Consider the following 144,179-nt stretch of genomic DNA (forward strand, 5'->3'; position numbering starts at 1 on the left):
GATGTTAATGACTGCAATCAATGGAGTTAATAAGGAAAATTGTGACTAAAACACAAAGCAATTTCACATAGAAAAGCAGGCACTCTTCGACGAGTGGGTGATGTTAAAGTGCCTACCGAAAGAACATCATCGACGAGGCTAAAAGGCTGGACCCTGTATAAAAACGGAACAGGGCTTAATGCAACAATATGGATTAGCATAGAGCGTAAATTACCTTCGTTCTTTTTTTTTTTTGACGCCAATGTCGGACCTATCGCTCGGTCCTAAACCAAGGCAAGCCTTGTTTCAACCGTATGTTCTTCACACCTTGTTGGGCTATTTTTCTAAAACGTGAAACAATTGAAAGTGGTAAGCCTATCTTCCTACACGTTGCCTATGGCGCTGAAGTAGGCTGCCGACAGGCAAACCAACAATCGCACGATCGTTTGCCTGTCGGCTGGAACAGCTTGAAGTAGATAGTCTGCATGTATTGGGCGATGATGTCACTGATATCAAATGATAAAACTGACACCTAAGTTGTAATAATTGAACTAAAGAACACATTCATGAACAGAAGAATGACTAAACATCTATTAGAATAGGGGCTAGTAGTAATGACTCCAGTGCGGTCATTTCCCTTGATTCGCAAGTTCTGCTTCTCTGTGGGCTATGCATCCCAGCAGGGCAGGATTTAGGGAAGAAAGGCTCTAGGGCCTAGGCTACTGTCTATTTTAGGCCCTTAACACCCACCTTAAAAGCTATATCGAGGAGAGTATTTCAAACAACCGCTGATACCATAGTGAATTATTAGTGATGGCGAAATATGCACGCAAGCAGGGACGTCGCCAGCACAGAATTTTGGAGGAGGGACAAATGAGTAAGGTATTATTGCACATGTCAGTGAGCCCGGCAGTATAAGGGGTCTGGGGGATCATCTCCAGAAAAATTGAAGAAAATTTCTTCAAATTGCGCATTTTGAGAGCACTTTCAGTCCAAATTAATAGTAAAACTTTGTCGAATGATGCTGCAACAGAGGGCAAAAAGTTTATTTAAGTTACATAAAACCAAACCATCTTTTATGTTTCGTTCTGTTTATTTGCATCATTGCGAGACGTGACACTCAATCAATGAATTATTTGTCAGAAACAGTAGCCTACATATTCGAAATATGCCATTTTTTTATACACTGGAAAAGTGGCACAAGTCCCCATACTGGCAGTGAGACAACAAAACGACCATACGGTATACTAGTCAATTGCCACCCTGCAGAAAAGATAATTTAGTCATTTCAGACACAAAAAAAGTAACTGACGCTGACGTTATATCAATATCTATTTACTAATAGCTTAGCTTAAAAGTCTGTTACTCGGTGAATATATAAACATATTTTTGGGGGGCAATTGCCCCCCCTGATTACGCTCCTGCACGCAAGTGTTGAAATTAACCATTTCAAGATAACCAAATTTTGTAATTTGATTGTAAACATTTGTGAAATATTAGGCTACTGTAAAATAGGAAATGTTAGTCAAAGTGTTAAAAATTAGGAGATAATTTTCTCAATGACTATTAACAAGTATAATATTAACTATTAGGGTAACAATTTTCAAAGTAACAGTAAAAAATGTAACTTTTAACCTATGTCACATTTTCTTTCTATAAAAAACACAGCAGAAATGTAATTTGCATTACGACCTGCTTATAAATACTTGCCTTGCATTATTAAAACTGGTTTCCAAAAAGTTTTATTTTAGGCTATTACCGAATAAAAGTTTCTTCAAATATACAAGCCATGTTGAAACGTTTTTAAATATATGTGGTACAACTTAAATTTTGAGGCCTCTAAATCTTGAGGCTTTATAGGCTTCAGCCTTTCGTGTGATAAATCCGGCACTGCTTCAACGTCGAAAGATTTTTTTAACTCAAAGAACACATTCTTCCAATCATTGCTCAAACACAGTAGAGCTGAACAAGACGAAGCACAAGGACAGAAGCTCATTTAACAGTAGCCTGTGCTAACTACGTATATCTGTTTTCAAAGTTATCTTTAAGAAACAGCTGATTTACATGGCCGAGATATGATGTCTATTAATCAAAGCAGCTTGTGCATAATATGTTGGCACGTAAAATTATTACACTTTTAATAACATGATTTGTAAACTGGTATAGCTACTTTAAGCTGAAAGCTAGGAAGGCTACAAAGACATTACACTGGTATTTCAAAAAATTGAAAATGGCTAAGGCGGCAATAGTCGAATTGAATTGAAAAGTACTGAAAAAAGTTTTGAAAGTCTTAATATGATAACAATGCATGCCATATTGCCATATAGCCTCAAATGCAAAAAAGGCTTACTGCATATAACACTGGTCAACAAAAAATTTGTTGCATTTCCAAATTCACTTGGTTTTGGGTAATTTTGGGGTGCTGAATCCGAATATGACGTTATTTTTGGTCTAGAAGCTCTAGATTTTTTGCAAATTTTGATTGTTTCCTTTTTTTGAGTTAAAACTGAATATTTTTCAAAAAAATTATATTTTGATGAATAGGAAAAAAAAAACATCTTTTACGACTGAAATAACTGCTTAACTGTTTTATCCATAGCTTAGATTTATACTTACTGATAGAAATACACCGAAATATTTGAAAAAAACATTACAAAATCATTCGAAAAGCGTCGTAAACAAAATTTCAAAAACTATATAGGCTATATAGGCCTACATAACAAACGAATCATTTTCACGACTACAGTAGTAACCATAGCACTCCATGCAGACCTATTGCAATTACAAGCATAAATAAGCTCCTTTAAAAATTTGATGTTATGAGAAAAGTTCAATGGCTGAAAATAGAAAGCGAAATCCGCACTACATGCTGGGTAAAAATTGGCGTTTGAGGCTCTTGCGTTTGTAAGCTTTTTGTGAGCAGTCACGTTTAATGCTCCAGCAGTAATCTGCCATCATGTGTCGATTTCATCGGCCTTGGTAACGTTCTTCTACTTTCATAAGATCCTGGTGAAGCCGCTCTCCTTGTTCGTCACTGACAGCCCCGATGTTTTCTGGAAATTTGTCCAGATGACTGAATAATAAATGAACTTTAATGGTCATTCTGCATCTTAAGTCGCGGAAAGCAAAGAGCATTTTGCTCGCAAGAGCCTTTCCAAGAAAGTTTTTAGTGACATCCACAAAGGACAACCATGCTGCTCTCTCTGTGGTTTTCATCTTATCGGTGAACTGTTGGTCTCGCACAAAGCTTCGAATTTGTGGTCCATTGAAAACACCAGCTTTAATCTTTTCGTATGAAATGGAGGTAAATGTGTGAACAATAATATTGGAAGCAGTCGCTATCAGGGCTTCAAGCTTTCACAAACTATTTCATCAATCCAACTTGATGTGAAAAGGGGGGAAAACAATTTTGTATCTACTTACAATCGGATCGTTAACATGTTTGGCATGCCGGCTTCAAGTGTTTCACGTATGGGCCAATCCTTTTGGGTCCAATGCTTGTCATTAGCTCTGCTGTCCCACATGCAAAGATAACATGGAAACTTTGTGTACCGTATCCTTTTTGCTGACCAAGTAAGAAACCAACCATTTTCAGGTCAACACATAATATCCAATTGTGCTGATGATATTTCAGCAAGTCAATGACTAGCTTAATATCATCATATGGTTCTTTTAAGACAGTTGAATGACCAACTGGAACTCCTCCATGTGCATTACCATTGTGCAAAAGAACACACTTCAAAAGCTGTCACAGCTTCGCCTGGAACTGTCTATAAATAAGCGCCATTCACTTGAATCATATGAAGAAACTCCTAGTTGGACGAGAAGGCCTGGAATATCATTGCAATAAATTAACAGGTTTTCCTCTGAAAAAAAAAGACATAAACATTTCATCTCGTTTCCTGAAAAACGAAACCTTTGTGGAACGGTCCAATACGTGTTTTTCACTGAGCCTTAATGCTGAAAGCTCAGCAGCTTGCTTGGATAAGTCCACGTCTCGTACCAAGCCATTTAGTTCTGACTGGTTAAATTTCTGAATGGTTTCAGAATTAGAGCCTTCTGAGTCTGCATCTGCTTCCTTAGTATACACTCGCATTCCATACTACCGTGGTAAATCTCAGAGTCTGTTTCTTCATCATCGGAGAATGCAAAACCATTAAATACTGGAGGTGGAAACGTTTCAGAGTAAAGGACAGGTCGAATAGCGGAAGGAATATTTGGATAAGAAATATTTTGTCTGTTTTTCCTGCCAATGCCCTTGGTGTTAATCAAACAAAAGTAACAATCAGTGCAGTGGTCCTTCGGTTCACGCCACACCATAGGGACACCAAAAGGAAGTCCGTTTCGTTTTTTCTTTGTCCAATCTCTAAGAGTCTACAAGCATTTCTTCGCAATTATGGCAGACAATATGTGGAGCCCATTTCTTCTCTTGATCTCCCAGAGGAACTTGAAAATAAGCTTTGTAGGCCCGCTTCACAAATGGCGTTATATTTCGTCTCTGACGAGGGAATGAGTAGGATATGCCACAAATATAACAAAATGAATCAACTTTTTTTTTGGCATTTGTAAAACCAATCATCGTATCGTTGTAAATCGAGGTTAACTGCCATGGTAACTAGAACTAAATAGTTGGAATTTTGTTTTAAATTTCAAACCAAATACTACCGTGACCCGACAGTTTATCGAAAGACAATTTATCGAACGACAGTTCATCGAACGACAGTTTATCGAAAGACAGTTTATCGAACGACAATTCATCGAAACGACAGTTTATCGAAACGACAGTTCATCGAAACGACAGTTCATCGAACGACAGTTTATCGAAACGACAGTTCATCGAACGACAATTCATCGAAGGGGCTAGGGGCTAGAGGCTAGGAGTTAGGGGCTAGGGGCTAGAGGTTAAGAGTTAAGGTTAGAATTAGGGGTTAGTGGTTGGGAGTTGGAGTTTAAGGGTTAGGGGTAGGGGTTAAGGGTAGGGTTAAGGGTTGGGTTAAGGGTTAAGGTAAGGGTTAAGGGTTAAGGGTTTACTTGAATCCAAGCATTGGGGGATGAGAAGATAAGGTTCTTATTATAGCCTACTAAGCCATCGGCACTAGCGAGAGTAGGGTGGCCAGTTACTATCTCTCGGCCGCCTTCACTTCAGCAATTACGCCCACCCAATTTATTACGCCCTGGGTAGAGGTGCGCGGTGTTTGTCAACAACCAGCATAAGCCGGGAGTCAAACCAGGATGGCGTGATTGGAAAGCGAGCGCCTTACCAGCTGCGCCATCCCACCGCCATAGCTAGGCTAGGTATCTTCCTTAAAATAAGGAGGTAACCTAGTAGCGTATAGTCACCAGAAGAACGCAAGTCACTTTATTAATCTGTTTGGTGTTATGTTGCAAATAAACTTTGTAAAAGCAGAATCGATACACCTAGCTTTACTTCTGCTAAGCAAACAGTTCCGAGATAGGCAACAAACATACAGTAAAGCTCAGAGAAACATAATAAATCAAGGTGTTCGAAAGCCATGGAAATGTCGTTGCAAACAACACAACAGCGAGTTGCGTCTGCTATCACAAATCAGATGTTAGAAAATGCTTGTAATTCAATTTCATGTGGCCTAAATGACGTGTGAATACGACAAAACTTTTGAAAATGGAAAAAAGTTTCAGCACTCTGTACAGCTTACGTAGGCCTACTCGAGTGTTTACTAAAAACTACTTTCACACGCAGTTGAATTAGAGAAGGAGTTAAACACGTTTAATCTACATTTTCATTAGGAAAAGAAAGACTTTTTAGACGTGTCTTTGAAAATAGAATTCAAATATTGAGTGCTTACATGACGAAAACAGAACAATTTTAAGATATTTGCAATTTTTGGGCTAAGAAGAAAACGATGTCATTGCTTGGAGCCCAGGAGAAAGTCGAGGTTGTTGGTTGAATACGTTACTTGAAACTAGCTGCATATTCCATTGTTTTCCCTCGGAATTGAATTAGTTTCGTTTCCTGGTCGCGGAAAAATTGGAGCTGTTCTGGGTTGTGGTCTGGTTTTCACTAGTTTTGTTTCATTTCCAACCAACTTTCATGGAGTAGGCTAAATATTATTTACTTCACAATTGTCAGTTTTGGTTACTTCACTTTGCACGAATTTTGTAAATATGGGTTACGTTTGTGCTTCTTTCATTACTTAAATGGATTAGATTACTTTTAAAGGCAATTGTGCTGAAAATTTTAAAACATCTGGCAACACTGCTAAAAACCATGTTGCTTCGTGTGTGTGGAAAGATAATATTGAAAAGCTAATTAATTTTTAAAGCAGTTCTGAAAGCACTGCAAAACAAATAGATTTTGTAGTTGTAACGTCACAAGGCTGTTAAAGCAAAGCAGTCAGAGTAAAGCAGTTCACCAACTATAACAGCGGATCTGTTGAATGATGATGGTGGTGGGTTAGTTGGTTTTGAATCTTTATCATCGGCCTGACAAAGCCTTGATAGGTCATTCCTGGTAGTTTCGCATAATAGAGGCTCTTGACGCAGGGCCGGTTACCGAAATTGGCAGAGTAAAGTTTTCCGTTTGTTGAAGTGTTGTTGCCGAGAATTACTCCATTCACTAGGTGCCGCTAAATGGAGAGCAGTTCTGAAATGCTTTGCTCAAGCGCACACCCCGAGAATCCAACTAGCGCCGCGTAATCTTTCCCCGGGCGTGTAACCACAGAGCTAACGGGGCGGACGAAATGCATGGTTAAGTGCAACTGTAACACCTGAAGACTTTGTGCAGTTCTACACGTATATGTATGGTGGCCAAAATACCACGATCAAGCGCTGTGAAAGATATGCATTGTCATTCGCTGAAGACAATGTTTACAAAGCTACAAATGGAAGAATCAAACCTGCAATGCAGCTGCTGTTAGGGATGACTCTGAAATCATTGACGGGCTCCTAAAATGTCATTGAACTTCTTAACCATTTTGAACACATGTCTAGGCTACAGTTTGTCTGAGGAGTAGGCCTATGAAACAGAAATTACCCTACATAAAGATACGCTTTTAGGCAATGGCACCATCCATGATATACAAGGAATATATTATGCTTCCAAAATATTACAATAGAGTTAAACGGATCACCTACCTACAAGACATGATGTAGTTCTTAATAGCCTAGTATGAAAACAAGTTCGAAAGTAACGGATAAATGCAAGGAACATTATATAAAAAAGTAGCCTACATTTTGTACGTGACGATTATACTCAGAACACAATCAAAGATTCGGTTCATGAAGTTTCGGGGGACACCGACAGTCCGACACCGTCATCAATGTCACTGGTCCTAACTAAAAAAAAGGCCTATTCTCATCACAGTTTAATGATACTTTTTTTGCTTTTTTGTTTTATGAGTAGCAGTCAAATGCCTATGTCAAAGTAGTAGGCCTAAATGTAAACAAGGAAATAATTGTGGCAAAAGGAAAAAAACTGTGGAAAGTAACAATGTTGTAACAAGGCAGAACTGCTGTTTATATGACTGCGAGCGCAGTGAAGCGGACACAAGAAAGGCCCACCACATCGTCCAGCTCTACGAAAGTAGTAACAATCATCTGCAGGTGAATGTGCGTTGTGTGGAACCAGATGTAATAATCATTATCTTGCATTATTGTAGCGATGTAGACCTGCAAACAGAAGTGTTATTAAAATTGGGTCATGCTTATAAAAATACTCGTCGCATTGTTAACATCAGAAGCATGGTTGAGGAGCTCAATGAAATTAATGGCTTATTTTACACTGCTTTACCAGGATACCATGTCATCACAGGGTGTGATTATAAGATCGTCAGACCACTCGGCATGCGACAACTCAGCAAGTAGCCTACATTTCAGCTACTATCAAGTCCGCTAATAAGATTTACTTGCTCAGTTCGGACTTGCTTAGTCATCGCTAAACTGAATTTACTGACTTGTGCAGTGTCAAGTTTTAGCTTGCTCAGCTTCATCATTTTCCAACTTCAGCCACTTGCTGAAATGTTGCTAGCGCAGTTGTCACTTGCACAACTGCTAGTTACACAGTTCACAACTGCCGACTTGGAGGAGATTCTGATTAAAATTCTTGTTTCTTTGACAAAGGAAAACACTATAGGCTACCACCAGTAGCGGCGCCACGGGGGGGACTGGGGTGGACATGTCCACCCCACTTCTATTTATGGTCAATTTTGTAATTCGTCGAGATCCGATGAGAAAACTTGGGGGGTGTGTGCAGGAGGTTAGGGGGGCCTAGTGACTGCGTCATAAATTAATTTCAACTTCTTACTTATGAATTACTGTTGCAGCATTGACATACGAAGAAATAAAGAATCTTCATGGTTATCGCTCTATTGTATTGATTGATTGTACTCAAATTTTACCATTTTGAGGTGATGGCTTTTATCACAGCTGAGACACAAGCTTTGTAAGACCTAATAGGCAAAGGTTTTGATGGGGCCACCAACATGTCAGGCAAGGATGAAGGTGCACAGCAACACCTAATTGCAGCGGGTGCCAAACCCAGGCCTGGATTTAGGGGGGGCAGCTGCCCCGGGCCCCCCGACTTTTGAAGGGCCCCCCTATGTAGAAAAAAATGTGATTTTGTGTTATTTTTTCCTTTTGGCCTTTAAAGTTTCTGCAAAATGCTGTGCAATACTGGACTGATGCTACTGAAGACGTCGAGGTGGTTTTTCGCGCCGTAGGCGAGAAAATTTTTTTTGCACGAGGGCCCCCCGATCTAAAAGTGCCCCGGGCCCCCCATCAGCTAAATCCGGCCCTGGCCAAACCGTCGGTATATTTTCATTGTTTTGCACACCGACTAAATCTTGCGCTTGGGCACAGTGTTGAAAATGTAGCGACAGTCAAAACAATTGGTAACATCTACAACTTTATGGACTGTTCTCCCAAGATACATTTTTTTGTATAAAGAGCATTTTAAAAAGGATAGAATCACGTCTGGAAAAATTGCATTGCACTCGTTATCTGATAGGCTACTAGATGGTCTCATTGGTCTGCACGTTCAGATGATCTGGATGTTGTTATTAATTTAATTACTTAATTAATTACTTAATTACTTAATTACTTAATTAAATTAATTAATTAATGTTATATATTTATTAATTGTTTCCTCCTCCAGGAGACTCACTGTACATCTGTGGGTAAGTTGGTAATAACCAACTTCACACTCGCAGGCGCAACCTGCAGCAGGAAACACGGCCTCGCCACGTTTGTCCATGACCGGCTGAGCTGGTCCTTGGTTGACCAATCCCAAGCTCAATCGGAGATCGAGTGGCTTTGTGTAGATGTAGCAGGCTACAACATCGTCAATGTCTACAAGCCCCCACCTTCGCGGATAACATCAACAGCCATCCCAGTGTTCCCCCACCCCAGCCTCTATGCTGGCGATTTTAACTGCCACCACACTGACTGGGGATACAACTCCATCAACAACGACGGAGATAGTCTGGCCGCTTGGGCAACCAACAACAACCTCGCCCTCTTACACGATCCTAAGGGCGCACCGAGCTTCCACTCCGGTCGTTGGAACACTGGCACGAACCCAGACCTGGCTTTCGCAAGTGATGACCCCGATGATCGCCAGCCGGACAGACGTGTGTTAGAGAAGTTCCCAAGGTCTCAACACCGACCCTCGCTAATCACGGCCCCCTTGCTTGCCACACCTATTCCGAGCAAGCCTGTCAAGCGATGGAACTTCAGAAAGGCCGACTGGGAATACTACAGCTTCCTCACAAACGAAGCTACGCAGTACCTCCCATCCCCACACACCATCAAAGTGGATGAAGCCTACCAGGACTTCTGTGATGCAATCATATCTGCGGCAAAAGACTCCATCCCGCGAGGTCGACGGAAAAACTACATACCTTGCTGGGATGTGGAGTGCGACAGGCTTTACCGCGACTTCCTCCGTTCCCCCCAGGGTACCGCCACCACCAACTCAGCAACAGCCCTGCTGGCAAGATTGGATTCAAAGAGGAAGAAGCGCTGGACAGAAGCCATAGACTCAATCGACTTCACGCACTCCAGCCGCACAGCTTGGAGTACACTCAACAACCTCACTGGCAGATCACGTGCCTCTCGTCGCCAATGCCCCATTTCAGCAAATGCCATCGCCTCACAACTTGTGAAAAATGGAGTGCACAGAACGAGAGACCGTGAATCAGACAAGTCCGTCCTCAAGGAAATGACGGACCTCTGGAAGGTCCCAACACCTGTCGAGGGCAACATCTCTGGTGAGTTTACCCCAGAAGAATTTGCCTCCGCCCTCCAGCACCTAAAGCCAGGCAAATCCCCGGGCCTTGACCACCTATGCCCGGAACTAATACTCCAAGCTGCCCCCTCTATGAGGTCCTGGTTAAAAGAATTCCTTTCCTGCTGCTTGCGTCACCTGCGCATCCCAAGAATCTGGAGAAGAGCCCTAGTGGTTGCAGTCCCAAAGCCGAAGAAGCCCCCAGGGGATCCGAAGAGCTACCGCCCCATCTCTCTGCTCTGTATCCCCTTCAAGATACTCGAAAGACTTATCTACGCCCGTGTCGAACCGATAATAGACCCTCAGCTCCCTCGGGAACAAGCCGGCTTTCGCCACGGAAGATCAACTGTAGACCAGGTCACCTTGATGACCCAAGACATCGAGGACAGCTTCTCGGCAAAAAAGAAGGCTGGCGCCGTGTTTGTCGATCTCACGGCTGCCTACGACACTGTATGGCACAGCGGCCTTACCTGCAAACTACTCCGTCTCCTTCCTGACAGGCACATGGTCCATATGATTATGGAACTTGTGCAAAACCGCAGCTTTACCCTTTCCACCGGTAGCGGCCGACGAAGTAGACTACGTCGACTCAGGAACGGCGTCCCACAGGGCTCTGTCCTGGCTCCCCTCCTCTTTAACACTTACATCTATGACCTGCCTGACACCATCTCCAGGAAGTATGCTTATGCAGACGATCTGGCTCTCCTGCATCCAGCCGGAGATTGGCAGTCAATGGAGAGGAACCTAAGCCAGGACATGTCAACTATATCAACATATCTCCAGAAATGGAAGCTACAGCTCAGCAAGGCAAAGACAGTGTCGGCGGCCTTCCACCTAAACAACAAGGAAGCAAAACGTGAGATCAACATTACCACCGATGACGAACACCTCCCCTACTGCGCCGAACCCACCTACCTCGGCGTAACCCTGGACAGGTCACTCACGTACCGACGACACCTGGAGTCACTGCGCAAAAAACTATCTGCGCGCGTTGCACTTTTGAGGCGGCTGGCGGGTTCCGGCTGGGGAGCTGATGCGAAAACCCTTCGCACAGCTACCTTGGCCCTTGTCCATTCTACCGCTGAGTACTGCGCACCAGTGTGGTGCCGCAGCTCTCACACCCGCCACATTGACACCGCCATCAATGACGCACTACGCACTGTGACTGGATGCCTGCGTCCCACTCCAACGGACTGCCTTCCCATCCTTGCAGGCATCCAACCTGCTGAGCTTCGCCGTAAAGGAGCCATGATTTCCCTTGCTCGTCGTGCACTGGACCCCGACCACCTCCTCCACAGTACATTCCAGCGCCTACCTGGAGGACAGCAGCGACTGAAATCAAGACGCCCATTTGTGCCCGCCGCACGACAGCTTCTGAACAACGTTGAAGATCTTGGAATAAGTGCGGCACACTGGACGAACTACACATGGAACATGGAGTGGCAAAACAACACCTCCCGACTCCGTGATTTCCTACCCGACGTCGATCCCCACCCTCCGGGAATGTCCCTCGCAAGACTTGCGTGGGTCCGGCTTAACCGCCTACGAACCGGCGTCGGTCGCTTTCGTTCAGACATGTGCAAATGGGGCCTGGCTCCCTCACCGGGATGCGAGTGTGGCGCCACAGACCAGACAGTAGATCATGTCGTCCATGACTGCCCAATCCATCAACCACCACATGGAGCGCTTGGACTGAAGGCCCTGGATGACGAAACTGTCGAGTGGCTGATGACATCATGCCCAAACATATAGTCCAGAAGAACAGCTCATACGACGAAGAAGATTAATGTAGCCTATATCCAGCACTGCTGTCAATGTTCCAATAAATGTCAAACGAAGGTAATGGTGTATCTACTGGATGTTTGTTCCGCATCAAGCAAACTGAATTTGTTACTGCTAGTCTAATTCTTCATAAATGCTTTTCGTTAAGTAAACAGGCTTCAGATTATTTAAAAAGTGAAGAAATGGATCTCACCACTGGGGTTGCTGCTATCAACGACTTGACAAGAGCATTTGACTCACTGCGTTCAGGGGAAGATTTTACCAAATTGGTTTTCAACACATCGCTGTTTGCGGATAGAAATCAAATTACCAGTGAAACCACTACGCCGGCTAAGCGATGCCGTTACCCACCAAGCCATTTCCGAGATGATCAGATATGATTGATAGGTTGCAACAGTCTTCCGTGGAGTGAATCTGAATCCATTACAGAATAGTTAAGACGAGATTTTTCTTTATCCTTTGACAGAATGCTGAATGAACTTAAAAAGCGTTAGGCTACTCCGATCAAACATGTGAATTAATGTCAAATGCAGCTGCATTTTATTACACGCACATGTCTCCATCAAATTTGCCTAAAGTTGAATATTTAGTCAAATTCTATAATTTCCATGAAAATCAGGTTAGGCAGCAATAGGATCTTCTTTTTTGGGGTCAGCTAATTGTCACAAGTGGAAACTAGAAATTGAAAAGCACCAAAGTGGACCGTGTGGTTGTGTCTGCCTTCACTTTTGAAATTGTGTGGACAAAACGATCTTAAATCATTTGTACAGCGATTTGTTTCAAATTATTGCTATTGTTGCTACTTTGCCCATGACTGTGGCATCTTGTGAACGTATCCACAGCAAAATAAGACAATAAACTATTATCTGCGACCTGCCATCATTACAAAGACTTGAACATCTGGTGCAGATCAGCAGTAAGCGAGACATTGCCGACAACACTGGTCCTCAAAAATGGTGAAAGCTTTTCAACTGACCTGCGAGCGCAAAATAAAACTTTAGTGCAGTGATTCTTAACCAGTAATGTACGCGCATACAAAAAATACTGACGCCGTCAGCGTTAACGCAAACGTTTGAAAAACCATGCGCCGTATGCGTCAACGTAACTTGTAAAAAAAGTTGGCGGCGTCAGCGCATACATTAGCGTAAATTAATTTTGTTTGCTAGGTGCCAAACATTCACACGGTATAAACCACTCGAAACAAACAAGTTTTATTTTGAATTTCCACGAAGAAACACAAGCATCTGAAAGTGTTCATCAGACATTTTGCTGTGTTTTGGTTCCAATATGTTTTTGCCCATTGAAAACGTTCTTTCAACTGCAGCGCTGGAAGGTATTGGCGTGTTGTAGCGAAAAAAAGACATTAAAAAGTATGCGTTGACGCTATGCGCTAAAAAACCGCGAAAACTTTACGGCGTAGCCTCAAGCGCAAACTATCCAAAAAAATGTGGCCGTAAGCGTTAGCGTAAACAAAAAGTCTACGCCGCATACTTGCGGCGTAGAATTTGCGGCGTATACGTAGGCTATATCTCTGTTCTTAACCTATGGCAATGGGTATTATTAGGTACCGGTAATAGCCAGGTTTTTTAAAATTTTGTTTAAAGGGCCACCCAATAATTTTTATGAGGCCGCCTATCATTGCAGCAGCTCCATGACATAAAATAACGACAAGCTTGCTAACATAAAGATCGTAGTTGGCAATTCTATGGGAGCGTTTGGCCCCCATTCTATTCTTTTGTTCATATTACCTCAAAATATTTTTGTCCACCCCACTCATTTTTGGCTGGCGCCGCCCCTGGCTACCACTCTTAATTGCATTAAAATACCCTCAACTCCTTCAAGCATTAGCAGATTCACTGCTCCACCAGTGTTAGCTGTGCTCCCGAAGATGCTTTGGAAGAGCTTATATGTGCAACATAGCCTAAGGGAAAAATCAGCTTTAGCCTATGACGTTAAAGAAGCCTGCAGAGTTTGAAACAAAGTTTTCGCCAAAACATGATGAGCGGCCTCTGCGAAAAGTATAAAAGTTAGAATCTACAGCAATGCCTTCTTGCAGGGCAGCGTTTATACAGCAACATAAGCGTGCAAATTTTATTGCAAGGTTGTGGAAACTTGCAAATGAAATCAAGCCTGCTACAGAATCACCCTTATACCGTGAAAGGAAGAGGGATAATAGCGGAAGGACAGTGTCAAATTGGTTTGAAAGCTCTCAGCTGACAGATTTTCTGAAAGTAGACCGATATCACAATGACAGTGAATACGAAGATTCGAATTTATCTCAAGATTCAGATGACAGTAAGGAACGATACTTTTAATTTATTTAATTGAATCTTGTATTTCAGATAGTTCTTTTCTTGCAGTTTCTTATGTGAAAAACACAAGAACTGTAACATTTTCTCAAAAACCACAACAGATAGCCAGCCTTTTGTCTCGGCAGATATTGACCAATTGCAGTTTTTGAACCAAGAAACTGTCTAATTCTATGACAAATTGGAAAGGGAAAAATTAGAAAATAAAAAAATGGAAATAATCCAAAAAGATTAGAAATCGCTAATATCTCAAAAATGTCCAGTTTCGGCATGTAAGCACTCGATTTTTGAAATCTATGCCCAAAAATACTTCTGAAAAAGTCTTTCTTGCTTTTCCTAAAAAAATGTAATTTAACGGGTTTAAGTTGTTGCAGCTTAATCACAATAGATGTTTTTGCTATCTTTAAAAGCATTGAAATCCCGCTGAATAAAAACATTCCAATTATTTTAGTGGCCTACAGTTGATTCAAGTCATAACGCAATGACTTCTCTTACACAGACAGCTTACATTGGCAAGATCGTCACAAGCTCACAGCTAGCAGTACAATACGTTGTGTTCTTTTTGTCAGAATCAGAAGAATTTCAACGAATTAGTACTATACCAGAAATTAAAAAAAAAAAAACTTTGTTTCAAGATCTAACTTCTTTCGCAACCGCTGCATTTTTGCTTGTAGATTGTAGATGGAAAGGCTACGACAGCATGTGTTTGTTTGTTTGCGTAAAGTTTGTGTAAGTTTATCTGACACAGGTAGTTTTCACATCTCAGTAGGTCTATGTTGTGATCAATTTAACACGAAATCCTGAACGACTACTGCGGCCAATCGACCAATAGATAAGGGTAGCGCTGCTTTGCTTGCATATTTTTAAGGCAAATTTTTCCACAAGCTATAACTTACAATATGTCTAAAACTCGACGAATATCAGGGCTGTGATCAATTAAATTCGATTATGACCATTATTTTGTATAGTTGCATCACAAAAAGTGTAAAATCGGCGTTTTTTCTTCTTTTGGACTTGTGTGCAACATCGATTACTCTATAATTATTCTGGTTAAAGATGGCTATTGGACAAGCCTACACTTTGTTGTAGTTGTGAAATTTTACAACAAAGCCAAGCATAAAGAATGCTCCTTTGCTCCGAGTCATGTGCGCTACTTGCAGGATCTTGTAGGTATGGACAACAGAATCCCAAACAAGAATTAGCTACAGCAGGGGTCACCAACCTTTTTTGCATGCGGGCCAATTTAGCACTAACAAGAGCTGTGGTGGGCCGCACTAATAAAATGTTAGGTAGGTTGACTCTTATGCTAGAAAAGAACGCATTTCGTACCCAGTATCCAGCGTTGCATGTTGTTCATATTTATGTTAGAATACCGTAGCAACAAAATTAATCGAACAACGCTACTGCCAGGCCAAGCTCCTTTTACAACACTTTTGACTTTTTTAACAATGCCTAATAAATAGAGGCCACTTGTTTTGTGCACTTATAGCGAAGCGAGCGGTTTCATCATAATATTCATCGCCAAGCAAGAGTGGTGTTGTTACTTCGCTTCGCAAAAGATATCTTGCAATTAACAGTTTCAGTAAACAAGGAAATGTTTGACACATCGCAATACAGGCAACAATAGTGACCTGCAAACATATCAGCGAAAGATAGGCTCTAATAACAGGGAAAAATAAACCAGGTACCATCTTCTCTTCTCTCGTGTTGTCGCTATATGTCAGGGCATCCGTTGGTTAACCACTGCCTGGTGTCGTCATCGATGGAAACTAGGCCTTCCATACCATGAGGAGGTCTGTATAGCCGGCAATCCTTGATAATGTGTGCTGCCGTCTGCGTTTCACCACACTCACAAGCAGCACTCTCTTGCGACGAAAGCAAGTATCTCCACGTGGCCGCTCCCCGCAAGTACCGACTTTGGGAAACTAAACTTGCTACAACTGTCGCTATAAAGTTATGTGGAAGAACAATCATCAGAATGGCACCCCCAGACCAGCACAGCGCTCTTGTCAGGGCGAACAGCACTAGCTGTTGTAGGTCAAGGAGTGACCATTCTGCAACTAAATGTTGAAGGCACCACCAACGCTAAACTAGACATCATCACACCAGGTACCATGAAACAAACGCTTGTGGAAATCACCGAAAAATCGTAATTTATGAACAGTCTTCCCTCTAAAAAAGCAATGAGTTGGTTTTTCATCCTTTTTGTGAGAATCTATAAAACCGTCTTTCTTTTATTATACACAACTGTCACTTGCGGTGCTCATCAGCGTGGCAAGAATTTGTTGATTAACAAGATTTTGCAGTACTTGCTTCGGCAGTACATATACTATAATTGGAACGATACAGATTAGCATGGCTCCTGCGCAAGGATAACACGCAAAATCGTGAAGCGTTCCATATTTCTTTAAAAAAAAACATTTTGCAGTAGGCCTACTAAGCTAAATATTTTCATAATACAATCAGAAAAAGTCTCTAAATTTATATGTAATATATTGCCAATTGATTATAAATTGAGTTGGCACACCGACCCATTTTGCCAACAAAAACTTGTATAAAGAAAACACTGCTCGTGAAACACAATAACGGTGAAACTAGCACTAGTGTTTACATGACATTTGCAAACTTAAAATAAGCAACCATATGCTCACAGACAATTTCAAAATTCGAAAACAGACGTTTTAATCAACCACTGGGACAGTGTGGCTGGACATCACATTGGAATAACTTTAAGCAACCTCCACCTTGAACTATAATCTGATTGGTCGGTCGGTGGAATCGTATGCAATGCGAAAATATGCTTCCAGGAAAGTATTTTTTGCCTTCGTGCTCTTTAACTCCCTCAAGAAAAGTATTTTTGGTTATACTTGTACGCTGATACCTTCCGCGGGCCGCAGCGATACAGCGTGGCGGGCCGCATGCGGCCCGCGGGCCGCCCATTGGTGACCCCTGAGCTACAGTATAACAACTGTAATTGTGCTCTAACTTCTGCTAATGAAATAGCCTTCTGCAACCATATAACTTCAAAGCTCCATACAGACGTTGGTCGATAAATGCATTTTTCAACTTGTTGGATATAGACAGACCATTGTATTTGAGTTTTTGTGATAGCAAAAGATATTGGTTGGACGCATGGCAGCAGGCACAATTCTATCCTCCAAATGTGAGGGCTGTTGTGCACCAAAGAACAACAACAAGCCCTCCCTGCATGTCAACATGTAAAGTAGGCTACAATTCAAACAGCAGTCTGTAACTGATGACGGAGCTGCTGCTTGTCTTGCAAGACAAAGCTGACAAGTTCACTTGTGGTGAAATTTCCTGAAACACCAACAAAACCCAGCGCTATAACTTTGCCACTGTTATAGAACGAGTCTAGTTTACTTTCCAGCTATAGCCTACTCAATGGACCTTTGCATTCACTTGAATTTCCAAACTGTTGTAGTTCTGCAGTAGAATAACTTTCTATGATTTTCTGTTTGGGTAGGTTTGGTCTTCTATTGTACAATATTAATGACATCGTTTGTTTATTGTCACTCGCAATTGCAGAGACGATTTTACTGACTGTTCTTATTCAATTTTGCATCATATTTGCGAGGTGACGATACCATATTGCATCGATTTATCATCATTGCTTTTTGCAAGAAAACATCCAATCAGTGCCATTATTAATGCAGTTAATGTGATATGCACAATTGCACATGCATCCAAGCTCTGCCGTAATCAAGGAAGGCATTAGACACATGGCCACAAAGCTGGAAAGCATAATTATTATATAAACAATAATAACAACAAAATATCACGCTGTGTCCATTTTGACACAGACGTGACTCTAATGTAGCTATATGCATTATGCAACCCATGCCTGCGGAAATCACGAACGTTTTCGCTCATACCTTGGTGTTTTGGTTACACTAGCTCGTAGGTGAAAATATAATTTAATAGGAAGAATTTCTGAGTTCTGTCAGGTAGTAAATATGTGTTTAGGCAAAAAAAAGTAAAAAGATAGTTCAAAGTGTAGTAGTAGATTGTAGGAAATTTATTTGCAAATGCATATTGCCAATGTTATAATGATGTCTAGAAGTATTTTTGTCAGTTGGTTTAGCTAACTCTGTAAGAAATTATAAGAATATGTGCATTCTTTTTGGTTGTAACTTACAAAAAGCCAAACATAGGTTACATAGGCTACCTAACATAAGCTACCTATCAAACCTGCTTTATAAAGGCCTACTTTTGAAATTAGCGTAAGAAAGTGAAATGACATTAAAAACTAGCATTTTGATAATTTTGAGATTTTTGTATAGACCTATATAATGCACGTGGGCTATATATTTCAAGGATTACAGATTCGAATTATATCAATTTAATCTCAAAGTAGTTTATTACCTTCTGATTCACACGTGTTAAGATTTAGAATATTGATCGTTAATCGTCAATCTTTCAACCGCTTTCTTTTTCATTGTTACAAAAGGCAACGTCAATGGCAAATTGGCCACCGAATAGGCCATTTCATTAAAAATGCTTGAGATGTCCTGCAATAAAAACAACTTCTGCTTCATTAATTATCATTTGAAACTAAATACATGAATATTCCACTTGCTAACCATCCTTTTTTTATATATTGAAAAAACCTAAGTAGACTACAGAGATAAAAAGTAGCCTATGGTAGGTGACTTTTGTTTACTTTGGTATTTCTCGGTTTAAATTTTTGTATTGTGGAACAATATTATCTTGTGCGTTTGAATGAAGTTGGCTTGCAGCAGATAAGATTTAACAAAACCTAAAGTTTTTTTGTTATCGTAATTAATTGTCAGTTTTTTTCCAATATCTCGAATTGAACTAATTAAATTGGTTAAGCTGTTGATTTCAGCTTGAGAAATTGTTGAAATAACAAGACATCTAATGTTAAGTTACTGGTGTTGTTTAACTTGATGGCATTTAGAAAGCTATTTTGCTTTGCACTGCATTAACCATGTGATTAGTTGAGAATACCCTTTTGCTTTGGGCAACACCTTGTTTATTTGTTTATACATCTTCGTTTTGATTGATAACATTACAGTACTAATATCGCGCTGCATGGTCTTAGTTGGAAAGAAAGCTCGTACATCCACAACAGATCAAACCCTACACTCACCAGCCAAGTGTTATTTTAGTTATCGCCTTCGGCTCTAGTGCTGGATAGATCTGATTTCAATTCTAGGTCGGGTCATACCGATGACTAATCAGTACCGATAGTGTTCCTTTTTACATAACGCAGTGAGGAAAAGTTGGATAATAATGTGATGGCGTTCCAAATCTGATGCAAAATTAAAAATGAGTTCTGTCGCTAAAGTACCGTACCTTAGAAGTTGTAGAGCGGAAATTATTAAAACCATAACATTGTTATTAAACCCGACACTCACATATCACCCTGCAGTCTGCGAGTCTTGGATGATAAAAGCATAAACTGGCACCTTTCTACAGTAGTTGCCTTAATTCTAGTGTGATCCGTTAACATTGTGAATCTGGGGTGGGAAAAAACAATAGAACCACGGCCCCATAATCTCATACAAAAACCCGGCGCATTGTGACGAAACAATGCTGCACAACAACGCTTGGTTTGATTTCCGGCATGGATTATGCAAAGTGAGATTATGCAATATTATCCAACATTGAAGTAATAAACCTAGAATTATTATTATCGTCGACAACTAATAAAGATATTGCGACAATGACTTAACAACACTACGTATTTACGACACGGTATTATAACTTGCAAAGTTTAAAAAGTTTCAACATTTCTGCAATTACTGTACATGTGAAGCTAAGGGTACTTTAAAACAAGTGCAAGGAAATGCAACTTTTCATTAAACAATGGAGGCAGGTATAATGACGCTGATATTATGAGGAATAGGCTATTGTACAATTATAGTGTGATGCAACGATGGACGAACGAATGACTGATAGAGAGACTATGCCTTAATCCTACCTTGTAAATACATCGCGAATAAAGTTTTTTTAAGGGGGGGATCGCCTCCCTCTTAGATCTGGTACTGTCTTACAATATGTTCAGACAATCGCTGAAAAGGTCACAAAATGTTTTAGTAAATAAACTTTCAACAGTTTGAAAAAACCAACAAAACACAAAAATTCTTCAAGTTATTTCAAACGAAAGATGATTCTAACTGTGTTGTCATAAAACTATGTGTTGTACATTCCTTTATTTTATTTTATGTGACAAGCAATAAGTCATTATTTCTGATACAAATGGCAACCTTTTTGAACGTGATAAGACGACCAATGTGATAAGAAAAAGCTTAAATTCGACAATTTCACTCCGATAAAGGACGTTCACTAGTGACATGTTGGTTGTGGTTTCCTTCGATGTCGGTTCTCTGAACTATGATCCTAATAACACTGTGCTCTTCCCGACGTTGTAGAGTGCAGACTGTAGACAATAACAACAAATTCAAAATACGCTTGGCTAGGCCAAGGCACTAGTAATAGTAACCAAAAGTTTCGTTGAGAAAAAATACAATGACGGACTTTTGATGGAGGATTAGCGTGGTCAACTGGCCATGCATCGTGGCGTCCTGTATGACTCACGTTTAGATTCATTGATTGATTCGTTCTTTCATTTTCACCGGCACAGTCAGTCATCAGTCACAAACAAGACCTTGCAGATTTGTGAGTTCAATTGAAACAGATAAGTATCAGGTGAAAAATGTTGTTGATGTTGTTTGCTTCAGCTTGTATTACGATACAGTGATAGGCTATATCTGTTTCAGGCCATCACAGCAAATACTGTAAGATCAACATTAGACTGGAGGTCTTATGAATCAATTTTTAAAACTTGTTAACAAAATAAAATCGACTACATTGGTAGGTTATGCCAATAAACACAAAGAAATAAACACTTGAGAAGGTAGAAATAATTAAATAAAGAATAAATAATTTGAAACGTGAAAACAACACTGTATTTAAATCTAAATAAAATAAAAAAGGATTTTTGCAGTGGTTGCAACAACTAATCAATGTCACAAAAGACATGTGGTGACAGAAAAACTCTACAATTCGTCTTTGGTGTGTCAGCATACAAACTTATTTTTAGTAGCGTGTAATGAATTTTTTGAAGTCTGCATTTAGATTTACGTTTCAACGCTTCACAATCTGAACGTCAAGAAAGTAAGGTTAATAAAAGGCAATACGAAAAAAGCTTTCATTGAATTAACACAATATTTGACAAAATGAAATTTGTATTGCGCTTCTTTACTGTTACTTTCTTTTCTATAGGCCTACTCTAAAACATTTTATCGTAGTGATACATTGAAACGTTTTTTCAAGATTATATAAGCAAATTGTGTAAAGGAAGTACCGAGAATGAAAGATTTTGATTATTTGCTCAATCGTGTCGGAGGGTGGGGTTTGTTTCAAAAGAAACTTTGTCTTTTGCTTGCTGTTGCGGAAATATCCAGCGGTTATCTAATGATGTTGATTTCCGTCACCAGTGAGACACTACGCCACCGCTGCCACGTACCACAAGTCGACGAAACATCCGGTAACTGCTTCACATATGATTTGGAAACATATCAATCATTGTCACTTTTTAAAAGTTGTCATAGCCTGTTTGGCTTCTTACCACTTTACACTGTGAGCTGAAACTGCAGTTGTTTTTTGCAATTCTACTGTATACTTTTTAAGCTGTCGCATTGCAACCGCTGCGATGTCTTTCTACTGTATTATATAGCCTACTTTCATATATTTTCAGGAAATTCGTTTGTAAATTCTTCACTTAAAAGATTTATTCCTTCACGTGTGGTGAACAACAATACTAAATTAGACGAATGCTTCCAATATAACGGTGAGTAAGTGGATTATTTCATCATTGATCTTTGACGGCGGGTCAAATATTGTGAATGAATTTAATATTGCTGTCTCCAAAATGTTTCAGGGTGTAGCCCACCTCTCAATTTAAACTGAGCACAAAGTCACATTAGACCTGTGATAAAAATGAGTAGCCTACACAATAGGGTGTTTCATTTTTTCACAATTTTTGAAATTCAAAATGCCTGGGGTTCCATCTGGTGGTATTTGGGGTAAAAAGTTTACAATTTTTTTTCAATTATGACGTCATATTGAGGTGGTCCACAAGGTTTGAAATTTTTGGGCCTCAAAATCTCGAAATTTAGCCGTATCTCTGGAACCGCTCATCATAGTTTAACAAAATTAGTATCAAAATGCGCAGAAGGGTCGGTTGTCTATACCTGATGTAGAGAATATTAAGGTCTATCTGCTTCAGAAAAAAAATTATTTCAAAAAATCTGATTTTCGGTCTATTTTCTCCTGATGAACAGAGATCAGGTGATGAAGATAAGAAGTTTTTTTATATTTTTCCATCTTGGAAGCTGCTATTGCGTAATAATAGTCCTTGTTCGTTTTGCAAGAGATGAAATGGTAATTTAAAGGTATTACTATTATAATGTTAATGTAACTGTTGAGGAAGAGGTATGCTGCTCACCTGCTTTAGATTAACTGTCATTTGGCATTAAGGCAGTGCTGTATTCGAGGGTATACGGCGGTATACGCAGTATGCTCTCTGATTTTTCCAGCAACGAATAGTATACCCACTGGTTTTCTAAAGAGAGTGCCTATGCTATCCTTACTGATTCCTAATATATGATGTTCTGCAAGAATTATCCATGATATCCATTGAACTTCAGTCTCGAAGTACAATTTTACCTTGAGCTGAACTTTTAATAAAAAGGACAATACGAATTATTGAGAGTTTCAAGTTGGCTTGTTGGCTTTAGCAGCGAAGGATAATTTAATGTTCAGAAATATTCCTCTGATACAGAATTCTAAAATAGTGCCAATTAGCGCGAACTAGTTCATTCAGACTCAGAGCATTGTTAGCAGAATGCAGATGAGACTTTGCACTAATGCCGACACTGACAATGGTCAGCTATTGTACTGGTTGATATTGCTAACTTGCAACCTGAAAAAATGATACAAAGAAATTTGCGTCATGGAGAAGCAGGGGTGAGACGAATTTATAAACACTTTGACCTTGATGAAATACAGTCAAACCAAGGAAGAGACTTTAGTGAAAAAGTATTGTGGCCAATAATTTGAAGCCTCTCTGAGAGCTATTTCAACTTTATCTTGTTCGACAGCAGAATGTGAACGTGGTTTCAGTATTATCACAGGTTTAAGAGCATCTTTGTGCATTGATAATGTGAGCTGTTTGATGTTTATTAATTGCAATGGACCACCTGTGGCTTAACTTACCCCTAAAAATATGTAAGATCCTGGCTGCTAAACCACCGATCAGCTAAGGATACTAAATCCCAAATTTGTAAAGAGGAAAAAGATATAGATTTCTCTCGGCAGGCTGTTTGGAATGTATTTATAGAAAAATAAACAATTTGGCACTTCTCGTCCAATTTTGATGTTGATAATTCGTGTTACGGTAGAATAAAGATTTGTATTTTGCAAGTTGTGTATTATTTATCATTTTGGCAAATCTGACAGTATACCCTGTGCTTTTTTTACGAATACAGCACTGCATTAAGGTCAGGTATTAGTAAGTCGATGCAAAACTTCAAGGAATTGGTAAGAAATGTGCTTCCCCTGAATTCAAATATAGTCAGTCACTATTTTTACTTGAGGAAGAAAGTAGCCGAAACTAATCCTAAGTTTTTGAAGAAAATACCCCATTTCAAAGATTTGAAAGATGAACTGTTGAAAGATGTAGTTGGCATATGGAACAAAGCTGCTGGTCTTCCAGTGTTTAGCAATTAGAAAAACCTAACACTTCTGGCATACAATCTGCCAAAGCATCGGCACAACAATGTTTGAAACAGAGAAAAATAAATGAAGTAGTTAGATGTCTAGCCTACACAGTAGAGAAAACGACTCTGATGGTGATATGAATTGGGAAGATGATAAGGAATACGAGCCTCTGAAACCAGCTGTTTGGGTAAAAGTGTACAAGAAAGTACATTATTTTTCCATAAATGAAAGAAGTTGTGTACTTGCTGATCGTAGGATGACTTCGGTACGCCAGCAGTCAGATCTTATAAGGTCGGTTCTTGGAAAAGATCAAGTAGCTGCAATGCTGCATCAGCTTCGATAGTATACCGCCAACGACAAAAAACGAGAAAAAAATCTCTGATGGAAAGTAAGAACCTTCCCAACTCAGCTTCTGCCATGCAGTTATGTTATGATGGGCGCGTTGTCGATAAAATAGATCGATACGTTTTCTTGGGCCAACTTGTTGATGATAATGGCATGAAGCACAAAAGTGTGCTTGCTGTTAAATCTTTTCCCAAAAGTGTGTCGGTCACTGCAGAACTGATTTTTGGCACCATTATCCAGTAGGCTTGCAGAGTTCATCTATCTCAAGTATATTCAGTCATGGCTGATACGACTGCTCTCAACACAGGAAAAAAAGTCCGGAGTCAAAACTCGACTGGTCACTTATTTTAATAATGAAGTTGGTCAATTCATACCCTTTAATGCATGTTCCACATAAACAAAATATATCTTTCCCAAGTCATTTCTTTTGTGGACGGCGCCAAGAAGAGTCCCGGAGCAATGTAAGATGAGGCTTTGCTTAACCAGATAGCAAGACTAGACAAGCCCAGTACTGAAACCTTAACACCAACTATTATTACGCAATAACAGCTTCCAAGAGTGGAAAAATACAGAAAAACTTTTATCTTGATCACCTGATCTCTGTTCATCAGGAGAAAATAGACCGAAAATCAGATTTTTTGAAATAACTTTTTTTGAAGCAAATAGACCTTAATACTTTTTACATCAGGTATAGGAAACCGACCCTTCTGCGCATTTTGATACTAATTTGGTCGATCTATGATGAGCGGTTCCGGAGATACGGCTAAATTTCAAGATTTTGAGGCCCAAAAATTTCAAACCTCGTGGACCACCTCAATATGACGTCATAATTGAAAAAAAATTGTAAACTTTTATCCCCGAATACCACCAGATGGGACCCCAGGCATTTTGAATTTCAAAAATTGTGAAAAAATGAAACACCCTACTATACAGTATTTTTCTTACGGCCATTACCATTTGATTTTTTTTATTTGATTTTTTTAACAGAGCACTTTACTGCAGGGCAATTGGATACATAACATTTGTCTTGTTGTAAAACTTATACGTTTAAAGGAACAAAAGCTTATATGAATTTTTTATGTTGCAGTATCTTTAAATGGCAACTAATGAAAATCTAAGATAATTAATAGATACCATTGCGTCTTTGTTTTTCAGTTTTAAATATGTAGCCTACTCTCGCAATACCCGGAAAAAGAGGCATTAAATAATATAGAATTATAGATAGATAAATATAGAAATAAGGATCATCGGATCGGGCAAACATCTGTGCTTTGGAAAGAATTACGATCCATTGTAGGCTACCTTTGTTTGTAGTTGATCTTCCAAGCATAAAAATGTAGCGGTTAGCTATGTTTTCCAAATTAAAAAATGTAAATAAATGATCATTAAAACTTTGTGTAGCTAACAAAATTTTAACTTAAATTTAAGTTGCTTGAGCCACCTACGTCTACTCACGACTATACACACCTACGGGATTCCACATACACGCCTACATGAAATCTTATAATCATATCATTTCAGCTTCACAGTTAGAAACTTTAGCAAACATTCCAAAAATACCTTGTCAATGCGGATGGATTTATGATGATACTTACGAAGGAAAGACAACTGCAGTTTCAGAGGTAACCTTATATGTTTTTAGAATATAAAATACAGTAAATACACCCTGTATAGTAGGTGGGGTGGGAGGTAATCTAACGTTAGCCCGGATTTTAGACATGGGATAGGATGGAAGGGAAGGCGTTTTCCATTTTTCATCCTGACATTTCCTTCAATTCAATTTCCCTTCTACCATAGAAATCTTCCATTCTATCACTAAATTTTCATCCATCTTCCATTCTATTCTCCATCTGCAAATTTTGTGGTTTAATGTAAGCTAGAAATTCAACAGCAGTATTTTTCCATGGATTATGTAGCCTACCGTCCGGTGTTAGAGCTACTGTGGAAAACCTACATCATGTGGTATTCTTTCTGGGCAACTTCAAAACTTGGTATGCAGCAGAGTTGAATCAATTACAGAGATTCGATTCAATTACATCACAATTGCAGCATCAAAATTTTAATTACATTACAATTACATTGTTCTGAATTTTCAAATTACAATTACTTTCAAATGCAATTAATTACACGATTCAATTACAAAAATTAAAATATTTCAAGATTTATGTTCAACAATGATTTTTTTACGGTTTGATTTTATCCAAAATTCAAACTGTTTGATTTTTCATTGAAAGATATATTTGGTTTGATCAGTATGCCATAGACTTAGTCGTAATATCTCACATGTTTGTATTAATAACATTTTGTAATACAAGAACAGACGGTCTATCACAAAAAGAGTCTTTCATTTCGTTTATATATAAACGATATTTTCGTATAAGTAGACTATTAATAGATATTTAAATATTTTTACAAGTAGACCACTAGTTGACAAGATACCGAACACTTCATAAGCCCATTTATGTTTCAGTTTGACTTGGTTTGTAACAAGGCCTGGATGAAACCGATCTCCTCCTCAACTTTCATGGCTGGTGTGCTTGTTGGATCTTTAATAACAGGATATTTTTCGGACAAGTAAGCGATGGGGATGAAAGTGATTGAATTGAAATACATTTGTTAGCAAAAAATATATCTTTAAAAATACATGACATTGACTTTAATCAGTCTACCGGCGTCCATGCAGATTGTATTGACACATGGAGAAAAAGCATTTCAATTTTTGTTTGCGTGCATGATAACTTGAAGCAGTTCTGGCAAACGGTAGGCCACGGTTTGCCAAACGATTTTCTGGCTATGTACTTTGATTCAAGTTCTCCAAGTAGCTTATTCATTAACCGGCCATGACAGCCGTATACAGCCGACAAAGAGGTTTAGAGATCCATGGCGAAGAGGTTTAGATTTAACTCGATGCTCAAACTCTTTCAACTGACAGTGTTTAAACAGCAATATATTGTTTGTTTCCTGTAATTTTTGTTGTTTATTCTATAAATTTGTGGCCGTCCTGACTACACATGAGTACCTTACCACCTAACAATACATTTATAAACGTTTACTTTCTTTTTTACTTCGGACGTTTATGTCATAAAATGTTATTACACAGGCTACTTTCCCGACCAAAAACAAGAGTAGTTACGACTAAAATGTTGGCTTAACAAGCTTTGAAAAACCAGTCTTGAAAAATGGAGATTTTATTGTTTGTGGTTGTGCGAACAAAGCCTTCAGCACAATGGAAAATGAAAAGACGTTACCAAGCACTATGATGCCGATGGTCGCCTAGATTTTTAAGTCGTAAATTGCTACTGTTGAAAGTTGTAACGGAAATATTTTGTAGATTTCTGCTTCAATGGTAACGGCCGTGGTGAAACAGTTTGTAAGGATTCAAAATATAAATTTTCCCTTCGAGCAGATTGTGATATAAAAGTACTTCTCTCTCCAGGTTATATAACATAATTATATAAGTTTAGGTTACTTAAATGTTTTTTCTGAAACATCTATTTCGTTGTTGTTTAGATTTGGACGACAAATAGTTTTGAAGATTTCCATTATCAGCCGATTCATATTCACAATCATCGCCAGTTTTTCAACAGACGTCATTTTTTACAATATTTGCTCATTTACACTGGGCATTGCATCTCTCGCCTTCTGTGTTCCTGTCACTGTATTAGGTAACGTGTTTAAAGGCTTGACCTGCTAGCCTATATTATAACACAAACGGTATTGAAATAAAGCCTCCGCCAGTCAGATTAGCTTTATGACCAAGACAAAGTGAACATAACTCTAATTGTAGGCCTGCTTGAAAATTTATATTCTTATAGTAGCCTATATCGTAAAATATTTAATGTGTTGTAGAATATGTCTTCAAAAAGTTTTGCCATTATTCTTTTCCGTTAACCTTTTATAGTAATAAGTTTATAACTCTAACGAATCCACCAGCCACCATTCATTTATAGTTCAAAATGAATGAAGTAAGGTTACCAACATCTGAGTTTTATTAAGCTACAATCAGATCTAAGCACTTACTGTACGTTTGACTTCTTTGTTTTTGCTAAAACAGACTATCTTTGTCAACCGGATTTGTATTTATATTCTGCAGCTCAAGAACTTTGCTCTAAAAATCGAAGATATTTCATCATTACTGCGCTGATGGTTGGGTTTGCCATTGGATACATGATCGTTCCTTTTGTGTCGTATTATGTGCGCGACTGGAGATGGTTTTTACGCGCCCTTGGATTCAGCGGAGTGCTATACCTTCCTTACCTGTGGTATGCATGACGTTGATAAGTATGAAGCTGATCGTCACTGACTAATGTAACTAAATTCAAAGCAGCCATCTGTTACTAACCATTTTTTTCTACAGTCGGTTGACAGCTTACATTATATAAAGTAGTAGGCCTACTGTACGCAATAATGCAAAATTTGTAGGCTAACCTTTAGAGATGTAGGCTATACAAAAGTTAATTAAGGATTCGGAGAAAACCTACAGTACTTATACTTGGCTGCACGAACCAATGCTTAACTTTCGTCCAGCGGCATAGAGACAATTGCAACTTTTGTGTTTTCAAAATCATATAACTTTTTTACTGGAAGCCGTCTTAAACTGCAATTTTCTGACATCTCTACATTTTTTAGTTAGACTGCGTAGGCCAAATTTCAGAAAAAATCTGTACACTACAATGTTCGTCGCAGACAGATTGGACGCAAACCATAGGCTACAGTTTTTCTTAGTTTTACTCTGTTGTATTGAAACTTTGAAATCAACAAAAACTATACAGAAAGTATATTTATGCTGATTTTTATGTAACACATGTGAAGGTACAATAATTGTACCTTTATGCCGCCTGTTAGAGTTGTAAAATTATGTCGCCGAACGAAGGTTAAAACACCATCAAACACGGTCTCAAAATTTCTCATTAAAGTATTTTTCAAATATAAATCCTTGCTAAAGTAAGTTATTGTTCTCGTCTACATTTGTCTAGAAACGTCTAGAATTAATGTGTTTGTAAAATATGCTGCTCTAGTAAGTTTGTTAATACTTATTTGCAGGCTTGTACCGAAATCTCCACTGTGGTTGCTTAGCCGTTCACATTACAAAGAAGCTAGCAGGTTATTAAAAAGAATATCAAAAGAAAATAAAACTTACAATTCAGAAATAGAAGAATTATTATCAGAAGAAAACTTGGCAGCGTTGGTAAGCATTCATCCCAAACAATATTGAAACAATGATTGAAAAAAGATTGCAATTAATTTTTTTTTTTTTTTTTTTGAAAGGATTTGCTTCGATTTTTGAGAAACGAATTTTTTCAGTTTTAAACTGCAATATTTAGAAAAAAAATCAATTTTTGCTATTTTATCTAAGTAGATAAAGCAGTGCTTTGGGTTAGATATTTTCTCATTTTTGTAAGTCTACTTTTAAGTGCTTTAAAATGTTAGCATTCCCATGACTATGATTATAGGCTACACACAGTAGGTAAACAATCTTTTCTTTTAAAACAACACTTGAAAAATGATGAAGCCATATTGTGCATTTTAAATCCTTCTCTATTGCTCACAAACGTTTAGTTATCTTGATAAAAAAATGAAGACCTGAGTTTCTGGAAGTTGAGTTAGTAGGCTACTAGGGCAAGTTTTTACTGACCTAAATATCTCAAAAAACAGCTTTAAAATTAAAAAAAAAGATTCACTTCAGGCAACTGACTTAAAAGAGCGACCCTGCGAAATCCACAGCACACCTTTTAGTGTCTTACCAAAGACCAAGCTTAGTGCTATTAAGTAGTGTCGACCCGGCGCTTATTTAACTTTCTGGTCTAACAGTTCATTATTCAAGAAATGTCGTCATTGTTTTGCAATGTTTTTAATGTTAATATGCTAAACCAGGGGTCACCAACCTTTTTTGCATGCGGGCCACTTTGGCACTAAGGAGAGCTGTGGCGGGCCGCACTAATAAAATTTTAGGTAATTTGACTCTTATGCTAGAAAAGAACGCATTTCGTACCCAGTATCCAGCGTTACATGTTGTTCATATTTATGTTAGAATACCGCAGCAACAAAATTAATCGAACTACGCTACTGCCAGGCCAAGTTCCTTTTACAACACGTTTGACTTTTTTAACAATGCCTAATAAACGAGGTCACTTGTTTTGCGCACTTATAGCGAGGCGAGCAGTTTCATCAGAATATTCATCGCCAAGCAAGAGTGGTGTTGTCACTTCTCTTCACAAAAGATATCTTGCAATTAACAATTTCAGTAAACAAGGAAATATTTGACACATTGCAATACAGGCAACAATAGTGATCTGCAAACATATCAGCGAAAAATAGGCTCCAATAACAAGGAGAAAGAAACCAGGCACCATGAAACAAACGCTTGTGGAAATCACCGAAAAATCGTAATTCTATCGTTATTCATGAACAATTGAACAGTCTTCCTTCTAAAACAGCAATGAGTTGGTTTTTCATCCTTTTTGTGAGAGTCTATAAAACCTTCTTTTCTTTTATTATAGACAACTGTCACTTGCGATGCTTATCAGCGTGGCAAGAATTTGTTGATTAACAACATTTTGCAGAACTTGCTTCGGCAGTAGGCTACATGCTTCGGCAATACTAAAATTGGAACGATTCAGAGAAGATTAGCATGGTCCCTGCGCAAGGATGACACGCAAAATCGTGAAGCGTTTCATACTTTTAAAAAAAAACATTTTGCAGTACTAAGCTAAACATTTTCATAATACAATCAGAAAAAGTCTTCAAATTTATATACAATATTTTTCCAATTTATTATAATTGAGTTGGCACACCGATCTATTTTGCCAACAAAAACTTGCATAAAGAGAACACTGCTCGTGAAACACCATAACGATGAAACCCACACTAGTGTTTACATGACATTTGCAAACTTAAAATAAGCAACCCTATGCTCACAGACATTTTCGCATTTCGAAAACAGACATTTTAATCAACCACTGGGACAGTGTGGCTAGACATTCAGTGGACATCGCATTGGTATAGCTTTAAACAACCTCCCACCTAGAACTATAATCGGATTGGTCGGTCAGTGGAATCGTATGCAAAGCGAAAATATGCTTCCCGGAAATTATTTTTTGTCTTCGTGCTCTTTAACTCCTCAAGAAAAGTATTTTTGGTTATACTTGTACGCTGATACCTTCTGCGGGCCGCCAGTGTGGTGACCCCTGTGCTAAACGAAGTACAAATTGAGATTGATAAACAAGAATTTGTTAAGGGATCAGTTTTTCTGCATTTATTTTAAAACAGTTAGACTAGACGGGTCAATTACATAAAATTGACTTTATTGACCTAAAATTGAAAAATTGACCAAACAATCAAAAGTGACTTTTTATTGACCTGTTAAATTAAGATTTTGAAACCTACCCCTTGTGTTCAGGACTACAACCACACCGCAATGTTACTAAAAAAAAAATTGACGTTATTTTCTTTATTTACCGTATAGCTATGAGACAAAACAGCACCAAAAATATGTTGTAAATTGGTTAATTGGTCAATGCATGTTCCCACGCAATGTGTGATTTTAAAACGTCTTAATTTCGCTGTAACACTGGCTGGTATTTGCATAGAAACAAAAGATTAAACAACATTTAAAGAACTATAACTTGATTTATGTCCAAAGTTGTATTTTGAACGTAGGCTAGATCTTCAACTCAGGTCTTCAGTATTGCCGTTGAATGGTAAGAATAAATTAAAATGAACTTAATAGATACCACCTGACATTTATGAAAAAAAAAACAGATAACAAGAGATACAAATGATGTGCATCGTTTTGGAGAAAAATGACTTTTGTTTAACATATAATTGTTGATAAATAAGTGTTGTTTGTTATGTTTAAATATTCAATCACTTATGAAACTTTAGGCGATTCAAATTATTGTCAATCAAGTTTATGTTTTTTTTTATCAAAGGCTGAAAAAGTTAATGAACTTGAGAAAGAAAAAGAACACACGTCATATGCAGATCTGTTCAGAAGCAGAGCCATGACACTAAGAGTTCTTTGCATAAGCTTTCTTTGGTAAGAAAATATATCTTGATAAGATTTGTTTATATTTTAAAGTTACTTTGCTTCCGATTTCATACTGCCAACCACACAAATTTGTTATTAGTAATAAATCAAATCAGTAATAAGCAATAATAACAATTATCATTACTTCACGAATTTGCTGCTTTTATGTGAAGATCAGACCCCACTGTTTGAAATTCTTTCCAAGTGACGGAGATTAAAGATACATACCATAGATTTACAGATTGGCATGTTTTGTTTGACTAATACATGAATGTGATCTCAAATAAACAAGAATTTATGTTACATCAACATGAACGGTGTAGGCTATTTCTCGCCAATAACCTACGTGAAGTTGGAATAAAATCGTGCAATAATTCCAACTTTACCTTTCGTTAAAGTGCATGTTGTCTTGTTTTTTACTATTGCTGGGACTACAAAGGATTTTGCGTCAAAGAAATATCTTGACTTCATCCCACAGGTTTCAAGCCAGTAGCGTCTACTACACATTTGGACTTCATAGCGTGCAAATGGCTGGTAATCCTTATCTCAACAACTTCTTGGTTGGTTTCGTTGATATTTTGGGTGCCTGTAGCGTTATTCCATTGAGTCAAGTTGTGGGAAGGGTTCCTCTCAACGTGGGCGCGTTTTCCCTCGGATCTCTCGCTTGTTTTTCAATGGCTGCTCTTTACTCATGTAAGCTTTATTAAAAATATGCTTTTGCCATTTATTGCTTGGAAGTTTAATAAAAATACCTAAATTTATTAAAAATGCGAAAAATATCCAATGTCTGCTGGCATCTGAAGGATAAATGATATGAGCTTTTGAATTTCGTTGCAGTTTACGCTGTTCAGTTTATCGCTTCATGATTTCTTTTTCAGCTTATCCTGGTGCCATGATCTACATTAGCCTGGTGGCCAAAACAGCGATTAGTGGAGTGTTTGGTTTAATCTATCTTTATACTGGCGAAATATTTCCGACTTCAACTAGAAATAAATCTATTGGATTTTGTTCGGCTATAGCAAGAATAGGTTCAGTACTCTCTCCTTACATCATATACTTAGGTAAATTTTATTGGTGTATCATCTGGAAACGGCTTTATACAGTATATTTCATAAATTGTAATTTACATAATAATAAAACTCACTTTAAACATCTCTAAAATCTAACTTCTAGGGGATACCCCTGTAACCTACCACCCGAAGCTATCGATTCTATCCTGATGACACTGACTATGTAGAGTTTGTCTTGTTGCAGACATTGTCTGTATAAGAAAATATAGCCAATAACTACTGTAGGCTAACTTAGAAACGGGTAGGCTATGCATTTCCGCTTTAATTTCGTATAAAAACATAAACTTACATGTTTTTCCAATATTGGTTTAGCACTACATTCGGTTACACTTACATGTGTGCGTTTACACATAAAATAAATGAAGATAAGGAAGCTACATGAAAAAAGAATCGATTGTGATCTAACGATTACAACATGCCTGAGATATAAAGAGTGCTGCCGCTCACAGTGGCGTATGCAGGATTTTCTCAGGAGTGAGGGGGGCATTCAAAATTTTTTTCGAACGAAAACGAATTGAAAAAACGCCCATTTTCTAATAATAACCCGTAAATTATATTGTGTAAGATTAGCTTACCATACTCAGCTTGCATTGAGGATAGTTTTTTTTAGTTTGCAACAGGGCCGTTGACAGGGTTTCTCGGGCCCGGTACCAATTTATTTTCGGCCCCCCTTCATCGACAATGTTATGAATATAAAGGTTGTGTACAAACTTTTGTTGATGTCGTTTAAGCATGGTCATTTAACAAATCTTGCGCAATCTTAAAATTTCTTGAACCGCAAAACTTACTATCTCGATCTAGCGGTTGCTCTTTTGAATTTTTATTTGTCATATGGCGCTAGAGTATTACTTCCCAATTCCATTGATGTTTCACTGGTCATTCTAGGCTCACCAGAAGAGAATTTACAGCACTGCAGACAGTCAGAAAGTTTTCAATTTGATTTGGGAAAGGTGTTTGGGCCTCGGTCCAACATTTGCTGATTGCTGAAATCTGAAAAGTGGTTTTGGTCTAATTCTTAGTGCAGAAATAGGGATAGCAATCTTCTTACCTGTGCCATTTCAGTTTTTGAGTTTGAACAAATATTAGCCTGTTTATTTTGAAATTCGTGTTTCGGGTAGTATTCGTGGTTAGGGAAATCACTATAGCTTGCTAGACTAAATTCTTAATTTACTGTTTGGTGGCTGAAGTGGCTATTTTACCACCAGAAAGCTGAAGTGGGCCCGGCACTTTACCATCTGACGAGTGAAATGGCTGTTTTAACCTCTGATGGCAATTTCTTTAGATCTGATTATATTAAGATCTTGATAATGTTTGAAGTCGTGGGGAATTTTTTAAATCTAGGCCCCTTAAATATTCCGGGCCCGGGTCTAAAAGTACCACTTAGACTTCCCTGTCAACGCCCCTGGTTTGCAGCAACTAATTTACTCATTTGGATAGATTTTGTGTTGAAAACAAAAAATGTGATATAGCCTAACACTCGACGTAGCATGTAATGTTTTACGTACACGACGTAATTGGCTTACTCGACCCAATAAACCACGCGTATTGAGGGTACGTTCAGGGGCGTACGCAGGATTTTGTTACTAAGCGAGTAGAGCGTTTGATACAACTTTTTATTCATCAAGAGTAACATAATGCAACTTTATAGTCTGACCAAGGTTTAAGGTAGCCGAGGCCATCTGTTGGTAAAATATAAACTCTCACGGTCTTTGCGCACGTCACTGTATTTTGGGATTGAATTATTAGATATGTGAATATGAAAAGGCATAGTGGTAGACCTAAGCGGATAAGTGAAAACTGTAATAGTTCGATTAACAGGCAATGTTTTCAGATTAAAGCTTAAATCAAACCTCTCTGTGAAAGTTTAAATATGAAAGTTAAAATGCAATTTGTTACGGTAGCGGTACAAAATTATAGCACTCTGAAATTGCACAAACTGAAATGAGTGGACCCCTAAACAGCATGGCCTCCCCGGGAGGTTAATACGGCTCCGCTAACTAAGGCCTCTCTTGAAAAATAACATGTTTTCACTACACAATCACAAAAATGCTAAAACAAATCAACATTTTTTTGAATGGGGACATGACCCAATGGCCTCCCCTGTGTACGCCACTGGCTGTGGGATATCAGAAGATATAAGAAAATTCTATTTGAACAAGAATCTTTTAATGATCCTAAACAAGCAGCGTGTAACGCGTTTTAGAGACTAGTAGCCTACAGTAACTGCATTTTATGTAAAACGAAATACACAACACAAAGAAAAAAAATACGGAATAGTTATGCACAATCTAAAGTTTCATATCGAAGCAAACAGCAAGCGTATCTTTTTTTTTAATTTAAAGTATGATTTCTACTTCAATACGTTTGCTCCTGTTAGTTTTTCGGCAAGAAATCTTAGAAAGTGTGTAACACTATCTGTCAATTTTACTATTGTTCTTATTGGTTTTTGCTGTCATGCATTCTGCACTTTTACTTAGGCATAGGCATACAAATTTTGCATCTTTTGTGGATAAAGAATAATATGTAACGTAACTATAGCCTACAGTTCGCGCATGTACAGTAAACACAAAAGACAACTTTGGTTGTCAACTGCCCCTGGTTGATTGTCATTTGCTTGTTTATATAATAGCATGTATTTTTAGGGACACTAAAAGGAGAATGGGTCACGTATGCTATCATGGGTGCTTTTGGACTGATTGCAGTAATTTGTTCTATATCGCTGCCAGAGTCGTTCAACGTGACATTGCCTCAAACGACTGAACAGGCATTGAAAATGAAAAGGTAAAATTCGCTTCTTTGATTTTTTATACATTTTCTGTAGTTTTAATTTTCTTATAAATCTTATTTCACAATGTAGCCTAGATATTAACGACCTATTTTAGCCTGGTGCTTCGAGTTCGCTGTGGCAATAGAAAATTCGCGAATCAGCGAATACCACAGGGAATTCGCAGCATCATGCTAAAACAGATCGTTAGAATCTACAATGTGAAGTAAGCAACGACTATGCTGCTAAAAGCGAAAATCAATCTATTTAAAAAATTTATTTAGTTGCCGAACCTGCTTGTTTTATTTACAAATTTAAGTTTCTTTCCGTGCTCATTAGCTTACTTCTGCCTTGCGTGATACTCTACGATGTGTGATTCGATTGGTGATGATGTTTCCACAATAAATGGGATTGTATTTTTTAACCTACTGTATAATAGGCTACCAGTACTTAATTATTACCCACAAACATTAAGATGATAGCTGGGTAGAGAGTTGACAATAGCCTAGTAATGTAGCCCGCAATGGGAAACTCAGCTGCCGATGCTGTTTGATAAGACACAGGGCTTGTCTTATTTAGTGTTGTATTGCCTATACAATCGGTAATATTGTATTATCAGGTCAAGTGTCCTCATTAACAGCAATAAACACATCCGAAATGCAAAAAAGATTGAAGACGAAGAAGACTATATGCTGTAACTGCACCAAAGGCTTTGTCATTTAAAACACTTTACCTTGAAAGTATAGCCTATTTCTATTTCTAACTGCAATGTTCCTCGGATATATAATATGCTCATCAACGTTGCATGTAAATCACCGTTGCAACTTTGCAAGCTCATGTCTTTGTGTGGACGTGCGTTTGATACCTATTCAGTAATCGCAGTAATAAACGTGTAAGCTGATCACGAGTAAACTTAGTCAAACTACGACAATGATTAATACTAGCAACAGTCGCTAGGGAGGAGAATGGGCCAAAACGATCCATGGAGCAAAACGGGTTCACCGGGCAAAACAGTTCATGGGAAAAAACGATGTTTACTAATTTTTTTAAAAACTGTTTATCTCTCCAACCTCTTTTTCCACTAGAACACTGGTTCTTAACCAGGGTTCGATCGAACCCTTGGGGTTCGACGAAGCTGTTTCAGGGGTTCGACGCTAACGTCCTCTGAAACATTAACACACGGCCTAAATGGTATATCAGCGAATATTTTTGGAAAATATTGTCCAGCCGAAACTTGATTGCGGCTTACATGATGGTAAATAAACATCTGTGTGTTTGAGTTTGGTGCGTGATGTAATGATGCCATCTGCATGTAACACAAAATGAAAAAAAAAATTTTACCTAACACTGTAAAAACAATCGGTAAGAAAAACGTCATTTTCTTCAAACATGAATTTCCTCACATTTGCTTTTTGCATGGAACGGCAGAAGCAGGGCTCTTATTTTAGAGGAAATTTCTTTTTCAAGGAAATTTGGTTCTATTTTCAACAGTAGATATTAACAGTCCATACTTGGATGACATTACCAAGCTGCAAGAAAGCAAGATGCGAAAAAGAAACTTCAACACAACAAATCTTTAAACGTTATAGTGCCAACAAATGGAAAGTTATCTTGTTATTACAAAGGTTGTCCATGAAGTTCTCATGCCATTCGTAACTAAGTTTACTTATTTATGCCAGCATGCGTTTTCTATTCTGGTGGATGTTACAGCAAAAAAAGAAACTGGCTTGCATGCAAAAATGTCATGAGAATTGCTGTTTCCGAAACAAAGTTTCGAATCTCACTATTGGTCAGGGAACGTTCAAATATTACGTAACGCCTTCGAGGGGGAGGGGGGGTATGCAAAGCGTTACGTTAGCGTCACATCGGGGGGGAGGGGGTTCAAGCAAAACGTTACGTAACGCTTTCGAGTACGGAATGGTAGTTTTTTTTTGTGCTGAATTCGTAGTGAAAAAGCGTTACATGGGGGAGGAGGGGATTGAAAAAAGCGTTACGTTGGCGTTACATGGGGGAGGGGGGGGTCAAAAATTCGGAAAAAAGCGCTACGTAATATTTGAACGTTCCCTCACAGAAAAACAACAGCAGAAGTCTCATTGATACAGTAATGTATTACAATATAAATGTGGTAGATTTTTGTTTATGTGATTCAGCGAAAATTTGGGGTTCGACGAAAGATTGCAGAATAGCGTAAGGGTTCGGCAGGTTAGTAAAGTTTAAGAACCACTGCGCTAGAACATCCACAACCACAATGTTGTTCTTTCCTTCAGTTGCATAAATTTTCAGGCGATCTAGGCCTAGTTGATGTTATGAGGCTTAATTTGTTTTTGCTTAGTTTTGTTATTGGCAAACCCAAATTTATGTGACGATTATGTGTAAAAAATATTAAATTTTGATTGCTTGTTTTTGGTGATCCATTAGCAGCCAATCAAAACACTTTACTGAAACGACTCAGTTTACATTCGTCATTAAAGACTTTTTGAAAGGTGCCAGTTTGAGGTAAGACAGAGAGGTACATAATGGGGCAGAATGAACTACTGTATTAAAAATCCTTGCATAAGTGTAGTTGCAATCACGGCCGACCCAAGGGGTAGGCAAGCTAGGCAATGACCTACGGTTGCCACAATTAGAGATAAATTAATAATTATCAAACTTGTCATATTGGACAACCAAGAACTATAGGCTCGGTTAAGGAACACAAAGTAGGCTTGGTAGGCTATGCCATGCTAATCTGGCCAGTTGACATTTTGCTTAATTATTATTTGTTTCTTTTGCTACAGACTAAAAGCTGTGTAATCTGGAATGCTTGCTTAATTTTGGGTAGCCTAGAGCCCTAGACCAAAAGTGTCCAACCTTTTTGGCTAAAGGGCCACATATGGTTTACAAATGATTGAGGGCCATTCGAGTGTTTACTGCTAATTTATAATCTTAGAAATGGCTGTGTTATAATTTTGAATAAGAACTCTCACACCAAAATTCTAATCTTAGAATTGTGTACTACGGTGTCGTCTTTTACAATTATAAGAACGATAGACACACCAAGATATAATAGAGTTAACAAAGTTTTTACTACACATCGACATTTCAATGTGAAGTTTTACACTGTTTTTTCTCTAACAAGTGCGGCAATACGCGCTTGGCAATTATAGCCTACAAGTTTGGCAATTAGGCTATACGCGCTTTTCAAAGATTTGAAAAACGTTTTATCTAATTCTAATGATTGCATTTTGTGAGTGCAATGAGGTGGAAAAGTAAAAATTTCAATAGCGACCGAACGGGCGAACTTCATTGCCTAAAGCGTTTTGTGGCTGTGATGACCGTCCAGTATTATGATGCGTTTTTTCCTCCTGTGATGGTTTTACAATCGTAGCAAAGAATTTCAGCCATTTCAAAAACGCTTGCTCGTCAGTTCAACCACTATCCGTGCAATGGCCAATTGCTCCAGCAGGTGTATCATTCATGAGATTATCCACCATGCGCTTTCTGGGAAATATAAACATTGGGGTATGCACGATCCTGCAGCATTCATGGCACGTATTATCCCACAGTTACGGTCTTTCCTATTTTACCCCTAATTACTTTTCCTACTTCTCACCTTTATTAACGATGATGTTTGCAGGCTTTTAAGCGTTGGATATCCCATTTCCATCATGTTCTACACGTGCGTTGGGCTATATTGGTGGTTAGTTAGGACACAGCTGTAAATATTAAAAATTTTCTTCACCTGTGGTTTATTAAATCCCACCGCTCTGACAATATTTGTGGCTTTAGGTTTGCGGGTCGCCAGTTCCAGGTGACGAGATATAAATCCACTAAGCCAGTCTGAACCAGCCATTTATATTTCCGTGTTAAACCTATGTTTAATACCCCTCTGGGTAGCATACTCGTAAGCAAGACGGAGGACGTTTTTTGTTGTAAGGCCAAACAATACTTTTTCCATTGACTGGATTTTCGAAACAAGTTCGGTCTCGTACTCATCGGGAATATCTGATCGGAACCTACCTAAAGCAATACACCCAAGGCTTTCTACTTTTCCATCTCTGTGTCGTCGCAATGTTCTATGTGAAATACAGTAGCTTTCGCTGTTGACTTCAAAGCACCGCCTGCTTTAACTGCTGCAAGAGTCTTCTGCGAATGTTCTTCTGTGTCTTCTTCGATAAGAAAAGGATAACTTTTTTTCTGTTGCTCTGAGACGCTTTTTAATATATTTTTTGAACTCCTTACCCCCAAAAACCTCTTGACAGCAACTTTCAACATTTTTCTGATATCATTTGGCAATAAATTAACAAAAATCAGTCATGCGTGGCTGGGTAATCTGGGTACTTAAACGGTCATAACTCTGGTACCGATTGTCCAATTTTAATATATATTTTTTTAAATTCTTCAGCAGAAGAAATGCTTTCAGATAACGTAGATATCAGCATATTAGGTTAAAAGTAAAGGTGTTTTAAAGGGGATTTTTGTAATTTTTATGAAAAGTTGTTGCTAAGCAACAGCGAATAACTTCCCAAGACGTTGATCGAAAAAAATTTTTATGCATATTTTTGAAATCAGCATTGAAAACCCATGCAGAAAAGTCACAATATAGATGAAAACAAAAGAAAGTCCAGGGATTGGGGAGGTCTAATACGGGGCATATTCGTTTTATCCCGGGGGCGGGGGATTTTTATCCCAGTTTACCTACTACTAGTATTCATTTGGCCCTCAGAGGAATTTGAGACCTTTATCTTAGTTCTATGGTGCATTAAATACAAACATATAGCCCATTGCCATTTCATTTGTCTATAAATAAACAATCAATAAACAAAAAACTCTTTGCTCTTTGAAAAAATCCGACAGAAGAAAAGAACCGAAGAAAAAATAAAGTTAAAAATTTAGTTTTTACTCTGCAAAACATAGGCTGCTTTCCCCACAGATTCCAGCAAAGAAGATTTTTCAAAACTACAAAGTTTAATCTCGATACCAAAACAATATTTTTCCTGTTTTCAACTTTTATTGCAAGAAATAGAAGGGTTACCTGTTGTTCCCTGTCCATTGGTGCAACATATTTCTTATGCTCGTTTTTCCACGAGCAAGTAATCGTGCTTTAAGAAATTCTGTAAAATAGACAAAAGTAGGCTACTGTCACATACAGGGCCCGATTAACCATGAGGCACACGAGGCACAGGCCTCAGGCCTCCTGGTTTTGAGGGCCCCCATTTTTTTTACATTAGTAGGGAAAGTACTATAATTTGGACCATCTAGGCCTAATGAAAAATCTTAATATTTTTAAAAAGATCCACAACACTGGGGTGCAACTAACTTTATTTGATTAGTTAAATACATGCTAGTTGGTTTGCAAAAACAATTCCAATCAAAAAAACATAACACAAACAAAGAAAACTATACATTATTATTATTTTTATATAGTGGTCCATATTATCAACCCAGTTTCTAAAATGGACCACCCTGTTTCATAATATGGACCACCATACTGTAATATGGACCGTTGTCATGTGAAAGTAAATATATCAAGGAAGTCAAACTTCAAAGGCATGAAATAGAACACAAACACTCAATAAATAAAAATAGTCTGAAACGTTCATGATAGTCATCTCAAACAAGTTTCAAATCATTGATCATTGGCACAGTTGTCACAATTTAGTAAAAATGAGCATTTGGTATATCATCACAACTTTCATGGACCAATTTCTTGCACTGACAACACTGAATCCAATCCTCATCAGTGGACTCGTCACACACAAGACAAGTGCATGCAGAAGCAGCATTGCTTGGAATACCTCTCTTTTTTGAAAACTTAAAGGAGCCTTTTCTCACTTGTTTTGCTGGTTTAACTTTTTCTGTGAACTTGATTTTATGTTTGTGTGGCGTACCTGTCAGCACAGTAGCCTTTGTAGTTTTTCTACGTTTTCTTCCCTTCGTAACTTATTTTGGAAGTGGGCTCATGTACTCGACAGATCCTACCCTGCATGAAATGCTAAATGAACAAGGTCGTAAGTTCTTAACACTCAATGAAGATGGTCCTGGTGCTTGTGAGATTGCTTCATACGGTGCATCAGCTAAAGATCCAGCATTTAATTCTGTTGACATGATCGAATTTTTTGCCACTTTCTCAATGTTTATCACATCTTGTGACAAAGGTAAAATGTTTCGAGAAATTGCATCTTGAGTAGACATATCTTGATCATCAATTATCAGCGGTGATACATTGTTTGGAGAGGTGTGTACTTCATGAGGCTTGTCAGTAACTTCAGCTGAGTGAAAATCACTTTCATCAAATACAAGAAGATGAATGGGGTAAATTCCTGCTTTTTTAAATCCATTTACTGCATTTAAATCCAATTTCCATGCTTAGACTTGTCATCAGAATTTAATCAAATTGTTTATAATATCAAAGTGATTATGCAAATTACTGGTAGTAGCTTTTATGACTATAAGAAAGCAAGTTACAAATATATTTTATGATGCACTCTAAAAGTTTGAAAAAAATGCATAAATCTCATGGAACTTCATTTCTATGCCTGTCTTCATTACTGAGAAACAAATTTCTACCAATTGACCATAACCTGGACCACTGGTCCATATTACCAAACAGTGGTGTCCAGTGTCCACTGATTTAGATGATTACTTTTTGTTGGAAAATCTCGCATACAATTTTATGAAGCTGACAATTAATTGTAAGCTACTAATCGAAGTATTAGTCTTGTTTGTGTTTTCTTTTTTGATTGTAACCGATTTGGTTAAATTGTTGATTAGTTTCATAACTCAAAATATTCTTTTCAGGATGGCAATAGACCTTTTCCGAGCTAATATCAGTCAAGCGTGACCGGGTAAACACGGTCCTCTGAGATGGTGTAGTCAGAACTGATTTTGCTTGAAACTTGTTGCATTTTTGCGCGTATTGTAAGTTGTAACGACATCGCAACGTTTTCTAAGTAGTTTTTATCTGGACAAACATGTGTTTTAATGTCTATGAAACCTATAATCTTGCATTCGTTTGTAACAGGCCCAGGATAAGTTATGATCATGTGTAAACTTGAGTGCAGTAGGCTCGGTAGGCTACAAAGTCAGAAATTCAGATTATGTTGAAATTCAGTTCAGATTATGTTGATTAACTACCGAACCGGTGGCCTGCAAGGCTAAATTGTGTATTTTCCTTTGTAAACAAAAAAGTAAGGCTGTAAGATACACTGCCAACTTTCCCGATTTGCCTACAGTGCCATGATTTCAAATGCAACATCAAACTCTTTCTGATAAAGCACTGGCAATATTATGCACTACTGAAGTATCTCTGAAGAATGCACAGATACTAGAAAAAGAAGCAGTTGAACAATGTGACAGTAATCTGTAGTTTAAAAGCAGGTGTTCTTGATTAAAGTTTGGATTCCGAAGTTGAACCTTTTGTTAAAAATATAATATAATTTGTATAAATTTATATCGTTTTGCAAGACATCTGGCTATTAACACCCCCCAGGACTTGTTTTAGAATTTATTTTAGACACACAGAAAGGCACCAATAAATTTTGAAAATTGTAAATCGCGCAAAGTTTACGCGATTTACGCTTCTTTTAACTAATCTGTGGAAGCAATTTCAGAATCGCTTACTCTGTTGGGTTTTCGTGTAGCTGAGTTTTTTGTGTTCTCTAATTTTAGCCGCAATTTTTGCCCGTTCGTGTGTAACAGCTACCTTTAATAAGTTAATAGCTGTTTATCTGTTAATAAATTTCATACAAATTACCCTGAAAGTGTTTCCAGAAAGCGCTATAGCCTAATCCATTATTTGAGTGCAATTTTGCAAAAATTTTCCGGGGGAGCATGCCCCCGGACCCCCAAGAATGCGCGTGCCTTCGGCACGCTCTAACCCCCTACCAGCTTTATTGCTTTCCTTGCTTAAACCACCAGGATACGCCACTGCACATCAGGTGGCGATGTCTTAAATCAAACACTTTGTCGTTCTCTTCAATTCATCAAATATTTGCCCCCCCCCCATTTTTTTTTCTGGCTGCGCCACTGGCGTCAGAGCAACAACGTCTTACCCTGACTTTTGCTTAGAACTGAACCAGGTAAAAACAAATTTGCCACAAATTGAAAATCTCTCAACACTATCATTTCCAAATTCAAGGACAAATGGCTATATCTGGAAACTGGAATGACTTGGTGTGATCTTAGGCTATATTGTGTCAACGTCCAAGTCACTGTTTGTACAGAGAATTCCATTTGATGATGATTTTTGGAATTGTATGTTACCTAAACTAAACAATTTTTATTTCGGCCAGGCTTTAAACTATTTATGCAGTACAGAGGGTGAGAGGGAACTCAACAAATCATTTCGCTCTTTGAAATCTGCACATTATAACATCTAAAATTCTAAAGCCACTTTATTCAGTGCAGACAAACAGACGGTTCATATTCAGGTGAGGTGATCACAGGTCACTGCATGAACATGATGAAATGAACAAAACATGCTTACAAGCGATGTCTAATCTTTTTCTGACGACAGTATTGGCCTTTGGAATTGCAAAGCATGCAACAAACAGCCCAAATTTGATTAATTATTCCAAGCATGTTAACTGGTATCTTTCTGTCAAAAAAAATGAAACGAACTGACAAAAAGTTTCATAGACATTAAAACACATGTTTGTCCAGATAAAAACTACTTAGAAAACGTTGCGATGTCGTTACAACTTACAATACGCGCAAAAATGCAACAAGTTTCAAGCAAAATCAGTTCTGACTACACCATCTCAGAGGACCGTGTTTACCAGGTCACGCTTGACTGATATTAGCTCGGAAAAGGTCTAGTTTCGTTGTCTCCCTATCAATAACAAAACCTAAACATTGTATGTATTATTGTTTTATGTCACTTTTGTGTTTTGTTTTTTGATAAATAAACGATTGATTGATTAGGTGGTCCATATTACAGTTAGCATAATCTTATGTTGCTTGGTGTCATTTAGAATTAATAAACTTAAACAGTGGACATTTCTTCAAGATTTTGGCAGATAGTCATTAGCAATGCCTCTCCTGCAGATTAATTTTGTATAATCTTTTGTAACTGTAGCAATATTTGAAAAATTCTCAATAGTTTGGACCAGCAAAATAACATCGCAGACCCCCAAGGCCAAAACACAAAACCTCTAGTAACAACAAAGAAGTAGCTCAATCCTTTGAATCTGAATTCTGAAATAGTAAAAACTAGGTCAGTAAGAAAGGTTAATTCAAGCTGTTCACAAACCATGAAATTATTTACTTCAGTCATTGAAAAAACAGCATTGGTCCAAATTATCAGCCGGTCCACTTTATAGCACTTTCCCCTACCGTAGGCGTAGGTAGTGAAAGTTGTTGTGCCAGTATGTGCACACTTGTTATTTTTAAGTAACAATTTCAAATTGTGTAACGATTTTGCAGTAACAGTTGAGCACTCCTGCTCTGCATCGAAAGCGATTGCCAATAGGGGCCCCTAAACTTAGCTGTGCCTCGGGTCCCCGTGAGCCTTAATCAGGCCCTGGTCACATATTTAGAAAGTTGTAGCAAGAAAACAAGAGAACAACATAATTTTCAAAACCAAATGGTGTTTAAATTTTCGAGAAAAAAACATCCAAATAAAAAATGGTCTAGTTTCATTAGAAACAGCTTGGAAAAGTGATTTCTTTCACCTGTTTACCACGTGTCGCAGCAAATTTTCTGTTTTTTTTTGAAAATTGGGATGATTAATTAACTAGCCGACATAGACCAACCCTAATTAAGTTACTTTCAAAAAAAAATATGAAAAGTAGACCATTGATTGATTGATTGAATCTTTATCCTCGGACTGAGATAGCTTCTTGCAGAGCTTAATCCTGGCAGTTTCGCATACTTGTAGAGGCTTTTAATCACTGACGCAGGCCCGGTCACCGAGATTGACAGAGTGAAGTTTCCTATTGTTGAAGGCTTGTTGTCGGGAAATTATTCCATCCATCAGATGCCACTGAATGGAGAGCAGCCCTTAACGTGCGTTGCTCAAGCGCACACCCCGAGAGTCGAACCAGCGCCGCTATTGACCTTGAAGTTTCTTCGTTCCAGAAGTGACGCGCTAACCAATTGAGCTATCGGGGCGGATTGGGTACCATTGCTTTTGGGTACTACGACAGTTTATCGAACGACTATTGATCGAATGACAGTTTATCGAACGACTATTGATCGAACGACAATTAATCGAAACGACTGTTCACCGAAGGACAATTAATCGTACGACAGTTAATCGAAAACCTAACCCTTGAGTAATGAGTATTCCATTGCATATGTGCATTAAAATTTTAGATAAAATTTGATTCGGAAGATTCGTCGTTCGATGAACTGTCGTTTCGATAAACAGTCGGTTCGATGAACGGTCGTTTCGATGAATTGTCGTTAGATAAACTGTCTTTCGATAAATAGTCGCGTCACGTTGTTTTTGGGTAGGTTGGTTAGGTTACAAAAAAATCAAATATTCGTTTTGCTGCGCTTTTCCCCAGCAACTGTCTTGAGAGTTTCATAAACCATTCAGCTTCAATATGTATTTTACAGTGAAATATTGTAGCACCCTATTCTGTATTTCCTTCATTGCTTCAATTTGGTCATGATTTCAGTTTGTTTCAGAGCGAAAATAACACATATCAAACACAATTGTGTGTTTGATGCAAGTTAATACCACTACTGACTTAACAGCGATTTATTTGCTTTTCCGATCCCTAAGTGATAGTTTCCAAAAATTTTGTTACATCATTGATTATAAAATGTTTAGGCTAATGCTATAAGGCAGAACTACGGATATCTAACCAAAAAGAGAGCAGCCTACCTGAAAATATGATCTGCTTACGTTTTGCCACCGCACTTACCGACACACTTTTGCGAGTTTTTTTCAACATAAAACAAAGCGTCGATAGTGAACTAGGCTATTCCAGTTGGATTACGTCAGTTAGCCTATGAACTCAACGTTTAACACACGCAGCTCACAGGACTCAAACATATCTGTGAGCCATGAGTAGATCATCATATGGACAAGAAAACAATGACGTTGAAATTTCTGTTGGTGGAAATAATATTTTTGGATGTTTATAAACCAAAAATTAGACACTCTTCAGTCTTCATTGCCGACCTAGCCTTTCAAAGATCGTCACAATTGGTTCCATTTGACATATTCATTGAACACAGGTCGATACGGTACGTCACAAACTTTCAATTTCACAAGAAATGAGTGGCCGCATGCACTATGACAGACTTTTAATAACAGAATACACAATGCATTTGCAACAATGCCTACATACAAACGAAAAATGAAAACTTTTATAGCGCCATAAAATCTACAAAAAACAGATGTAGCATTGACGACTGAAATAATGACGCAACAAGTGTAAAAATGTACCTTCTTTGATGTAATGCAACTTAAACTTTTGTAATTAGGCTACGCTACAATCGCCATAAATCGAGAAAATAGCGAATTTGAAAAACAAATGATAAATTACAATAAGTAGTAGTTACGTTTTCATACATGAAGCTTAGATAATTGAGTTGAATTATATTTAAAGCAATTGATTTAGCAACTCCGATCTATGATTGCAAATCCAAAATTCCGTAAAACTTGAATTCAAGCTTGTATAATATTACTCCACTGAGAAATACAAATAATGCAACTTCATAGGAGTTACCACTCTCGGGAAAACAAAAAACAATTTTTAAAATTGAATGCCAAAAACGACGTAACTTGTGGTAATTTGTGCGCTTTGCAGTTCCCCAAATGCCAGTTTTAAACACAAAATGAGTGTTTAATCAAACTGCCTAGAAGAAAGTTCACATTTATGTCAAAAATCCAACGAACAAACGTGAAACAGACAAAAGAAAATTGCTTTGACTTTATGCCCTACTTCTGCTGAAAAATAATATTACACCCAGTGTTTTTTTTAAGGTGTTTTGGGGGACCAAAACGGTCCCCCAAATTTCTCCAGCGGTTTCCCAAAATTTGGACTTGCAACTACAGTAGAAAAGTAATGGTTGTTTCTCGCTATGTCTTGTCGATAATACGAATATAGCCTACGATCAATAGTTCACGTCCGGAAAAAAGAATAAGCGGAGGTACAGCTAACAGCTAAATCAATGAGTTATTCACAAAAGAAGTGCACCTTCGATACTCGTCAATGTTTATTTCTGATTTATGGCGCATAATGATCAGTTTTTACGTGTGGAAACATAACAAGCAGAAGCCAACAAGCACACTTTGTTTGATTGTGCAGCAAACTCGTTTGGCGGCCGTGTTGGGCAGGCTGTTTGGTCGCTGTCACAATCATTTAAGCTGTGCCTTGTCGAATAATTCATCTTATGTTGCGTTGATTGTATGTAGTTATGGCTATTTTTTGGTATTCAAATGAAACACTTGCGGTCTCTTAAAACTACTTAGCGGTCACCCAAACCAAACCTTTAAAAAAAACCTGATTACACCATTGGCTTTCCAAGACAAAAAGTGAGAAACGACCAGACAGAAGAAATTGACGTTTTACAGTCTATTTACGTGATTTAAATCTTGTTTGAAATAACACAAAATTGCCAACTCGTCGGCGCGTGGCCGAGTAGTGAAATCTGCTGAGGCTTCCTAACTAGCAAATTCAGATGTAGATTGATTTTTACATGGACTGCAAAGTCTTCAGACGTTAAATCACAGCAAACAAACTACTTTTGCAAACTGGGTTCGGTCCAAAGCTTCTGCATGCAAGACAGCAAAAGATATGAAACTCGGCACAATGATTGGCCTCCTCTTCCCGTTCATTTTATACAAGTCTTCAACCACCAAATGGGATGCAAGAAACAACTTTAAAATATCATACCGTAATGTATGATCTAACATGTTAATCAGAACACGCTACAGAACATCATTTTGTGTTTATCTTTGATGTACTTTTTTGGCTCCACAATCTGGTTAAATCTTGGCATCAGGCGACATCAAGTTATCCAGCGACATGTCACAATGTGTGAGAAAGTATGAGAAACAAAACATTACAAGAAAACAAAAAGAAAAAATAATGCACAGCATGAGCTGGTGTTCAGTGGCATTGTATACTATGCTAACCAGTAGTTATCGAATTGTGTGTTGCCACGCCGTATAGAAATCAAACTTTGTCTATTTGTGAAAATGTTGATGGTTGTGAGTTGTAAAATTCTTATCGAGTCACGGAGAAAAAATTGGGAACCAAAGAGCTTTAGATGAACCAAAACAGCACACAAACCATACAACAAGATACCTCATCCATAAAATTTGATGCAAAAAATGTCTTGGTAGCAAGTAGATGTCTTAGTAATAGCGCAGCATTCCTCAACCAATAAGCTATATTACAGTTTAACATCAACTAACGACTTCATTCAAAAATCATGAAAACTGTCTTAACCAAGTTGAATGAAAGAGTGTCAAGTTTCAAAACGTAGAATACTAAAAAATACATTTTTCAATGAAATTCAAAGCTGCCACACAAGATGAACAACAAGTAACTCAAAGCGCTATAACTCGTCGAATAAAGTAAATTTGACTTAGTACAGTATACTTGGAGGCTGCGATACACAAATTGTGAAAAGAGAAACTTCACAGTGACTTCGCACCGCTAGACCATAATTGGTGTGATTCGGTCATGCGTGAAGTACGTCACGAATCGATTACTCGAACTGATGTATTAAAGGGAATATGTCTCAGTTCAAAATCACAAGTTCGAAAATGATAACAATAAAATAGCGCTAGTACAATACGAACCACGTATTTTTAAGAAAAAATGACGCTAGTACTAAAACTGTATTTGGCTACACTAGAATTGTTTGTTATGCTGTACAGGGCTTTCATATCTGCGATGGGTGTAGTACCAAGTGAAAACGCACCTTTTTTACTATTTCATGACAACTGTCGCATTGTATACGTGAAACAACATGTACTTCTAAAATACAAAAGTTAAATGTAACGTTTTTCAAAATTTTGTACTAAAAGTTTATCTTACTTAGGTTAGGCACCTCATCCGACACTCTAGTGAAATAAATGCAGAATTGAACGGGCATTGTTGTGAAGGAGACCGTCATATGCCAGTCAGAAAAACAGTAATTTTTACAGTGATCCAACAACATGTACAGACATTGAATCAAGTAAAAATCATTATTTGCTGACCAGGACATTACTATGGTAGGCTACAACATTTTAAGGGTGAGGGTTTATACTTTATAGCAACGTCGATTGCAATCAAAATGCATAAGTTTCCCACTTAACAAACGTAATCGAAATATTACTCCAGCCCGGCTCAACGTAGCAAATGCAATGCTAAAAGCATTTTGCACTGCTAGTACTGGTAGTGAGCGGTGGTGCAGTATGAGTGGTGAAAGTAATCCAGCGCAGAATCGAAAAAAGTTTGTATGCAAAGTCAACACGAAAAGGCGTATCTTATTCACTCACACAAAAATAACAAACAAACCTATACCTGGGGACGATGCCAAACAAAAAGAACAAATACATTAATTGAATCACACGAATCCACGTCGACTTGTCTTGTGAAAAGGACAAGTCATCAAACAAAATAAAGCCCATTAAAGCAAGGTACTTAAGTACGGTTTTAAAGACGTAATGGTTAAATTGGTGTATTAAGAACAAGTACGCAATCTGACAAACAGTGTGCAGCAAACCTTGTACGCTAGTCTCTTCAAACACTCATTAAACATCCTTTGTAAACAAGCAAAATCACAAATAACGAACAAATGAAGGGTAGTCGGCAACTAGATCCATGAACTCTAGAACAACCAAGTTTCGTTTCAAACGACCTCTAGGACAATTCAAGACTGCGCCTTCACAACTATTTAGCGACACTGCAAGTATTTCCAACACATGGTGACTTCGTAGCAGTAAAGTTCATCAACGCGTTTCAATGCAAAAAGCAAGCAATCAGTTACGATTGTCGTAAAATTCATGACCTGCTCATGACAAATGATCTAAAATGCAACAGTAGCTTCAGCTTAGATCGCTTCCTATACTCTCAGACAGTGGAAACATATGCCGCTTTGCGTGAGACTGTTTCAATGGCAATTCTGACACGATAGCAATAAATTGATAAAATAATTTGAATAACTTTGAGTAGTTTTCAACTAGCTTTTTCACTTAAAATGTATTCAAGAAATAATACAAAAATAGAAAGGGTTTAAATTACGACTTCATCACAGCTATAGATTATTGATATTCAAGCTCAAAGTGCCGTCGTCGGTTGAATTGTACTGAAGCAATCCGCAGGACAATGTGAGGTACTCGCACATCCATAATACAAGGTGGCATGTCCACTCCGAGAGAAACGATTTGCACTGCACCACCGCTGTCCCAACGTCCGCAGTTATATTGGTAAAAATTGGAGTTTTGTCAATCTTCACGATGCTGTATTTAACATTGTTCAACCCGTCTTCCTGCATCCTATGCACTGACCTGGAAAGTATCTCGTACCTGAAAGAATAAAATAAACAGGTTAACCTGGAGGCCACATTAAATGAAAGTGCTTTTAACGTGAACTTTTGTTGAATATGGATAAAAACCTCTCTGCAATCGCTAATGCACTGAACATCGTCTATTTATTCTACAGAGTGCAAACCATTTATATTTGAAAAAAAACAAATACATTTGGTTGCCTGGAGCTGTGTGTTTGAATTAAACAATAGAAATAAATTTCAAAGGATAGACACGTCTTTGTCTGAAAAAGTAAGGCTACATCTACATGCTTGAACATCGTTTAGTCGTCAGCCAACGTTGTTTCATCAGGAATGAAAAGTTTTGATACTCAATTCGGTGTGAGAAGGCAAACAAAGGCCTGACAAGAATCATGTGACATTTGACACCAAAACGAAATTTGTTGTGAGGGACTCTCAAAAAGGCACAGTCAACAACAATTCTTCCATATTACGTCTACCAAATGGACCAGAAGGTCTGCATGTCTTGAATGATATCGGAATCTGATCGCTCTTTGGTAGACACTTAAAGTAGTCTAAGCAAACATCATGTAACCCGCAAAAGAAAAAAAAAACTTAAAAATATTATAATTATTGTTTCCTGTTAAAAAAAATTGATTTTTTCAGTCCGCTAAGACATTGAACAAGTTTTGATAGCAGAGCCACAGCTCCTTCTCACTGCAACTACGTTTCTATATTGTCTTTACGAATAGACACAACTATATGACCTAATGCATCCCAAGTTGTTTACTTCAAATTTAACTAGCTTGACGTAACTAAAAATCGATATTAACACAATCCCAATCTAAGTTTTGTAACCCTTTCAGATTACACGAGTGTGATTTGTTGAGAAAGTAGCTGGTGTTTGTTACAAGAATAATAGCCAAGTAACTTCGAACGAGCTATTACGATGCGAGGCATGGTCGTCACCATACAAACATCAGCTTACTTGCGAAACAAAAGCGAACACTTATCTTTTCGCATAACAAGTTACATGATCGATTTGTTATTCTTTAAGGCTTATTCGACAAACGCATGTAACCTTCTCGTTCACTCCGCAAGTTGTTCATTCTTTTTCAAGGACTGGGCAGTGGGCAACGGGCATTGAACTTACTTGACAAAACGAATGGCGTGCTCAACACACAAAAAAAGCTTACGAAGTGTTCAAACGATACGTATTGTGAATGTAAAGCTAAAGGTCCGTTAATTCAATTGTAAAGCGACCACAATATCAACCTACAATGAGACACAAAAGAACGGATAGAAAGAAAGTGCTATTTCAACTTTCAAGTCACAGCTCGTCCCGATCTACATTACAAGCATTGTGAGCTATTTTTCTTGCAAAGCTACGTGTGAACTTAAAATTTACGAAGACGATGATTTAGCCCAGAGCTTCTAGAGCAGAGCTGCAAGACGTTTGTTTGCAGATTTTTAATTTTTTGATGAACGCTCCAACTTCAGATTTTAATGTAAAATCATAGATGTTTTCTCCTTGGAAGGACGAATTAAATTAATTATATCTCGTTTTTTCAAGCAAACCTGACAAATAGCATAATTTGAAAATCCCGATGTCTTCACAAAAACGGCAGACCAAGTTTGAACCTTTTTCCGTTGGAAAAACCACGACATAATTTTTTAACACTCATAGCGTTTTTAAAGCTTTGGCTTTAGTTTTGAAACCTACGTTTACACTGCAGCAAAAAAAGTTTTAACTCCGATTCCATTTCACCACATAAATTTGCAAAACACGTGTGTTGACTGTTGAGTTTGCGACTCATAATAAAGTTAATAACTTTCACAGCATCTTGCACGGAAGTGTTAATATGCAGTAGTTTGTGTAAAACTTGTATACTCTCTGCAACCCCGGAAGTTTGTTACGCGACCCATCAAGGGGTCGCGATCCCCACTTTGGTAAGCCCTGATCTAGCATACAGATAATAATTACAAAAATGTTACATATGTCCTACGTTGTTGATAATCAGTCAGAGGTATCACGACAGGTGACAGACCAGACCTCTTTTTAAAAACCTGCTTGAGCTTTTCATAAACAGTTTTGCAATCTACAACATTGATTTTACCATACAAGCAATTTCTTGCATAAAATCCGACCTCAGCTAAATTACGACTTTAACTTGGTTCACGGCTGACCGAACAGTAAAACTACACTCGGCAAGTTCCAGTCGTTGAATCAGTGATGTTTTGTTTGCGACGAATATCACCAAGAAATGTTTGAAGCATAAAAGAAAATCAGTACGAAAACAACGACACAAGTTACTGGCTGGCAATTGCAAAAATTCCAACATTGTTAAACTACTGTATTGCCGACGCGCTTGTGTCAAAGCAAGTTGATCTATTTCTAGTAACGTTGAGACAAATTATTCATGTGACATCCGTTCATGTGACCGATTAGATGTCCATTGTCCAGTGTACTGTAACATTACAGCTGCGAGCGGGAGTTGCAGAGCCCATATTCTCTTACTCTAATATATTTTTGTTTGGGCTTGAAGCCGGCAATCTAAATGTAAGGTACTGTATAACCTATCTTGGGCATTGGGCAATAACTACAGTAAATAAAAATATGGTATTTCGAAACAACGTGTCGTTTCGAGATAAGATGTGCTGGTCGTTTCGCTTTTAAATTCATGCAATCTGGGCATCTTTAAGCTCTCAAATCTAAAAGTACGAGACCTCAAAGCAAAGGAAATGCATAATATACTGTATATAATTCAAACCATGTTAGCTTTTGTGGTCTGCCATGTTTTCCGACTATTTACTAATTACGGGGCGAGATAAAATTGGGGTAACTTCAAACACCTGAACATTGATCAGAAAATCGAATACAATTTCACCTTTCGCTAAGCTGTACTGGTCCGGCGTCACAATATTACAAAAAACAACGTCATTTTCGCATCGAAACGCACTAGAGAAAAATCAATCCAAAGATGACAAATTTGAACTTTTGTAACAAAAGTACAAGTAACAAAAACGTACAAACCTCATCAAATTAAGTCTGTTTCCTTTGTCCCGGTGATGAAAGCTCATCTTGTACCTGGCCAGGTGAAAAGGAGGCCGATGGATTGTGTACCCGCGAGAGAAGATACGATTGAACATGTCATCGTCCTCTCCACCCCATCCCCAGTACATGTTCGAATAGCCGTTGACGTCACGGAATTGATCCATACCCAGCATGGTGACTCCACCAAACAATGACGTGTACGGCAGTCTGCAGACATGATGATGTTAATTCAATCAGCAAAATTACGTATGCAGCCGTTCAACTAATGTAAAAAATGCTGAAACAGTACAAAGTTGATGAGATTTAATATGGTAACTTTCGTACAATCCTACCTCGTCAGTAAATCAGCACACTTTTACATTGGTTCAACGTATACAGACGTAGAGGCGTAAAAACGATATAAAAATGGCTGGCATGCTGTCTGGCGGGCACCAAGAAATAAATATATTGTAATATTTAATTCAGTTTTGCGAAGTAGGAAACACAAAAATATTGGTGGGTGAAAACTGTGTAAAACATGAAAGCATGTTTTGCTCTCAGAGAAAGCTGGTGCGCTCGTGATAGCAAGCGCCACTTTCTATTTACGTTTAACAACGTTCAACTCAGCGTTAAGTCACGTTTAAAAGCATAAACTAGATAGGACCGGTTCTGAGCGTCAGTCAAGGATTAACCGTTAACACATGGGACTCAAGAATATTTAATTGGCACTGATCGGATCACAGCAGGCAATAGAGGTGGATTAACTGGGTTAATTCATGTGCAGCAGAATGAAAAAAAGGGAGAAAATGGGGTTTCAACCTCACCCCCCCCCCTTTGGCACGCGTGTGACGTCACGATTTTGAGAATAATGGTTTCAGTCTCTAAAATAAGGTTTGTCTAATTTTAAGCGAAACTGCATTAAAAGAGCGAGATTTGCCAATACCACACATTCAAATATCTCAGACAGGAATTAGCAACAAGAAAACATAGAAACTTGTAGCTTTATTTCCGAAAAAAACATGATCTTATCCTTTTGCTCTGCCATCGGACAGCACCATTTCACAGGAATATTCATACCCACATTTTTGTTGAAAATGCTCTCAGAATGCACCAAATTCAAATTAATTTTTCAAAATTTTCTGAGGCCCCCAGACCCCTGGGTGCTGTTTTGGGAAAACACGCCGTCAAAAACCCCCTCCCCTTTTAAAATTCTTGGCTACGCCACTGCTTCCAACCTAAAACGCACAAAGTGTTGTATAATAGTGTCGTAGAAAGAAATCCGTTTCTTGCGTGATTTAGAGTAAAGCAAAAGCTGTGAATGAAAATGTTTGCAAATGATTTGAGGTAGGCTACTGCTTGCAGTTTGAACACTTTGGCAAGTTTTGCAAAAATACCAGTTTTTCGGCCACTTTAGGGACACCTGAATTGAAAAATCGCTACGCAGGGTTCATAGCTCTGTGGTCATACCCAGTACCTAACCTACTGCACTGATGAAGCTGTAAGGCCGAAACGGTGTATCACTGTCTGCGCATATAAATAAATAGGCTACTTTGAATGTGATGCTGGTACTAGGATGACAGCGAAAGACCACAGAGTCAATGAAGTCAGCTGCCACCCTCATACAAGTAAGAGAAAAAAATAAGCTAGAAAAAGAAGACGAAACAACAGGAAGAGAACAAAAACGAAACAAACAAACCATCCAGGTAACGACAGGCTGTGATAAACAAGATAAATAAATTAAATTTTCACGCCTAATTGTTGTACTGTTTGAGGTGTTTTTGATTTTTATTTATTTTTATGTTCGAAACATCTCAAGCTGTTTTAAGGCTTGTGGGGATTGCGATTCAAAGTTTTACCACTAGGTATTCAATTTTTCCTTGTCAATGTTGGATTTCCAACTAGGAAAGAAAAATTTCTATCTACTTTTCTGCCTAGTGTTGTGATTATGAACCTCATTTAGGTTTTTAAAATATTCGGAGACTTCATCAGGCAACATATTGTGAGCTGATTTAAATATAAAAGCAGCGCATTCAAGAATAAATATATCGTTTAGTTTTAGAACATTAAATATAGTATAAGGGAGTTTGATGAGGTTCGTATAAGTCCTTAGAAGAAAATAAACAGGATCTATGAAAGTATTTTCCATTGTTCAAATTGGAGCAAGTGACGTTGTGGAGGCTCTAACCCAGTTTAGAATAGAATAGGCTATTGTACTTTTGAATGAAATAAGGCAAATTATATTATTAACAGAGATTCGATAGGCACAAGATGTCTTAATCAATAAGCAATTCCGCAAGACCTGGATTGAGTGATCTTCAAATTAAACAAATGCACGTCTCACTTAAGTCTGTTGTCAAAGTAGACTATTAAATATTTGATAAAACTTCAATTTCTAAAATATTGATTTCAAAACACTTGATGCAGATTGGAATAATCAGAATATAGGTATAATATGTTTTTTTGTTTAGGTTCCTTACATCGATGCAAGCAAATTGACGCAGAGCAGCCTACATCTCGCAGTGAGACTATTTGACACGAAATTTCTCATTGCGTCATCGAGGCATCTGCAGCTAAGTGTTTGTTAGGCAATGCTGAATTCTTATCACACAATTTTAACTTGCCTAAATTACTTACAGAGTGCACGATTTGAAATGCTAAGTTTAGATTATATTATATTACAAACAAGAAAATATAAGATACCCAATACACAACAAATTATAAAGTATTGCAGTTACTGTACAGTGTACAATGCATTCTGATATTCAGCATTCTACCGTTCATTACCAACAAATTAAACGATGAAAAACTTTTAGACTGGTGACTGGTTTTAGTTTGTGCAAACAACCTGTGTTTTTACATAAGTTTCGATTAATTATTTGTTGCCGTATCCAGATTTGGACGGTTAAGGCAAGGAAGCAAATCAGTGTCCACCTTCAGTTTCAATTGAATGACACACTACGAAAGAAAACAGATTTGTTTCTGAAGCAAATTATAAAGAAAAAAATTCTTAATAAGATAACAAGAGAAAATAGATGTAGAAAGTAATCAAAAGAGAAAAGTAAAAAAAAAAGATGTAGGCTACTCTGAGTAAAATTGCTTGCATCAATATAAGGAACCTAAAAAAAAACGATATATTCTGAATACTTCAATCTGCATCAAGTGTTTTGAACATTTTAGAAATTGAACTTCTATCAAATATTTAACAGTCTACTTTGACAACAGACTTAAGTGAGACGTGCATTTGTCTAATTTGAAGATCACTCAATCCAGGTCTTGCGGAACTGCTTATTGATGAAGACATCTTGTGCCTATCGAAACTCTGCTAATAATATAATTCGCCTTATTTTATTCAAAACTACAATAGCCTATTCTATTCTAAACTGGGTTAGAGCCTCCACAACGTCACTTGCTTCAATTTGACAATGCAAAATACTTTCATAGATCCTGTTTATTTTCTCTTGTACGAGCCTCACCAAACTCCGATACACGAAATTTGTTACAAACTGCTACCGGTACAACAGAAAGTAGCATCGGTGTTGCTTTGTAATGTAAGTTGGGCAACTAATTTGATCATTTTGCAAAGGCACTTGTTCGTTGTTGCGTTGAAAAAAGTGAAGAATAAGAAAGCAAGTTGGTTTTCTGTACAATTAAGGATGATCAGCAAGGATCAATCATATTGGCCGAAAACTGTACGTCTGGTTTACAAAATGCAGTCAATCTGTTTCATGTGAAACCTTATAATGTTAAAAACATTGTCAAAATTTAAAGTTATGCCGCTAAAGCGCAAATTATAGGTTTGATGGTAACTCTTGGAGGTTCCAGCATTCATTACTTACAACAATGCAGCTGGTTGACAGTTTATTGAGTACAGAAAGGGAAGTAGCTATAATACTTTTGCCTGTTGTAACCAAGCTGTTGAATGCTATAAAGCATATTCCACAAAAATGCCTTAGTTATCTACCTATTCATCACAACTTTTTCACTTCCGCTGACGAAAAGCTTAACACTTCTTACAGATTGCATTATTGGCTCACACTTTTAGACAACTAATCCCAGTGATATTAACTACACATAGTTTTTAAAGGTTCTATCAAACGTTTAACATTTTACTGCCAATAGGCCTTGTCCTATTTGCGCCAAATTTGTTGCGTCATGTCACGTACTATACATAATATATACAAACAAAAATTTTTCAGAAGTGGGAACTATCCCATAGACACATTAAAAATAAGATTATGCAATGTGAAAGCTGTATGCAAGCCAAGCAGCGAAAACAAAATTTCGCAGAATCTCGTGCAATTTAATAACTACGTACTGTGCGTGCGGTACTCTACGCTAAATGTTGCTTTTAACTGAACTGCACATTGCACAACCAGGAGGAATTGCTGGCAAAACACTCCCTTTTGTAGTAAAAAAGGTTGTAATTAGCTTAAAGTGGTAGAATCGGTGAACCGACTCTGCGGTTAGTTCAGACACATATCCAACCAGCGGGTCTGCTACTATTTGGTGAGTCCGATTCGGTGAGTTCCTAACCTCTAACCCTAAAACGGCAATGACAATTAGGCTATGGTACCCGATAATTTAAAAAAAAAATTTGAAAAAATCACCAAATAGGGATCGGACTCACCGAAACGGGCCATTCCGCCAACCAGCGCCACCCGCGGCCCTGCTCATGGTGGCGTGTATTTGCAATTTGACTTGTTAAAAATAAAAGTATAAATTGTTTTAGCTTTATCACTTAAAATCATTCCAAAGGAAATTTGGCACATTATTAAGATAAAAAGTTACATTCTGAAATATCATCATTTTCAATACCGTAATACTTTTAGGGAGTGGAGATGGACATGTATTCTGGTTTTGAAACTTTGTTGTTTAAGTGTGAAAAATGCTTCAAAAAATGGTTGTACATTTTGAAAGACAACCTTGAATTTTCATGAAAATTAACTTAAGGTTTATGAGCTCGATTGATTAGTGACATCTTGACTTGCATTTTTTTTATTTTTACTGAGATCACTAAAAAGTGACTTAAAATGCTATAAAGATTAAAGATACGGAAGCATTTACAGAATGGTAAATTTAACTAAATTAACGTAAGCCGCAACATACAAACGAATTCGAATCTTTCTTTTAACTAACAGTTAAGTTAACCCATTTAACCAGTAAAATCGAAATAGGTTGACAAATAAAAATCTGAGTGTGATTATGACCATACGAATACTACACCAAACTTTCTTATTGTCAAGTTTTTTTTTTACTTTAAAAAAAAAAGACTTAGACTTTAGTCTCAACTCTCATGTTACACTTACTCTGGCAATGAATTATTTACATGAACTAAAAGCGTATTTTATTATTTCGTACATCAAATTTGCATATGCACGATGTGCAATGTATTGCACAATGCGCATAAGCCAAATTTCTCATGCAAATATTGTGTAAAGTCATCGAAGGTGTCCAAAGCAATTCAGCAATAAATGACAGTTCTTCTAGTTCAAGACTAAGATCAGCGCGGTTCAAAATGATTTTTTTAGCCGAAACGTCTTCTTAACTAGATTTACGGAGCTACAACTTTAAACGTAACAGAAAACACTGCAGTGAGTACTGACTGCTGAGTAAATGTATATTTCTGCATCCACAGTTCCACACGTTGCAATTAGGCGAAATCATTACAATCTGGGTAATCAATTTAGTTCCGTACTGAGTTCCGGAAACAGCATCTCACCCCTCAAATTACCCACACGTGGCTCATGGGTGCAACGTGTACGTACAGTATTCACCCGTTAAGTTGAGTCTTCAGAAGTGTTAAAGGAACATAATTATAACTGTTGACGATAAAATACCCTACGGAAAAGAAAACTTCAATTTAAATTAATCGCTTTAATAAACGAAAAGTTATCTCTCCAGCGCAAAAAAGACAATAATGAGACGTGCAAAAGTATAAGTGCAAACAAATGTAGTATCGTCTACGACCAATCAAAAGTACGGTACCAATGAATCGTGGCCCTTCAATAAATGCAATAAATTCTTAATGAAAAAGTATGCTCATTCAAACAGGCTGGACAACAGCTGAATTAACAGCTTACACCAAACATTAGTTTACAGTAAACTTGAACAGCTGTTGTTAACAAATAAAGCTAGTTTGCATTGCAAAATAAACATCATTACCATCAAGTATCAGCAGAAATATTGAATACCGTCCGTACAGTTTATGATTAATGTGTCGCACCTCAAGAAATTAATTTTGAACACCAAACCCTAATTGCAAAGACAAGAATTGAACTTCGCTTGGTCATTTCATCCAACACAGTTGCACTTAGAAGATGCGCTATGCTTTCACAGAAAATTAAGTTAATGAAAATGTTTAAAAATTTTCAGGCGTGCCTTTTTGATTAATTATTAACTTATTGTAAAAGCTTCGGTAGAGAGTTTGGCTTGTTAAACCATAGGCCTACGAAGCCGAGCAAACATGATCAAGTTTAACATATTCATTATTCAAGTTTATTACATTTACAGAAACACAAAACTACGCAACAAATTAACTATCGAACGTTTTCGACATCACAAGGTGTCTTCTTCAGGAATAACATACATACAATTTAACTACATCTGAAAAAATACAATCATTTACTAAATCTATAAACAGGAAAAAACAAAAACTGCACTGACTAGCTCAAACTCAACGCTATAGAGTATAGACTCTAGAGCAGGGGTCGGCAACCTTTCGTATGCAGTGTGCCAGTTTATGAATAATATCAAAATATCAACAACTCGCGTGCCAAACATTTTTGTATGTTTGGTTTTGTACTGGCAACTATCTGATGTTAAAATTAAACAGTAAAGTTGACTGAGTTAACAGACAAGAAACAAATTTGTTTTATTAACTTTATTGGAAAACATCGAATGCAGTCATAAGAGTCACTTTTTAATGAGATCCTTGTCCTTGCTTTTTCTTGCTTAGCTCTGTAGTATTAGGATTATATTTGGACACTTTAAGTAGAACATATGCTTCCGAATGATCTTCCGTAAGTCGGCTGCGATGTGGACTGAGAATAAAAGTCATGTGCGAAAATATTGGTTCACACAAATAAGTGGAGCCAAATGCAGATAGCAAAGCTATTGACATCTTCTTGAGACAGCTAAATTTCTCCGGCAAAGATTCCCAGCACGTCAAAATGCTTGTTTGTTTGTTTTCAATCGTTTCCAGCGATTTCCGCATTTTGACGAATTTTGATGTCCACAATAAGGATGCTTTGAAATCGATCAGCTGCATCTGGAAGTCTTCGCTGCTCTCGGGCTTGATAAGAAATGAAAATACTGAACCAAAATGTTGAAAATCTTGAAATCTATTGAGACGTTAGATTCCTCATGTACACATCAATTTCAACTATGTTGACTTGGTGATCCAATGAGAAAACCTTCAGGTATTTAAAGTAGCGAAAAGTTGCAGTTTGGATGTCCCTTGTGTAGATATATATCCAATTTAGCTACAAAACCTTTCCATGCCTCAAAAAGATCCATCACCGTTTGTTGTTAACCTTGCAGACGAAGATTAAGTTCGTTAAGGTGGGTGGTGAGATCTGCAAGAAACATTAGTTTTACAAGCCACTTTTTATCCTCCAGTTCAGGGTAGATCTTGCCTTTCCCTGCCAAAAAGACCCTTATCTCGACTAGACATTCAACAAACCTCAAGAGAACCTTACCGCAACTTAACCACCTGACACTGCAGTGCAGGGGCACATCATGGTATGCACTGTTCATCTCTTCAAACAAAGATCGAAACTGTCGGTGTGTTGTAGCAGAGCATGCGACAAGGTAATTCACTATTTTCGTTACGGTTGACATTACGTCATTAAGAGCTGAATTTGAAATCTTCGCACAAAGGTTTTCTTGATGAAGAATGCAGTGCAATTTCATAACAGGGTGCCCAATCTTTTGCTCAACAAGAGTCACAAATCCACAGTGTCGTCCTATCATAGCAGGTGCACCGTATGTTGTAACCGAGAATATCTTTTTTATATCAATCCCTCTTTCCTCAAAATGGTTAGTGAAGGTGTCAAGTATATCTTTCCTTTAGTAGTACCATAGGCTACATAGGTTTCAAGCAACAAAGCTCTTCATACACCTCGCCTTTACTGCAGTACCTAGCTACAATCGCTAAACGTGGATTATCGTTTATGTCTGTGCTTTCGTCAAGAGCTACGCTGAAAATATTTGCAGCTTTTAACGCAACATTTCGTTGCTCATTTACATCTGCAGCCATGTCCGCGATGCGTCTCTCCACTGTCCGGGGAGAAACAGGCATATCATTCATCCTCGAAAATATCGTGCTTTTGTTCGGTAAATCATCAAACAACACATCGGCACAACTGAGAAAAGCCTTTTTTACAAACTCCCCGTCAGTAAATGGTTTCCCATGTTTGGCAATGACCTCTGCGACTTTGTAGCTACTTTCGATTGTTCGATTTGTGCTATGAATCACCTTCTTGAAAATGCTGCTTTGTTTTTCGTAGCCAGATACTGCCCTTTTCAGTGATTCGATCTTCTCTGCATCGTCCTTCAAGGATTTCTCGTGCTTCGTTTCAAAATGTCGTTTTATGCTTGATGTTCGGCAAACGACGTTTTCACAACACAGTGCACACACACTCACACAGCTCGGTCGTCTCGAGAAACGAATCCAAAAACTGTCGTCCAGGATTCTTGAGATGATCTGACATCTAATTTCCGTCTCTTGGGATACGCCATTAAACCTAATTTCATAAGTTAAATTCTGTAAATATACCCTAACCCTGATAAAAAAAAAAAAAAACGAACACTGCAGATCAATGTTGCCACTCTCTTGTCATGAAAAAGTACTAGATTTGACTGAAAAAAAAAAACACTAGAAAAACTAGCTTCACAAAAAACTACTTTGAACTCTTTTCACAGTTATTTGTGTGTATTTTTTAAAGTATTTATGCTGAATATCTCAAATTTAGTCATCATTGGGTGTAACCAGACAAAAAACTCACTCTCCACTTTGAAAAGCACTACAAACACGTTGATGCTGCCAAACAAAAAATAGGTGGGGCTACTTTGAACACTGTCCAAACTTATGCATACCAACATAGCGCTAAATCGCTAAAAAACACTAGAACACTAGATGCAATCCAAAAACACTAGATCTAATGGAAAAACCACTAGGAGTGGCACCACTGCTGCAGATCGAACTGGAAATAAGTGCAACCATTCAGTTGAGTTAGCGCTAGTGATGTAATAATAATGTTAGTGATGCAATGGTTGCACCTTCTTAAAATGCTATAACGTGCGCGTCAAATCATTTGGCGTGCCATGAAAAATCATCTCGCGTGCCACAAGTGGCACGTGTGCCAGGTGGGGCTACTTTGAACACTGTCCAAACTTATGCATACCAACATAGCGCTAAATCGCTAAAAAACACTAGAACACTAGATGCAATCCAAAAACACTAGATCTAATGGAAAAACCACTAGGAGTGGCACCACTGCTGCAGATCGAACTGGAAATAAGTGCAACCATTCAGTTGAGTTAGCGCTAGTGATGTAATAATAATGTTAGTGATGCAATGGTTGCACCTTCTTAAAATGCTATAACGTGCGCGTCAAATCATTTGGCGTGCCATGAAAAATCATCTCGCGTGCCACAAGTGGCACGTGTGCCAGGGGTTGCCGACCCCTGCTCTAGCGGAATGGCCCGTTTCGGCGAGTCCGATTCGGCGAGTCCGATTCGACTAGTCCGATTCGACGAGTTCCCTATTCGGCGAGAGCCTTTTTCGGCGAGTGCCCTATTTGGCGAGTTTTTGAAATTTTTAAAAGGAAATTATCGGGTACCGTAGCCTAATTACAATTGCCGTTTTCACATCGTTTTAACGTCGCTAAACGTTGAAATCGTGCAGAAAGGAATAAAAAATAAAATGTTTTTTGAACTATTAAATTAAAATTCGTCATGTCAGTTCAGTTATTTTTATTTTTGACCATCATATCAAAAACAATACACGTCAACATAGCAAAGGTAGAAGCGACAAAACGCGAACGTTAAAACGTGCTTGAATTCGTCATGACAGTTCAGTTATTTTTGATCATCATATCAAAAACAATACCCGTCAACATAGCAGAGGTAGAAGCGACAAAACGCGAACGTTAAAACGTGCTTGAATTCGTCATGTCAGTTCAGTTGTTTTTATTTCTGATCATGATATCAAAAACAATTCACGTCAACATAGCAAAGGTGTAGAAAAAGGTAGAAGCGACAAAACGAGAACGTTAAAACGTGCTTGTGACCGAAGTAAGTTATTGAGTTGAAAGAAATTTGGCAAGGTTGCATCACTTTCAGAAAAATTTAAGATATGAAGGAAAAATAAAACAAAGAAAATGTTACAAAAAAAATAATGTTTATGTCTATAAGTTAGTACTTTTGAATAGTTAAAATCATAGGCGCGGAGGCGCCTAACTATTTTTTTGGCCGTGGGGGCGAAAGCGTGTTTCATCAGCAGCAACGTAAATTCAGCGAAATGTCACGCAGATGGATGACGTAATTATGTCGTCACACTAGGATTGCTTTTATTGCCACACTCGGAGTTATCGCTACGTTCGACCTGCCGTTAATTATTATAAACAAAACTCGACCAAAACACATGCTATGCGTCTGCGTTGGCTAGCGGTTGATGGACTGCGACTCTTTAAGCTAAGCACAACATAAAGTTTAGCAACGAACAAGAGACGAAAAGGTTTACTAAAAGGTATACTGTAAATGGAATGAAAGTACTAACTTGATCATATGCTTGAAAATATACCTGTTGAAAGCAAAATCATTCATGTTTACATCAATTCAACAGCACGTCACCTTTAATAAATTTAAAAGTTGCTGACGTAAGTAAACAGCCCTTGAAAAATATTTACAGAGAGACGTTTGATTAAGTTTTCGACTTGACATTGCTCCCTTTTCACTACAATATCGCAACTTATGGCTGACCAGCTTTCATGTTCCAATTCGCTGTAATACGCCCGTGTTGCAGATGAAACAAAAGATGCGCATATTCCCCGCCTTTGATCGGGTTTCTATGGCAACGGACGTGTGTGCGCCATGCAGTTTGCGCGAGTCCGTTGTTGTGTTGATTATGCCGCTTGCGCGACTGTGCGCAATGCGGTTTGTACCAGCCCTTGTTACGTTGGTTAGTGGTAACCTCGGGCCAAGACTTCAAGTTCATTTTCACAGCAACCGATTCACTGCCGCAACAATTCTCTGCAAAGGTTTCGACTTTCGAAAGCGACAGCGAGACTGTTTGCAAGCGTCTGCAGACGTTAAATCAACGTAAATATGACAGATTTTTTTGTCTGGGGTGGGATTGTAGCATCGCTACTCGTTCTAGTGATTATTTACTGCAAAGCTGTTGCGGTTTGCATTTAAAAATGTTTTCCTGCTGCCGATCGCTAGTTCATCTATTGTTTTATGTATCAATGCCGCATAAAAAGTTGCTCCCACGCGGAAATATGCGTGGGGGCCTGGTCCCCACGGCTTAGGCGCCTATGGTTAAAATGATTAGTTTGGATCAACAAATGTGTGACCTACACTCCTACAGCTTAGATTGAAAGGAAATTATCGGGTAGGCTACCGTAGCCTAGTTATCCCGACCAGCAAAAATTTGTCCCAAGAACCCAGTTAGCCTAACAGTTCATTTTTACATTGTAGTAACAGAATGAAAAGGCTAACCAAGTGTGTGGCCTATCGTTTTAACGTCGCTAAACGTTGAAATCGTGTAGAAAAGGGTGCTTTTGCTGACTAGGATACGTTGAAACTGAGAAACATCCAAGAACGTTTTAACGTTCGCGTTTTGCCGCTTCTACCTTTGCTATGTTGACGTGTATTGTTTTTCATATGATGGTCAAAAATAAAAACAACTGAACTGACATGACGAATTTTAATTTAATAGTTCAAAAAACATTTTCTTTTTATTCCTTTCTGCACGATTTCAACGTTTAGCGACGTTAAAACGATGTAAAAACGGCAATTATGATTAGGCTACGGTACCCGATAATTTCCTTTCAAAAATTTCAAAAACTCGCCAAATAGGGCACTCGCCGAAAAGGGCTCTCGCCGAATAGGGAACTCGCCGAATCGGACTAGTCGAATCGGACTCGCCGAATAGTAGCAGACCCTGCTCTAGAGTCTAGAGAATCATACGTAACTGCAACAAAAGGTGTTTGAACAGTTCACATGAAAGTTAAAGCAAGAAAAAAATAATTTTAAAATACATAGAGCAAGAAAGATGAGCCGCAAGCATACAGTTGTCTGTTTAAAGGTAGATTGTTACGTTTTCTGTACAAGGCTTCTAAGATCTTGGTTTGATACTCAAACCTGCATCAGGGCATGATCTCAAATTGCTTGATAGAAACGTTGTTTTCGCATTGTGTTACTTTGTGTACACGAGAAAATGTGATCTTTAATTGCACTTTTCTGCATAAAATTCAAATTCAGTTGTTCCCCAGCTCAAAGTAGGCAGATCAGAGCAGAACGTGCACAAAGTAGGCAGATTTTTTCAGCTAAAGTCGCCTACGCCCTTTGCTCTATGTTCTAATGTGTATAAATTCAGCTGTTTGCGTGATGCAAGCCTGACATACATCGGTATGTCAACAAGACCTTAAAAACCTGAATTTGAATTCTACATAGAAAAGTGCAATTAAAGATCACATTTTCTCTTGTATATGGCTTAACTTATTGTTATACCGGCAGTCGGCACTCAACATTCAACAAGTGTTAGTAGGAGCTCTGCGTTTGTTGCTGGTTAAAAATTTATTCGAGATACCAGTCCGATAAGTTTTAGTCTCAATGACCATATTTGGTCATTTCTTGTTGATGACAAAAAAATCTGTCAGAACCTTAAATCAAGAACAATTGAACAAGACCATAGCAAGTCTCTGACAGCTGACATTAAGAACTTAGATACCTGTAACCGTATTTATCGATGGCTACTGATAGATGTTTGGGGGTTTCTTTACAAGCGTAAAGTAAGCGGTCGTCTTCTGGAAGAAGATCCACATCATGAAAGACCACGCAATCGTAGTCATCGTCTTTCATTGCTTCAAGAAATCCAATGTTCATCATTTTTGCTTTGTTGAATGCCAAGTTGTATGCCTGTCGCAAATACTTACGTAAATGTTTGGCAACAGCTAAATTCAATCAAATAAACAATTTCTTCATTTGTTTACCATTACCAAGAAATACAATCAAAAAGGTGGTTTTTGTTGTCTGGGTAGTAGGGTGCATCAAGCCCCCCTCATGAAAAAATTTTCTCATGGCAGTATATTAAAGTTGTACTACCCTTAGAAAAAATCAATTGTGTAAAATATTACCAAATTTGAATGAACTCTACCGGGTCCACATCGAGCTTGAAAAAACGAGAAATAGGGTTATTTCACATGAAAACAGGCAATATAAAGATATCTCAAATATGATACCTCTCAGATTTGGTGAAAAGTTGTCATACTATGCCTTAGACTACCAAACGAAAGAATCCCAAGTTTTAGATCAATATCTCAAAGGGTTTGTCCATGGCGGTCATTTAAATTTCGAGAACCACCCTCGTTTTTGACTTGGGGGTAGCGTATAGCAAATTTTGCTATTTTTAGGGCCCCATAACTTCTATTGCAAATGTAATGGAAAACTAACATTGGAAAACTAATAATGCCATGTTAGCTCAATATAAACTATAGGCTACTATACAGTTCAACAATAAAAAACAACATTTCTGGATGCATGGGTAGGCCAATTAGGTGGGTCACTAAAATCCTAATATTTTGCCCCGTAAAGGTGTTTTTTTCAATTTTTGAATGCTTCTGACATCCAAACCAATCAGAATATTTGTTTAAAACATTGTAATACGTACTTGGAAACTTTGTTTCTGTCAAATCAAGTTTGAGGGTTGTGGTGCCATTAACAGAGATCTTCTGAGGATCTGAAAACCCTATCAGGCAGAAATGTCCCTTTTTAGAGCTCTAAATAACTATGTGGGCATTTTGTAGTCATATGGTCGTCCAACTGCCTGTTGTAGAGTAACACAAGACTAGAGTATTTCATTCACTGCTCTGCTAGACGACCATGGACACTTTTATCCTTGTCACCCAATATTACAAGGAACACATCTACATGATGAGCAAGATATGCATTTCTTTGAAGATCCTTAGCCTAATAGAAACCTCCCGAACATTATTTCTTGAAAACCACATCGCTGGTTCAACAATATTAAAAAGTTTGTTGATCCATCAATAGACCTAATCCTGCTTGATTTGAAACCAGCTGGAAAACAAACTTTATTGCATATTCTGCTAATGTAAGCAATTCAAAGCAAATGGGCTTTCTTGTGACGTATAAATACAAAGTAGCCCAAGGCTAGGTTGGTGGTTGGTTTTGAATCTTTATCCTCGAACTGACAAAGCCCTGATAGCTTATTCCTGGCAGTTTCGCATACTTGTAGAGGCTTTTGACGCAGAGCCGGTTACTGAGATTGACAAAGTGAAGTTTCCGATTATTGAAGTGTTGTTGCAGAAATAATTCCATCCACTAGGTGCCGCTGAATGGAGAGCAGTCCTGAAATGCGTTGCTCAAGCGCTCACCTCAAAAGTCGAACCAGCACCGCTTGATCTTGAAGCTTCTTCGTTCACGAAGTTACGCACTAACCAACTGAGCTATCGGGGCGGATTAAACCATTCACAGTGGTTGATGCTTGGGTGCCAAATAGGCTACTCTATTTTTATACATCACAAGAAAGCCCATCATTTGCTTTGATTTGCCCGCATTAGCACAATATGGAATGAAGTTTGTTTTCCAGCTGGTTTCAAATCAAACAAGATTAAGTCTATTGATGATTCAACAAACTTTTTAATATTGTTGAACGAGTGATGTGGTTTTCAAGAAATAATGTTCGGGAGGTTTCTATTAGGCTAAGAATCTTCAAAGAAATGCATATATATATTGCTCATCATGTAGATGTGCTCCTTGCTCATCATGTTAATGGCACCACAACCATCAAACTTGATTTGACAGAAACAAAGTTTCCAAGTATTACAAATAATCATGTTTTAAACAAATATTCTGATTGGTTTGGATGTCAGAAAAAAAACACCTTTACGGGGCAAAATATTAGGATTTTAGTGACCCACCTAATAGGCCTACCCATGCATCCAGAAATGTTGTTTTTTATTGTTGAACTGTATAGTAGCCTATATAGTTTATATTGAGCTAACATAGCATTATTAGTTTTCCAATGTTAGTTTTCCATTACATTTGCAATAGAAGTTATGGGGCCCTAAAAATAGCAAAATTTGCTATACGCTACCCCCAAGTCAAAAATGAGGGTGGTTCTCGAAATTTAAATGACCGCCATGGACAAACCCTTTGAGATATTGATCTAAAACTTGGGATTCTTTCGTTTGGTAGTCTAAGGCTAAGGCATAGTATGACAACTTTTCACCAAATCTGAGAGGTATCATATTTGAGATATCTTTATATTGCCTGTTTTCATGTGAAATGACCCTATTTTTCGTTTTTTCAAGCTCGATGTGGACCCGGTAGAGTTCATTCAAATTTGGTAATATTTTACACAATTGATTTTTTCTAAGGGTAGTACAACTTTAATATACTGTCATGAGAAAATTTTTTCATGAGGGGGGCTTGATGCACCCTACTGGGTAGCTATAAATAAACATAAGTTTGAGTGCAAGTTTTTATACAGAAAAATTTGTATTGTTCGCTTCGCCCAAGGGGTCAATTCGCTTAATTTGTGACATATTTGTCAGTCCTATCACACCTCCTATCTACGATATTAGATTGTTGTCAAAGAAAGTTTAAAAAGTTTATGTCCAACACAAGACCTAAGCATAGGTCTAAGCATACTACTTAGAACAAAATTGGATGTAAGTGAAGGCAAATAAAACAACAACAAAAAATTAAGACCTGGTGCGCAACGTAAATCTTGTAATAGAGTTGCTGTCTTTGGAATATTGGATGCAAATGCCACAGCAACGCTCGCAAGTGCAGCTCACGAGAACGATGAGGAATAATTATTGCCACTTTTGTTCTAGCAACACAATCCGGAGGTTGATAGAAGCCTCCTTTTTGAAGATGGGGATTGTTTTTTGCAACTTGTTCAAAGGTTGGTGGAGTATCATTAAAATGGAACTCTAAACGTCCAACTGCGTAAAAAAGATAAACGATTGAATCTCACAGAAAGTTTAAAACACAGCTGTGTCTAAACGAGGATTACCACACAAAAAACAAACAGCAACGGTGCTTAATCTGAAGGAAAATATACATAAACTAATGGTTTCTTCAAAGCACAGAGATTAAATCACCATTGGATTTTCAAACTATGTTGTTGATACAGTTTATCAGTGGAATAAAATTTCATCCTTTTTACATTAAAGTTTCTGTAGCCATATGGGAGTCCAGCTGCAACTCTAGAAAGACCAGTTTGTGTCATGTTCGAACAAAAGCGAGTTAGGAAACGTTCAAATATTACGTAACGCCTTCGAGGGGGAGGGGGGGTTTATGCAAAGCGTTACGTTAGCGTCACATCGGGGGTTCAAGCAAAACGTTACGTAACGCTTTCGAGTACGGAATGGTAGTTTTTTGTGCTGAATTCAAAGTGAAAAAGCGTTACATGGGGGAGGGGGGATTGAAAAAAGCGTTACGTTGGCGTTACATGGGGGAGGGGGGGGTCAAAAATTCGGAAAAAAAGCGTTACGTAATATTTGAACGTTCCCTTATTGTATGAATGTATGAATATCAAAGATACCAAACGTGCGCAAGAAAAAAGTTTCATTGTAACGACACAATAATAAAAAAATAGCAGCGGCAGCAGGATTACTTTTAGTTAAATATTTATTTCTACATTTGGCAGCTCACCTTCATGAATGGATATAATACATAGTAAAACAAACACACTGTTTCTACGGCAACACACCAGTCTCGACTTATAAGGAAATGCAATAGATTGAGTTTCGCTTTTAGCAGCATGATTTTTGCTCACTTTACAATGAGATACTAACGATCTGTTTTAGCCTGATGCTACCAGTTTGTTGTGGTAATAGCGAATTGCACTAGCTTTCGCAACACAGTTCCTAGTCATGCGCAGTGACAAATTAGGAAAACTATACATTTTGCCTTCAAAGTATTTTCGTCCAGTATTTGAGAATTTTATCAATCGTTAACGAAATTGATGCTGGTACTATTTTTGAATTAGTGAGCTATTAGTTGAAAAAAATCGATCAGCCCCAGTGGTGGAAAGGAAGCCGAATTTGGATTATGATGTGAGATTATCAGTGCAACAAAAACAAAGGTTTGGATACATTTTTTTTTTCAAAATAAACCAAATTATACCGGCATAGCCGCATACCCATTAGTTCTATTCAAATGCTTGTTCCAATATACACAATAATACACATAGAACTTCATTAAACTAACTCAGTACCGGTAGGGATTTTGAATAAACTATTCACAAGTTATTTCGTGCACTCAGCCAACACTAAAAAAAAAGCTAATTATTGTGACAAAACACTCAAGTGAAATTAGGTCGTCACATGGTCGTTAGTAAGCAACTTTTTTTGGTTTTAAGTTTATCTTTAATAATTATATTACCAGCAACAAGCTTGTACACGTAAATCTTTATACTCAGCCAGCTCTGCGGTAAAATAGTTGAAATTAAAAAAAATCTAAATAAATAAATCTTTATGCTTTAAATTTAGTTTATCATTTTAAGAACGGGTTTTATTCGATTTTTCAATTTCACCACCTATCGTGTGTTTCTTTTCGCGAAGGTCTGTCCATTTAAAAAGTAGGCCTACCCATTTCTAAAGTAAAGAGATTTGAAAGAGACGACTCTTGCTTGGCAATGACTTTGTTTATGAAATCGCTCACCTCATTATAAGTGCACAAAAATAAGTATCCTCGTTTATTAGGGGTCTGCTACTATTCGGTGAATCCGATTCGGTGAGTTCCTAACCTCTAACCCCTAACCCTAAAACGGCAATGATAATTAGGCTATGGTACCCAATAATTTAAAAAAAAAAAAATTGAAAAAATCACCAAATAGGGATCGGACTCACCAAATCGGACTCACCGAAACGGACCATTCCGGTTTATTAGGTAGGCTATTGTTAAAGAAGTCAAAAGTGTTGCTGGATACTGGGTACCAACCTATCTAAAATTTTATCGGTGCGGCCCACAACAGCTTTCCTTTGTATCAAAGTGGTTCGGATGCAAAAAGGTTGACGAGTTCTGCAATACCACATTATCGTCATGAAATAAATGCCAAAAACATAAGATTGATCGCTTGGTGAACAGGACAAACTTACGTAAGTCTGGAGGATATTCTGGACACAATGGCATTGTACTTTTATTCTCTGACATTCCATTCACGTTTGAATCTAAAGTAATGAAAAAGGAATCATGAAAAACAAGCCTCACTAATATGGCTCACATTGACACAATCAGCATCTGGCATTCTGGCTCGACTATTATTTTCAAGTCATCAAACAATCTTGTGGTAATGGTCATAAATGAAGTGATAGGTTATGAACGAAGTAAAAGTAATGCAAGCTGGTGAGAACTTATTTTGAAGTTATTTACCAAGTGCGCTCTGTGAAAACTTTAAAAACCTAATAGACCAAACAACCCAGGGGCTGGGGGGAAGATGAGCACCTTTATGCGGTGCCTCCTGTGAGTAGCCGAGTTCAATTATAAATGAAAAGGAGAAACGAAGCTCATCAACAAGTTTAAAATAAATACTAGGTTATCGACGTTTCACAGCACACAGCCCAGGGGCTGCAGCATCACTTCATCTTCAAGTCATGGAAAAACTAAACTTTTTCACCCTTTGGCTGCAACATGCGCTGTTTATTTTTCTTACAATTCTCTTTACACAAGACAAAATAACAGCTCCAATAGAAGGAAGTTGTAGTGCAAGAAATCGATGTTATTCAGCAATAGTCACGCAGGGATAATCGAACTTCATTTTATTCATGGAATATTTTGACGCAAATACTTCAAAAAAATCAACAAAATGTAACTAGAATAATTCTATATATAATAGGCTAGTCAACATTAATTGTAAAAATCTTTTGATAATATTCAAAGGCCTTATTATTGCCAATAAAACTTACATGAATTGCCTTTTCTTGACTTTACTCGTTTGTTTTTTACTGGATTAAATTGAATTTTATTGCTTTGCTGCTCTGAAGCACCATCATATGATTTTATCTGTCTTTCACTAGCCTTTTTCTCAGGAACGCCATTGCCATGTCTACGCCACATGTCCTCGGACATCTCTTTCACAAGATGAACAGCTTCATTGCGTTGTTTTGCAGCAGCATGTTTGTTAAAAGGCTTGGGTGTACTTTGACTTATAATTAGGTAAACAATAATTTGAACAAGTACAAGTCCGAGTATAATTGACTTAGCAAGTTTTCGCAGTGTAAATTGTCCGGCAAAAGTTCTTTCAATTGTAAATTTGCAAAGTGTTGGATTTGTGATTGTCTGTCCAAGTACTTTAGCTTGATAGCAGAAGTAACTACCAAAATGTTGAAACAACTGAAAATTCAAAGCAGATCTTTTTTTGCTATCGGCAGTTCCACCATTAAAGGAATATCCAGGTGAAAGAAATTTTTTCATAGGCATGGGTGTCCTTCAAAGTCTTGACTTCACAAAAAAAAAAAATTAATTCATAATAACTTATTCCAAGTTGAAAAAAAAAACTGTAATAAAAATGTAAACAATCATACATTGGACATCTTTAAAAAAACCTGTAAACAAAGAATAACACAATCAAAAGAATATTTTATAAAGTTTAACTACACTATAGTCAAGTGGGGTGAAAAAAAAATTTTTCAGAAAGGTTGTCCTAGATTGTTTAGCTTATCAAGTATGACCACTAAAGTTGGTCACAATATACGGACCATGTATGTCTATCATTCCCCAATGAAATTTTTTAAATCCATTAACTGGTTTGAAAATTATGCACCAAATACCTGAAATTTTTTTACCCCAGCTTTGGGGTAAAAAAAAACACCTGTTAGTATAGCAACTTCTTCTTTATTATTATAATATTGATTTCATAGGGTCTGCTACTATACAGCGAGTCTAATTCGGCTAGTCCGATTCGGCAAGTGCCCTATTCGGCGAGAGCCCTTTTCGGCAATTTTTCGAATTTTTTTTAAATTATTGGGTACCGTGGCCTAATTATCATTGCCGCTTTTACATCATTTTAACGTCGCTAAACGTTCAAAAAACCCCTAACCCTTAATCCCCTAACCCTTAACCCCCTAACCTTTAACTCCCTAACCTTTAACCTCCTAACCTTTAACCCCCTAACTCCAACCCTAACCTCTAACCCCAACCTTTAAAACGGCAATCATAATTAGGCTACGGTACCCGATAATTTAAAAAAAAAAATTCAAAAAATCACCGAATCGGGAACTCTCCGAAAAAGGCTCTCACCGAATCGGACTCACCGAACAGTAGCAGACCCTTATTTTTTCAGTTTTGTAAGTTACAGAACTAACATTTTCAATTGCTTAATATAAGTTTTCGTGTTAATGTTTTTAAAAGTTTTAGTTAAAAGTTTGTTGAAATATATTTTTTTTTATTTCTCAAGAATAATACATCTGCTGATGTATTCATTTTATCTTTTTATATATGTTGCACGATTCAGTTTGTAACGTCTTAGCATAGAAAATCAAGATGAGGTGTTTCCAGCAACCATAAGCTTACTCCCAGCAACCTTAAGCGTATTTCCAGCAACTTAAAACACACTTATCATTTGCGAACTCTTAAATTATTTTTGTAATCTTAAACTAAAAATCATAAAAACTCTTTGGATGTGTCACATGAGACGTTTAAATGGCAACACCGTTTACTTAGGGTAGCACCTCCATTCTGTTCTGAAGGTTGTATTGTTGAGCTGTTGGATCCGTGATCGATCCCACGCTTACATTTGCAAAAAAGGATTAGTGTCTTGCTGGTTAACGTGGTTAGTGTGTTTTTAGAAGTCAGGCTAGGTCATTTCAAATTGTCAGTCAGCAGTGCTTAATAAAAATGTTCGTATTTGTTTTCTTGTATTTTTCTAGCTTCGCTTTATTGTGAGCTAATAAGCTAATTCATTTGCAGTGCTAAAGGAAATCCTTGAAAACTAAAATTAACTAAAAATCTAATGGATAAGTTCTTTAAAAGAGCAATAGAACCAGATAGCATACCTAGTACAAGCCATGCTGCAAAAAGACCAAAGGTTTTTAAGAGGAAATACAAAGCAGATTACCTTCGGTTTGGATTTACTTGGTGTGGTAACGAAGAAGCTCCGAAACCACACGTGTAATTTGTGGAGAGCAACTTGCAAATCAAGCAATGGTTCCAAGTAAACTTATCCGCCACTTACAAACAAAACATGTCAATTATGCTCACAAGGATTGAAAATTCTTTCAGCGAATGTTAAGTCAAAACAAAAAGGAAAAACACTTTATGAAATCGTCTTTCACAATTTCGGAAAAAGCATTAGAAGCTAGTTATCACGTCGCAAAACTGATTGCACAACAGAAAAAAATGCATAGTATTGGGGAAAAACTCTTAAAACCAGCTTGCCTAGAAATTGTTCGGTTGATGCTTGGACCAAAGGAAGTTGAAGAGGTACGGATAGTACCATTGTCTGCAGAAACTATTAAAAGATGAATTGATGATATGTCTGGTCACTGGCGTAACCGCTGTGACGGGGTGGCAGCCACCCCGTTTAGGTTACATTACTTGCTGCAAATAAATGTAATTTGAACGGACGTTTAAATCTGTTTTTGATCATTGGTTTTCGCTTCAAGTCAACGTAAAGCAAGAGGTGAACCAATACAGTATTGCGAAGAAAATGATTGTTTTTGTCACAAGCATGATACTCGCGTAACATCAAGCAAGCTACGTGAAGATTACACAGCATGTGGCTACGAGTTTTTTCCTTGTTGTTGTTGCGATCGTTTTATTTGTTACTTGTCATAAGTCATTGCATGGCCACCTAAAGATACAGCCTGATTTGTCACATTTTAAAGAAATTTCCAGGTTTTTCTAACTTTGAGGGAACGTTTAAATAAATTTTTCTAAAAATTAGATTTTTACGCTTTCTTTACTCTTTTCCCCAGATGACACAATAAGTTTTAACATCCTCACATGTTGAAAAACAAAAAAAAAAATTTGATTTCGAAGATTTTAGTCAGACTGTTAATTTTTCAATAACAGTCTGATTTTACGTTTTTCAACTTCCTTTTTCTCATTTGCTACTGCTTCCCCAAGGCAACAAAAAAGTTTTATATCATTAGGAAACCGCAAAAAGTAAAAACATCTCAAAAAATGTCAGTCAAGCACTAGCAGTAGCTGTAATCAAAATCTGCAGAATGTGACAAATCAGGCCGCATCTCCAGGTGGCCATGGTCATTGTTACATTTGTTAGGTTTACAATGGGATTTATTAATCAACAAAATACGATCTTTCCATTGCCTCCCTCAAAAATCTTTTTTTAAATTTTTTAAACTGTTCATGATATCGCTATAAATTATGCCAGCTATAAAATACTTGGAAATAAAATTATCTCGATGATTGATAGCTTCACCCCCTAAATAAATAAATGAATATCTATTTTCAAATTTCATTAAAAAAATGCAATTTTCGAAACTTTTTGAGTTTTATTTAAAGTGCACTTAGTAAAGTAGCAGTTTTAATGTTCTGCAAATTTACACGTTTACATGATTCTATTCGAGGAAAGCTACACCCCAATTCCCAATAATAAAAGCAACCTTTTTCGACTACTCAAGATTTTGCATTTTGAATTATTTTCCGATTTTAATTGGAGTGTACTGTTATCTACTTCTACTTCATGCTTTAATTTCTACTTTGTTATCTACTTCATGCAGTAATATTGCGTGTCAATGCATGACAAACTGTGAGGCGAGAACTTATTGGTCTAACATAGGAGTTGCTTGTTACATCATAGAAAAAATCACGAAAAGTCGTCCTGTAAAAGTCTGAGGCGGGAATTTATTGGTCTGACATAGGAGTTGCTTGTTACATCATAGAAAAAATTACGAAAAGTCGTCCAGTAAAAGTTTTTGCCGACATTCCAGTTTTATTCAGCTTAAAGATGCCACCGAAAAAGCGTTCAAAATTGCAGGTCATTTTTGTTGCGTCTAGTCAGGATTTCAGCCAGCAATAAGTGACCAAACGCCTGAACGAAAGTGTGCCACTGCCAAAAGGCGTTAGCACGATCAGGGAGGTGGAAGAACCAAGCACGAGCAGGATAATCGCTGTTGAAGGGAGAAGCTTTCAAAAATCGTGGGAGAGCGAATTCCCGTGGCTAGAATACGATAGATGCAAAGATAGAGCATTCTGTCCGATTTGCAACTATGTCGCAACTGCTTGATCTATTTGCAAGCAATGAAACAATTTCATTAATGCTTCCAACGTGGTCTGCAGTGTGAAAATATACTTATCGTTGCCTTCCACCACCTGCGAGGCGGAGCGATCGTTTAGTGCACTCAGGCGCATAAAAACCTACTTGCGATCTACCATGACGCAACAGCGATTGAACCACGTCCTAATTTTAAATGTTTATCAAGCAGAAACTGCACGGTTACAACTTGACCAGTTGATTAACAGTTGGATTGACAGAGCTGCTGTTCGCAAAAATACTTTTGCCAAATGTTAAGTGTCAGAGCAGCAACGTAACAATAAAATTCACGACGTACCTCCTGTGCTTTGTTTTAAAGTTGCTTTGTAAATTATCGAGCTACAAATCAGGTGTGAAAAGACAATTGCATCTACAAAACACGCTTAGTAAAAATCAAACAAAAACATGCAGTTTGAAAGTTTTTAGGTTGCCATATTGTGCTATCCGTCACCCCGTGCAAAAATAAAAGTCGGCGCCTATGTGTCTGGTGATATACTTGAAACTCTAATTAATAAATTAAAAACGTCTCGAAAGTTTTCTCTTCAGATTGATGAAACAACAGATATTAACAAAAAAGCACAGCTGTTAAGTGTAGTACGTTTTGTCAATGGTGACTCCATAGCCTAACAAACAAGTATTTATTTTGCAAAGAACTTCCAGAACGAACGACTGGCCAGGAAATTTTTAGAGTGACCAATGAGTTTTTCATAGCACATGGAATAACTTCCATTGGAATAACTGCATCAACGTTTGCACAGATGGTCCTTCAGCAGGGTCTGCTACTATTCGGTGAGTCCGATTCGGTGAGTTTCTATCCTCTAACCCCTAACCCTAAAACGGCAATGATAATTAGGCTACGGTACCCAATAATTTAAAAAAAAAAAATTTTTATTTAGGTGCGGAGCACTGTGGCGCCCGTTCATTTAGGTGCTATTCCTAGTAAAGTCTGTAGATTGTATCAGCTTGGCAGGTAGGGATGGGCAATATAGAATTTCGAATAGTTGCAATCCGAATATCTAATTATTCGAATTGAAATCACATTTCGAATCGAATTTTCCAAACCGAAATGAAATTATCCCCTTTTCCGACTACCAAAATTTGTTATCGATTTTTCGCCGATCAATTACATTCGGCTTAGCAATAGCTATTTGCTCTAGCGAAAACGGCTAGCCAGCTCCCATAACCAGTGCGGTTTGTGGACGTCGGAAGATTGTTGTGCTGTGGATTTGCATCTATTTTCATCATAAAACAAACTAAACATAAAACACAATTCAACTCTGAGTGAGGCTACCGCTACACCTAGCGTCGGAAGTTCCACAACAATGCAGCGATCCAATATAGCTTGATCTATGGAGCTCCGGTGTTGAAGTGACAAATACTTCAGCATCAAGTAATGACGACAACAAACAGCTTTCAGCTGCCAAAAAAATCCGATCGTACCTTCAGGCAAAAGTGAAAAACAGAGATGCAATTGAATGGTGGAACAAAAATTAAGAAAAGTTCCCGCTGTTGTTTGATCTTGAGAGGAAGTATTTAGCCACTCCTGCATCCTCAAAAAGATCCTTTGCGAGTGCGGGATTAACAGCATCAAAACTGCAATTGCAGCTCAGATAGCTGGCGAGCATTTAGAAGATTTAAACATTCTTCACTGTAACAATTAACAAAGACTTGCTCTCCTGGGCAGTTACTGTTGTTTTTCGTTTCATTATGTGTCCTCAATAAAACCAGAATAAAAACAAAGCTTTTATACATTTTCTGAAATTAAACAAAAGTATTCTAGAATAGGTATTTGAAATTCTAAATTAAAAAAATTGTTCTAGAATAATTCTAGAATAGCTAATTATTCTATTTTGCCCATCCCTATTGGCAGGTAGGGGCGTAGGGCAATGCTTTTCACACAAAATATTATATTGAACAGGAAAATATATTGTTTTGTTAATGCGTGTGCGTTGTTGGTCATGGCTTCAGTGAGTGAAGTTGCTTAAACTGGCAATGCTTTTTCACACAAAATGTTATATTACACAGAAAAATATATGGGTGAAGCTGCTTGAACCGGAAATGCTTTTCACACAAAATGTTATATTGAACAGAAAAATATGTTATGGCTTCCGTGAGTGAAGCTGCTTAAACCGGCAATGATTTTCATATAAAATGTTATATTGAACAGAAAAATATGTTGTTTTTTTTAATGCGCGTGTTCAGCATTTATTTGTTGTTAGTTATTCAAGTTTCCGAAAATGTATGAGATTGAGTTCACTTTTAGTTAGGTCAAATAATAACTAAACATCAGTAAAAAATGTACCGTAGGCTGCGCTCAAGCGGGCGGTAGGCTTGAGTGAAGAGTAACTTAGTTTTCCGTCAAAACCCGGACTAGGTTTAATAACGAGCGAAGTCTCACCATTACGCTTGCAACTTGTAGCCAAGGTGTAGCCTATATGCCCTGTAGAAATGTATTCATGTGAACAGTAGTAGAGCGTCTTACGCGTTCTTGTCACATGGCCAATCCATCCCGAACAGAAGTAATTTATATTTAATCTAAATTACCAGACATTTTTCACACAAATCTGTTGTGTTTACGCGGTAAAAACATGTCATGTGAATGATGTGATCGACGTAGGTCGTAGACAATCTTGACATCAAATGAAAGCATACATCTTCAGCTATCCGAAGATGCAAAGCTTTGCAATAAAATTTAAAACATTCTATGTACAACTAGCAACTTTCCAAAAGGTATTTTTTCTAATTTCTAAAAAAATTAAAAATTGGCAGAAAAGTGTACTTCATTATAATTTTTACTACCCAAGCATAATACAATAATATGAAAATATATGTAGTTTAATCGAATGCCAAAACAATTCTGCACATGAGAAAAAATTTACTTCGTTTCTGCGCGCAATGCTTTAGGAGGTACAGCAGAATGATTATGAAGTAATTTGGAAAATTTTAAGCAAAAAGTTTACGTAATTTAGCCTACAGTCTTTTTGATCAAGAAATTCCAAAATAAGGGGTTGCCTAGCCAGTTTTGTCTGCCAATTCCAATGAGTGAAAGAAAAAAAATCCACTGTGTCCCCATCTTTAAGAAGTCCTCATCTGATAACTGCACCGCCAAAATATTTTTTTTTAATTAGCCAAAAAAGGACAGGCAAAGACTATGGATCTGCCATCATTTACATTATTTTTTTGCTTGAAATAGGCTACCTTTTAACCTTGGACGTAGGGATACTTCCTTGGTCATCATGGCAAAAATCCCAAGACGTGTGTATACGTCCGTGGTCGCGAAAGAGTTAACTAAAAATGAACTCAATAATGTTCGGAAGCTTCAATAATTTATTGATAAAGCTTTCACCAAAGCAAACCTGGACTAACAACAAATAAAACAATAATAAATCAATAAAACAACAATATATTTTTCTGTTCAATGTAACATTTTGTGTGAAAAGCATTGCCGGTTTTAGCAGCTTCACTCACTGAAGCCATGGTATAATTTTCTGGCAAGCTGATACAATCTACAGACTTTACTAGGAATAGCACCTAAATGACCGGGCGCCACAGTGCTCCGCACCTAAATATCCAGTCGCCACAGTGTGCGCGCCTATTAGACCAGCGCCTAACTGTCAGCGCCTAAAAGACTTGCTCCCCGAAGGAAGAGGTTTTGCTCCCTGGGTAAAACGTCAAAATCCAGCCATTCAACTTACGCATTGCTGCTTACACAGGGAAGCCTTGATGATCAAAATTTGCCAACGAAGCTGACAGAAACAATGAACGACTGTATCCAAATTGTTAACTTTATTAAAGCAAGAGCTTTGAATTCAAGAATTTTTTCATTGCTATGCAAAGAAATGAGGTCAGAACATCAATCACTTCTATTTTACACTTTGGTGTGTTGACTTTCTCGGGGAAAAGTTCTAGCAAGACTTTTCGAGCTACGGCATGAAATAAGTCAATTCTTATTAAATCAGAACAACCGTGATTTGTGTAAACATCTTGAAGATGATCATTGGATTGCCAAACTTGCATACATGGCCGACGTATTTGAACACTTGAATGAACTCGATATCAAAATGCAAGGCAAAGGTGAAAACATACTGACATGTTCTGACAAGATAAGAGGATTTAAAGAGAAAATAGTACTCTGGAAAAACACGTTAAGAAGGGGATCAGTGAAAATGTTTCCCAGAAGCAACCTAAATAGTATAATATTGATCAAGAATTGGTGTTTGATTTGGCCAAAGAGCACTTAGTTAACTTTGTTGCATGAGAAATACGACCACTACTTTTTCACAATTAACACGGAACAATACGATTGGATCCGAAATCCTTTTGCGGCTAATGCTGAAATATCAACGCAAGACTTGACTTTGCCTGTTAGAGAAAACTTTCTTGAACTACAAAATGACAGAACTTTGAGATTAAATTCAGCAATGTTCCACTTGATGAGTTTTGGATTTCAATTGAAGAAGAATATAAGCAAATTTCGCAAGCTGCTATTACAGGGTGACACAAAAAAAACGTTCATCAGTAAAAATCGAATTACTTCCAAAATTTTATTTAGATTAACACAAAAATTCAGCTACATTAGGTTAAGTATATGTAGCAGACATCTCCAAAGTTTCAAGTCTATACCACAAAAACTCTTTGTTTAACTGGCGCTCAAAACATGTGCTCTAACTGAGCTCCCCATTGCTATTTCTTGTATTCATCAACCAAATGAATAATTTTGTTTTGGAGTGGAATGCAAGCAGGCTGCCATACTTTTGCTAGACATACTGCTGTATCCCAAGCTGTGAGCTTCCCACTCTGGTGGTTACGAGGATTTGATTGAAGATGATATATGTACTTCTGAAGAACACCTCCAGTAGTTGGTCTAAATTGTCCTTCCTTAAAATGTTTTAAAGGCTGCAAATTACCAAGCAAACCACCATTGTTCATTTTACTCTTCCTCAGCTCCATGATGGATATATGAATACACACGGAATATTAGACAGTAGAAGTGTATACAATATGTTACACTGTATAATCATACAAGATACAAGTAAAAAATGCTAACTGATCAATAGTGAAACCTGAAATGCATTACAGAAGGTTATCGTTAAGTTCAGCTGACTTAATCCATTTTTTGCCACATGATTTAGATACATAGACTACATTATGCTGGGTGAGAGATGCTATTGAAATTGTGGCGGACCGTGACCATCTTGCACTTGATCAGAGCTCTTCCGAGCAATGAAGCGTGTACCGGTATTCTAACATCAAGTGCAATGGGTACCCAGATGTTAGCTACATTGAGATGATCGGTTCCACGTTATACTGTATATGACTCCAGGCATTTAACGTTTGTGGTGCCCAAGGAATACATCTCGTTGTAGGAATGAAGCAACTGCGACAAAATCATTCATGCATGACTGTTCATATCAATTTTTTATAACTTTTTTTCTGTTGCTCTGAGACACTTTTTAATATATTTTTTGAATTCCTTACCCCCAAAAACCCCTTGACAGCAACTTTCACCATTTTTCTAGTGATCATTTGGCAATAAATTAACAAAAATTAGTCATGAGTGACTGCGTAATCTGGGTGCTTAAACGGTCATAACTCTGGTACCGATTGTCCAATTTTAATAAATTTTTTTTTTAAGCAGAAGAAATGCTTTTAGATAATCTAGCTATCAACATATTAGGTTAAAAGTAAAGGGGTTTTAAGGGGAAATTTCGTAATTTTTATGAAAAGTCGTTGCTAAGCAACAGCGAATAACTTCCCAGACGTTGATCGAAAAAAATTTGTACCGGTATGCATATTTTTGAAATCAGCATTGAAAACCCATGCAGAAAAGTCACAATATAGATGAAAACAAAAGCAAGTCCGGGGATTGGGGAGGTCTATTTGGTATTGATCAAAAACGATAAAAGATCCTGCTTATAATAAGAAGTTGAGGATGCAACCTAGTTCGTACCATGAACAGTTCGGACTGTCAGTTCGTACCTTGAAAAAATCGAGAAAAAAAATTAAAAAAAGCCAAAGTCGCTGATCGCATTTTCCGGAAACTTTCCACAATCATTTTAAAATTTTTCCCCTGAAGAGATAGAGAGAAAAAATAGCTCAAAACCGAAGTCCGCTGATCGCAGTTTCCGCAAACATTTTTCCGCAGTTTCCGTTAACCCTTACCCTAATTCTAACCATAGAGTAATCTATGCTCTAACTCTAACCCTCGCTGATCGCAGTTTCCACAAACATTTTTCTGCAGTTTCCGTTAACCTTTACCCTAACCATAGATAATCTGGGTCTGCTACTATTCAGTGAGTCCGATTCGGTGAGTCCGATTCGGTGAGTCTGATTCGGTGAGTTACTAACTTCTAACCCCTAACCTAAACCCCTAACCCTAAAACGGCAATGATAGTTAGGCTATAGTACCCGATAATTTAGAAAAAAAATTGAAAAAATCCCCCGTTAAGGGATCGGACTCACCGAATCGGACTAACCGAATCGGACTCACCGAATCGGACTCACCGAAACGGGCCATTCCGAGATAATCTATGCACTAACCCTCGCTGATCGCAGTTTCCGCTTACCATAACTCTAATCATAGAGTAATCTATGCTCTAACCCTCGCTGATCGCAGTTTCCGCTAACCCTAACCATAGAGTAATCTATGCTCTAACTCTCGCTGATCGCAGTTTCTGCTTACCCTAACTCTAACCATAGAGTAATCTATGCTCTAACCCTAACCCTCGCTGATCGCAGTTTCCGCTAAACCTAACCCTCGAGTTTGTTTCAACTTGTTTGGAGAAACTCCGATCAGCGACTTCAGCTTTGTGCTATTAAACTGCGATCAGCGACTTCGGCTTTTTTTATCGATCTTTTCAGGGTACGAACTGACTGTACGAATGGTTCAAGGTACGAACTAGGTTGCACTCAGAAGTTGATGGTGAACTTCGAGTTGCTCTTTCAAATATTGCGCCGAACATACAGCGACTTTGCTCATTGAAAGGATGCAACCTAGTTCGTACCCTGAAAAGATCGAGGGAAAAAATTAAAAAAAGCGGAAGTCGCTGATCGCAGTTTCCGCAAACATTTTTTAATTTTCTCCCTGAAAAGACCAAGAGAAAGATAGCACATAGCCGAAGTCGCAGTTTCCGCTAACCCTTACCCTAACGCTAACCCTCGCTCATCGCAGTTTCCGCAAACATTTTCCACAGTTTCTGCTAACCCTAACCATTGACTAATCTATGCTCTAACCCTAACCTTCGCTGACCGCAGTTTCCGCAAACCTTTTTCCGCAGATTCCGCTAACCTTTACCCTAACTCTAACCAATAACCATAGAGTAATTTATGCTCTATCCCTAACTCTCGCTGATCGCAGTTTCCGCAAACATTTTTCCGCGGTTTCCGTTAATCGCAGTTTCCGCTTACCCTAACTCGGCCCTAACTTTAACAACCGAGTAATCTATGCTCTCTAACCCTAACCCTCGCTGATCGCAGTTTCCGCAAACATTTTTTCGCAATTTCTGCTAACCTTTACCCTAACCATAAAGTAATCTATGCTCTAACCCTCGCTGATCGCAGTTTCCGCAAACATATTTCCGCAGTTTCCGCTAACCTTTACCCTAAACATAGAGTAATCTATGCTCTAACCCTAACCCTCGCTGATTGCAATTTCCACAAATATTTTTCCGCGGTTTCCGCTAACCTTCACCCTCGAGTTTGTTTGCGGAAACTCCGATCAGCGAATGCGGCTTTGTGCTATTAAACTGCGATCAGCAACTTCAGCTTTTTTTAAATTTTTCTCTCGATCTTTTTAGGGTACGAACTGAGGGTACGAACTGTTCAGGGTACGAACTAGGTTGCACCCTCATTGAAACAAGCTCAAATATCTCATTAATAATTAGGCTATAGTTTTTTTTGCATTTTGAAAATGTGTCGGCCGAATTGTGCCGTAGAATTTTAAAGAGTTTTTAAGTGTGCCGTGAGTAAATAAAGGTTGCGGGGCACTGCAACAGAGTATCAAAATGTTAAGACATGCTTACATATATTTTGTGATGAAACAGTCACTGCATTGCAAACTCACACAGCCCTTGACTCTTTTGATAATGTAGGAATGGTTGAGTTCATAAAAATCTTTCTTCAGTTATGGAAGATTGTCAATGTGAAAGGGCTAGGAGCTAATTTGTGCTTTAAGGATCCAATCAGAGATGTTCCCAGAGTTGACAATGACATTCAGCTGAAGATTTTAACACAGTTGGCTAATTCAGTCAAATGCATGGGTAGCATAACCTACAAAACGTAGAAAGCAAGTACAACAGTTGTCCAATTTAACAAGCTCAAAGCTTTATCATGATACCTGCTTAGGTCTACGGCAGCTGATTTTTTTAAGGCAGTGGCTATTTGACCGGCTCCTGTCTTTGAATTTGAAACACTATTTGACCGGTCATGACGTCACTACATATATAAGCGTTTTTTTCTTTTTCTCTTTCAAAGCAACAGACGAGAAGCGCCGATATAAGTTCTAACTTCAACACGTATTCTTCAACTCAGTCCGTGGCGCATGCGATACGTCTCCGGCTGCCAATCTAGAGGGGATGAGTTCGATACTATCCGGAAGCATTCTTTTTTTTTCTTTTTTTTTTATCTAAATTGTGACCCGAAGCGCATTTTTGTGGTCAATTTTTAATTTGAGTAGCATACAGCCCATTTTTTATGTCTTTTCAAATGTGAGTAATAATGTTGGAGTTTTTTAATTTGCTGGAATTTGAGAATTTCTCTTGGTAATCATAAGTGAACGTGTGTTGCCGAACGACCCTACATTTTTCTCTCAAGTTAGTTATATACAATACTTCTTTAGAAAATGGTTTTACCATTATCATTTCTTTTAAAAGAAGTATTGTATATAACTAACTTGAGAACTATCAACTAACTTGGACTGTAGGCTACTCAAATTAAAAATTGACCACATAAATGCGCTTGGGTCAAAATTTAAAAAAAAAAATGAAAAAAAGAATGCTTCTGGATAGTATCGAACTCACCCCCTCTAAATTGGCAGCCGGAGACGAACCCTACGTGCCACGAACTAAGTTGAAGAATACGTGGTGAATTTAGAACTTATGTCGGCGCTTCTCACCTTTTGCTTTGAAAGAGAAAAAGAAAAAAACGCTTATGCAGTGACGTCATGACCGGTCAAATAGTGTTTCAGATTCAAAGACCGGAGCCGGTCAAATAGCCACTGCCTTTTTTTAAAGCTTTTTATCAGCAGATCACTTTTTGTGGAATTGTTCCCGGGCTCATTTGGCTTAACTGTTTCTGCACACACGTCATCTAATTTGTTAGCGTTTTATCTGCGAGAAGGCAGCTTCTCAAAAGTAGAGTCAGTATTGTTTCACTGTTTACTTTCAATTACTTTAGTTTTTTGTTAAATGCTGTCCAGATGACCGAGATCATTTGGTGTTGATATTGTTCGGTATTTGTAAAGAACTATTTTTAATCTTTAAAAAGAAAAAAACAAATAAGCTTCAAAGAGTTGTGCGTTGAAGGAAGTTTTAGAAAAGAATAGGGAGACTTACAATACAAGCTCCCTAAATTTGAAAGTATCCTTAAGCAGCCTTGAGGAACGCGCCAGGAATTAATAGGCTAGCATTTACCGTATTGTTTAATTAAATAATAAAAATCTTAAGCTTTTTTTGGACATAAGACCAAATCTTATGCGAATTATTGCTCTTTCAATAACTTCACTGAATTATGATTAGCTAATTTAAAAAATAAAACTGGTCTGCACTCTAGTCTAAGTACATACAGTAGGCTACACTGCTGGGTTTTTTTTTTTCGCTCATTAATCGGTCATTGACCGATTTTTTAGCAAAATGTCCAAAAAAAATATAGTCAATTCGGTCAAAATGTCCGAAAAAATATATAGGCTAGTCAATTCACTATATATGACCAAAAATGACTAAAAATGACCGAAATAAATAAAATTGACCGAATTTTTTCAAGTCAATTCGGACAAATGACCGAAAAGTCTCAGCGAAAAAAAAAGGCAGTGGCTATTTGACCGGCTCCGGTCTTTGAATCTGAAACACTATTTGACCGGTCATGACGTCACTGCATACGCACTTTTTTCTTTTTCTCTTTCAAAGCAAAAGACGAGATGCGCCGAGATAAGTTCTAAATTCAACACGTGTTCTTCAACTCAGTCCGTGGCGCGTGCGATACGTCTCCGGCTGCCAATCTAGAGGGGATGAGTTCAATACCATCCGGAAGCATTCTTTTTTTTCATTTTTTTTTTGGCTGTGGCTATTCTTACAACATATTGTAAAAATAGCCTCAGAGGCTATTCTTACAAGCACCACTCAAGCATTACGTTTGACATCAATATGCGCTCATGCGTGATCTGGAACTGGTATACAAGTCGCGACCCTGGTTAAAAAGGCGATGACGTCACACAGGAGGAATCCACCATAAAATGGTGGAAAAGTGGGGTGAAATTAGTCAACCATGACAAAAAAAAGCGTGCAAGTGTCCGCTTTTACCTAATAGCTATGTAACACAAGCCCGAAAAACACCACATATCTCCTTAGAAAAGAATTAAACTTGACCAAGTTTAACTATTTATCCGAAGAATAGCCTACTTCTAAAGATACCAGCATTTAATCAATAATATATCTTTGTCGTTTCTGCTTCGATTTTTACAATTGAACCATTGCTGGAAAGCGCAAGCTATCGTTTATCCAAATGAAGGTCAGCCAGACTCTAAAAGTTAAAAATATTTCTTAGGTAAAGAGTTGAACTTGACCGACTTTAACCATTTATCCCAAAAATACTTGTAAAGATACCAGCATTTAATAAACGCTAATCTAAAGAACATATCTCTGTCTATTGACAAGCAAAAGTTGAGGTTGATAGCTTTTTCACAAAGCGAGCAACCGGGCTTCAAACACAAGCAAATAGCGCCCGATGACTCGTTGCATTTCCGAATCGAAGCAAGTATACAAGTCTCCCCGGTCTGCGATCATTATATGTCTTTATTAAATTAGTTGTAAGTTGCTTGTTTCTGCTTCGATTTTAACAATTGAACCATTGCTGGAAAGCACAAGCTATCGTCTATCCAAATTAAGGTCAGCCAGACTCTAAAAGTTAAAAATATTTCTTAGGTAAAGAGTTGAACTTGACCGACTTTAACCATTTATCCCACAAATATTTTTAAAGATAACAGCATTTAATAAACGCTAATCTAAACAACATATCTCTGTCTATTGACAAGCAAAAGTTGAGGTTGATAGCTTTTTCACAAAGCGAGCAACCGGGCTTCAAACACAAGCAAATAGCGCCAGATGACTCGTTGCATTTCCGAAAAGCTAGCCTATTTACAAAAAGTGAATACCGCACATGTTAAACAAAAACTGTACATATTTTGAGCACAGCACAGTAACTGTTAGGCCAGATCATCACCCATGTGTCCCTCCTCTCCTTGCCTAGATGAGACCTGCCATTTGTCCTCGCAACCCTTTTTGTTTCCCGACCAAACTGAGAAGTTTAGAGTTTCGTTATTTGTTGGATGCAAATAGACGCATGCTTACATTTTTGACCACCTTAAAACACTAAACCAGTTTCTGCTCGACATAGCCTACAGTGTTCAATTTTTGTCCCAGGAATCAACTCTTCAAGCAATACTTTCCCTACTTTGTGTGCACTAACATCCTAATTTATATGCCATTGTTAACAATTGCGATATTCGTGAATTCATTTGAGGCTTTGGGTACCGGAATTAATATACTTATTTGAACTAGCAAATTCAATCCACAACACTTTCCACTAGGCTGTTACTTAACACTAAGCACGCATATGCGCTGCGATTTGTGGCCGTGTTAGCAACTGAAAAAAAGCCTTGGTGTGAAGATCACTGAATTGTTCAAAATGTGAGCTCAGTAGCCTATTACTGTGCTTGCAACTGCATGGTGCTATCAACGTGCAAAACAACTCGGCTCCAGGTCCCCTGCGGTCACAGACACGCATATTATCCCTGAATAGGGGGGTATCGCGTTTGCCATTCGCTCATTGTCGCCTGGTTTGATTGCAAACAAGTCTGTTCTATGTAGTTGCTTTCCTCATTGCGTCTAGTATGTCAGCACAATTGCTTTATCATCGCGAACGCCATTGTCACTTTTCCTCATCCACCTTTCCCAGGCTTGTTCGCGATGAAAGGCACAGAGTAACACGTAGCAATCTGCGGAACAAGAAGTCGTGGGCACTGAGTGGTAAAGTACAGTAGCAACTTAACAGTGACGACACAAATGCATGAGCAATGGAGACAGCACACAAGCAACGAAAATGTTAATGCAATTCACTAACTTGAAAAAACGCTTTCGATGGCCTTGATTTCCGCCTCACATTAATCGGTCATGAAAAACGAAGGGTTCCAGTTTTCTGACCACCCTTTTACAACAGAAAGTGCTTCTGCTATGTCCGAAGCTTGTTCATTTTGGATAATAAACGTAGCAACAACCTGGTAACCAACATTCGTTCTGACGCAAAGAAAAAATAGAGGAAGGGAATACTTGGACGTCTTGTAAGTTGCATCCAAGAGGCAAATGCCTTGGCCGCAACGATGCAACAATCGTATTATCTTCATCTACGATGAGTTACAATCAACTAAATTTTCATCTTATGATAGTAGCCTACAGAAATAATATACGGTACTGTACGTAACATTGAAAACCACCAAGCCTACTACGTGAATATGGTAAAAAATAAATTGTCTCAAAAAGATTGGTTGTGACCCAAACCCTGCCTTTGGTTACCGCTGGACATGTCACTTGGTCCAATCAATAACACCACATAGGCGTATGGATTTGGCACACTAGATGGAAAAAATACAAAAGAGGTCAGTGAAGTAGGCTAGGCTACTTTGAATCAACAAAGCTTTTACACCTGAAAACTGAGTGTCTTTAAGAAACGAGATGAAAAGTTGATGAAACAGAACACATTTACATATGTTTATAGCATTTTTTGCAGTTAGTAAACCGTTTCCTCTTTTATGATGCCTAACCTCCACTTTGGTGAAAACACTGTGCTTTGCAGAAACCTTTTCAGAATCTTTGTCAACAAAGAAAAGGCTTATTATTGTAGTATGAATATCAACACTTAGTACACTAGTGAATTACAATGACAGGATGTTAAAAATCAACATTAACATGGCACCGTATGCTCGTTTCTGAACAACAAGCTTCGTTCCTGCTTTTGCTTCGTACTCTTCAATGGATCTCATGGCATCTTCAACTGAAGCCAACCACTTTCAACAATAAACAATTGATTTTTTACTGTTATAAACTTATGGATCTTCATCACCCATTTTTTGCCATAAGAAATCAAAGCATTTATGCCATAGCCTAAGATTACAGTGAAGAAATGTAAATACTACACACATGCAACAAATCTGGATTTAGCGAGTATAAGGTAGCTGATAGTTTGAAGCTCCAGTTTTTCTTCTTTCCTTCTACTATAAGTACTTCACCACATTTAGGTTTGTTTTATTCTGATGACAGCTCCTGATGAGTCAGTCAAAAAAAAAACTGCAGCTTCGAGCTACCTTTTACTTGCTATTTTCAAGTTCTGTACCACCATTTGCTATGAAAGAGTTCAACATACGTATACTAATTGTGTTAAGTTGGAAACAGTAAAATAGTTGAATATTAATGAACTGTTGAAGGTCTTGTTGGACCGTAGTATATTGCAGCAACTACATTACAAACCTGTACTAGTCCATGACTTTCAGCCAGCTCTCCCAAAGAATGTTAAATGTCCTAAATGCATCAGAACTTTTAATGCCAGGATTGGACTCATTAGTCATTCAAGAACACATCGTTAGCGTTTTATGTGAGGACCATTGAAGAAACGATTTTTATCAAATGTTACAAGTTTCAAGCATAACGCGTCAAGGCCAATAAGTCTTTTCGTAGTTCACGGTTTACATAACCTTGGTTTAATTGACAAAGCGAGATTGCAGTATCACCTGAACATTCAATGTCACTTCTCCATAAGGTTGCATTTCCTGCAGAACCAAGACTTCGTTTTTGGCGGCATTGTTCTACCAAGACATCTCAGATGGTGCCAATCCAGACACGAGTCGCACATGATGCTGTCGCCTGCATCAAGATGTAAATAACAGGAGATGCACAACCAGCGGCCTTTATTTCGCAAAGTGGTCAGTAGGTTCTCCATCAACGTCCAACCGTCAAAAGAAAAATGTCTTCGCACAGAAGCAATGGCAATGTTTTCATCTAAACACTTCATTGGAATTCTTTCGGGCAACGTTTCAATTTCATTTTCTTCGATCAGTCGATCGCTGAATGGACGCAAGACCTCTTCTACTACCTCAGAATCGACAAACCAACTGAGTATTGCTGAAAAATATGACCATGGGTGACTTTGTTTGATGTAGCCTACGTACGCTTTGACGTAGCCTATCGGCTAGGCAGACCCACAGAAGTCAAAGTGTAGTTTTTTAAACTAACGTAGGCTATAACAAAAATGAAGTCACACAAACATAAATGCAACAAACCTGCTTCTTTCTGAAAAGACGACTTCAGTCTGAATGGAATTGGTCCGCTCTTTTTTTGTCTCTTGCGTGGTAACCCAATGACTGTCAATCCAGCTCCTTTTGGCCTGCCACGTTTCATCATCTTCGGTGGAAATTTAATTGATCCTGCATCATCTGTTAATAAACACAACGAGAATCGAATATAGGCTACAACGTAGAAAACATCACTATTTCAACGTTTTTATTAAAAAATTAATAAACATAATGCATTATGCAATGCAAGAAAAAACAACTAATCAGAAATGAATGTTTCAGAAACAGCACATACTTGTAAAAGACTGAATAGAACTGGACGGTGTCTGCATCATAATCGCACTGGTATCAACGGTCGACAAGACGTCACCGGGTGTGTGCTGTGAACTACTACTTGAGACTGTAGGAAGTGCAATTCCAGGATCATTGCTGGAAGATGTTGCAGCAGCACTTCCAGTATCAGTGCCTGAAAAGGATCACCTCTGAGCAATGAAGAAACAATAGAAGCGTCGCACGAGTCTTTACTGGACAATTATTGGATGTGTTGCACTGTTGCAATGGGGGCCAAACTGACGAGGTTACGGTCCTGGGCGGAACATAATGTCGTATAATCGTAAATACGTGCACTGGCAGTAGATATTGTGATATACCGTATTTTGAGTTGGAAGCGAGCACTTGAGGTGTCAACAAATCTACATTAACCTTTTGAAAACAAGATTTGGTTGCAGCCAAAACATGCTTCTGGCGTGGTTACCGAATGCCAACCAATCCAGTATCTATCAAAATCTGCTAGGTGTTTCTCGATGATTATTTGCACAATGCTGCATCACCTGCCAATAAACTCATTACTTATCAAATAATGCAGACCGTGCTATAATCTTAAGAAACATGAAACGTAGTGTAAGCGCAGCATGCAATGCAAGAAAAAAAAACAACTAATCAGAAATGAAGCTTTCAGAAACAGCATACTTCTAAAAGACTGAACAGAACTGGACGGAGTCTGCATCATAATCGCACTGGTATCAACGGTCGACAAGACGTCACAGGGTGTGTGCTGTAAAGTACTGTTTGAGACCGTAGGAAATACAATTCCAGGATCATTGCTGGAAGATGTTGCAGCAGCACTTCCAGTATCAGTGCCTGAAAAGGATCATGCAGTTGTTCACAAAAGCAGAATTACTGAGCATCTGCAACCTTGTATAATCGTAAATTAGTGCGCAACTGCGCATGCAGTACATATTAGCCCACATATTGGATAGCTCAACGCCATAAAAATCATTGCTCAAAAAAAAATTGACTGCAAAATCACGACGCAAGTTGCAGTAACTAACCCATATCTCTTCAGATATTTGAAAAAGTAGGCTAGTTTTTCTGATTTAGTAAATAGTGCTAGCATATAGGCCTACCTTTCTGAGTTTGACCCAAAAAGTTCACAACTTGGAATTTCTTTCCTTCCTGCAAGAACTCTGCAATTTGTCGTAAATTATCCAGGTTGTATTGGAATTCATCCATTCCTTGTTCAGATATCATTAACGCAATCTTCTGGGAAATATCTTGAACACGGCGATACTTTTGCTGTTCTGATAAAACACATCTTCTTTGAGGCTTGTTAAGAATCTCAACAGCTGGTAATGTGGATGCAGGACCGTTGTCCAGTGAGTTTCTTGTCAGGCGATGGGATTTAAGAAAATATTGCATTGTCCACCGTTCTGAACAAAGATTGGGATTGTACTCTGACATATGGAGCTGCCTTCTAACTGCCAAGACATGCCTACAAGGTAGCAGCATTGATGATGTGAATCCACAAGGACATGCTGTTGTTGTGACTGCCAATTCCCCATGGACACGAGATTTTACTATGGCAGAATCATTCAAAATCTCTGACATGACAACCTTTTCCGCTAACTTGAATTGTTGTTGCACATGAATATATGCAAATGGTGTCAGTAGCTGTTGGTATTGTCTCTCCGCCACACTTGAAATCGCATCAATTGGAACCTTAAGGAAAGCATTTGACGCTTTGTGGTCACGTTCGGTGGAAAGAGATTGGATACATGCCATCAGATCTTTAAAAAACATGGTCATTCCTGAGTATCTTGTTATGACACTTTTCAACTTTCCATTGATGGATTCCAGTCGATTATTAGTTCTGTTCAAAAAATTAGCTTTCAAGTTGCTCAGTCCATCCACCCATTGATGTCGAATAGCATGCCAGTTATCGTTATAATATGTTGTGACAGCAATTGGGACTGTGTCAACGAATTGGTTATACAGTAAATTATAAGCTGACTCATTTTTGGCATTTGCCAGTTTTCCTAAAATTTCCAGTGATACCTGCCTTTGGGCTGAAGAAATGCCTAATTTTTCCATGGAAACTTCTCTACGAAAAGTGCGAAGGGTATGAAAATAGCAAATTAAAATTTCTGCAGTAGGCAGCATTTTCATCATGGCATCCCGCTCTGTCATGTCTTTGTCAGCCATTACAACCTCCACTTTATCCCAAGCTGGATTGTGGAGTTTAAACTGAGTTAACAGCTTGCTGATGGTCAGTTTGTCTTCAGTGGCTACAAGCCACAGACACACAATTTCACTCTGACCTAAGCCATCAACATTCAGCATCACATATAATGGCATTCTCAAGTCATTAAGTTTGTAGGTTGCATCAATCAGCAGCATTTCGGGATATGCCGCAAAGGTTTCCCGCATGTCTTTCGTTTGAAAGTATATCGCCTGCAATTGTTTGTCATCATCTGCAAACACATCTACTGTAGCACCTAAAATGAAAATAAACTGAGGATTAGTATACCCTACAAAGCAAGAATCTTGACAATCCTGGGCCAGACTAAAATAGCGCAAAACAATTAGGCCTATTAGGCACTCCATCAGATTTAAAAGCAAAAACATCAACTTTTAGTGAAATTTGTTTTCTATTCTATGTTATTTTAATTATTGGCCAGAGGAAGGATGTTTAGGCCTTTGGTAATATTTACATCATATAATCAATGTTCCAACTGAGCGGTTGTATACCACTCTCACCCCATTCTCTAAAAGATGCCACATTGCAATGCTTAGGGTCCGTTAAAAGGATCCATTAGGAGTAAACTTTTACGTAGATTTCAAATTTAGCAATGTTTTCTATTTCTATCCACTCAAAGTAGAATTGTTTCAAGATATTGAAGACCTTTGATTGAATTCCTTGATCCCGCTTTCAATCTTACAATCCCCATAGCGCCTTATGTTGCAACAAAAATCTTTGGAGCATGAGTTTGGGAAAGTAGAATGAATTCTTATGAAGAAAATGAAGCAAAAAATACTCTCAATTGACCCTTTATAGCTCAATGTTGCAAATTTTCCACACGTTGTAGGGTACTGCTAATATTCTGTGTTGGTTATACTAGACAAACGTTTTCTGAATAGAAAAACGTCTGAAAATTAGATATTTTTCTTGTGTAGCCTACTATGATGTGCGTACTGGTAATCCGCAGTTTGCTGCAGTAGACAGAGTCTATTGACCGGTAAACCAGGCGGTCAACACTTTAAATTGAACTGGCAATGGTGAGATTGAACCCACGTCATCGAAATAATTCATCTGCAGTCTAAACCATTACGGCAAGAGGCCAATCGCGAATTGCTTAATTGACATTATATCTGAAATGGTTCAAGAAGAATGCTCACAATATCATGTGACACTCAATCTGCAGCAGCGACCTGTAGATTGCAAATACGCCTACGGTGTTGACCAATGTTACAGGCAACCTGGTAGCCTATTCTTGCATTGCTGCAGTACTACAATGATGCAAAAAATTAGATTTTTCCAAGGTCATGACCCTGACCACAGCTTGCACACACACATCCGGCTCTAGGCCGGAGTCACATCACCTCCAGTACAGAGCCAGAATTTGACCGGAACCGGAGCTCATTCTATCTCTACTTATCATACTGCACATAGAAATTAGAAAGTCATCTCTACTATTTAGCATGAACATATCTTGTACTGTATAACAGACAAAAAAGTTTTGTCTGTCGACTAACCTTTTTCTTTGTTCATTTCATTAATAAGTTCATCATAGGTGTTTTCATACAAAGGTCTCTGTTTTGCGGCAATATTATGCAGATCTTTAAGAATAACTGTTTTTCCTGTAGAAGCTGCAATGTGCTTTTGTACCAACTTTTTATTTGCTTTGGTGGCAAGCATTTCTCCGATCACACTGCTTTCTGTTTCATTTAATCTTCGTTGTTTAGGCATCAAATTAAATGCATTCTGAAAAATAATTTATATGCACATAGTCAAGAAAATGACATATCTTTTGACAGGTGTCCAACCCACAGAGATGGGCAAGATCACCAGGTTTGGTGAATCGGCGGCTTGAATATGACCAGTTTCGCACAAACTGGTCATATTCAGCATGTGCGTAGTCATGCGCGCAAAGTGAAATGACCACTTTACCATGTCTTACGATGAAGTCAAGATCAGAAAAACTGTCTTGCAACATTCTTAACGTGTTTTAGTACAGTAGCAAACAATATTTGAACTTCAAGTGTCATAATCAAAATGCAATTATACACGAAAAGTAATTTTTTGGATAAAGGGGGTTTTGGACGGAAATTTCAATTTTTTTTACTAGTGGTCTTAGAATGTACTGTTCAGGGTTCCCACACATTTTTTATAAACAAATTCCCTACTTTTTCAATACTAAGTTCTAAAAATTCCCTACTTTTTCAATACTAAATTAAAAAAATTTCCGACTTGATTTTGATCTAAATTGCGCATTAACAGTGCTTAATCAATGAAAATTTCTGTGCTGTATTATTTCCACACACGATCATGCACAGTATGAAAAATGTACAGTAGAAGATTCTTGTTTGAAAAAAAAACTCTTTTTTTTCAAAAGACCCGAACTGAAATCAGTTTGGATAAACTGTCACATTTATACTAAAATTGCAATTCAAAGCCTCATTCCATCGGACATGGCAACCTGCCATAAGCCAAACCAATTAAAAATCACACTACTGACAAAATGAAGTAAGTGAAAAGAACACTGAACAGTAGAACACTGTCTTTGTGATTCTGAACACTGAATCACAAAGACATTGTACAGTAAATAAGATTTATGAATGGTATTGTCTTTGTTGTTGTGTCATAATAGCCTAGTAGGTTTTACATGAAAAGCCACCGTGATTGAGGACTGAGGTGTTGTGGTCTTGGTCACAGATATTGCCTGCATTAACGATGTCTCTTACCGCTATTATCACCTAGCCAACCTGACATCATTGTTATATGCGCCGCTAATCGACTTCAACGATCATGGAATGTTACGTAATAAGAACGATTATACTCGCAAAAATAAAAAAAAATTGATTGCTTAAATCAGCTCTTTTGTCTCGTGAGCTTTGCGTATTGCTCAACAAGTGTATACGATGCAGTTTAGAATTGACAAAAATCATTAAATTTGAAACTGAAGTTTGAATCACGGCAAATAAACGTATTCAAAACTTTTACGTCAGCCGACGCTGTTTCACACTCAGTAATCTAGGTCGCAATAATTTTGCCGCAGAAAAAATGCGTTAATTTTGAAGGCTGTCGAGCTGGGAACAGCTTGTCCCGTGTATAAGTCGAACCTGGCTTTTTGAGGTGAAAACAACTTTGCGAAAATCTCAAACTAATAAGTAAAATTTTGAATGTTAGGCTACAGAACAAAAATCTCCCGAGGCTAAATTTCCATGTCAAGTTAAATATTTCTGCTTCTGGAGTGCCCCACAATTAAATAAGTTATGCCATGGTTAAGCTACGCCACTGTTTGTACAGTATAACTCCTGTTGCAAGTAGGCTAACCACAGTTCACCTAAACTGCTTAGTGGATGAACAACGGAAAATGACCGGTATTTAAAGCGCAGATGAACAAGAAAAAAACAGTTACCGAACTTCATTGAAAAGCTGCATGTTGCGCCACAACATTGTTCTTTGTACTACCGCTTTGAAGGAGGATTACGAGTATGAACGAAAGATAACTTTTAAAATTCATTTTGAATTGAAAAGACATGACTGACGTAATGTCTTCCATCCTTAGTTATCATATATTTTTTCATTACGTAATCATAATGTCTTGTAGGAATAAATTGAAAATCAGTATGATCACTCAAAATGAAAGCAATGGAATTTAGGTGATGTCACGTCATTACGCCGATTTGAGATATAATTTCATTCATGACGTCGTAAGGAAGAAAAACTTTTACAAGTTTTATACTCTGCTGAGAGTAAAAAAGAAACACAAATGATAAATATTGGAGAAATTGAGTCTCCTTCACAACTTAAGAATCGAACAACGCAAAACTGCTGAAACAAAACGTTTTGTTTGAGTGAAAGAATCAATGCAAGTAACCAAAGCCAAAATGCGCGCGCAAGAAGTCATGGGAGTGTGAGATATCAAAAATTTAACAGGTTGTTATTTTTCTACATCAATGTGACGTTAGTTACTACTTTAAAAAAATTGTATCTTTGCTTCTGTAGAAAATCCGCAGCAAGCGCCTTTTTTACATGTTTAGTATCGGCCAAATTTTGCCAATACCGATACTCAAACAATGGTCGATATCACCGATATCGAAGTTTTTATCTACAATTTAGTCATCAAGGTTTTCCACACTTTTTCAATACCACGAGGGAGGTTTCACAAAATTCCCGACCTTTTCCCGGTCTGGAAAACGGGTTTTCAAATTCCCTACTTTTTCCCTACTTTCCCGACTGCGTGGGAACCCTGACTGTTGTATCCTAAAACCTGGGTTAAAATTGAATTTGAAAAAAAAGCCGATTAACCCCCCCCCCTAATGTTATTGCTCTTTTTTATCCTTCACATAATTTCTGATGAAAGCCTCCTTATCATATACAGGGCTAGTGTGACCATAGCTCAAAGGCTATGACTACTACAAAGGGTCATTTCCACTTACTTCATTGAAATCATGATTATGATCATTGACATTACTAATCTCAGTGATGCATAGCGCTTTTCCATCTGACGTTGCATTTACTTTGATTCCAAATGGACAACCTTTGATAAAAGTACTGAAAAACAACAAAGATGAGGTGACATAGGCCGTGTTGAATCACCCATAAGTACACCTAAATTAGCCATAACTCACGTTAAAGTAGCCTACCTGCAAGTCATGTCAAATTGCCCATAAGTTGCATCCAATTACCTATAAGCCCACCTGAATTACCCATAAAGTCACGTTGAATTACCACAAGTTCAGCCGAGCATTCTCATAAATCTAGTCGATTTACCCATAAGTGACGTCAAATTGCCAAAAAGCTGCGTTGAAGTACCCATAAGGCATGTCTTTATGGATAATTTCATGAGACTTACGGGTAATTCGACGAATTGTGCTGATGAGCAATTCGACGTAACATATGGGTAAATTGACAAAACTAATGGGTAATTCAATGCAACTTAGGAATAATTCTGGGCATGACAATTCAATGGAAATTACAATAGACAGCATGCGGGAATGGTTCAGCAGAATATATGCATTTTGCTAAGTTCTAAGCATTCATAAGGAATGTAGGCAATTTGCACTTATGCAAAACTCAATCTATTAGCAAAACTTATTACAATAGACAGCATGCGGGAATGGTTCAGCAGAATATATGCATTTTGCTAAGTTCTTAGCATTCATAAGGAATGTAGGCAATTTGCACTTATGCAAAACTCAATCTATTAGCAAAACTTATGCATATAGGCTACATGAGTAGCTCAACCTATGGGCACCAAGGACAAAACCATCATTACTTACCTTTGATTTGGTCTTTTTCCTTGACTACATGATTTGGGTGTTCTTCCTCCATGCACACAAGCATACTGTATTGTACGATACTTCAACTGTTCATTCCAGGTTTTTGTGGATGTAAGTGCTAGACGTCGTTTTGCGCGTTCAATTGTTATGGAATTTCTCACATAAACATTGACAAAGTTTTCTTTTTCCCATTGCTTAATAGCCGAAGAAAGTGTCTCAAAACTGTAATATAATGCTCCCTTCGTAATCATGATGACGATGGATTCATTGACGTGTAGTTTCGATCAGCAAAATCAGCAACTACCGCGGTTCACTCTACGATCAAGTGTGCAGCACAAGCCAATACGCATGCGCGCGAAATTACGTATGAGCGTCGTCGGATGAAACGCCTGAGCGCATTAAGGTCTTGCTCGAGTAAACAACGTCTTGCTTGAGTGGTGCTTGTAAGAATAGCTTCAGAGGCTAGTTTTACAATATGTTGTAAGAATAGCCACTTCGTTTTTTTTTATCTAAATTGTGACCCGAAGCGCATTTATGTGGTCAATTTTTAATTTGAGTAGCCTACAGTCCAAGTTAGTTGATAGTTCTCACGTTAGTTATATACAATACTTCTTTTAAAAGAAATGATAATGGTAAAACCATTTTTTAAAGAAGTATTGTATATAACTAACTTGAGAGAAAAATGTAGGGTCGTTCGGCAACACACGTTCACTTATGACGATCGGAAAATTACCAAGAGAAATTCTCAAATTCCAGCAAATTAAAAAAACTCTAACAGTATTACTCACATTTGAAAAGACATAAAAAATGGGCTGTATGCTACTCAAATTAAAAATTGACCACAAAAATGCGCTTCGGGTCAAAATTTAGATAAAAAAAAAATGAAAACAAAGAATGCTTCCGGATGGTATTGAACTCATCCCCTCTAGATTGGCAGCCGGAGACATATCGCACGCGCCACGGACTGAGTTGAAGAATACGTGTTGAAGTTAGAACTTATAAGGCAGTGGCTATTTGACCGGCTCCGGTCTTTGAATCTGAAACACTATTTGACCGGTCATGACGTCACTACATAAGCACTTTTTTCTTTCACAGCAAAAGACGATAAGCGCGTTAAGTTTTAAATTCAACACGTTTTCTTCAACTGACTCCGTGGCGCACACGTAACGTCTGGGGCTGCCATTTTAGAGGGAATGAGTTCGATACTATCCGGAAGCGTTCTTTTTTTTTCTTTTTTTTTAACTACAAAAGGATACAAACTGATATGAATGAATCAACAAGTGAATAAAAAAGCTTTAAAACGAATCAAAAAAGTTTTTTCTAGTTTTTATTTTTAACAAATTCCTTTCATTTCTTAGCACAAATTCTCTGAAAAAATCACACCTTCTAATAGGCTGTAAGATTACGTTTCGCTGAAGTCCGAAGTTAAAAATTAAATCCAGTCTCATTGTCGCACAACAATCAGTCAAGTTTCAAATCATCATCTCAACCAACCCTTCAAGACAACTTTCCACTTTTAAAAATTTAGTTAAAAAAAAAAAAAAAACGCTTCCGAATAGAATCGAACTCATTCCCTCTAGAATGGCACCCCGAGACGTTACGTATGCGCCACGGATTCAGTTGAAAAAAAACGTGTTGAATTTAAAACTTAACGCGCTTATCGTCTTTTGCTTTGAAAGAGAAAAAGAAAAAAGTGCTTATGAAGTGACGTCATGACCGGTCAAATAGTGTTTCAGATTCAAAGACCGGAGCCCGTCAAATAGCCACTGCCAACTTATAACGGCGCTTCTCGTCTGTTGCTTTGAAAGAGAAAAAGAAAAAAGCGCTTATGTAGTGACGTCATGACCGGTCAAATAGTGGTTCAGATTCAAAGACCGAAGCCGGTCAAATAGCCACTGCAAAAAAAAAAAAACCAGGGCTACAGTACACTAATCCTCACAGGAAACATTCACAATGCACTGCAACAACTACCGTATACTATTAAGCTTATAAGTCAAAAAGCAAGAAAGGTGTTTTGTTTAGCTATTTATCGCGCAGTCAATGTTGAACTTTGCAAAGTTTTCAGCCTAAAACGTCAAAACATGATGAGTAATTCAGATCGCTAACCACTCGCAAAAAAAGAGCACAAACCCATCCAACGCATGTGATGTTTCCCACACACAACAACTTCGCCTGCGGCTGAAAGGTTGCCAGAACCACCGTCATTCTAGCAGAATAATTTTGCGCGATCCGCCTAAAAAAATGATCCGTAAAAAATTGCGAGTTCAACAATGCGATGAAAGCAGCAACATTCAGAAGCTGATAAAATCACTTCTCGTTACCACATCAAAGCAAATGTTATATTTTTTCCATAGGCAAATGAACAGTGAACACAGAAATTTAAATAAAAAACTCGACTTGTCAAAGATAAAGCAAGTGCAATTGCGAAAAGTAAGACATAAAAACGTATATTAAGACTGCTTTACGTGATGTATCAAAAAATATAATCATCACAAAATCGTCTATAAAAATACTTTTCCGAATCATTTTTCGAATTTTTTTTTTGAATCGTGTTCAGAATTAAATTTCCTTTCCAGAGGTCTCAATTTCGTGGTGCGGTGGACGAAGGAAACGCGAGCAGAATGATTTAAAAATCGGGTAAATATCTTACGTAGGCTATTTAAAAATAAATAGAGATTCTGACGTTTTGATACGCCTTCAATTAAGCGTCTATAAAAATACTTTCCCGAAATAATTTTCGGAATTTTATTTTTGAATTGTGTTCAGAATAAAATTTCCTTTCCAGGAGTGTCAATTTTGTGGTGCGGCAGGCAGGGGCGCCAGAAGGGGGGAGGGGGGCGGATGTCTCCCCATCCCTCAATTTTTCTGCAGATGGAGGGCAGGGGGGCAATGGTGCCCTTTTAAAGTCATGTAAGCTACTGCACATTTTGCAATACAGTATAACAATTTCTTCTATTCGCTTTTATCTTAATTATAATCTTTCATTTTTGCCTCAAAATGATATTTACGGCACAAAATTTTGCAACACAGTACAGGCCTTAAAACTCGTTTTTTTTTCGGCAGCCATCGTGGCCTACCAGGAGCTCTGTGTCGGTGGTCAAATTTGCGTGCTTGGAGGCCAAAATACAAAATAAAAATAACGATAGCACAGGCAGCCTAAATAGAATTAAACTTGCAACAATGCTAAAATGATCACTTAGCGTTGTTGAAGTCTGGACCTGGGCGACGTCCTACAATAGAATCGTTGCACCACGCAGTAACTGCTTTATCGGGATTGTAATCCAGTAGTGAGGGACTATCTAACGAGACTTGCACGAGTGTCTCCAATAGGGCTGAATTTAAAAAAGTTCGCCAATCCCCTGGAATTCTTTTTAGCAACGAGAAACAACGTTCGACATGTGTTGACGATGACGCAAGGTAATAAAATAAGTATTTCAATGATGTGAAGGACATTAGCCTACCGGTACTAAAATAAGCATAAATTTTGCAAAATATGATCAAAAAATGTTTTTCCCTCGGATGTCAACTAACCTAGTTCTCCTTTTCAACAACGATTCAATGTCCGACAACATCGAATCGACATAAAAACGACAATATTGCCAGCCAAATGTAAATTAGCACTTCGAATTAAGACTTTGTTAAAATAAACGTCGGGAATTACAAACAAGACTTTCAGCGCTGGTGATCGCAGATGAATATATTCCATCAATAACAAATATTCCCGCACAATGCAACAGTGGCGATTATATGACGCGCTGACCTAATTTGGCGTCACTCTTTGATACTAGGCTACATACTTTCGACAGTTAATCCACGATCATTCTTTTGCGAAATTAAATAATTGGCTAGAAGAGACAGGCGGCCAAACTTGGCCGATTGAGGAGGTAGCACTGGCGGTCATTCAAGCACTACTTAGCGGCCATGGCCGCAGGCTTCTTTAAGGCTTGACAGTAGGTTACATCATTATAACATACAGTGGCGGCTGGTGCTGTTTGTGAGCAGTGGGGCTGCAATGAATAGTCCGGGGGGCGAAGCCCGTCGCTGAGTTTGCCGAGGGCGATGACTTCACGGGGGGTCTGGGGAGTCACCCACCAGAAAATTTTGAAAAATTGCATTAAATTTGGTGCGTTCTGAGCATGTTTTACCCCAAATGTTGAAAAACTGCATTCAAACTATCTTGAAAAGTTGATGTATTCCTAAGCTGTATTTAAAAAAAAAAACTAACCCTATTGCTTTGGAGACAAACTTTACTAGTATTGAGCTTAGTCTTGACTAGCTTAGCCGTTGCATACAAGGTTCAAGTGATTTTGAGATGCCCTTAGCACTTCCTATAGCCTAACCTGTTGAATGCCCTAACTCTACAGCTAACACTTCTACATTCATGGCTCATCGCTACTCTGCGAAATAAAAACTAACTTTAAAAAGTCTGTAAAGTTATTCGGTTAGGCGGGGCTGTTTTCCATGCAGCCCTAACAGATTCAAAAATTGGTGTAAAATACTAAAAGAGGTGGAGCTTCAAGGATAATTTTTAGCCAATCAGAGCGCTTGAAATCCAGAATCTCGGGCTGCAGAGCATTTTGCCCATAGTCGGTGTTGCCAAACGAAACTTTTAATATTGTAATTTTCGATCCTCAATTCTTAAGTGAAAAAAGTAACCGGGTCGGACAAACACAGAGGAAAACATATCTTTCCTCTTCTCTTTCTTTCAGGTGGGACTGCAGCCCCATGGCACGAGCCCCCACTGATAACATAGCATGATGCCCTTCTTTGTATACCTGACACTTGTAGGCTATCATTCATTACTCAATAAATAGTGAGCTGATAGATTAGCATTGTCGCTATATCTTATCGTAAAACTTGAAAAAAATTGGCCTTTTAGTAAACAAAAGTGCCCATTTTGCGTAATCTTGCCCCTCCCCTGTCAATAATCGTTCCGGCACCCCTGGCGGCAAACGAAGGAAACGCGTGCAGAATGATTTAAAAACCGGGTAAATATCTTGCGTATTTTAAAATAAATAGATATTTTGACGTTTTGATACCTTCAATTAAGCGTCTATAAAAATATTTTTCCGAAATATTTTTGGGAATTTTCTTTTTGAATCGTGTTCACTGTTCAGAATTAAATTTCCTTTTCAGGGGTGTCAATTTCGTGGTGCGGCAGACGAAGGAAACGCGAGCAAAATGATTTAAAAATTGGGTAAATATCTTACGTATTAAAAAATAAATAGAGATTTTGACGTTTAGACTCCTTTCATTAAGCGTCTATAAAAATATTTTTCCGGAATAATTTTCAGAATTTTATTTTTGAATCGTGTTCAGAACTAAATTTTCTTTCCAGGGTGTCAATTTCGTGGTGCGGCAGACTAAGAAAACGCGAGCAGAATGATTTAAAAATAGGATAAATATCTTGCGTAGGCTATTTAAAAATAAATAGAGATTTTAACGTTTATAGACGCCTTCAATTATAAGCGTCTATAAAAATATTTTTCCGAAATATTTTTTGGAATTTTCTTTTTGAATCGTGTTCACTGTTCAGAATTAAATTTCCTTTTCAGGGGTGTCAATTTCGTGGTGAGGCAGACGAAGGAAACGCGAGCAAAATGATTTAAAAATCGGGTAAATATCAATTACGTATTAAAAAATAAATAGAGATTTTGACGTTTTGACACGCCTTCAATTAAGCGTCTATAAAAATATTTTCCCGAAACATTTTTCAAAATTTTATTTTTGAATCGTGTTTAGACTTAAATTTTCTTTCCAAGGGTGGCAAACTCGTGGTGCGGCAGACCAAGGAGACGCGAGCAGAATGATTTAAATCGGGTAAATATCTTAGTATTTAAAATTAAATAGAGATTTTGACGTTTTGACATTCCTTCTATTAAGCGTCTATAATCTCAACTCACATAATAGCAGTCATAATTTACGATTTTATGTTTCACTTTTCGTAATTGCACTTGCTTTATCTTTGACAAGTTTAGTTTTTTATTTAAATTTCTGTGTTCACTGTTCATTTGCTGTGATAACGAGAAGGGATTTTATCAGCTTCCGAGTGTTGCTGCTTTCATCGCATTGTTTACCACGCAATTTTTACGGATCATTTTTTTAGGCGGATCGCGCAGAATTATCCTGCCAGAATGACGGTGGTGTTGCCAGACTATCAAATGGTCTTAAAGCAAAAATAACACAAAAAAAGCCAAAACTAGCCAAAACAAGGAAAATATTAGATAAAAAAGGCCAAATGGATATTGACCTGATTCTATATCTGTAATATTAATATTTATCGATATTCTATGACTTGTAGAAGATTTGTAGACTTGTGTCGTCACAATACGAGTATTAAACAAGTATTACGATATATGAGAAATATTGATTATTATGCATTTTGAAAGTTCATGTTCATTATGTTTTTCAAACACTGTTTTATCGATGCATATTTTAAACCTTTTGGTTTTGTCACCTTTTCCTTTTGTTGGTGTAAAATTCGTGTTTTTACTGTATCGTTCTCTACATGTTCTCTACAATTGCACCGCGGTACTGTACCGCGGTACTTTTTGTGTGCCGGTACCCAGGTATTTTTTGAAATTTGTACCGGTTGCCTAAATACGGTACCCAATACTTTTTTGGTCAAAATACCCTTTACTTTTATCTGTACTTTGTTTCAACAATGTTAACTCCCTAACGATTTAATCCGTAACGATTTTTATCAAAGTTAGGCTTCAACTTTCTACTTGACAAAATATAAAATTACTTGTGTAGGCTAACGTTACTTTGGCATAAAACTAAACAAGTGAAAGTAGAAAATAATGAAAAATAAAACTACTTAAGAAGTACTAGTTAGCAGTGTTGTACGTTGACGCCGTCAATTTGACGGTGTCATTTGACGGCGTCAAATTTTTGTTGACGCTGAGGCTAGCGCCGTCAATTTATTTTTCAGTTGACGGAAGTGATAGCGTCGTCAACTATTTTGCCGATTTTAAGCGTCAAGCGCTAAGCGTCATTTTTTGTTTTCATGGAAAATCTCGTTTCACAATAAGAATTTCACCTATGGTTTCACAATGTGTTCTGGCCAGCGCGACTCATCTGAATTACCGGCTTTTGCGTTGGTTGGAATGGCTCCCTGGAATACATGCGGAAGAAGTTTGCCAAATGGTGATTACCCATGTATTGAGAACGAGGGATCAGAGACAGAAAGCGAAAAATCCATGAATGGCATCGCGGACGTTGAATATAGCCTACTTTATTTCAAGGCCTCTATGCCCCTGAAAAGAGCGATGTTGGTGCAGTGGACCTCGTTAAAAGATTTATACATGCGAAACTATCACAGCACAGCTGCTATATCATCATGCTTCTTATGCTTTTACATGTCAAGGAAATTAATTTAAAAAACAAAGCTTTTTTAACTATTTTATCTTGATAATGAGCTGCCATATTGTGTATTTGTTCTGCAATCTATAGGCTACTTAATATCGTTGCTGCGAAAACTTTATTTCTGTATAATATTTGTAAATAATCCATGTTTTGATAGTCCATTAGCCTACCTAATTACAATATGTGTGTGTGTGTTAGTTTGTTTTTGTGATGGTGTTAGGTTCAGTCGTGTTCTCATTGCTTTAAGAATTCGCGCTCCAATTGTTTCAGGAACGAGGAGGCGACTGATTCTTAACTAATTCATCTACTTGTTTTACAGTATCAGGTTTGGTGGCCGTGCTTAACTATATTTATCGATGCAAATACCGCAATATTAGATCTTTTTATGCACGTCTTAAACCATTAAGGTTTTGCCACCTTTTCCTTTTGTTGGTTTTGTTACTGTATTTCTTTTTCACAATATAATTTCTTTTGCGTTCTGACAAAAAAAAGGAAAAAAAAAGACAGTGATACCTTTCCGACTAAACGTTTTCAACTTGTTTTTGAAATACAACACATCAATACTAACCAGCGCTGCTGTGGAACGCATGTTTTCACTTGGAAAGGACAATATGCGCAGGGGCGCCGGAAGCGGGGGGGAAGCAGGGGGAGCGGATGCCCCCCTGCCCTCAAATTTCTGTGGATGGGGAGGGAAGAGGGGGCAACGGTGCCCTTTTAAGGTCATGTAAGCTACTGCACACTTTGCAATATAACAATTTATGCTATTCACTTTTAGCCTAAAATCATAATGTTCTATTTTTGCCTCAAAATAATATTCACGACACAAAATTCTCCATCACAGTAAGTTATATTACATCATTATAGGCTAAAATAGCATGATGCCCTTCCGGGCCATTGTTCTTTGTATAGCGGACACTTGTATCATTACTCGATAATGAGCTGATAGAAGAGCATTATCGCTATATCTTATCTTAAAACTTAAAAAAAAAATTGGCCTTTCATCAACAAAAATGCCCTTTTTTCATACTCCTGCCCCTCCAGTCAAAAATCGCTCCGGCGCCCCTGAACATGCGTCCCAAACGCAGCAGATTGTCAGACAAACGTTTTGAAATGCTTGTTTTCTGCAAGGAAATAACTAATAGGCTGAGCAGCTAATTACAATACAGACTCAAAACATAATACCTGCTCTTTATTTATAGCTATTGTTAGCCTGAACTTGGTTGAAATATTTCCGTTTTATGAGACGCTGGCAAAAAATAGCGCTAGAAATTAGCGCTGACGCTGACGCCGTCAATTTCTTCAAGAGCTTACGCAGTCCTTTACGCCGTAAAGTTTTTAGGCAATTCGCGCTGACGCTGACGCCGTCAAATTATTTCAATGACGCGTACAACACTGCTAGTTAGTGAACATTGTAGTTGAATGAGTTTCGTTTTTAGCAGCATGATCGTTGCTTACTTTACAGTGTAGATTCAAACGATCTGTTATAGCCTGATGCTGCGGGTTCTTTTTGGCAATATCAAATTACACTAGCTTTCGGAACACAGTTCCCTAGCACAGTTCCCTAGCAACACTATAACAGATCGTTTGAATCTACACTGTGAAGTTAGTGAACATTGCTATACTTAACATAAAAGTAACTTAAAAAGGAATTATAGTGACACTGTCTTTTATTTTTGCAAGTTGCTTTTATGTTTATGCTAATTTTTATGCTAATTGCCAGCCAGTCCATTTTAGATAGATAGGCTACCAGTTTTTTTTTTGTTTAATTGCTACTTAAGTAACACTACTTTCATTACTTTACACCTCTGATGTTGAATGGCCTTTACTTCCAATAGCTTTCTATACGGCATGTTGGGTTGGCCCTTAACTATAAGTCTATAAACTAACAAGTATTAATATGCCTATCTTAAATTTATGCATTTAGGGCGGAATTCAGAATCCAGACTTAAGGCGGCTTAAGTCTGTCTGGACAAAAGTCTGCGTTAAGCGTCGATTTTGCGATTCAGAAAGCAGACTTACGCTTTAGCAAGGCTTATACTCTGCTTAAAAGCCGAAAGATATAAGCCACCTGCGGAGGTGGTTTAAGCCTCTGTTGAAGGAAAAGTGTTTGGCTAATACTGGAGGTATTGAAAGTAGGAGGTTTGTTACAGCATTTTTTTTTTAAATAGACCGTCTGGTGCAAAGGCCACGAGACTTTTCTGATAGTTTTTAATGTGAAGCAGGTGTGCCTGTTATCTTAGCTTGGTTGCAGGCAGAGTTTCGGTCTGACAGTTGGCTTGATTGTTGAATAACTAGACTTCTTTCAGACGCTGACAATAGTAGGTTACTAGTGTTATTGCTGGTGGTGTAAATTTTGAAATGCCTATTTTGTGTTGTTGAATAACCAGACGCTGACACGCAGTTTAGTAATACTGCTTGTAACATCACTTTTGCAAACATACAATTGTGATTGGTCATACTTTTTCCTTTGTCTGCAATGCCAGGAAAAAACAAGTCTATTCTAGCTTACATTTGACAGTTTTCAGACCAAAGGGAGGCTAAGCGCCCGCCCTTTTAGTCACAAACTGGCAACAGTATTCCTACAATTGTACTATTTTTCACTTTCAAGGCATCAAAAATAACCTGAGTCATCTGATTCTTTCAAATTTATGAATTATTGTAAACGAAAGCCATGTGCATATTGGCATAACGTTGTTTTACGTTGTTTCATTGTTAAATGAGTATTCCTTGCAGCTACAACGTTTCTACTTCAACGTCACAAAAAACGACTTTTTTCTAGTTGTAGATTTAAATAGCACAACATTGCATTATTTGTTGATTTAGCATGAATATAGCTCAGCTATACGCAAACACTTCTTCGCGTCAGTTAACTATCGCTAAGATATGAACTAGTACTGCTTTAAATTCAGTGAGCAACTTGATGATGGAGTTTACTGCGCTTTTAGATAAACATAGTTTATACAAATTCCCGTAACCCTTTAATGTAAATTGCATTATCATTTCTTATTTCAATAAAAATACCAAGAGGATTTAATTACAACGATTCTGAACGCCAACTGCTTATTGACCTCATCAAAGACTTTCCAGTGGTGGAAAATAAATAAAAAAATGATAAAAAAGCCTTTCCAAAATAATCAAGCGAGGAATGATTTAACTAAAGTTTTTAACGCGAACAACTCTACTGAAAGGACCACCCAGAGAGCAAAACCCGTTATATTTACATTGATTCAACGTCTGCAGACGTTGAATCAATGTTAAAATGACGAATCTTGCTGTCTGGGCACAGATCAGCTGAAAAAGTTAGGGTTAGTTAGTCCATCTGAAACTTGGCGTTATTGACACAGGTTTTGGTTTGATACTTAGGTCACAGTATATTATTGCATATAATTGTATTTTCGTTTTCTCACAAATTTGCAAACCATTGCTTTTAGGCAACTCTTCGATGAAGAGTATGCAAATATTCACATTGAAAGGCCTGTTCGCGATCAAGCAGATCCTTTTAATCAACTTAGCGACAAGCAGTTAATTGTCAACGTTTCCGTCTCAGCAAAACTGCAACTATGGAACTCTTTGAATTGTTTAAAAATGACGAAACGTTGACAGCCCGATCGCATGCAATACCGCCCATACTGCAGCTATTGATAAGCCTTCGATTTTTGCAACTGGCCATTTCCAGAGAAGCGATGGCGACTTGGCCGGGGTTAGTCAAAGTTCTGTTTGCAGAATTGTAGCGCGTATTTCTCGGTGCATAGGCTACCCATTGTCACCCAATAAGATTCCATCAATTTCTCCATTCTCAAATTTATCTCGAATGATGCTGTTGTCAAAAATCCGCGCATCATGTGTCAATCCTGGCCATGATTGTGCAAGCAAAGTCAAAACTTTCCTATTTAGGCATCAAAAATAACTTGAGTAACCTGATTCTTTCAAATTTATGAATTATTGTAAACGAAAGCCATGTGCATATTGGCATAACGTTGTTTCATTGTTAAATGAGTATTCCTTGCTTGTGAATGAACTTTTGTGCTAGATCTGTTGCGTCATGGATTACTTGGCATCTACGTTAGTTAACGAACGACTTACTGATGCAACTATAACGTATTTCAACATCATAAAAAAGTGCTTTTTTCTAAGTGTGAGTTTAAAGCACAACATTGCCTTATTTGGTGCTTCAGCAGGAATGTAGCTCAGCTTTACAGCCTTCAGTTTCACGCTCCATTACCTCAACCAAAGAGTTGCTATAGCAATTTCTCTTTCGCGCGAAAACAAGAGGCTTAATACGGTCTTATATAAGACGCGCGTAAGTCGAGTTTCTGCATCGCAAATAAGCTTCTCGTATAAGCCTGGCCTATATAAGTCTGACTTACGCATAACACTGACTTATTTTGAGACGCAAATCTGAATTCCGCCCTTAAAGGCCTACTGAGCAAAATCAAGAGACTTGTGACTTTTTTTCCGATCTGTTGCATTCAGCTTTGCGTGCCTACCAAAAAGCTGGTTGAGCACTGAGCAGTCTTTGTGTAGAATATGAACATCGTCATGGCGCTGGGATGGAGATGAATTGCATTTGTGGTTTTAAATGTAAGATTATTTCGATTGCAATCACAAAAAAAAATTCATCATTTTAAGTCTTGTAACTTGTATTTAAAAAAGTACCGTATCGGTACCGTGGTACTATTTTTGCCCAGTAGTGGTACCGCGGTACTTTAAATTGTACTTTGCCAATCTCTGCTAACAACCCACCATTTTTTATCCTTTGACAGTACGGTATGTTCATTTATTGTATTTTATCAACACACTTAATTGTCCTTTAGGGGAAATTTTATTGATAACTTTTTTGATTATAGCTGCTTCATATGAGGAGCCTTATTGTTTTTCATAAGCACTTTTGCTTTACAGTCTTGTGATTTTAAAGATTTTACCCACACGACTATTCAATGTTAGGTATTTAGGGGGTCAACCCAGCCCCATATTCATCCCTTTTATTATGAAAATGTTGTTTCCACGCAATATAACTTGATGATGGAAATCAGAAATTACCACAATCATACAGAAGCAACTTCCAAGTGTAATGGTGACAGTTCAGTAAAGTTAGCCACATTCATAGTACAATGAGGAGCGACTTCTACCATATACAAAGCACAGGTGGACATTGCACTCAACACATATAGGGGGTCAACTCAGCCCCATATTCACCACTTTTATTATGAAAATGTTGTTTCCATACAAAATAACTTGAGAAAGGAAATCAGAAATTACCACATTCATACAGAAACAACTTCCAAGTGTAATGGTGACAATTCAGTAAAGTTAGCCACACTCATGGTACAATGAGAAGTAATTTTTCCCATTTACATAGCACAGGTGGACATTACACTCAATACATATATTGCTTGTTCTGTTTTGGAGTGTTTTTCTGGTGCAATGTTTGCATATATGTACAATTGTACATAGGCTATTAACATTTGATGATATTAAAGAGCTACGAATCAGCAACGACACGAAAACACACTGCCTACAGGCACCTCAATAAGATCTGAAAAGTTATCTGATATTTCCCCTAAGGGACAATGGTACACATATGTACCATAAAATTTATATGATTTTTTTCAATACTAAAATACTTTCAACAATGGTAAAAACGTTTATATATTACAATACAACAACTATCTTTTATGTTTCTGAATGAAATAGAGCAAACTGCTGCTTGTTGTTTCCACAAACATACTGTGAACAGACGTCACCGTGGTACTGCGCTAACTGCTCAAAAACCGACCTTTGAAATGTGTGAAAAATGATCCAGAGTTTCGAAATTCTAATTTTATATTGAACAATCAATGTAGCAGAATACCATAAAAACTTAAAATTAACAAAAAAATGTTTATTTTAGTTGTGGAAGCCCAAAACTTTTATGGTACACATACCATTGTCCCTTAAAGGGTTATAAATTGTCCGTAACAGTGGTCACTGCCCAACTTTAAATCGATGTTGGTGTGTGGTGTGGGGCATAATTGGACAACAACACACATGATGGATCAAATTGTAAGAATATATATTTTTATATTGCATGGCTTCATGTACCGTAATGGGCTACAATGTCATGCAAACGTTGCAATAACATTAAAAACCTATTTATTGGGGGACAAGATGAAATTTTATAGGAGTGAAATTGCTTTTTTAAGATCCCCTCCTACCGTGGCAGCAACGTCCCTGATTTTACCGCAATACACAAGGAATCCCTATTTATTAGAGTCATTATCTTTTTTTATGAGTTTTGTGTTGATTTGAAGTGTTGTTTCTAAAGCATTGATAAAATTTGCAAATGTCCAATTGTGCCCCATTACCAGGGACAATTGAACACAAACAATTTTTTTTTCAACTGATTGTAGCCTAGTAGGCTATTCAGTATGCATTAATTAAGCGGTGTCTTATTGTATCATTTTGTTAAGAGTGTGACAGTTTGTTATTGTGCAAAGGTTGAACTTTGTTAGACTTTTAATAAAAACGGAGTTTCTATTTTACTAACTACTTTTTGTCCAATTGTGCCCCACTCTCCCCTGGCCCTACCTAATACTCATTCAGGCCTCTCCGGGGCTGCGTCCAGATGAGGTTTCCCACGTAAAATGGATGGAAGCAAGAAGAAAGTGAAACCGATATTTCATAGATAGTTTACCTGATCCTACTCGAGTCTTTGCATCCAGCCAAATTTTTAGAGCACAAGGCTACGTAACAGTAGCTTATCCGTTCAAATATTGTATTTTTTATTACAATGCAAAACTTTATACGAAAAAGTATTTTTTCTGCCTGATAAGTTTGTTTTGTGATGATGGCTTAGCTTGTTTAAAATCTTTGGATTTTTAACGAACGAATGTGTCTTTGATAAAACATGACAATAGGCTGAGAGCTATTTTCGAATATTGCTTACAATACGGAAGAATCTCGTTTACCAAGATTTCATTCCACTCAGCAACGAGCAAGCACACGATCACTAATGCTAGTGTTTTCACGCTGTTCTTCTGAAAGTTGTAACCTACGACGAAAGCCAGCGTCCATGCAATGCAGACATAGCACGCCAACCAAGTGGGCAGAGTTGCAGCAAGGAGACAAATCGCAAAATTGCCCAGAAACAAAATCCATATTAAGAACGTAGATGGTGCATCTGCAGAAAATGAAAGAGTTACGGTATGCTAATGGTGAGCCTGAAAAGATTATAAAAATGAAATAGTTGCAGTTTATGTTTAAAGCCATAAGCTTTTTAAAAGATTTTACGATGATGCCTATTTCAAACCTTTACAAACAGTAATACAGCATTGTAGACCACTAATGTTCTTTGATAGCAATGTTTACATTATATTGACTCTCCTACATGATCTCGCTTATAAATTTAGCCGAGATAACCTTATTTGGTAATCACAAGGGCAAGTTTTTTATGACTTACTAAATCGAAAAATATGACTTCATTTTTAGAAATACTCTGAGTCTAGCCTAGCCTATATGACTTTATTTCTTAAATCAGACTTATGCTAATCTCCGTAATTAACAACTCGCATCCAAGTTTTACATGTAGCCTACTTTAAACAATAACATAGTCGAAATTCGAACAACAAACAAAACACCTATTTCACTTCGAAATCACTACAATACAAAAATCCAAATTTTTAATCATTTATGATAATCACAGACCAGATTGTGTAGTGTAGCCTACCCACAATTTCCACAAACACCTATCCTAGGATTGGCCCATGATACGAGAGAAGGATACACACTACACAGAGTAGGTTATACAAACTGATATGCATAAATCAACAATTGAATAAAAAAAATAACAGTTACTTCTCCAGTATATGTAGCCTAGCTCCACACAAACTGAAACTGATACACAACTTTTTTCAAAAAAATTACATCTTCTAATTGGAGGTAAAATTACGTTTCGCTGAAGTCCCAAATTAAAAGTAGGCTAATACCAATTCTCATTGGACATGTTAATCACTCTTGAAAACCATCATTTTATCCCAAACTTAAAGACAATTCTCTACTTTCATTTCACTATGCTGAGGAAATCCGTTAGATCGAAACATTGGGTTTGTTCATAGTTACTAAAAATATAATAATAATAATGTTTTTATTTGCGCTCATTGCGATAACATATAGCAATGAGCGCACTGCGAATAGCAATGAGCGCACATAGCAATGAGTACACTGCGATCACAGATGTGATACAGCAGCCGACAGGAAGCAGCGAATTGAAATACAGTATAGTCTTCGAGTCAGCTGCTCCCCTTAGTTTGGCTTGCCATTAACCGAGACTCTTTGCCGAGACACAGCCGCGTGCTCTGGAGCGGTGTCGAACCCACGTCCTTTCGAACGTCGCGCAGACATTCTCACCACTCGGCTACGCAGCCGACCGGTTAACAATTTCTTTTTAAACATTATCTTTAAAGAAATAAAAAACGAGCTAAAAGTCCTGTAATTTTCAGTTTGTGGGGAGCTACATGTTCCTTAGAGGCAGGGCTTAGAGCAGGGCTACTCAACTAATGTTTGCAAAGGTTCATTTTGACAAGTTGAATATGTTTGCGGTCCGGTGAATATTTCACATGCAACCACGAAAATTAAACAACCAGTAGGCCTACGAGCACCGAAACACTTTTCAGGTATCGGTAGTATGTAACACGACTTGGATTTTTGTCTGACACAAAGAAATAAAAAAGTAAATGTATTGTGTTTCTTTGTACTGTAGCTGCGTGGATCGCACATCAGAGAAGACGGCAAAGCGTTGGGGGGTCTGGGGGCAAAGCTCCCAGCTCCTTGGATAATCACAAAAAAATGCTTTTCCCCAATGGAAATCTGTTTAAAGAAGCCCTGAAATGTGGCAATGAAGTTATTCTTCCAGAAGCCCGAGGTCCACCTTCAACACCCAGAAGGTCCGGATTCGGACAGCGGTCCGCCAGTTGAGTAGCCCTGGCTTAGAGGTTACTGATATTTTTTTATTCAACAGATTGTGTGTTGCAAAATATTGTGTCAAGATGATGTCACAATGCAGATTGACATCAAACTGCAAGCGCTGTTTTTAGGCTACAGAAAACAATGAAAATGTTGCTTAGGCTACGCTTTGTGAATTTCAGCATGAGATCTCTCACTGCTTCCATCATCCACAAATTATCAAATTTCAAAGTCTACAGGAGTTGCTTGAACTACATCGACAGAATTAGCCTACTAAGGTAGGCTACCGTACAATGTTTGCATTTGAAAAGTAAAACCTAAAAGTTATAAGTTATTTTATAACCTAAAACAGAAAATATGACTTTTTATGACTTTATAACTTCTTAGATAGAGCTCATAACAACATACTTCTTTCTCTGTTAGCCTATTAGCAGTGTTGGGCGCGATAACTCATTTTTCAGTTAAGCGATAACGATAATCGATAAACGAAAAATGCCTAAAGCGATAACGATAAACGATAAATCAAAAAAAAGTTAAGCGATAACAATAAACGATAAATTATCGCCGATAATGTCCGATTGATTGATTGATTGATTTTATTTCGTTGTAGGTAAATATAATACAATAAATACAGCAATAAAAAAGGAATTTCCAGCAACGGGAATCTGCGAAGAGACCATGGGTCTTCGAGTCAAGCAGATACCCCAGATTCTAATAGAAGTTCTAAAATTGCGATAAGAATAATTCAATAACGAAAATTGAGACAAGGTGTTAGAAGATGGTCACAGAGAAATATATTTAGTAGTCTATCGGTAGCATAAAGGTAATACAAAATTAATCGTGCTAACATTTGGCGATGAGTGAATATTTGTGTTGTTTTTTAAAAGAATAAAATGACAATTTACGCAAGCTCGTTGGTAAGGAGTTCCAGAAGTTCCAGACCGATAACAATAATTTTTTTTTTCTTGATTAGCGCTGCCCCATCCCATGCAGCACGAACTGTTTTCATCAACATGCCGAAAAATCGAACATAATATAGCTTACTGTAAAGGGACAAAACTTTTTGTAAGTTATGATATGCATCAATAGAATCGCAATATCGGCAGTGGGTATCGAATCTTCAACCTCTTGATCCAGAATCAAACCACTGAGGTAACCGCCGTGCTTATAATTATACCTTCAGATACCAGTTGGATGCTTTTATCAATTGAGTTACACTGCCGCTTACGTGCAGTAGGCAAAACAATTAAATCAAATGAAAATATCATAAAAAATTCCAAACTTTGTATTTTGCTTTCTGCTTAAAGGCTGTTTACAGCAAAGTCAGCAATAATTGAAAAAATTCCCAAAAACGCAAAATGCTTGGAAATTTATCAGTAATCTTAAAGGGATACTAAAGGAAAAACCTGACTTTGCGATTTTCCACGTTCTTTGTGTTTAACATGCTACCATAAAACGATTTTCAATAAGATTTTGCCCCATTGCGGTCTGACCACCATTGCGCGCGTGCTTTTGTCAGAGCTTTCAAAACGAAATTGGCCTGAGCAGCGAAGCGTGCGACTGTACAGTTACGTCACTAAAGACTATAGCAATCAGCTAATCTCGCAATAATTGTTACTGCGGGCGATTTGACTGTAGGCTATGTAATAGTCTGGGAGCCTACGACAGAAGATTTCACCCCATAAGGTACAAAAGGTTTGACCCCTTAAAGTTACTGGGGTCAACTATGTCACTCACAAAAAGTATGGAAGATTGACCGCGCCGGGTGGATCTGGTCCCTAGAGCCCCCTAAAAAGCCCAAAAAGGGGGTTAATTTCACCCCATAAGGTACATGGACCAAACTTGGTGAAAACGAAGTTCTATGTCAGGACATCACAAAAATATCAAATCTAACAATATTTTCGAGTGGAAAGGGGATGTAAGACCCCCCCGAAAGTGACCCCCCGGGGGGTTAATTTCATCCTATAAGGTACATGGACCAAAGTTGGTCAAAACGAAGTCTTATGTCAGGACATCACAAAAATATCAAATCTAACAATATTTTCGGGTGGAAAGGTGATGTAGGATGCCTTCAAAGTGACTTCCCTTAATGTGACCCCCTCGGAACGTTTATTTCACCCCATAAGGTACATGGACCAAACTTGGTCAAAATGAAGTCTTATGTCAGGACATCACAAAAATATCAAATCTAACAATATTTTCGGGTGGAAAGGTGATGTAAGATGACTTCAAAGTGACTTCCCTTAATGTGACCCCCTCGGAAGGTGTATTTCACCCCATAAAGTACATGGACCAAACTTGGTCAAAACGAAGTCTTGTGTCAGGACATCACAAAAATATCAAATCTAACAATAGTTTTGGAAGGAAAGATGATGTAAGACTCCCCTAAAGTGACCCCCCAGGGGATTAATTGCACCCCATAAGGTAGGCTACATGGACTAAAGTAGGTTAAATCGAAGTCTTATTTCAAGGCATAACAAAAATATCAAATCTAACAATATTTTCGAGTGGAAAGGTGATGTAAGATGTCATCAAAGTAACCCTAAGAGGGTTTATTTCACCATAGAGTACATGGACCAAACGTGGTCAAAACGAAGTCTTATAGGACACCACAAAATATCAAATCTAACAATACTCTCAGTTGGGAAGATGATAAAAGACCTACCCAAAAGTGAATCTCCTCCTATAATTTAATTTACTTCATCCCTTACTTGAACCAACCTTGGTGTAACGGAAGTGCTATGCCAGGACAGTACCAATGGATTAAATCTAAAAATATTTTTATTTAGGTTTTGGTGAAATACATTCACAAGCTGTCGCATGATGCATGAAATGGAACTATAGCCTACTTTACAAAAAGTTTTTGTATAAATCATGTTCAGTCAATCGAAAAAAGGCAACAGGACATGACAATACATGGCTTTGTAACACCAAAAACAGAAAGTACATGAGAAGCATATAGGCTACAGTAGCCAGAAAATTGATCCAAGATCTTGATACGACCACTAAATGTTGAATTAATCGAACAACTGACTATCCAAATCAAAACGTTTCGAAGTGAATCATTTGGAACGTTAATTCCGGCAGTAATGAACATTTTCCAGCTGCTACAATAAATAACCCAATAAACCCAATGTAGTAAATTTTTGTTTAATGCCATTTGCTTCATGTCTCTAATCAGTTATTGTAACTGTTCATTCATTAACAGAGATTGTTTGTGTAAATGTAAGCGGTCGTTTCTTTATTCTTCATTGTCACTGCTGTCGCTTTCACTTTTTTCGTCTTATTTGGATAGTCAGTTGTTCTATTAAGTCAACATTTAGTGGTCGTATCAAGATCTTGGATCAATTTTCTGGCTACTGTAGCCACGGCGCCGATCCCTATAGGACAGTGGGGACATGTCCCCACCATCTTTTTACATGTCCCCATCATCTTTTTACATTATTTTTGTAACGTAAAAGGGAAAATATTACCCGAATGTCACAATTTTACCAGTCAAACGTTTAAAATATATTGAAAGGAGGGGACAACATTTTTGTTTTATGCGAGGAAGCCCCAACCGTAGTAGAAATGTTTTATTAAGCAGAGAAACCCTGGTGTAACTCGCAAATTGTATTTAATTTGGTTACCACACAGTGCAGAGTTTTAGAATTACTTTGAAAGAGTCGTACAAGCATGTAGTGCAGTAAGTGTAGCTTGTGTTACTTTTGTATAAGAAAAAAGCTATTTTTTCAGTTATTATTACATTGAGGTTAAGAGCTGCTGAAATGTCTTTACCGGTTTGGCAAAAAAATGTATATAGGAAAATCAGCAGTTGGAAGGCTGGCAGGCAACTTTTTTTCAATCGAAAAAACTCTTACCCTACCCAATTTTTAAAAGACTTGTCACGTTCCAAATCGTCTTCAGCATGGACATGGCCATGGTTAACCTCCTAAACTTCAAGATCGATCGGTCAGAGTATTTTGCAGTCATTGACAGCTCGCAGCAAAATCTTACTGACTATTTCAAGTCGACCGATCTTGAGCACTACAAAATTCTACAAGAATCACTTTTTAGTGGAAAGCTACAATCACATTTGGTAGACGATTATCTTCAGTTCTTTGACACAGAGTCTCTTGCACAAGATTTTCGAATGATATTCAAGAAGATACCATCCGCTGTTCGGCAAATGTTTCCGCAAGTGGAACTTTTGCTCATATCACCAGCCCGCTCGTGTTCAGCTGAACGCTCATTTTCAACTTTGCGACGTATCAAAACTTTGTTACGATCTACCATGACACAGAAACGGCCAAATCATGCAATGGTCTGCTATGTGCACAATAAAGTTTTGAATTTGATCAACCTTCATTACAAGCCAAGGATCCAGTGGCGCCGGCAGGGGGGGGGGGCAGGCGGGGCAGCTGCCCCCCCAATGTTTTGGGCATCATCTTTTTAATTTTTTTTTTTTATTAATACATATAAAAAAATTTTTTTAATATTTGGATCCCAACCTCAAGTAAGTCAACTCAAGTTGCAAGGGGGGGGGGGGGGGGGGGGGGGGGGGGTAAAAGCTCTCTCTTTAAAAAAAGTATGGAAAACCTTGATGACTAAATTGTACAGTAGATTAAAAGATTTTCTACAGAAGCAAAGATATAGACTTTTTAAAGTTTTAACTAACGTCACATTGATGTAGCAAAATAACAACCTGTTAAAATTTTGATCCCTCACACTCCCATGACTTCTTCCGCGCGCATTTTGGCATTGGTTGCTTGCAGTGATTCTTTCACTTAAACAAAACGTTTTGTTTCAGCAGTTTTGCGTTGTTCGATTGTTAAGTTGTAAAGGAGACTCAATTTCTCCAATATTTATCATTTATGTTTCTTCTTTAATCTCAGCAGAGTATAAAACTTGTAAAAGTTTTTCATCCATACGACGTCATGAATGAAATTATATCTCAAATCAGCGTAATGACGTGACATCATCTAAACATTTTACCGAATAATAAATTAACAAATTCGATCGTAAAAAGTGGTTTGGTGGTGGTAAATATTACGTAATGAAAAAAATGTGATAAGGTTGGAAGACATTACGTCATGCATTTTCAATACAAATATGAAGTTTAAAATTTATTCTTTTGTTTATAGTCGTAATCCACCATCAAGAATAAGTCGACATGACTTTTAACCCTTAGAAGGTTGGGCTCCTGAAGTCTTGATTAGTTTGGGGGGGGGCTGTCAATTCTTCTTATGCTTTAGGAGTGATATCTCTGTTATTTTGGCATGGTTTCAAAATTTGGGATTCACTTTGTAAAATTATTCACGCTGAGCATATCCGAAAATTAAAACTATGTGAATATTAGAACTGCTCATATACGTTGAAATGTTGAGGTCACTTATGAGTGTAATTTGTAGCGTGAGTTTCCACATTATTTTTTGGTAGAGTAATGAAGAACGTGCATAGTAATGTTGTGATTAATTTTTTTTACATTATTTTACATACAGCCAATGCCCTTCACGCTGTGAAACAGTTAGGATTAACGAGACATGGGCCAAATTAATTAGGCTACTTTCATCCAGCTGGTGGGAAAATGTTTCACAATAGAATATGAAATATTTCAGAGGATGTGCTGAGAAATGCCTTATATCTTTCAATTAATAACCTTTATTCGCTCAAAATTTCAGTTCAATAGAGGTGAATAAAAGTTAGGAAAAGTCAAGAAATCTCGTAGTCGCAGCCTCAGTGGTTTTAGAGATACAACTGTTGATACAAAAAAGTTGAATTGACAGCCCCCCCCCCCCAACCTTCAAAGGGTTTGCATTGAGTCAACAGATCTATGCCTGGTTTACGTCAGCTCCGGGGATCAGTGAAATATAAGGTTGTCATCTTCAGTGCAACAAGACCATTGATTGATTGGTTTAGTGACGATTCGTAGTACCATTGCTTTCATTTTGAGTGATCATACTGATTTTCAATTTATTCCTACAAGACGTTACGTAATGAAAAAATATATAACTAAGGTTGGAAAACATTACGTCATGTCTGTTCAATTCAAAATGAAGTTTAAAATTTATTCTTTTGTTCATAGTCGTAATCCTCCTTCAAAGCGGTATTACAAAGAACAATTTTCGATAAGGGGGGCATCAAGAATATGTCGACATGACTTTTAAGGTTTACGTCAGCTCCGGAGATCAGTAAAATATAAGGTTCTCATTATCGTGATTGTAAGCCGCGGGAAATTTTTTCTCTAAAAAACAGATTCCCGGGAAGTTAAACATTTTTTCCAGCCCTGGTAGAAAACAAGAGAAATTAAATAATATGCCACTGTCTTGTACCAGTGGCGTAGCCAAGGGAAGGGGGTTTCAACCTTTCAAATTGAATTTACGGATGTTAATACATTGTTTACAAGAAAAGTTGTAGCCTATGACGTAGTTTCTCGTCAAACTGTGCAAGGATGCAAGCCATCTGCAACTGCTGAGATCGCTTGTTCGATCTAGATTAACATCTAAACACTAGCTATTCGTTATACAAAACTTGAATATATCAGAAATAGCCTAAAGTAACTTCATTGTCTCAAAGTTTTTTGTTTGACACTCATCAAGATGTATGACCTCTATGACGTTACATTTTCTAAACTTTGGGTTGACTTCAGAGCATAAAAGTTAGTGACTTACCGGAATAAGATCGTTTTTTGAATCAACCAAGGAGAAAATTGACCTAATAAAACTGTAGCCTAATAATCTCGCAAAAAAAAGCAATCAACCTATGTCTCTAAAACAAAGTTTGCCTAATTTTAAACGAAACTGCATTAAAAGAGCGAGTTTTGCCAGTACCAAACAATGAAATATCTCAGTCTGGAATTAGCAACAAGAAAACATAGAGACTTAGCTTTATTTTCGAAAAATGCCGAAGAAAACATGATCTTATGCTTTTGCTATGCCACCGGACAGCACCATTTTACAGAAATATTCATACCCACAATTTTGTTGAAAATGCTCTCAGAATGCACCAAACTGAAAGTAATTTTTCAAAATTTTCTGGGGGAGGCCCCCCAGACCCCCCGCCGCTAAGTGTCGCCTTCGGCGAACACGCCATCGGGCTTCGCCCGCCGGCTGTCAACACCCCTCCTTTCAAAAATTTTGACTATGCTACTGTCTTGCACTGTCAATATTTGCCCCCCCAATGTTGAAGGTCTGGCGGCGCCACTGCAAGGATCAACCAAGGACTTCGTTTTTAATTCGCCGGAGACTCGTTGCCGAGTTGCAGTGTTTGGACTTCTGCTGTCCAATGCTGACACAGACAATTAAAATACATTGCATTAGACTTGTAGCCTATCTACTGTAGGCCTATTTGTTTGTTTGTTGAACAGACCCCAATATTTCAGCTCGCTTCGCTCGTCTGCCCTTTCTTTCCTAGTAAATGTCCCCACCAATCTTAGAGAGCGATCGGCGCCCATGACTGTAGCCTATATGCTTCTTATGTACTTTCTGTTTTTGGTGTTACAAAGCCATGTATTGTTATGTCCTGTTGCCTTTTTTCGATTGACTGAATATGATTTATACAAAAACTTTTTGTAAAGTAGGCTATAGTTCCATTTCATGCATCATGGGACAGCTTGTGAATGTATTTCACCAAAACCAATATAAAAATATTTTTCGATTTAATCCATTGGTACTGTCCTGGCATAGCACTTCCGTTACACCAAGGTTGGTTCGAGTAAGGAATGAAGTAAATTAAACTATAGGAGGAGATTCACTTTTGGGTAGGTCTTTTATCATCTTCCCAACTGAGAGTATTGTTAGATTTGATATTTTGTGGTGTCCTAGGACCTATAAGACTTCGTTTGGACCACGTTTGGTCCATGTACTCTATGATGAAATAAACCCTCTGGGGGTTACTTTGATGACATCTTACATCACCTTTCCACCCGAAAATATTGTTAGATTTGATATTTTTGTTATGCCTTGAAATAAGACTTCGATTTAACCTACTTTAGTCCATGTAGCCTACCTTATGGTGTGCAATTAACCCCCTGGGGGGTCACTTTGGGGGAGTCTTACATCATCTTTCCTTCCAAAACTATTGTTAGATTTGATATTTTTGTGATGTCCTGACATAAGACTTCGTTTTGACCAAGTTTGGTCCATGTACTTTATGGGGTGAAATAAACCTTCCGAGGGGGTCACATTATTGGAAGTCACTTTGAAGTCATCTTACATCACCTTTCCACCCGAAAATATTGTTAGATTTGATATTTTTGTGATGTCCAGACATAAGACTTCATTTTGACCAAGTTTGGTCTATGTACTTTATGGGGTGAAATAAACGTTCCGAGGGGGTCACATTAAGGGAAGTCACTTTGAAGGCATCTTACATCACCTTTCCACCCGAAAATATTGTTAGATTTGATATTTTTGTGATGTCCTGACATAAGACTTCGTTTTGACCAACTTTGGTCCATGTACCTTATGGGGTGAAATTAACCCCCCGGGGGGTCACTTTCGGGGGGGTCTTACATCACCTTTCCACTCGAAAATATTGTTAGATTTGATATTTTTGTGATGTCCTGACATAGAACTTCGTATTCACCAAGTTTGGTCCATGTACCTTATGGGGTGAAATTAACCCCCTTTTTGGGCTTTTTAGGGGGCTCTAGGGACCAGATCCACCCGGCGCGGTCAATCTTCCATACTTTTTGTGAGTGACATGGTTGACCCCAGTAACTTCAAGGGGTCAAACCTTTTGTACCTTATGGGGTGAAATCTTCTGTCGTAGGCTCTCGGTCTATAAGTATGTACATCAAAACAACACATTTCAACATCAAAACATCAGACAGTTTGCTCAAAACATCAGATGTGATAACGTGGCTTTTGTTATTGCTGTCTTTAGTGACGTATTCTCGAGCAGTGTTTGCACTTTTTAGTCATTTTGAAAAAAATGAAAATAAATGAAACATTGGACTTTGGGCCTTGCCAGCGCCATTAAAAACAAATTTTTTTCCGTAATTTTTTTGAAATGTATTCTTGAATGTTCAGTTTACTCATTTAAATGCTTAATTCCCGTTTGAAATTTTCATTTAGTATGCCTTTAAGCGTTATTGGTAGTAAAAATGTGCATACTGTGAAATCCATCAAGCTTGTCAAATTAGTCGTGTTTGTTTAAGAAGAATAACATAATTATCGTAATTTACTGATAATTTCAGATAATTTTTTTTTGTTTTCTTTGTGACCACCATCATTAAAGCAATGGCAGAACGCTGAGTTGTTGAGATAAGAATTACAATGTAGGCACTGTAGATATTAGTGGGAATAAAAATATTTGATTGAGGTAGGCTATGTCGCATAGGTAGGCTACAGTAAATGAGAAAGGTTATACTGTATTTAGCATAATTTTACCACCCAGCTCGATCCGCCTATTGTCATGCAAAAACTACTACAAGATGCAAAAAATGTGATGTCGGTCTGCATTTTAAATGCTTCAAGCAATATCATATTCCGCAATGACTTGTTTCAGTGATGTTGTGTCACTTTGCTAATTTTCATCTTCATATTTTTTGAACTTTCATTTCAATAAAATGCTCGATGACAATAATGACATGACAAGACATGAACAAGACATTTCCCATTTATCACTTTGAGCGATAAGTAAAATGTAATAACGCTTAAGCATTACGCACAAGAAACTTGTGAAATTTGATAACAGATTTGCCTAGCGTCTTATATATAGGACGGCTTTTTTCTCAAAAAGTACAAACACAAACAGGAAAAAAATAATTGTGATATGTTTTTTAGGTCATAATTATGCAATATTTAAATTTTCCGAAAATTTTCTTAAATATTTTCACTTTCGGCACAAATGGGTTAACTTTTTAAGTTAAATGGCACTTATGCATTCGGTTATTATTTTTGGAATAAAGTTATATCGCCAAGCTAGAAAAAAATCGATCTTACAGTCTATAACCGATCTTGTGTTATTATTGTGTGTGAATTTTGTCTTTTAATCTGAGTTTGTGACGTAACCGCACGTCTCAAGGCAAGTTCTTGCAATTTTAGTTAATCCACTCATCTAAAGATTTAATGCGCTTAAAACAGTAAGTGTCATGTTTTGACGAGAGAGATTTTATTTTTTCAAGACAATTAGGCTACTAATGACTTCTAACTAACTAACACTTCCAACGAAAAAAGAAAACTCAAGAATAAAATAGTTGATCGTGAGGTGGCGCGAAAGACCATGTTTCCGATGTAAAAGCGGCCTCGTATTGCGACACTTTCACAAACCACTTGCCAATTTCTTTCGCTTCGCTTCAAAGGAAGTTGTGCCGCCTGTGCGCTTACATTTTAATTGTAAAATTCACTCGCGATTGCAGCAAAACCACAAGAGACTTGTTGCATGCATTTCATTGCATTGCAATTTGCAACTCTAAAAATTATTGTGTTGTCAGGGCCGTCGCCGTAGGGGGGCGTGCCCCCTCCCCTGATAACGACCTATGCACACACACTTCAGGCACTGAAGAAGAACTGGTTTTAATTTTAACTAGGTGGCTAGTAAAAATATTACTTTTCGTGATCTTTCCACTTGTGTGTTGATCCAAAATAAAATTTATCGGCGATTAATTATCGGCGATAATCAAATATTGCCTTTGGCGATAACGATAAACGATAACTGAAAAAATAATTGAGCGATAACGATAAGCGATAAAAATTTATCGCCGATAATGCCCATCACTGCCTATTAGTTCCACAATTTTTTGTACCACCAAAAGAAATATGATTTTAATGACTCTTACTGGCTCTAATGATCGCTTGTGAAGTTGTGATAGCAGTTTTATTTCAATTTCTAGATCCTAAACCCTAACGAATGTTTTGAAAGAGCTTCTCAAAACAGATACCGTAAACATTTTGTAATGCACACTCATAAGTGGCTTATCGTTTCAAGTTTACAATAACAACAAAAATGTATCTTTTTCGAAATGCTACAAAGCCAGACAAGAAATTTGTATTCAGAAGAAACGAAACGTTAGAGGCGTATCCTCAATGGAAGCAAGGGAAGCATTGCTTCCCCTGTCAAGATTGAAAAAAGAGATGATATTTTTCAGTGAAACGATTTAATTCTTTACCTGAATACGAATTAAAACAGCTTCTAACTCATGTCCCCATATGATTCCAGCTCGGTTTTAATTTAAAAAAAGTTGGAAGCTTACGGAAGCAGAGATTCGTACCGCATCCCTTGCTCTGGTTTTTGCTATCCGAAGAAACAAGTGAGAAACAAAGGGAAAAAGCAGCGCAAAGTTTACGCGATTTACATTTCTTTTGACTAATGTGTGGAAGCAATTTATGAATCGCTTACTCTGTCGGGTATTGTACCGGCACGTAATGACAAAGTCTAAGGCACTGTAAGGGTTATATCGGCCTCGTAAGGAAAAGTTTGAGCCTAATGTTAGCTTTTTGAGCTTAATGGCTAGAATTGACTGAAATGAATACTGGCTTAAGCTCCTACAGCACTAGGTAGCTGTAGCTGAGCAGTTTAGCTGAGTTTTTGTGTTTTCTAAAGTTTAGCCGCAGTTTTTGCCCGTTTGTGTGTATGAGTTACTTTTAATAAGTTAATACTTGTTTATCTGCTAAAAAATTTCATACAAATATTACCCAAAAGTGTTTCCAGAAAGCACTATAATCCAATATTTGAGTATAATTTTGCAAAAAAAATTCCGGGGAGCATGCCCCCGGACCCCCTGGAATACTCATGCTTTCGACTCGCTCTAAACCCCACGAGTTTTGTGGATTCCCTTACTCAACCCACCATGATATGCCACTGCGAAGCGTTTTCAAAATTTGAAAGCTAACAGTCATCATCAAAAGATAAAAGTTTAATCCGAGTTAAAGCCCAGTTTAGCACACCACAAAAACAATTAAACTTTTTTCTTGTTGTGATTGCTAATAAGAACTAAGCCAGGCCTAATATTTTCAACAATTTTAGAAAGTAAGCTACTTGACCAATCTCCCGGGTCGGAGGTTTATTGACCACAACAGCTAACTTACTGCTTTCTTGTTCATCGAGGCAACTATCATTTTCCATTTGCTGTGGTCAATAATTTGCAATAGGCCTACTCAGAAAATTGTCCAACTCTTGTTAGGGCATTTTCTTAACATTCTGAATTAAAATCTTCGAAGTGAAAACAGTGTTGTTACCATTTTAGTTCATTTACCATTTGGTCTATCAAAGCTTATTGTGATGTCACATTACGTTGCGGTGAAATCAAGCAAATTTCCGAAACCTGCACTCGCAATTCAATTAGACTTCATTTATCAACACCAGAGTTAATTCAATGTACAGTCTACATCAGTGGTTCTCAACTGGGGGTCCGCGAAGCAATTTCAGGGGGTTAGTTGTGCTTTGTTTGTGTATTACCATGATTTTCAAACTGTAGCCTATTTCCCAACGAACTTGTGCGATGTCTTTAGAAAGTTCAAAGGTTTGGTTTCTTAACTAGAAAAGTATCATATAAATGATTTTTTTAATAAGGCTATGTTCAACCTAATTCTTGAGACAGCTGTCTATTGATCAATGTTTAACTTATAATTGCGTATCATTAGGATGTCATTCATTTCTACATGTGTGCTTCTCTTTCTTTTTGTTTTATTTTTTGCTATTTTTTTTTTTTGGGGTATTGTGGCCGTGCTAACTACTGATATATAACTTACTACATAATTTTTCATTCAGGCACGTTTTAAACCTTTCAAGGTTTTGCCACCTTTTCCCGTTCGTTAACGTGCTGGTAGGTTTATATCGATTTTTGTAGTTAGTATCTTTTTCGTCCCGGACGCGTTGATGACGAAAAATAAAATGATTGATGATTGATTGATTGCAAACGTTAGTCAGCAGTCTATCACCCCTCACAGTTTTGCAATGACAAAGATTATAACGAATTAATATTGATTAGAAATTAAAAAAGGGAAAAATTGTTTGTAACGGTCGCAAAATTCTATTGATTTTTGATACATTTGATTCTATTGGAGGCAATGAAGCGTCAAGTTTCTATGTTGTTTGATTTTTCTATTACAGTTTTGTAATTAAATCCCGACCAGTCTTAGGACTTCTTAGTTCAAAATCTTGGTGGATTGTTTTTATTTCGTTTTCCATTGATTTTTCCTTCTAATTTATCTAATCGTTGTCTTTGAATAAAATTATAGCGAATCAATTTTATTGTTTTAATTGTTTGTAGAATTTCCATGTTGGTTTACATTCTGAATACACTACAGTACCAGGCAGCCTATATATTTGTTTGAAATTTGTTCCTTCTTTGAAATTTTAAGCATTTTTCGGTAAATGTTGTTAAAACATCACCATGCAGTTTTCAACGTTTTGTATGAAATGATAAAATTTCTTGCAGTGAATTTAACAAACGAAATACAGAGTTCTTGAATTTTTTCGCTTCACTCAGGCTGGTCAAATGTCCCAAGACCATCGTTCATAGAAAAATTAACCACTGAAAATCTAGCAGCATAGCGGCATCTGTTAAAAAATCTATCTGTCATCTGTCAACTGTAGCCTACGTTAGATTTTGCAGACAGAAATATAAATAAAACTACTTAGTTGCCGGTAATTCTTATTACGAGTCAAAACACTAAACAGTGTTTATAGTTTAACACTTCACTTTTTTTGATTTGCTAAAACAATCACACTTTTCAATTTAGTTTCGTATATTTGAGTTAGCCACATTGTTCAATCATGATTTGAGTAATAAATATGTCAAGTCAAGGAATTTATTTTCTTATCCGAGTTATGTCGCCATCGCTCATCAGTATATGATTGCTTTAAGCTTATAGCACAGATAAAAAGACCATAAAAGAACAGCCTATTTGGTAACATTCTCAAATTAGGAGACAGTGACACTCAGAAAGGTAAATACTGCTGAAACAAAAGTTTTACAAACAGATAGACTATAGCTAGGCCAACTTGATTCAAACAACATTAAGAAGGCGACTTTGACAGATTAGGCACATTCTTCGGTAGCCTAGATTTCTAAAAGATGTAATCGGGGCTTGTTTGAAACGAACAAGGAAAAAAGACGACAAGCGAAAACTTTGAATTACAACTGAAGTTGTTATTAATGTTTCAATTTCGCGTCTTTAGCTTATGAGCCATGCAACGTGTATGAGAAAACTCGCAATCATGACGTACTTGACGTAGTGCCAACAGCAAGACATCAAGACCACAACGAAAATCTTATCCACAATATCACAACACATGGTAGGATCAAAGCTATTATCTTTCCTGCGCTGAGATGGTAGTCGTACCCAAATATGAATGCGAATGTCCACGAACCACAAACAGTCAAAGTGAACCATCCGGGAGAATGAAAAGTTAAACCACAGAGTATTATCGTTGCAACAGATTGCAGCATCACCAGTCTAATCTCTGTAGCATCTGAAAGTAAACAAGCAGCAAATCATAATTTAGATTTTTTTCATAACCACACAGTAGCTAGATGTCCATCACGACATTAACGGATTTTAATGAGGTAAACATTTGATGCTAAATATTAAACTTTGCAATTACGCCAATTAGGATGTTAAAAATTGTCACTATAGGCCTAAAAGGTCAATTAAACGGTCATCTTACAAGTTCTTTCCAGTCGTGTTTCCCGATCCATTACTTTTTCTTTGATTCTAAAACCTCAATAAATCCTATTTAGATTTTCTTTGTTATTTCATATTCATGTAGCCTACAACCTCCAAATCTGATTTTTAAAAGACATTTACAAGCCATTAAAACACATTTTTAAGATATTTTTTGTTTAAGAGTTTTTTCTGACAAATTCATTAACTTTTTTTTTAAATAAATTGTGCAGTTATGACATCACAAAGATCGTACATATAACTTCAATTAGTGACTTGAAGAGTTTTAAAGTCATCACATTCTCTATGTGGGCTAGACTACTATAAATATATAACCTTATAGCCTATACTGTTTGTTATAGTCTGGGAGCCTACGACAGAAGATTTCTCCCAATAAAGTACAAAAAGTTTGACCCCTTGAAGTTACTGGGGTCAACCATGTCACTCACAAAAAGTATGGAAGATTGACCCCACCGGGTGGGTCTGGACCCTAGAGCCCCCTAAAAATCCCGAAAAGGGGGGTTATTTCACCCCATAAGGTACATGGACCAAACTTGGTCAAAACGAAGTTCTATGTCAGGACATCACAAAAATATCAAATCTAACAATATTTTCGGGTGGAAAGGTGATGTAAGACCCCCCTAAAGTGACCTCCCAGGGGTTTAATTTCACCCTATAAGGTACAAGGACCAAACTTGGTCAAAACGAAGTCTTATGTCAGAACATCACAAAAATATCAAATCTAACAATATTTTCGGATGGAAAGGTGATGTAAGATGCCTTCAAAGTGACCCTCCTTAATGTGACCCCCTCGGAAGGTTTATTTCACCCATAAAGTACATGGACCAAACTTGGTCAAAACGAAGTCTTATGTCAGGACATCACAAAAATATCAAATCTAACAATATTTTCGGGTGGAAAGGTGATGTAAGACCTCCCCAAAGTGACCCCCCAGGGGGTTAATTTCACCCCATAAAGTGCATGGACCAAAGTTTGTCAAAACGAAGTCTTATGTCAGGACATAACAAAAATATCAAATGTAACAATATTTTCGGGTGGAAAGATGATGTAAGATGTCATCATAGTGACCCCCAGAGGGTTTATTTCACCACATAGAGTACATGGACCAAACGTGGTCAAAACGAAGTCTTATTGGACGCCACAAAATATCAAATCTAACAATACTTTCAGTTGGGAAGGTGATAAAAGACCTACCCAAAAGTGAATCTTCTCCTGGTTTAATTTAATTCATCCCTTACTGGAACCAATCTTGGTGTAACGGAAGTGCTATGCCAGGAGAGTACGAATGGATTGAATCTAACAATATTTTTATGTAGGTTTAGGTGAAATACATTCACAAGCTGTCCCATGATGTATGAAATGGAACTATATTTTACAAAAAGTTTTTGTATAAATCATATTCAGTCAATCGAAAAAAGGCAACAGGACATGACAATACATGGCTTTGTAACACCAAAAACAGAAAGTACATAAGAAGCATATAGCCAGAAAATTGATCCAAGATCTTGATACGACCACTAACTGTTGACTTAATCGTACAACTAACTATCCAAATCAAAATGTTTCGAAATGAATCATTTCGGAACGTTAATTCAGGCATTGATGAACATTTTCCAGCTGCTACAATAAATAACCCAATAAACCCAATATAGTAATTTTTTGTCTTTTGCCATTTGCTTCTTGTCTCCAATCAGTAATTGTAACTGTTCATTCATAAACAGAGATTGTTTGTGTAAATGTAAACGGTCGTTTCTTTATTCTTCATTGTCACTGCTGTCGCTTTCATTTTCTTCGTCTTCTTCTTCAGATTTATACAATTCTCCTGTTATATACAGAGAAAAGAAATAAAGACTGTACGTAACATTTGCTATTATGCACTACAGATATGCGTAACATACAATAGTAATTTTACTGTTTTTTACAGACGTCTATTTTTCTTCGAATAATGCAACATTGCAACTTACTATTAACTGGAAAAAGTGTTATTTTTTCAACATTTATTAATGATTCAGTGCACTCAGGCATATCTCTCAAGATTGCAGAAACTATTGGTTACAGGTTCCTAAAACGAAACTTTACAGCCAGTTATTGGCTAATGTTTATACAGTCCAGAAAGTGAATGACGGATAGACCAGGAGAAAGTTTTATATTTATAAAGGGTAACCCAAGCGACATCCAATACTGTTTACCTTCTTCTTGACATTCCTGGATGGGATCAGATTCCACGCAGACATCTAAAGATGTAGGTAAAGCTTCACCTTCAAACCACACCACTTTATAACAACCTCCTTCTTCTTTCCAGCCATACGCTTTATAGCAGCGACGTTGCTGCTTGTTCACTTCTACTTAAAGACAACCACCGTCTTGCGATGAGATGAGTGCGCCTTATCTTCTGAAGAAGTACTCGTGAACAAGGTGGTAGAGTACTACTATCTAGCTTCTGTATGCATGATATCCTTTCATTTTCTTTTTTGGATTTGTAGCTGTCTAAAAACATTTGTAAACGGACTTCGTTGACATAATTAATTTTCTTGTTTTTGTACATGTTACACACAAAGTTCTCTATTGCGATGATAGCCTAGTGCAGTGTTTCTTAACCTTTTCTGACTCTAGCACCCCTGTAAACAGACCTAAACAATCTAGCACCCCCTGACTATCGTTGACATACGACTACTACAGTGACGACCAAAAGTTTAGTAGAGGCTGCAATTTTGACATGCCTTCAGATTGCTGGCGATATATTTTGTAATGAAGTCTCTTGTTGTTTAACAAACTGTGCAGTTGTTTTAACGAAGTTGATTTAGGATTTGGTATTTGACATTCATTCACCAACAGATATTCAATTATAACCATATGTAAGCGAATCAACTATCAACAACAGCACAGTTTGTTAGGCGACAAAAAAATAAAATATACCGCCAGTGATCAAAAAGTATGTCAAAATTTCGGCACCGCCAACTTTGGCCTGCACTATTGAAAGGAAAGCGATGTACAAATTGATCATTTTGTTTATTCTTCAAAACTACTGTCGTCATTGACTCATTGGTGATAAAAGAAATAGGAAAACCCGAGAATAGTGAAAGAACATGGAAAAATTGAAGCATACCTAAGTTACCCAGCTGGGTAACTGGTTACACATGTATCAATACGATTTCTGTTGTTGCTTATGTGTCACCAATTTCTTTATTCGAGGCTTCGTGTTGGTCAAAGCCACTCTCATACCGTGGAGCAGCCCACGTTGAAGGCGGTTCCGGCCAATTGTTTTGATTTGGAGCATGGTGGAGAACGCCTTTTCACACAGGTAGATAGTCAGAAATGGAACGATCAATTCTAATGCTGCTCGTGCCAATGCAAGATATGCTATCAACTAAACACACCAGAAATCAGCAAGCCGCAGTTGACGAAATTTTGTCCGACAACTCTGATTCATCTGCATGTCAATCAGCTCCTTTAGTTTATTATCATCACTCATGTCTGCCAAGAAGGGCTGCTGTATCCACTATGGATATGAGTGATTTGTGGGAATGTATTTTGCCATGGTGGTTTCTGGAAGCGAGAGGTGAGCAACAATATTACAACAAAGCACCCACCAGGTAAGTTACTACAAACTGCTCAGGATCAATTTGCGTACTTGACTGGAAGATGACTACAATAGCAGCAAATCATGTAGGCTACTTCGAAACAGCTACCATTGATATGACAACTGCTGATACTGGCAGTAAGACAAAAAAATGCAGAAAATTAAAATGGCATTTTTTGATATTATACTGCATGCATTTAGCACCCCCTACAGTCTTTGCCAGCACCCCAAAGGGGTGCTAGCACCCCTGGTTAAGAAACGCTGGCCTAGTGTCTTCACTAATTTCATTGTCTTGTCCGAGTTGGCTAAAAGCTGCCTGCGCTTTGTGGTTTCCTTGGAGTAATTTCAGCGGCCGCACTTTCCCTTTCCTGCTGAATGACGAGGTGTAATCAGAACTTGTAAAGGCATGATATGCAGGTAAACACTTGCAAATCGTCGCTCCAAGTGCGGCATGCAGCTGGTTGATGCTGATGTAGCGTTGCGTGTTATTGCTTTGCAACCCACTTTCTATCCATATCTTTAATGAAGGATCAAAAGTTTCATAGCAACCTAGGCCAATTACAAGACAGTCGGTGTCAGACGTGCGGATAACCACATTGCTTGGGGCTGATACATTTACTAAGTGGTTAACATCCTACTGTCCGCTTTTTCATGGTCATTACACAGTGTAGCTTCTACATTTTTTACAACTTTATCATCTATTACTTTATAACAGTAGCACGTATCACCGGCATTAGCAAAGAGCGTTTTGTGTTGCAACAAATGAGAAAAGTTGTCATCTTCCCAGTTGTTAACAAGAAACTCAATTAAAGACTCTTTAAATCTGTTGTTTTTGAGTGCTTGAATCCAGTTACTTGGACGTTTCTGAGCTGGCCCAGTGATATGATATGCTGCCGATAATGAAGCACTTGAATCTCTTTTGCAATCTTTAATCGAGAGAGATAGCCATTTGTCGGCGACAAAATGAATAGTATAGCCATCGGATAGTAGAACCCCCAGTAGAAGAAAGCGAGCTAGTGAGCCAAAGGAAGCTGGAAGAGCAGTGTTCATGTGCAAATGCAGAAAAAAGGAAGCATCAATAATGGTTGCATTTATTGTTTCAGGAGGGGTTGTTGAAACTAGTGACTCTAAATAATTCATCAGTGCAGCTTTAGGAGTCTGTTGCATTGTTCCGTCCACATGCCTGAGAGACAATGGAATAGGCGTCAGTGGGTATTTCAGTACTTCTGCCATATCTACTTTTTGTTGAAGTGAGTGGTACAGGATACTTCCGAATAGATCTCGAACCATACAGGCTGCTACCACTTTACCGTCTGCTCTATAAACTTTACGTTTACTAGCTTCTGATGCAAATGTTTGCAGATTTTGACGCTGTATTCTCTTTTCAAACCGGCTTGGATCATTAACACACTCATTATTGAACCTTTGCCTTTTTTCTTGTCTAATCTCAACCACCGTCAGAAGAAACTTTTCGGTATGATCTGATGCTGCTGTACCTGTCCCAATTTAATCGCTTTGAAAAAACTTACCTCAACAAATTAGGGCAGCAAAAATCAAAATCTCACTATGCCATATGGCAGGGGTCACCAACCTTTTTTGCATGCGGGCCACTTTGGCACTAAGGAGAGCTGTGGCGGGCGGCACTAATAAAATGTTAGGTAGGTTGACTCTTATGCTAGAAAAGAACGCATTTCGTACCCAGTATCCAGCGTTACATGTTGTTCATATTTATGTTAGAATACCGCAGCAACAAAATTAATCGAACAACGCTACTGCCAGGCCAAACTCCTTTTACAACACTTTTGACTTTTTTCAATGTCTAGTAAACGAGGCCACTTGTTTTGCGCACCTATAGCGAGGCGAGCAGTTTCATCAGAATATTCATCGCCAAGCAAGAGTGGTGTTGTCACTTCGCTTCACAAAAGATATCTTGCAATTAACAATTTCAGTAAACAAGGAAATGTTTGACACATCGCAATACAGGCAACAATAGTGACCTACAAACATATCAGCGAAAAATAGGCTCCAATAACAAGAAGAAAGAAACCAGGCACCATGAAACAAATGCTTATAGAAATCACCCAAAAATCGTAATTCTATCGTAATTCATGAACAGTCTTCCCTTTAAAAAAGCAATGAGTTGGTTTTTTATCCTTTTTGTGAGAGTCTATAAAACCGTCTTTCTTTTGTTATAGACAACTGTCACTTGCGATGCTTAACAGCGTGGCAAGAATTTGTTGATTAACAACATTTTGCAGAACTTGCTTCGGCAGTAGGCTAGATATACTAAAATTGGAACGATACAGAGAAGATTAGCATGGCCCGTGCGCAAGGATGACACGCGAAATCGTGAAGCGTTCCATATTTCTTTAAAAAAAGAAGAAAAAAAAAAACATTTTGCACTACTAAGCTAAATATTTTCATCATACAATCAGAAAAAGTCTTTAAATTTATATGTAATATTTTGCTAATTTATTATAAATTGAGTTGGCACACCGACCTATTTTGCCAACAAGAACTTGCATAAAGAGAACACTGCTCGTGAAACACAATAACGGTGAAACGCACACTAGTGTTTATATGACATTTGCAAACTTAAAATGAGCAACCCTATGCTCGACATTTTCGAAATTCGAAAACAGACATTTTAATCAACCACTGGAACAGTGTGGCTGGACATCGCATTGGAATAGCTTTAAGCAACCCTCGCCTAGAACTATAATCTGTTTGGTCGGTCGGTGGAATCGTATGCAAAGTGAAAATACGCTTTCCGGAAAGCATTTTATATGCTTCCCGGAAAGCATTTTTTGCCTTCGTGCTCTTTAACTCCTCAAGAAAAGTAATTTTGGTTATATTTGTACGCTGATACCTTCCGCCGGCCGCAGCGATACAGCGTGGCGGGCTGCATGCGGCCCGCGGGCCGCCATTTGGTGACCCCTGCCATATGGCAACTGTGGGCAACGTAGGACTTCGTTTTGACTAATATTGGTACAGGTACCCTATAGGAGAAAAACAAACTCTGATGGCCTGGCCCTGGGGGGTCACTTTGGGGGGTCTTACATCACTTTTCTACCCGAAAATATTGTTAGATTTGATATTTTTGTGATGTCCTGACATAAGACTTCGTTTTGACAAACTTTGGTACATGTACTTTATGGGGTGAAATTAACCCCCTGGGAGGTCACCTTTTGAGGATCTTACATCACCTTTCCACCTAAAAATATTGTTAGATTTGATATTTTTGTGATGTCTTGACATAAAATTTCGTTTTGACCAAGTTTGGTCCATGTACTTCATGGGGTGAAATAAACCTTCCGAGGGGGTCACATTAAGGAGGGTCACTTTGAAGGCATCTTACATCACCTTTCCATCCGAAAATATTGTTAGATTTGATATTTTTGTGATGTCCTGACATAAGACTTCGTTTTGACCAACTTTGGTCCATATACCTTATGGGGTGAAATTAACTCCCTGGGGGTCACTTTTGGGGGGGTCTTACATCACCTTTCCACCTGAAAATATTGTTAGATTGAATATTTTTGTGATGTCCTGACATAGAACTTCGTTTTGACTAAGTTTGGTTCATGTACCTTATGGGGTGAAATAACCCCCCTTTTCGGGATTTTTAGGGGGCTCTAGGGTCCAGACCCACCCGGTGGGGTCAATCTTTCATACTTTTTGTGAGTGACATGGTTGACCCCAGTAACTTCAAGGTGTCAAACTTTTTGTACTTTATGGGGTGAAATCTTCTGTCGTAGGCTCCCGGTCTATTAATGGCGTAGCGTGACTCATTTGATTTGGGAGGCATTCCAGAAGCAAAAATATTTCACTAATGAAAATTTAAGTTTTAATCTAGGCCTGTAGGACATTCGAAATTTCACCCATTATCCCATAAAATTTGGCGTATTTGCAAACTCATACGATATGAAAGCTATCTGCATTACACAATAAAGATTCATAAAAAAATGAAGAGGTATGCGCAATTCGGGCAAGGGTTCTTGATTTTCCTGAGTTCTTCAAACGGATTTGAAAGCTAGCCTAATTATTGAAATTAGCCTAAAGTTCCTGCTATATTGCCACGAAGATAAAGTAGGCTACGGTACTAAACATTCAACTCGCCACTGAGTCGCCAGTAGGCCTATGTAGGCTACTCCATATAGCAACCGTGGTAAAAAGTTAGGCTAAATGAGTAGGCTAGTGAACGGTTGAACGCAGAAAATTTTCATCTGGAGAAGGTGGCGAAATTGCATGAAGTTACGTTAAACATTACCATATGGTAACCAACTTTTAGCCTACAGGAGAAACAAAACTGGGTTCATGAAGCGTTAGAAAAAGTAGGCTTATGCTTATATTCATGATCAGAGCTGCAAGATTGTTCAGTAAAGCCTTTCCTGCGGAGTAGCTTAGCTTACAAAAAGAAATTTCCTGGGAGTCATGTTTACTTTCTACAAATTCTGCAAATATCTTACAGTTGAAACCTTGTTGATACAGTGCTTCGACCATGCATATCATATTCTTCCCTGTTAACTTGTCAGGCGCCAATCCACCATAGATTCATTGACATTGAACAATTTTGAGTAATGTCAGCGATTATGTTTATGTTTTTCATATCTTTACCCTGCATTGCGGGAAAGCGGACTTGAGCGCTGTGCATCGGTGTACGCCTTCCGACGTAGGCTACACTGTAGGCTGTATATAAAAAATCGATGTTTGTTCCAACTAGACCCGTGCGGTGCTCCAGTAAACGCCGTCTATGAGGTTTGTTGAAACATGGTGTAGGCTATGTCTGAACTAATTCAAATTTTGCAAAAATCTGGGAAAATTTCGTTCGTCGGACCACTCGACATACGACAACTCAGCAAGTAGGCTACATTTTATCTTTTGTTAAGTTGCACGATATAGTCCCACACCAAATAAAGTTTTTGAAACTCATTCTGAATTTTAGTGATTTAACTTTTACCAAGATTAGTTCCGACTAACCCCAGTCTCCCTTACATTTTTAAAAAAAATTTTTGCTATCAAGTAAAATTTCTTGGTTGTATTGCTGTTATCAAAACAAAAGTTTATGTCTTTCTTCACCTCGATGTAGACAAACACAATCAGGTCTATCACTGGTCAACAGCAAATTTTAAACGGAGATCCGACTAAGTGATTCTTGAAGAGTTTGGACGCTGATTCCGAAAATCTTTTTATTTATTTTTTTTTTTCTGGCACATTAGGATTTTGAAATATTTGAATTTTTGTTGTTTAAATTTAAATTATACAAATTATACAAGTTATACAAGTTATACAAGTACAAATTACAACAAGTTATACAAGTTTAAATTATACAACCCTGCGCTATGAGGATTTTACAGTGTGTTGTCATTACCAGTTACATTATCGCAATGCATTATTTTATGACTAAATACGTAAAATATTAAAGTGCGAATATTTTGAAAACTTGATGTGCTGGAGGAAAAAAAACGAGCAGATTCGGAATTTTACTCAACTGACTTTTATCTTATTGACTTTTGCTGACAACTAAATGACGAAAACCGGTAGTTTGGCTAGTTTGATGCACCGAAAGACAACAATGATGTCATAAATACGTTTGTAAATACTTGTTGGCCACAATCTTTTGAAAAACACCAACTTCATCAGTGAAGTATTCTTGGAATGTCACTAATCTTTCTTTTTTTTTGAAGTTTTAAGATCTAAGTAAGTTTTAAGACCTAAGTGCATGAATTGAGCAGTTTAATTGACTTTTCAAAGCTTTAACTTTTGAAAGCCACTTCAGTTCACAATGCAGTGAAAAGATTTTAAATTCCGATTCCATTTCACCCCTTAAACTTGCAAAATACGAGTATCTCCGCGACTCAATGAAGTTAATAACTTCCACAGCGTCTTGCACACAAGTGTTAGGTTAATATGCTGTAGACTACGTTGTGTAAAATTAGTATGCTCTCTACGACCCTTGAAGTTCGTTACGCGACGCCCCGTTTGGGAAGTCCTGGCCTAGTGTCTTATACAATTTTATTGGAAAATTGTTGAAGAAAATTGTTCAAGGTAGGAACAATCGGCACAAACTTAATTGCCAAATTTACGAAATATTCACTTTGACGCAAAAGTTCTTGGTAGACTATCGTTTCATTTAGAACTAGGTTATACAGTAGTTACGTTATAGGGGAATTTTTCATTTATTTTAAAATAAAAGCAATTTTTTGTCATCTTGTTACAAGCGTACAAGCTCAGTAACTTACATTTTGAAGTTGGGTAACTGAGTTGTAGGCTATTTGACCAAGTTCATTTGAGAAAACAACAATTTACAAAATTTAGTGGAGACTATAAGAAAATTGGTAGACGAGCCATAGCCCAAATAGCCTAAATTTCTTTTTTAAACTTCAAAAATGGTAATATGACAATGAATAAACGTTCTTCTTTTAAACTCAGTCCAGAAACCCAACCTTAATTGGTAAAATACGTAGTAAGCCTAGTAAGATTTATTTTCCCGTTGTCTATTGTAGAAAGCCAGTCAAAACTAAACTGATTTGTGCGTCACGATTTCAGCATGTCTTTTTCTATAATGCGTGGCTCTGAAAAGAAGTTCAGAACGCTAGCCTAAACATACTTTTTTGTCATTATAAATGATTACATTGTAGTTGAGGCATGTAATTTGATTAGATTTTATAAAATTATCACAAAATGATTATTGCACTATGTCTACCTCTCACTTTACAGGCTACGAGCCTCGTTCCTCAAATTTCTCCATATAAAATTTTTTTGAAAAGTTTTTGTTATAACGCAGAGTAGTCGAAATATTTTAGGGACCAAAAAGATTAAAGATATTATCTGGTATAATTTATTGTATTCCATTGGCATCAATTTCACTTATTTTGGAGACTGCACAAAGCACAGCATGCTCCTTAGACTTAGATCGTCATTGGTAAAGGACCCAAATTATCTCTCGATCGCCCTGGTGCACAGGCTTGCCAGTTTTTTTGAAAAAGCAAAAAGAAAAAAAACTATAAACGTTTTGAGAGCGACCAACTGAAAGCGTTCAACCCTGAATGGGCTACAACATGCTCTTTATCAATAAGTTACCCGAGCAACAAGTTGGTCTTTCGTGCATTTAATAACATACGTGTATGAAACATAAAAGCTTCCACAACAAATATAAAACATTTCACTTTGACGCAATATACAATTTTTAAATTTTCAACTCTATGATTAATACTCAACAATATGATATATAGGATATCTACAACAGGTAATAAGCTATCTCTTTTTCTGCAGTTGTTAGAAAACAAAAAAAATCAGAAAATTTACTGTGTAGATGTGTAAAATATAATGTAGCCCAGTTATACATCTGAAAAACTTTAAAAGATTTAACCTTTTTTTTACCCAAAACATAGGCTACTGTATCAACCAATGTTATTAGCACCGCACTACGAAACAGCAGAAATTTGCAAGTTTTGTTAATGTATCTTCGTGTAAGCCTGGCTATCATTTACTGAAATATTATATGGTTGTTTGTTTCCAGTTTACTTCTTTATGCCCAGCCAAAAAATCAACTTAATTTTACATTGATTCAACGTTTGCGACCAAAAACAGAAAAAAAAGTCATAACATGCTGGCTGGGTGGTAATGGACATCAATGTGTTAAAATATGAAAAGGGCGACAAGTTTAATGAACAAACAACAAAATGACAATGACAATGCTGTGCGAGTGGATATTTTCAAGCTTAAAAAAGGGGATTTTTTTAATATAGGCTAACCCAAGCGATACATTGTTATTGAAAACTTTATGCACAAAAGTCATTTTGATAAACAAATGACAAATGAATAAAGAACTTTACGTGATAAAACTGTTGATACTCAAATGCTCACAACCGAATGTGATCCACCTAACGGCCAAATACAACTCCATTCTTTGAACAAACAATTTCACGCCGCTTTTTGCAACGTCTGCAGACTTTCACAAGTCGTTTCACTAAAATATAAAAAAAGAAAAATACCGGTTATAATAATGTCAACTTCAAATGTTCATTCGAACAAATACTTCTTCTATGCATTAAAGATATCCATAACTCGTTAAAAACTCATTTGTTTTCAAAAGAGAGATGTGACATCATTTCGGAAATACTCAACATTCAATGAACAATGTTTCCTGAAGCGTTTCAATTAAGGAACCTTTTTTTAAGGCTTGCTACATTAGTCCATTTTACTTATTTAACATCTTGGATGTCTGGTCTGTGAAGCTAAGCACAGCCCCAAACCTTGGTCTATTCCGGACCTCTTCCATCTTTAACCACCTCCTTTGGTTGTTAACTTCAGAGACATTGGCAGCCAATGCAATGTTTATTTTACTCGTTGGGGTATGAGGACCTCTGCTGCATGTCATTGTGGTGCAATTGAAAAGAATGCCAATCACGCCACCTTTGACTGCCCAAGTCTCTTTCCCTCAAGGAATTATTTGCCATCCCGCACTTAATGGATGACTTCAAAAGAAAGGGCCTCGCGACCACTTACCCTGTTTACTGATCACATACTTTATGCTTTATACAAGACGCAACAAACAACTAGAGCAGTGATTTTTAACCATAACTTTTTTTTCTTTCTTGACCTATTTTTGTTGCACAAAGCTCATTAACTTTTTATGCAAGGAAAAAACTACAAAGAATCCTCCTGGTATTCCTTCACGATGTAGATAGCCTACTAACGACCTGTTTTAGCTTGATGTACTGTTTGGAGTTTATGTGTTGTCAGGCGTTATTGCTGCAGTTGATTAATAGATTAGGTGACGTAGTTCTTCCTTTTCGGCACGGTTGTTGATCTTTGCACTCTGTCTTATGAAAATGGCCTCTTTGAATCGTAATTGTACCGCATCGGGCAAATTACTATTACAACAGCGAACTCGCAGTCAGACTAAAACAGGTCGTATCGACATTGTGAAGAAAGCAACGATCAAGCTGCTAAAGCCGAAACTCAATCTATTGCATAACCTCCTGGTATTCGTTGGGTATAGTGTGTTTTTCTGAGAAGTATCTTGATTTGGGGCTCGGAAATCTTAATAGTATTGGGTCCCAATTATCGTCTCAAAGGCTCTGTCCATGACCCACCA

At 37.6% G+C, this 144,179-nt stretch overlaps 4 protein-coding genes, 2 non-coding genes and 1 pseudogene across 8 annotated transcripts in view; 4 read left to right on the forward strand and 3 right to left on the reverse strand.

Annotated features, from left to right (window-relative positions):
* Positions 1 to 16,636: 16,636 nt before the first annotated feature.
* Positions 16,637 to 16,738, forward strand: LOC145784838 (U6 spliceosomal RNA). Its single transcript, XR_014291056.1, has one exon. It is a non-coding gene; the product is annotated as a U6 spliceosomal RNA (small nuclear RNA).
* Positions 16,739 to 21,733: 4,995 nt separating this feature from the next.
* LOC145781131 (solute carrier family 22 member 16-like) lies at positions 21,734 to 37,209 on the forward strand. The gene is made up of 12 exons (XM_082592896.1): positions 21,734 to 21,865; positions 22,076 to 22,168; positions 25,966 to 26,066; positions 26,915 to 27,018; positions 27,955 to 28,109; positions 28,538 to 28,706; positions 29,488 to 29,632; positions 32,376 to 32,482; positions 32,952 to 33,166; positions 33,352 to 33,534; positions 36,186 to 36,324; positions 36,927 to 37,209. Exons 1-12 carry the CDS (start codon positions 21,793 to 21,795, stop codon positions 37,003 to 37,005), a joined length of 1,563 nt encoding a protein of 520 aa, XP_082449022.1. The 5' UTR covers positions 21,734 to 21,792; the 3' UTR covers positions 37,006 to 37,209.
* On the forward strand, positions 31,032 to 31,127 carry LOC145784711 (U6 spliceosomal RNA; annotated as a pseudogene).
* A 10,322-nt stretch (positions 37,210 to 47,531) lies between the features above and the next one.
* On the reverse strand, positions 47,532 to 74,499 carry LOC145773746 (beta-1,4-galactosyltransferase 4-like). Its single transcript, XM_082584882.1, has 6 exons — positions 73,928 to 74,499; positions 73,121 to 73,192; positions 70,722 to 70,960; positions 67,717 to 67,904; positions 54,762 to 54,989; positions 47,532 to 51,767 (listed from the first exon to the last, which is right to left on the reverse strand). The coding sequence occupies exons 1-6, from the start codon at positions 74,439 to 74,441 to the stop codon at positions 51,497 to 51,499; spliced, it is 1,512 nt and encodes a 503-aa protein (XP_082441008.1). The 5' UTR covers positions 74,442 to 74,499; the 3' UTR covers positions 47,532 to 51,496.
* A 15,756-nt stretch (positions 74,500 to 90,255) lies between these two features.
* On the reverse strand, positions 90,256 to 95,476 carry LOC145772280 (uncharacterized). Of its 3 annotated transcripts, XR_014289288.1 has the most exons (7): positions 94,198 to 95,476; positions 93,761 to 93,931; positions 93,087 to 93,257; positions 92,780 to 92,932; positions 92,231 to 92,621; positions 91,971 to 92,021; positions 90,256 to 91,510 (listed from the first exon to the last, which is right to left on the reverse strand). XR_014289288.1 is itself a non-coding variant. In XM_082584152.1 (5 exons), exons 1-5 carry the CDS (start codon positions 95,465 to 95,467, stop codon positions 92,245 to 92,247), a joined length of 2,142 nt encoding a protein of 713 aa, XP_082440278.1. In that variant the 5' UTR covers positions 95,468 to 95,476; the 3' UTR covers positions 90,256 to 92,244. The 3 variants fall into 3 exon arrangements, 1 of the variants encoding a protein (XP_082440278.1); XR_014289286.1 differs by having other exon boundaries at positions 91,971 to 92,621; XM_082584152.1 differs by having other exon boundaries at positions 90,256 to 92,621.
* Positions 95,477 to 137,336: 41,860 nt separating this feature from the next.
* LOC145785175 (U6 spliceosomal RNA) lies at positions 137,337 to 137,445 on the forward strand. Its single transcript, XR_014291138.1, has one exon. It is a non-coding gene; the product is annotated as a U6 spliceosomal RNA (small nuclear RNA).
* Positions 137,446 to 142,171: 4,726 nt separating this feature from the next.
* LOC145777707 (uncharacterized) overlaps positions 142,172 to 144,179 on the reverse strand; it is a 6,547-nt gene continuing 4,539 nt past the window's right edge. The window contains exon 5 of the mRNA XM_082589147.1: positions 142,172 to 143,048. Within this exon, the coding sequence (XP_082445273.1) occupies positions 142,963 to 143,048 (86 nt within the window). The 3' untranslated portion in view covers positions 142,172 to 142,962. The remainder of the gene's footprint in view (positions 143,049 to 144,179) is intronic.

The sequence above is a fragment of the Aplidium turbinatum genome, chromosome 1 (assembly GCF_918807975.1).
Source record: "Aplidium turbinatum chromosome 1, kaAplTurb1.1, whole genome shotgun sequence".
Taxonomy (NCBI): Eukaryota; Metazoa; Chordata; class Ascidiacea; order Aplousobranchia; family Polyclinidae; genus Aplidium; species Aplidium turbinatum.

What these genes read in the sequence shown, in the direction of transcription:
- LOC145781131 (XM_082592896.1), top strand. Translation starts at nt 21,793, where the DNA reads ATGATGTTGATTTCCGTCACCAGTGAGACACTACGCCACCGCTGCCAC. An exon ending in CTTTGCATAAGCTTTCTTTG is followed by an intron (nt 32,483 to 32,951) that starts GTAAGAAAATAT and finishes TTCATCCCACAG; the next exon opens with GTTTCAAGCCAGTAGCGTCT. An exon ending in TCCTTACATCATATACTTAG is followed by an intron (nt 33,535 to 36,185) that starts GTAAATTTTATT and finishes ATGTATTTTTAG; the next exon opens with GGACACTAAAAGGAGAATGG.
- LOC145773746 (XM_082584882.1), bottom strand. Translation starts at nt 74,441, where the DNA reads ATGCCTATGAAAAAATTTCTTTCACCTGGATATTCCTTTAATGGTGGA. An exon ending in GTCAAGAAAAGGCAATTCAT is followed by an intron (nt 73,193 to 73,927) that starts GTAAGTTTTATT and finishes TCATTACTTTAG; the next exon opens with ATTCAAACGTGAATGGAATG. An exon ending in AGAATATCCTCCAGACTTAC is followed by an intron (nt 70,961 to 73,120) that starts GTAAGTTTGTCC and finishes TTTTTTACGCAG; the next exon opens with TTGGACGTTTAGAGTTCCAT.
- LOC145772280 (XM_082584152.1), bottom strand. Translation starts at nt 95,467, where the DNA reads ATGCTGCTGATTGATGCAACCTACAAACTTAATGACTTGAGAATGCCA. An exon ending in TTTGGGTCAAACTCAGAAAG is followed by an intron (nt 93,932 to 94,197) that starts GTAGGCCTATAT and finishes GATCCTTTTCAG; the next exon opens with GCACTGATACTGGAAGTGCT. An exon ending in TTCTATTCAGTCTTTTACAA is followed by an intron (nt 92,933 to 93,086) that starts GTATGTGCTGTT and finishes GTTTATTAACAG; the next exon opens with ATGATGCAGGATCAATTAAA.